General features: G+C 39.6%; 5 protein-coding genes and 1 non-coding gene across 6 annotated transcripts; 3 read left to right on the top strand and 3 right to left on the bottom strand.

Moving 5' to 3' along the window:
• Window positions 1-10,669: 10,669 nt before the first annotated feature.
• Window positions 10,670-36,431, bottom strand: LOC123963832 (beta-1,3-glucosyltransferase-like). Its single transcript, XM_046040900.1, has 15 exons — window positions 36,290-36,431; window positions 33,326-33,363; window positions 33,189-33,228; window positions 31,934-32,043; window positions 26,898-26,974; window positions 26,673-26,784; window positions 26,382-26,518; window positions 25,490-25,553; window positions 24,757-24,873; window positions 22,164-22,233; window positions 21,578-21,691; window positions 19,156-19,255; window positions 18,579-18,698; window positions 16,616-16,760; window positions 10,670-13,756 (listed from the first exon to the last, which is right to left on the bottom strand). The coding sequence occupies exons 1-15, from the start codon at window positions 36,348-36,350 to the stop codon at window positions 13,622-13,624; spliced, it is 1,440 nt and encodes a 479-aa protein (XP_045896856.1). The 5' UTR covers window positions 36,351-36,431; the 3' UTR covers window positions 10,670-13,621.
• Window positions 36,432-39,378: 2,947 nt separating this feature from the next.
• Window positions 39,379-41,783, top strand: LOC123963730 (mesenteric estrogen-dependent adipogenesis protein-like). The gene is made up of 5 exons (XM_046040759.1): window positions 39,379-39,614; window positions 39,727-39,881; window positions 40,878-40,993; window positions 41,109-41,273; window positions 41,390-41,783. The coding sequence occupies exons 1-5, from the start codon at window positions 39,445-39,447 to the stop codon at window positions 41,402-41,404; spliced, it is 621 nt and encodes a 206-aa protein (XP_045896715.1). The 5' UTR covers window positions 39,379-39,444; the 3' UTR covers window positions 41,405-41,783.
• On the bottom strand, window positions 41,719-45,472 carry LOC123963731 (arachidonate 5-lipoxygenase-activating protein). The gene is made up of 5 exons (XM_046040761.1): window positions 44,992-45,472; window positions 44,797-44,878; window positions 42,839-42,909; window positions 42,133-42,214; window positions 41,719-42,029 (listed from the first exon to the last, which is right to left on the bottom strand). Exons 1-5 carry the CDS (start codon window positions 45,065-45,067, stop codon window positions 41,867-41,869), a joined length of 474 nt encoding a protein of 157 aa, XP_045896717.1. The 5' UTR covers window positions 45,068-45,472; the 3' UTR covers window positions 41,719-41,866.
• Window positions 45,473-46,180: 708 nt separating this feature from the next.
• Window positions 46,181-46,252, top strand: trnae-uuc. Its single transcript has one exon. It is a non-coding gene; the product is annotated as a tRNA-Glu (tRNA).
• A 1,894-nt stretch (window positions 46,253-48,146) lies between these two features.
• Window positions 48,147-62,483, bottom strand: uspl1 (ubiquitin specific peptidase like 1). Its single transcript, XM_046039694.1, has 9 exons — window positions 62,316-62,483; window positions 61,012-61,168; window positions 60,123-60,245; window positions 59,064-60,006; window positions 57,606-57,716; window positions 55,114-55,243; window positions 53,015-53,140; window positions 51,109-51,269; window positions 48,147-50,372 (listed from the first exon to the last, which is right to left on the bottom strand). The coding sequence occupies exons 2-9, from the start codon at window positions 61,135-61,137 to the stop codon at window positions 48,553-48,555; spliced, it is 3,540 nt and encodes a 1,179-aa protein (XP_045895650.1). The 5' UTR covers window positions 61,138-61,168; window positions 62,316-62,483; the 3' UTR covers window positions 48,147-48,552.
• A 3,758-nt stretch (window positions 62,484-66,241) lies between these two features.
• On the top strand, window positions 66,242-70,230 carry LOC123963543 (high mobility group-T protein-like). The gene is made up of 5 exons (XM_046040464.1): window positions 66,242-66,387; window positions 68,542-68,701; window positions 68,941-69,086; window positions 69,258-69,432; window positions 69,551-70,230. The coding sequence occupies exons 2-5, from the start codon at window positions 68,555-68,557 to the stop codon at window positions 69,698-69,700; spliced, it is 618 nt and encodes a 205-aa protein (XP_045896420.1). The 5' UTR covers window positions 66,242-66,387; window positions 68,542-68,554; the 3' UTR covers window positions 69,701-70,230.
• Window positions 70,231-104,462: the final 34,232 nt, after the last annotated feature.

Raw genomic sequence — 104,462 nt, 5'->3', positions numbered from 1 at the left:
TTTTAACTTAAAAAAGAGAGCTGTGTGGATCGCTGGTGTGTGTGTCGCATTGAACATTACGTCGTGGCAGTTGTGTGTGGCGTCGCTATGACGACAAGCTACGTACTATCTCTGGGTACTATCTGCAATGGAAAACGGAGCAGGGCCGAGTAGAGTCGAGTCTGTCGATTTGCACTATACTAGCATTTTTCGGCAAGGCAGCATAGATCGTCAGAACACCGGCAACAATTCAAAGTTTAATCCTAAAAGACAATGCAACTCTGACTCTGTTTGGGCCTGGAAATTCATTTATTGCATTGAAAACGCCAATTTTTATGTAAAATTTAGTTGAAATATGGTGATGTTTGTAGTGGTTTATGGTAAGATGTGGAACAATGATGTTGTGTGGTTGTGGACCATCTGCTAGGTTACAGTCGCAGTCTGAAGCGGCTTTGATTTGGATCACACTACCTTGTTTCTTACGACCTGCCCTTCTCTGCTTCTGATTGGCTAGTAGTCCTTACCTGGGAACTGCGCATGTGCAACTCCCAACAAAGATTTTGTACAAGTAAGATGCATCACTCTGTAGCTCAAGAGTGGAGCGTACAGCACACAGGGTGAAAAGAGAAGCTGCTGCAATGTGCAGTATGAGAAAAATATAGTGTTTGGTCTGGGCTGGGCTTTACTGTTTTGCTCTGAGGCAGGTCTTTCCAAATACTTCCTCTCAAGGAAAGCCATCTCAGAAGAGTGGAGGGTGTTATAGCAGCACGTTAATCGCCATGATTTTGGAATGAGATGCTCTCACTGACCACTAGCCACTGCAATCAACTCCAGTTGCCCTTGATTTAGCCCTCTTGGGATACATTTTCCATAGTTTCTGGGTGGATTACAAAGCTCAGCTACACATGAAGTGTGTGTGGAGAAAATGTTAATGTGACCACCTATCTTTTGTGTGACAAAAGCCATGTTGAGTTTCACGTGAAGTCAGTATTACTGGGAAATAATTAATTTGAATGGGCTGTGTGCCGTTTTAAACCTAACATACAATATAACCCTCTGCTTGACACCTGATTTCTAATGAGTCAGTGGGACCCTTACAAAACAATGACGAGAACCTGCGAAGAAATATGCCACAAAACCAGTTCAATAGATCACACTGAAATATGAAAACTCAAACATCACAACTCAAAAACAAGCACAATTAGCAATTAAAATACTCCTCTGAGAGAGAGAGAGAAAAAACAGTAGCCGAAGAGCAGACATTAGCAGCAAGCTGACAGACAGAATGCCAGTGCCCAAACAGATTATTCACAAAGCAAAGTTAAATCGGTAAAGTAAAGCAGAGTGTTAATTAGCCCTTTGAATGAACAGCTGATGCAACGATTTGCAGGGGTGAGTGCCGTGCGAGTGTAATTTTTTTCCTCTCCACAAAGCTTTCTGATAGCAACTGTTGGCAGCTTGGGTCCTGCTATTCATGTGGATGTTACTTTGACACGTACCACTTATCTAAGCATTGTTGCAGCCCTTATACACCCTTTAATGGAAACAATATTTCCTGATGGCAGTGGCCTCTTTAAGCAGGATAATGTGCCCTGCTACAAAGCAAAAATGCTTCAGGAATGGTTTCAGGAACACAACAAGTTCAAGGTGTTGACTTGGTCTCCAAATTCCCCAGATCTGTTGGATGTGCTGGACAAACAAGTCCGATCCATGGAGGCCCCACTTCGCAAGTTACAAGACATAAAGGATTTGCTTCTAACGTCTTGGAGCCAGATACCACAGCACACTTTCATAGGTATAGTGGAGTCCATGCCTCAATGGGTCAGGAATGTTTTGGTGGACCTACACAATATTAGACATGTGGTCATAATGTTATGACTGATCGGTACATCGGTGACATTCCCCCCATTCACACAATGGCTGCCATGCATGGTGCCAATTGCACATGAGAAAGAATCATTCACACACATTCATACACTTGTGGCAATGCCTCAAGGAACAATTTGTGGTTGAAAGTCTTGTGGTTGCAAGAAATTGCCCAGACTGGAGGAGAGGGGGATCGAACCACCACATTTTTATTAGTGAATGATGGAGCTGGGCCACAGCCACCCCTAAGGTGATGGTTTAAATAGACTGATTTGTTGCAAAGTGTGCATTGAATACATAGAGACACTTGCAGAAATATTTCCATTGAAGCATATTTTTCTAAGGGCTAATGTTAAATTTGTACAATACAATCATTTTTTTTCTAAGGAAATTAAAAAGGAAACTATTTTCTAATCTCTTATGCAGCTGGGAGCAAGAAAGAACATTTGCAATGCAGAAAACAGTTTAGAATAAAACAAAATTATACCTGCATGAACATATGATAACTAGTGCAGGACATTAGCATCACTGTTATCATTTGCATTTCCATTGGCATTAGCATATGGACTAGCATCATAGTGCTATACTGGAGGGGCTTCCAGTGTAAAGGCAGAAGGCAGAGTCTCCTCAGGGGAGAACGGCTTTGGCCTGGAAGGGCAGCATGTGCTAGAGCCCAACAGTAATGGGCCTAGTTTTTGTTTTTTTTGGTGTCAGTTTGTGATGATAATTTGAATAGTTTGTGTTTAGTTTCCTAGTTGTTGTTTTTTTGTGATATATTTATGCAACAAGTCACCCTTGCACTCCATGTCTCCTCCTTCTACCATGCAGCCAAACATTACAAGTGGAATCAGTCCAGTTGAAGATGCATTTAATCTTCCTTTTTGTAGTGAAAAGTGTTATGTGTATTAAATTGATTCTAAATGTATTGTCAAACTATGTAAATATAAAGTTTTTTATTAATAAAAAGGAAATATCAGAAATAATCATCTCAGTGGCTGGAGGGGCGTGTCGTTGTCTATTTTTGACCGAGAGGCAAAGTAAAGAAATCGATGCTGGCTTAAGTGCAATTTATACTTCTGCGTCAAATCGACGGCGTATGTGACGGCGTAGGCTACGGGGCTACGCAGAGGCTATGCCGTCGCCTGACGTGCATCTCCTCAAAAATGTAACTACACGTTGAGTTGACGCGGACTGTAAGCTCTGTGATTGGTCGGCTGGGTAGCCTCGCAATGCCTCAGAGCTGACCAGAAGTATCCCGCGCTTTGAAGTAACATTTACTAATGGCCAAAACGGCGGCTGTAACACAGTGAATCAATATATTTGACCGTCGCAACCCGAGCGAAATTACTCATTTCGCTATCAGAATGTGATCCATTCGGTCGGTAACATTTGAAAAGGCTACACCAGCCGCACGTTTACAATTTTACCCCCATTTACGTTAGCGGAGAGCTAAACCGGAGGTTAGCCTGCTCGGCCGGCAAAAGTCAACACAGTGGACGCTGTAGCACTACTGCAGACTAGTGTTTGAGGGTGTAATTGCAGAAAGACGGACACACCTACGCACATGAATAAATGCATGGCTACGTGCGTAGCCTACGGCGTAGGTACGCACGTAGACCCTATGTAGGTGTATAAACGGGCCTTTACTGTACAGGCCATCTGAAGGGTAAGAACCACACGAACATCTAAATGGACCAAAGTGATATTTGCAGGTAGGTTTACTTGTGGTTAAATGTGCTGCAGCTAAGCAGCAGCTATCCAGCCTGCATAGTGACATTAGTGGTGCACTTTTCCCCACCGAATGTTTATTTAGACCCTGTGGCTCTTGTGTAGTGTAGTAAGCTGCTGTCTGGCTGTTAGTATGATCTTCTGCTTAATGAAGACTAAAAACAATTTGATTAAGCAATTTGATTAGGGCCTCTATTTACATAAATGAAGACCAATTAATGTACAAATAAATGGCACCAGGTGGTGGGGAATGGCAGGAACAGGGGTTATTGCAGGTCAGGAGAGATTGAAATGCTAGGCAGGATCTGAAATTACAGAGTTAGTATGCAGGTAAGTATGAGGTTAACATTTTAACAGTGAGTTTCCCTTGCTTAAGACAAAACTAAAGGCAACAACCCCAAAAAACAAGCAAGAAGTGAAGATGGCTGCAGCACAGACTTCGCAGAATTATCAACAACATATTAAATATGTTTTGTACAACTAATAATATATTAGAGACAATTTTAGGGTAAAACCTGAGCTTGATGTGTTTAACACAAGGTCAAAATAACTATATTTTATTGGGGTTAATAATTCAACAGTAATAAAAATAAAAACACTAACATTTGGTCAAAACAACCCATTTGTACTGCATTGCATCTATGGCCAGTGATTGGCACAGAGATCTTTCAGTGTGTACAACCCTTTATTAGGGTTTGAACCCAAAAACAACAAATACAGATACAATGTAAACTACAAATAAAAGTCAACAAGATGTAACATGCCATGCAGCAAATGTTAAGTGCAAGTGGCTGAGTCACTCGCTGTCACTCAGGTTGTGATACAAGGACACATACTTGGTGGCATGGTTTGCCGTATGTTCTTCTCCCAGGGTTATTCCCTATTTATTGTTATCTTCAATCTGGTTATTAATGGATGGAATCTCTCAAAATATTGCTCTCTCATGCTTCTATATTTATCACATTTCAGGAGAAAATGTTTCTCTGTCCCCACCTCACCTGGTAACCATAACTGTTTATGTCTCCATTGCAAGGGTGTGGTAAGTCACTGATGTCTCTGACAATAGAGAGATATCCAGCCATTTCATAAGCTCTGTTTAGGGCCAGATAATATTCTACTTTGTGTTGTTTTTTTTGTCTCTTCCTCCCAATGTTCAAAATAAGTATTTTTGCTTTGAGTGATCATTTGGTTTACTCTAATTGGTGTTTTTATAGCAGTGATGGCTTGAGAAAGGTGTGTGTGACAGGTTGTAAGATTTGTTAGTTTTAGGACTAGCTGGCTTAAGGGACTCTTTCAAGAGCCTTGAATTGGAGGGAGTCTGGGGGACTTGATCTGAGGTGCATCAGGAAATTTAGTGCTCTTTTTTGGGTGTCTATTATCAGTGTTAACCGCCCTAATTCTGCCCTACACACATTTGTAGGAGACTTTCTTTGAATGTACAGGATGTTTCTGCAGAATTCTGCATGTAGGGTTTCAATGGGATGCTTCTCCCATCTGTTGTAGTTTTGATGACTAAGTGGACCCCAAACTTCACTTCCATAGAGCGCAATCGGCCTAATAACACTGTCAAACATTTTACACAAATTTTGGGATTAAAAATTGGGATACTTTATATTATAGAATTTCTGTTTAATTGCACAGAGAGCTCTACGAGCTTTATCGTTTAGTGCATTCACTGCTGTACAGAAGTTCCTGGAAGCTGTGATTTGAAGGCCCAGGTAGGTATAGTTCATTGTGTGATCTAGGGTGGTGTTACCCAAAGTGAAATGATGTCTGTTTTTGTATTTTTTGTTTTTTTTCTGAAAGATCATGATTCCAATTCTGGCAGTATTGTTCTGGGAGGTCTAGCTGCTGCTTTAGCCCCTCTTTTGTGGGTGAGCACCAGGTCATCTGCGTAAATCTTGGTTACTCCATTTTGTAGTTGGAGTCCTGTTGCTGTACATTGGTCCAACTGTACTGGTAATTGGTTTATGTAGATATTAAACAGTGTGGGACTCAAATTACAGCCTTGGCAAATGCCTGTCCTCTGGGTAAAAAAATCAGTATGTTTGTCACCAATTTTAATGCTGCACTTGTTTTCCGTGTACATGGATTTGATTGTGTCGTGTCTCAAGATGAGAATCACATTATGCACCATGCTGTTTGTTAATAAATAACATGATAATAATTTAAGTTGCGCCTTGCAGTCATAAAAGTGTGATGGGAAGTGCCAGTCAGTAATATCTTTGAGGGGATATGTGCGTGCTTTGAGAACAACAAATTATTCCTTTGGTATACATCAAAGCTTTCAGAAGTTCAGAAGTATTACACATCTTTTCATCTCTCTTTGAAGCAGCTTTAACACTTAATGAGTTATTTGTATAGATGAATAAGACCCTCCTCACGTCTATTCCCAAACTAGGCCAGAAAAGTGACTCTGATGCCCCTTGGTACTCGTTTCCCCTGTGTAAAAACTGCGATTATATTTAAAACAAAATACAAATGTGTGACATGAGAATAAGTGAAGAAGAGGACTGTTATTGGACAAAACACCGCACACATTCTGGAGAAGGTACCAGATAAAGCATTTTAAGTGTAGTCTGAGGCCCCATCCACACTACTGCGTTCTCAAATTAAAACCTTTTGCACCTCCCGTCCAGACTACAATGGCGAAAACGAAGACCTAAAACAGAGAAGTTTAGAAGCGCTGCCGACCCCATTTTGCGTTTCAAAACTCCGGAGGGCGTTTTAGTATAGACGGGCCAAAATGGAGGACTTTAGAAATGATGACGCAGCCGCTCTCGCTTGGTTCTCTGATTGTGTCTTAGAAGTCATGCAAAGTAGAAACACAATGCTACTGACCGGGTTTTTGACATGGTATTTTTATTAAAATATTATGTACCGTGCAAATAACACTTATCTGCCTACACTTGTACTGTGCAACGACTCCCAGTCTGTTTTCCGCTGGCACACTCCCGTGTTTAATCAGTAACAGTCCCAGCTCCTTATTGGTGCATGCAAAAAAGAAAAACTTCTTCGTCTGTGTTTATTTTTTCTTTCGCCAAATCTTCTGTAACCAGGAAGAGACCATCTGCTTCATGTTTACACCGGCAGGCACATGCCCAGTGTACCTGAACGGCCAATAGATGTGCGTTTTCAGTCATTTTAATGTAGACGGAGATCAACTCCAAAATGCAGCTAAAACGCTGGTGTGGGTGGAGATCGTATTCGTTTTAATTCTTCGTTTGTAAACTAAAACGGAGTAGTGTGGATGGGGCCCGAAAAACTATTATATATTCAGCAGTTAAAACTCAGGAACCCTTGAGGATGAAGTGACAAATCCTTTTCAATTGGAGAGGTCCATTGATTTTGTGAAATGGTGGGGAATAAAGCTTAGTGCACATCCTACTTAGCTACACCTGGGTTATTAACAACAGGTTAGCCAGGTGGCTGGTTTCACCATGAAACTAAATGCATCACGCTCCACTGCACCTAACAAACCCACAAACAAACAGGCTGGAGAATTGAAGTGAACAAATGCTGTGTTACAGCAGCTGATCATTGTGGGTGCCTTGAAAACAACAATAAAACACGTGTGCAGCAAAGATGCCATTACATTTCCAAGGTTCTTTGAAAACATAAACAATCAGGCACAGTACTTTGAAAGGTAGAAGTCAGGCTTTGTACACCGATTTTTTTCCTGTGGATCACCCTAAAATGGAAAGTACCAATTTTAATATGAGGATAATACAATGTGCTGTTTGTTTATATGACTATGTTTGAAACTGAACCCCCCCAAAGTGCAAGTGATAACTTAGCAACCATAACAGGTCATGGAAGCCCTGTCAAATGTTGGCTGTTACAACAGTGTGCAAGGGTCTGTTGTCAGAGCAAAAGTATGTAAAGAGTTTGCAGGGTGGTGTCATTGCTTAAGCCTTGTTCACACTAAACGATTTTCTGAATGAGGGGTAAATCAGCGATCGATCGGTGGTCACCAGGTGTTATGTGTGAACTACTCAACGACAGCGAGTCAGCCAACTCCACATCCACACCCACATCCAGCCAATGAGAGCAGGCAGCTGGCAGAGCAGGCAGCTACTTTTTCACTGCAACACTTTTTACTCACCTCCAGCTCTCTCTGTGACACGGACAATCCCTGCTACCTGCGTGTGCTAATCCTTTCTTTCGCCAATATTCTTTGTCTTTATAATTTCTATCTTTATAATAACAAACAACAACTGTTTCGTGTGTAGTGTCGCGTCATTTCATGTACCTAGTTAATCACCTCCCTCTTTGTGTATTTAACTGTGTGTTTCCCAGTGTCTGTTGTTGGTTCGTCCTTGTTCACTGTAAAGCGTCTCTGCCTACTTCCCCTACACGCATGTTGGATTTCTCTCGATTTTGTGTCTGGTCTGTGCCCTGTTAGATTTACGTTACTTTTGTTCTGGACTGCATACCCAGATTGTTGGACATTTGCCTGGCTTATCACTGTAAGCCTGTACCTTTTTTTGTTCTTTGCAAGTAAACTGAACTTGCTTTGCCTGGTGTCTTTCGTTTGGATCCTAAGTGTTTCCTGTGTCTGCGCTTGGCCTAACAGCCCTGTTTTTTGGGGGATTTGGAAAAGTTTACACTTCAACTTCAATTAAAAAAAAACATTACACTCACCAAGCACATTAGGCCTCGTTTTGAAAAGATTTTCTCTTATACCATTAAAAAAGTGAAACAACAAATGAATTCGAACCCCTGTCTTGCTTGTCCAATATTGTAAGCGAATAGCCTATGTTTGAAATATGAGTCTGAGCTTACATTTGTTCATATCATACTTTGATAAGTATAATGATAACAGGGCTTACTAGCGCTATACTACAATACTGTTTCTTGTCTTCATGTCTTCTAGGATGCTGACTTTTAGCCTGGGACATGTTAGCTTCAGTCTTTGTATTATAGCACAATATCATGTGGGTATAGCCATAAAGTGTATGAAGTAGCCTACATATTTAAGAACCCTTCACAGGGTTCTGTTTTAAACTTGTCTTGTCTTTCTGGAAACATTAAAAAGTCAGCTGGTGACAGTGTTTCCAACCAACTCACGGAGCTAACATTAGCTTAATTCAGTCAGCTAGTTACAGCTCATAAAATCTGCTAGGGACAGTTGTCATTGTAGCAAACACAATCGATAACTGTTGCTTTTCTCTATCTGTCTGAAATTAATGACCTGTTGTTGTAGAAATTACTGAACGGAAATAATTTGTCATATTTGTTGTCCACGTCTGCAACAGTTTTCAGGGTGGGAATCAGTGCATCAGTTCAGCTGGGTGTCAAGTTGAGAAAAGTTTTTTCTATTGCAAAAATGAAAACAAAACCACAAAGACAAAACAAAACATCAATCCGCTTGACACCTCTCATGCTTGGACCTGGTGAGCCTCTGAATATGAAGATCTGGGATATTATTTCAATCCTGAGAAGAACTTGACAAAGTTGCTGTAAGGCATAAGATCACATCTTATCATGTCGCAAGACAGGACGTCAAACATTAAACGTAACAGACCACAGAGTCAACATGGCCTTTTTCCAAAAGTGACCTGAGCTTTGATAAAGGCATTAAAGGTGACCTGATTAGACAACTGGACATTGTCAACAAGGTGAAGATGTGTCTGTACATATTTTGTGTGAATGCATATTGCAGTGCACGCTCACACACACCACACAATCCAGGCTTCAAAAATACTCAAGCATACACACCCTGTGGCCCATTTTTGCCCTGTGAGATGAGAATTTTTTTTTAATTTGCATCCACTAAGTCTTACAAAGCAGGATGACTTGTTAGAGGTCAGAGTCTCCACCTGTGATTAAAGAGAAGCGAAAAGAATAGAAAGAGAAACTCAGGAAAACATCCAACTTCTGGGGCCATTAAGATCCACAGCAAATTCAATACAAATCTGGGTATAATCATTCTATATTCCTGGGCAGTGATTAAAATGTTTGTCAGGGTGAAAGTCGATCTACAAAGAAAAGTCACAGTAGGTGAAATAAGAAGTGTTATCTGATATTCTGATTCAAAATAATTTTGAGGCACAGAAAATTCCTCCAAAGATCTCGGTTTTGGCACCGCTCCTGGACGCAGCTTTGAATTGATTAATTGCGTCCATTCTGTCTCTATTGAAAAAAATAAAATAAATCTAATAACAAATGTGTTGAAAGCTGAAGGGGAAAAAAGATATGCCAGGAAAAGCTAAGGAACAGAAAGTTCAACGTTCTAAAGAACATTTGACATGCACTATTAGACGACAGACTAACGTGACAATGGCAAAACTCTGTTTCATTTACAAGATGCTCGAGGCAGGTTGATAATAACCGCCTGTATGTTTACTGAATAAGACTGATTTAGGCTACTTTTCATTGATGGAAATTGGCTGAAATGGAGGTGGAGGGTAATTATTTGCCCAGAACGGTTTGACATCACAGCAGCTGCATCCTGATATGACATGTAAGGAAACTGTAATTTAAAACTGAAACCTGAACTTCTGAGAGAGCAAAGCAGGTTTACTTAATTTAGTTTGTTCATACTTTCTTAATGGTTTTTATCTCAAATGTTGTATTTATGTGTCGGTTTAATTGTGTTTACTTTAGTCTAATGTTTTATCTTTACACTATCCACATAGTTACGGTGGCTACAACTTCCGTGGTAGCTCATGCACTGTGCAGCACATTGTGCTTCCATGTGGAATGAAATGCTTGCTTTAAGTATTGTTTGAAGAATTTTATCACGCTAACACATAAGCACATGTGACATCATCATCAATGCCAATTAAACAGATATACTAATAACATCTCAAGCAATGACTCCCTGGTGATAAGAATAATGTGACAGTGATGTATTTATTCTTTATGCAAGCATGCATGCTGAATATATTGTATATTTGTGACAATATGTCATCTGCCCAGTGTCATACAAAGCAAAGAGAAACTGCCACTACCCAGACTGTCACTGTGGGCAGTCAATAACCCTGTTGCAATGGTAACTAATGTCACAGTGACATGATACTAAGATACTTCACAACTTATGGGCTTCTGGCCTCAATGTGAGTAGAAAAAATTAAAGACACACAGGCAGAGAAAAGAAAAAGCTGAGTCTCTTGTAATATCATCAAAGATTGGTACTCAATTACAGACATACAAGCCTTCTTTTTACAACTTTAATCACCATCAAGAGTTGAAAAAGAAATTATTTCAGGGCATTTTCAAGCTGTGTGGTGACAAGTGTGACGACAACAACAGAATGGTACAAGACTCACAAACAAAACGATTTGGGGTGCAACACTTTTTAAAAAAACTTTAACTACGATGGTCTTCTGAGATGAAATCGATTTTATTAAGAGTATATTACTATAATTTAGCATCTAATATATGGCAATAATTCGTTAAAGTGCAGTATAATCTGTGTGTAATTATTCTCTAGGTAAGACAGAGAAGTGGAGGACGACAGACATAACTTCTCTGTGTGCACCCTACAACGGCATGTGATTTTCCCCATCAGTAATGTGGCAATAAAAGAAATGACAGGTTTTCAGCAAGCACACACAAACATTTATATATTCACAAAAACAGCTGCGAAATGGCATTTTAATGTAGGCTTGCCAGCTGTGGTTGTAATCACTCTTAACACCCATCCACGCTGACTAGACCACATACACAATGTTAACAGGTCAAAAAATGTAATGCTATTGAAAGTTCCTCCCTTAAAGACTCATTCACACAATTATATTCTATGTGGTAAACATATAAAGAGCAAATTCATAAAAAACTTGCACACATAACTTAGCACACAGACTTTTTTATTTTTTTTTCAGATACAAATATATATATATGTATGCCCACACACACTCACACACAGGCTTATAGTAATCAAAAAGCTTGGGACTGAATCATTCCTATAAAAATGCTTTTTAAATAATTTGCTTATATATATATATATAATCTAGTAGTTTGCTTACAGTGATTATTTTGGGTCTTTTCATGCATGATCTCATGCTATGCAAAATCTGAATATTTTATGAATTGTTTATGTTTTTAAACTCTGCTACCAGTTGGGCGTTGACAGACTACAATTTATTTTCAGGCCTGTTAAAAAGTTAGAAATCCACTGAAAGTACTGTGACGGCTTAGTAACCTATTTGCATTAATGACCTTAAAGTAGGCCTATAGTAAACAGCATACTACTGTTTTAGGCTACAGTCTAAGTATAATTTGAACTACTATAAGCTATTATATACACTACTGTGCTGTATTACAATATAGTGTATTTCAATAATACACAGTACAGAAATTTAATTTGAATAGTAATTTGAGCAGCATTTGAAACAGCTGCAGTGCTTTGAATGGGTCAATAAAATTCAGTAAATAGCTAAGCAGTCTGTTTCATTACTTTAAATTCATCTTATAAAAATACAAATGTTAATTACACAGTAATCTTCAAAAGAAAAAGAAAATAATTTGGTCATAATAATCATCCGCTTATGTTATCACTATAAGAGGTTTTCACTGTATAAAAATGTTTTCAAATTTAAAGGAATAGTTTGAAATTTTACGGGAATCTATCTATCTGCAAGAAAAAGCTAATTTCCAAAAATGTCACACTATTATTTCAAAAGTGTATCTGTCTGAAAAGAGAAATGAAAACAAAATGTAAATAAAAATATACTGAACTAAGTAGATTATGTTCTTTTCACTATCATTGGCATTTAAAATCTGATTTAAAATTGAGTAATCTGAGACTATGACTATTTTAACAAGACTATCCATGACTCACTATTCGTATTCCTATTTTAGCCTTCTTAGTATTGTGACCACTGTTTAAGTATTTTATTTCAACTGTTGGCTAACTTTGTATTGTTTTATCTTCAACGTATTTTGTCTTCATTTCAGAGGTTTCCAGGCTCAAAGGGAAATAAAATAAAATAAACACTGAAGAGTGTCTCTTCACAAATAAAATGCACATCATTCAGATTTTCAACCTTTCTCACTATAACACTTAATAACCCAAATGAAAAATAGATTTACATTATAATAAACACATTAACATAATCTTTCTTAAATAAATACAATTCTAGGTTGAAGGATTTGTTCAAATTTAGTTTATGACAACAGTGACACTCAGACCTCCACTCTCACAATCCAAGCAGCAACCAGTGTGTCTTCAGAGTGCACCTCTGGATGCAGTCCCTCTAATGGGTGCTAGACACTGTTTTTGGAAACGCCAGCAGCATGCTCGGCCAGTCCACTACTCTTTCCACCTATAATCAGTCCATATCATCCAAATACCTGAATATTTAATAAGATTCCCAGCAACCAAATATTTGCACGCTAACATGGACTTAGGACTGTCATTGTGAGCATGTTAGCATGCTGACATTAGCATTATAGCTCAAAGCACTGGTGTGCTTAAGTACAGCAGACAGAGCCGCTAGTGTTGTTGTAGACTCTTTTTAAAAACTTTTTAAAGTTTTCAGTAATTAATATTTGGCCACTATGGTTCAGAACATTTTTAAAACAATCCAAGAGACACAAAGCCATCCTCATATCCATGGCTTACACAGCTAATGGTTAACATGTTAGCAAACACTCACTTACTTACACATCCAGCAGAGACAAAGAAACATTAGCATCCACTAAGCACGTTTCCTTTGCTTTTAAATTGAGCTTGTTTGTTCCGGCTTAATCATACAGTCAGTGTGCAGGCCATTAAAAAAAAAAGAAAAAAAGAGAGCTAAATGAGGCTAAAACCCTCTGTGGAGCTGCAGACTTAGGTGATTATTCTCTGTGACCACTTTTACTTCATACAGATCATTTGAGCTAATGTTGATATCAAAAATACAGTCAATCAATGCAGGTATTAAAGGCTTATAAGAATGATGTTTCAGGGCATGTTTGCCAGGTCTCTCTACAGCTGCAAGTGTATTACACTTCCTGTGGTGGTGGGTGCTTGTTTATTCATCTTTAGTGGCAAGCTGTTGTGCAAGTTGGGATTTAATGTCCGTCTACAGGTACATACTGTATACGTTCAGTGTTTCTACAATTCATCTCGTGGGTGTGCGTCTTGCAGCCAGTGTTTGTAGACAGCCACGGGATCTATGTTCCAGTGCTTGTGGAAGGAGATGGGTTGCTGCAAGGAGACCATTGTCTCGGAGTAGTCATCCGGTCTGGCCTAAAATATCAAGAACAAGCGGTTTGTCTGTGTGCCGTGTGCTGTATGCTGTTTGCTTGACGATTCATGTTTAATTTATTCTCCGCCATTCTCTTTGCTGCAAACTATTTTAAAGTTGCTGCAGGGTACAATTCCATTTTGTTGTCATAGTCCCTGTAACACATAAGGCAGTCTTTCTCTTTTACCACCAACATTTAGGGACAAACATGAAGAGAGCATCATGAGGAGCATCATCTGACACTGGATAAAGGTTAATGTTGCTTGGATCTGCAACACTTGGAGTGCTTTTGACTTATTTAGTGGTGAGCACACAAGACAATCTTTGGTCCACAGTATGCTGCATAAAACTATCTTACAACTACATCACTGTTTGTTGCAGCAGTACATTAGCCGGATGTTTTTATGGTGAGAAATTGCACTGAGTATGATGATGCAGGTAATTCAGTTACTTATTACTTATTTGAAGATGCCACAAATAATCACTAAGCTTTGCTTTGTTAGTCAGAAAACTGATTTATAAATATGAACTAAAATACAATTTTCACCCAACTATGCAATATGTAATATCGATCTTATAATATATATGAATAAACAGCGTGCTACACAATAATAAGCCTAATAATAAGCCAGACCCAGCATCTAATTGAGACCTGCATTTATTTGTCAAAACTCAGCTTTTAATTTAAGTTTTACGCTAAGTAGAAATCCAAGATCAAACAGAAAGTCTGTTTGTCTTTGGCTTTAGATATCTCGGTATCTAGATATCCTATGATCTGGAATTTATTAGAAGAAGCCTGTCTGAACTTGTTATTACAAGTTTTGCCACCTCTCTTGGTATTACAGCAGTAAGCTCTACAGTATTTGGGCATGACTGCAACCTAGCTCCTATACCACACTGAGAACACCATTGCCTTTCTGAAAACAGGGAACTTAAAAATGCAATCAACATCACAAACTGACTGTTACTGTACTATCTTAAGGCTGAATATTTCAGTCTGAACACTGACAAAAAGATCTCTTCCAACATGTTGTTTGTAACACTTTGTTTTATAGGTTTGTTATTTCCAAATTACAGTTTTCTCAAAAGACTTGTGTACTTCATAAAGAAATTAGAGAGAAAGTTCTGAGACAGTTATTGAAGTACAGGAAGTTGTGTTGAGATTATAGGGAGCTGATGATTTCCAGAAGGATTTGCCTGAAACAAGTGCTCCATTTAACACAAGTAAATACTGATAAATTATTTAATTACTACCGGAAAATTTAGTGTTTTAGCGTTACATGCCTATAAAAATATTTCACATTTTTGCATGTACACTTACCAAAACATTCTCTCTAGGTTATGTTGTATTTTAGGTTTCGTCTGGGACAGAGGATGTCTCTTAGATTTTCAACTGCAGCTGATCTGCCACTTAACATCATACTGAGCGAAACCCAACACAACGGTAGAGCATTAGCCCAAGATCAGTTCACACACAGGCTTATTGCCGTATTAGTTGTAGTAAGAGATGCATTATCCTGGCTGATTCCAATTACCGATTATTGACCTGCCGATTCTGATACTTTGTTTTTAAGAACTATAACTGACAGTATATATAAACATCTTTTCTTAGTAATGTTTAGGATCTCCATCAGCACCTGCATAAACATTAGCTATTTTCACTGGGGTCCATTCAATTGTATGGTCATAATGAAACATTAATTATTAGAAAACATTCACATTTTCACTGAAGGGAGTTTTGTTTTGTATCCACAAATGAAATCCCCCCCAGGAAAATTAGGCCATTTTAAAATATATTTTAATTGAAAATATTTGAAAGAATACATTACCCTATTTCTAGTATTTTATTTCTAATCTCACTATTTTTATTCTACTTAATTCTCTGTGTACAAACTACAGTGATCTGATCACCTTGCGTTTCACTTCAGACACACATGCACCTACACATGTCTGTCTCTCTCTCTGCCTGTGTCCTTCTGCTCTGACTTTATTTGTCAGCAGTTTTATAAAAGAAAAACTCGCATGACATGAAACACAGCGCATGTAATTTTCAATGTTCAATTCAAAAGGGCCGATTATACTATAAAACAGCCTATTCCAGTCCCATTCGATTGATCAGCGCATCTCTAGCTGTAGTGGGTGACTTACCACCCACTACTTATCCAACAGGCTATTAAACTAGCTACCAAACAAGCTAGGTAATGTTGAACTCATGGAAAAATACATAGGTTATCATAATTTTTTGTCATGATTAATTTATTAATGACTCATCATCTTAAAGAGAAAATAATCAGTTCATCTGATGTCATAAGTGGAACACATAGCCCTGCCAGCCTTGCTGGAGTTCCACATCTACTGCAGGGTGCAAACTTTCTCTCCCTCCGGACAGCAGAGTGTCGCTCACGAAAAGGGGGAAAGCAGGGATGAGGGACTCAAAATGTTTCTAAACGTAAAAAACACTTTCATTGCCCCATTTGCGTTTGCATTGTTATTTATTACTTACACGATTATTTTAAGTATATATCACCGCGATTTCCGCCTATGCCTATTAGTACCAAGTTAAATACAAATACAAAGATAACATTGATGTTCTCTTCTCACTGAAGCCGGTCATTAGTGCAGTTATTGTTTCTGGCTCTACACATTTATATGATTTGTCCTTTAAATTAACATTTACGTTTCTTAATAGAAAAATATAGAAAACTGTGGGAACTGTGAACTAAACATGGTGAACAACATGTCATCCAGTCTTGTTCTTATTGAGTATATCTCAGAGTTTAGGGGTTGAGATGTAAATGTAGTTAAGGGGAGGTCCTCACAATCATATTACAAACATGTACTTGTGTGTGTGTATTTCCTACCTGGTGGAACAGTGGACTGTGTGTGATGGGAACACCAAGGGAAGTCAAGCACCTGCCCAGCACCATGTCATCAGGAGCATCATCACTGTAGCAGCTACAACCGCTGGAAACAAGCCTGGACACCACCACCCTACTGAGCACTATCCTACAGAGAGAGAGAGAGAGAGAGAAAACAGACTTTTAAATAAGACTGGTATTCTTTCATCGGCAATATAGCGCCGTTTTGACTACAGATGCGAACAATTCCCTACCTTACCTTATACTCTAAACACAGTGCTTAAATGCAGCATCATTTAAAAAAATGACCATTTTATTGTTTTATAGACTGTAATATTAATAATAATATGCTAATCTGCTTGTTTTTTCAGACTCCATCAGGCATTCAAAACAGTAATACAATACGATAGCTACTCTCCGCAGGACAAAAGACACATAAAAAAACACCTGCACCACAGGGAGTCCATTTTAGACTGAGTCTAGGCTACATGTTTATAGGCTACATTTGATAATATTAGGCCCATTTGCATCTGTTTATCTATACCTATTATTACAAGCCTAAGGCTACTTTATGGCTACAGGCGGTTTGAAAAATAAAAAGGCTATCTGCCGCAGCATTCGTTTTCATGATCATGTAGCCTACCCAAAAGTTACCACTCTAACTAGCCTTGCTTTGTTGGCTAATGAAAATGGATGCAGCGTTTATGCATGTTTACTCTCTGCAAGTAGATCGCTATCAGATGATGAGCCGTCAGATGCAGAGCCCAGCACACATTGCTCAGTCCTGAAACCTTACCACCATCAGACTCTCCTTCACTCACAGCGCTGAGCAAGTTTGATGCCTGTTTAGCAGTAGACAAAAGGGGCTGCCAATACCAGCACAGAATGCTGATCTAAAGAGAGAAATTAAATTGCGCCACCAAGCAAAACTACTTCTTATACTCGATGAATCAATGAAATAATCTGTAGAATACTCGATTTCTAAAACCGTTAGCTACAGCCCCAGGTGATACATAACTTTTGGGGTGAATTCTTCATGGATAGTAAATCAGGAACACCAGCTGTGTGCGTCACAACTATCAGCACTCTTTTTAACATGATGTGTAGCCAAGAACTCTTGTTTTTGGCTTCAGCAGGCTGTTGCCTACAGACATAGTTAGCTGGGGAACTTAGTGGAGTTAAAGTGCCATATATTTCTCTCAGGAGTTGATGGAGAAAACAGAGCTTAAAGGAGTGAACATTGGACTTACATTCATCAGGTGGCAAGAAACTCTAAATGAATAATGTTGCTCTGTATATGCTGAATATGTAAATAAGTAATTGCTGACCAATTCACCATTTTAACATATCCATCATTGATCCATCGTTAACATAAACATTTGATTATTGTAGCTTTCAATTGTAGTGATTACTATATGTCAAGATTTCCAACAATAACAGATATGTGTGCAAAGCTCAGTATGATGCACAAGACATTTAACATTTTCCATTTTACGAAAAAAGTATTTTCTCTAATTTTAAACTTAATAGCAATGCTCTTGTTTGTAAATTATTGACAAATATTTTGTGGTTCCTACACTGAGTTCCGTTGGAGTGCGGCATTGTTAAAACCTTATTTTTATTCCCTTTTTACCATAACTGTGTGTTCAGACAGACAGTGAATTTGAGAGGTGGCACGGTTGCATATACAGAGTTAATGAAAAAGTTGTAAAGTGCATATCCTGGTGCTTTATGAATCTGCTACATATGGTACAGAGATGAGAGGAAAAAAGAGAGAGATGGGAAGGATATAACAAAAACTCCCAGAGTTTTGAGTTCAATCCTAAAATACAGCCACATTCTCACATGAATGGTTGGTGTCCATTCATAGCTATCTTACAGCTAAAATCTGTACAGTTGGCAAAATATCATTTCCTTTTCTGTCTGAAGACACCTTAACACCTTTACACCAACAGCAAAACCTCACCCTCCTCCTCCTGTGATGTAGCTGTATCCGTTTTGAACCAAGCCGTAGCCGTATTTCTCCCCCAGGCTCACTGCTTCCTTTGGGTCATAGCAACGCAGCAGCCGGCGCAACCTGGGTAAACTGCAGATAATAATCAACAGACAAACAGACAGGAAGTAAGCACATACCATAGACACAGGACTTTTAGGGAATTTCTAAAGTTGTTTCTGTACAGCACTACACAACCACAACCGTTCACTCCCACAGGTGTTTTCACTTATTTTGCATGACTGAGCTTTTCTCACAACTGTGTGCGACTTACATCTCCCTAGCACCTCCTCACCCTTTTGTGGCAGTTGTCAGTCAAACCTTTATGACTCTAACTGGTTTATGAACCTAAAGAGAATTATAATTAGCCAGCAAGTGAAAAAACACCTGTGTGAGTGTGTGCACGATATTTAAATCAAAGATATGTAACACAGGAAGGACTTTTTGTTTTTACTTTAGCTCGTTACTGCAGAATGTTTTTATTGCTGATTTAAATAATTAAAATTATGTGTAGTAAGTTAAAAAACATTTTTAAATATCTCCCACTTACCTGATTAGTGTATCATCATCAACAATGAGTAGCCAACCTGCCTTTGGCACAGCTCTGCTCAGGAACCGCCTCAATATGGCAAATGTCTTCCCACAATGTCCTATAGGGAGACAACAAGTGTGGAAAAATATGAGGCAGGGGTTGCCAGTTCAGGTTTGGTACTCGTGAAATGCTTGGGTTGAACAAATTCCTCAGATCCCATGAAAGTGTTACATCAGTGTCCGGTTTTTTGACCCCTAAGATAAATGACAATGTCCGTGTGACCATTTTCTCATCGAAAACAACCCCTCATTTGTTTTTCATAGTTCATTGTTTAAAATTGTTATGTAATAATCAGAAGCACATAGTCTGCCAGTATTTTAAAATGGTTCTGATCGGTGCTCCTAAGCTGTGAGATTTAAACCACACTCCTGGTACTGCACAAACTGCAAAAACATGATCTATATCTACTTTAAAGGTCATATCAGATACTTTGAAAAACTTCATACTCTTTAACAACACTGAAACTGACTTTCTACCATGCCAGCAAAGTGGCTCTATGGATGGCAATTTTTGTCTGTTACTTGTCAGTCATTTTGGTCCTGAATGAAATATCTCAACATCCACTGGTCAGATTGCCATGACAATTTATGCAGATATCCACGGTGCCCAGAGGATGGCTCCTACTGATTTTGGTGATCCTCTGACTTTTCAGTGTCTGTCAATGTCCTACTTAGAATGAACACACCCTTACAAAATGATGAAAGAAATGAAAGCACAGACATACAGCAGTAAAAGAACATCTGGAGAGAACATTGAATATATTTACATAAAGTAGTTACTAGGAACAACTTGTAAACATGCCAGTGAAGAGGCAGGCAAAAGAACAGCAATTCTGTGGTGAATTAATGAAATAAAGAATGGGGTAGAATAATAAGACGTCCAAGTGCGTAGGTATTCAAAAGAGACAAAAAGAAGGTCAATGTGGTGCTTTAACAAAAAGTAAGAAAGAGGAGAAAATATCAAACTCTATACTAGATTTGAGCACTTCGCTAAAAGGAAAAAAATGACTAAATGAACAAAAGCATTTAAGAGTGTGGGGGAAATGAAGAATGAAGAAAAAGATATGGGACAGACATGACAAGCAACGTAATACTTCTATCAGCCTGTGAACAAGAGCAGAGAGGGGAATATAAGGATGGATAGGGAAAAGAGGTGTCATTGACACTGTGTCCCCTGCTGTGTGAATAGACTCAAAAGTACATTAGAGGGAGTAATGCACAAAGATTGCTCTGTAAGCAGGGGTCTCTCAGACAAGAACACATGTAATACAAAGATAACATTGATGTTCTCTTCTCGCTGTAGCCATTGTCATTATTGCATTTATTGTTTCTGTCTCTGCAGCTTATTCTTAGGAAGATCAAGTGTCATCTATCTGCCTCTTCACTGGGAAAAAGAACGGCGTTGTGGTTATTTGCTTTTGATTTCTCTGTCCATACTGATTCCTCCATCCGTGGTGCACTTCAAAGTGCATGAGGACAGAGGAAGTCAGGGGTGTTTTCCAGTCAGTTTGAACTTGACGAGCTGCTAACAATGTGGTGACTGAAGTACAACCATCTTGATGACGTGAACATTTGCAAGTCGTTAACATGGGAATCTTTCCCACCTCTACCATTCATCCCTTATGAGATTATGATGACATAATATCAGGTGGTAGAGCGGGTCGCCCACTAACGGGAAGATTGGCAGTTCTATCCCTGGCTTCTAAAGTCTGTATGTTGAAGCTTCCTTGGGCAAAATACTTAACCCCTAATAGCTCCATTTATGAATGTGATGAGCAGCTGGTGCCTTGTCATCAGTGTATGAATGCTAATGGGTGAAAGTGACATGTAGTGGACAAGTGCTTTGAGTGGACAAGACAAGAAAGGTGGAATACAAGTAAAGCAGGTATAATGTTTACCATGTTCACCATCTAACATGTGCTAATTAGCCCTAAAGTACAACTGAGGTTGAACTTTTGTAAGTACTGGTATAAGTATGGTCATAATTCAAAGTATTAGATAAAGTTAGATTTTAACCAGAAGATGGTGCTAGATAAAAAGTTAAGAGGATCATCTAAGGCATTAGGACTAATCCGCTCAACACCATGAATGGCCAGAATGTTGAGATATTTCTGACTGACCCACATTGTCAGAGCCACAATCATAAGAGTCTACCCAGTGACTTTCTGCGCATCATCTTCTGGCAATTTCTATCCACGTCTATCCATCCATTTTTAATAGACCTATTCTTGTCAGAGTTGGCTACAGGTGTCACAAATATCCTCCTGCAGCTCCTCCTGGGGGATCACTAAGTGCTTCCAGGCCAGCTTGGCAATATAATCCTTCAATTATGCTAGATCTGTCCCACAGGAATCAGTAAACATTGCTGCTGATCATCTCACCTCTCTCAGTATTGGGCACTCCCAGACTGATTGTGGGTATGGAGGCATCAGTGACATCACTGTAATACTCTAAAAACTCAGCGTCTTTCTCCCAGGTTGCTTTCACCACTGGAACTGTGATGAGAAAGGTACAAAAAATATATCAGGTAGGGAAAGAAAACTGTGAAACAAACACTTGATTCCTTTAAGCTATGGTTTGTAAATAATAATAATACTAAAGTTCATTTTCTTAAACTGGTTTAAATTGATAAGAAAGTGACATTTTGTTGGTAGATACTGCTGTATCACTGAGCAGTAAAGATTATCCAAAGGCAGAGTGCAGTATCTGAATTTTATTATGTATTATGTTGGTTATATTGTAATTAAACATAATCACCCTAGAAAGACATAAAATCTATAAAGTCTATTTCACAGTTTGCTGCCCAGCCTGTAAACATTAAAACCTTTTTTTGTTTTTGTGTGCTCTGCCTAGGGTTGTATTAATACTTTTACTTAGATAAAGGATGTGAATACTTCTTCAATCACTGCAAAATACAATATTTTTTATTCAATTAATCCAAAAAATGGTCGGGAATAACACACGCACCTCGCTCTGAGTGGAACTTTTGGCAAGTTTTCACAGCAACAAATACATCTTTCTTCGACACTGGATCTCCCTAGAAAAGGAAGAAGACAAACAATGTCCCTCTTAATTAAAAAAAAATGAAGCATCATAGCTATAAAATTGGGGGGGGAAAGTGCACAGTTGAACACAAACACAGTGTGAGGTACAAAAAATATGGAATGGAATGGATTTAAGATTGAATTACACAGGTTCTAACAGTATCATGTGGGAAAAACAAATAACAGACATGTGAAAGCGATCCGCTTACAAATTTCTCTTCTGCACTGAATTCCTATTTCAGGTGTCACTTCTTATTACAGAAAATTACCAGCTGTTATGAGGATGTCATGACTTATTTACAGTATATCTGTCATTTAATCTGCTACCATTGTAGAATACCCCTGTAAGCTCATATCAAGTTCTACATTTTTCATTTACTCTTGGTGTCAGATGGTCTTAAGTTATTAATTAAGTTATTTTATGCAAAAGTCACGTATACAGCAGTGTGTTTTTTCATATTATTGTGTGAATTTATACTTTTACGGACAATTAAAGGATCACAGATGCAATAAAACTAGAATATACATCATGAGAATGATTATAAGAATGAGAAATGTGAAAAATAAAACCAGATGTACTATATACTACACAATGAACTAAACATAAACACACCATACATATGCACTAAATATATATATTTGTTCATGTCAGAAGTAAATCTGCTCAGAGATCCTGGGATCAATCCTCTGCAATAATAAGAGACGCCACCAGAGTTTCTTCTGTGGTTAAATCTTCTCTTCCTTTGCTGTCTGGATGACATTTACTGGAGGAGGCAGTATCCTGTGACTGCATCCTTGACTCATTATTTTGTGCTTCAGCCACATCTTCAGATACTAATCCTGCCCGAAATGAGGAAACAGTTTATTTCTCTTCCTTTGTAGAGTGGCAGCTTCGTTTTTTTTTCTACGGGCACTGCCATGCTGAGCACCTGCGGTGGACGTCGAACCTCAAGTGACAAGCCCACGTTACTGTGGAAAATCGGCTTTACTACACTGCAATAAAAAATCAACACAATAGATAATGCATTTGGAATGAATGTTGGTAAAAGCCCAAAGTGCACGCAGAAAGTATGGGAAGAATCACTTATATTTAATTCATATTTACTAGTTATAGTTACTAATATATTAAAATTTATTCAGAAAAATTCAGATTTAAAATAAAATACCAACAGATTATTTTACGTTAAATCAAGGATTTGGTTACTAACTCCAACATCATTTAACTTAGAGAGAAGATTAACTCTCAGGAAGTGTGTGGCTTTTTTACATGATTAACGTACGTTAACCCAAGGAACTGGAGGTAAATACAGTAGAATTGAATGTACAAAACAGGGGTAATTTTGGTCATATCATAATTCAGAGAAGAGAAAGCTCACACACACTGTCTTTTTACAGTAAACTTTATTAGAGATAGAGGGTTTCGGTACTTAGGTAAAACTGAGGAACAGAGAACATTCCAGACAGATTTAGCCAATATCTCCCCAGGTGAGGCCAACCAGAGACCATGACACATTTGACCATGGCACCTTCTCTGTACCATAAAATCGTAAGGCAACGATATTGTGCTTTGTATCATTAAGTAGCCCAAACAGTTATATAATTAAATTGTGAGATCTACCACTAGCTTAACCTTTATTGTCATTATGGAAGAGACAATTTTGGAAAACATATTTTAATAGTATTTAGTGTTTGCATATAAACTGAAGTACTTGCTGTCTTTTACAGATTGCGCCTTCTAATTGGCTTAATGCATGCAGCCTCTGGGACTGATTGCCTGACAGCTCATAGTCCCCGATTGACTTCACCGGAGATGTTGGCTACATCTATCTGGAATGTGTGTTCCTCAGTTTTACCTGATGAAGGCCTAAGGACCAAAACCTTGTATCTTCAATAATGTAAAAGGACAGTGTGTGGGAGTTCTCTCTTCTCTAGCCTATGGATACTACCTCCTACGCACCTGTTTACAAGAAGTTGTAGGTGTATTTGAGCCTTTACAGGTCATATCACAATTAAAATCATGTTTTTATGTTTTGCCATTCTGGCATAGGAAAAATTTGTAACTCCTGTAAGGATTTTATTTAATGCTGTTTTGTGTACCACCTTCTCCTTTAGCCTTGTGCTGTTTACTCTGAAATGTGCAATGGTGTTCATTTTTTGTGTTTGCTTTTGTTCCAAATCAACAAACAAACACTGCTCTGATCCTTCATCCCACTCAGTACTGTTAGCTGTCTCACTCTGTTAAGCCTTCAGACGGACTCAGCCCACTCACCTTTCCATTTGTATTCCTGTATAATAAGTCTTGACAGTGGCAATGTGTGTAATGTGCTCACTGTTTGACGATAACTAAGCTGGACAGCTGAGTTGTAAATGTGATTTAAGGTGATGGATTATCAAATCAATCATGAGGGATGTCCTTGATGTCCAACCTTTTGATAATTTGCTACACCAACCTAGTCATGCCTACATGAAGGCACACTTTCAACGAACTTTCGTCCATAATTAAGAGCTGTACATACACAGTTGGGTAGGTAGGTTGTAAACGTCGTAGCACAGAAGTCTCCTGTCTCTGTACAAAACTCTGGAACTGCTGTCAGCTTTGGACCATTTCCTTCCTCCCAAATATACAACGCAATCTAGAAAGACAGACATGAAGACGTATGTTGGTCTTATGGTTGTTGAAACAGTAATTTGCAGTGATTGGTAATAGGTACAACAGCTCATTCTGGGTCCTCAAACAGTAAATATTTCCTGGCAGCTCCGGACATCTCAGTAACTCTGTCTCTCGTTTTCAACCACAAACACACACACACACACACACATACACACAAAAACTTTGATTAATATGTACTTGCATGGCAAATCCTTTATTCTTTACTACCCGCAAGTCATTAGAGAATTTCAAAAGGGATAGTAAAGATAGTGAAGATTCATGCTATGCATTTCAAAGACATCAGCCCCTTTCATTTTAAGGACTAACATTATGTATTCATGTCTTTGCTTGTGCGTATTCAATCTAGTTAGAAGTAGAGCTGTTGCATTATTAATCTACTAACAGGTGTATTAAAAGCTGCAGGCGTAGAAAGCTGCAGGGGCCTTTTTAGCTAAAGGCTGTTCAGTCGTTGGGGGAATACCACTATAATCTATCACTGTTATATGTCTTAGCATTTTAAGATGACACTGACATTTTAGAACTGAACCAGAACCGAGACACACAGACTCAAGAATCTCCTGGAAATCTTTTCAAAGTACCTCATGTTTCAAGTCAATGGTAAAATCTGACTTCAGACGTTCGTGTTGGATCCGCTCAGCGAGTCTGAAACACATGAAAGTGAAAGATGTTGAAAGAAGAGAAACATAACATACTGTATATACATATATATTAGAAGTCCTTGGTTTGGGTCAGCAATTCCTTTGACTCCTGTTAAATGTTTATACTAAATATATCAAAATGTGCGTTTTCTGTTATTATGGTAGGTATGATTATGGCTTCCAGAATAATATAGGTACCCCAGGTAATTCTATGCATCCTCATTTTATTGTGGTGTCTCAGAACTGTATGTGCTGCCATTTTTTATTTACTGTACGTTCCTGGCAGCTTAACTTTCGTTTATTTCCCATACAATGTCTTGTAATAGTGTCTACTCCTCCTACGTCCCTGAGATGGTGATATGACAAGTGATTGATTCAAGTCACTAATGCTTGCATACAGAGTGACTACTGGATCTGCACCCATCTACCTAAGCTCCATAATACAAGTTTACGTTCCTTCTCGGCCACTATGCTCGCACTTAGCTCTTACTAGTATTAATTTGCTCTTACTAGTATTTATTTGCTCTTACTAGTATTTATTGCTGCTCTTACTAGTATGTATTGTCAGTTGTAGATCTTGTGCTGTATTTGTTGCTTTGTTGATGCTTGTATGTTGTTTCTCAAATGTAAGTCGCTTTGGATAAAAGCGTCTGCCAAATGAGTAAATGTAAATGACAGCTTTCTTGCTGCCGTGTAACAACCCTTAAAAAAATCTACTGCAATCTTCAATATCAAAAAAAGGAAGAAACCTATCAGTGATGTTTTCATTCTCACACATCTGCACACACATCTGCACACACACACACACACACACACACACACAAACACACACCTCTGGAGCAGTGGCTTGCTGAGAGTCCAGCCTGCTGCAGGGTCAGGGTAACTAAAGGAACTGGGGTCTTCAGAGAAGGCGTAGTGGTGGATGATGGAGGCCTCATTGTCATGGAGAGGCTTACCCAAAAACAATTCCTGTGAGTTGCAAAAAGAGGCACGGGCATGTTAGTGTAATATGTGAATCAGTGCAGTGAACTAAGTCACCATTAAGACATTAATATAGCACAAAAGGTTGAAGAGTGTATAATAAATACAATATATAGGCTAGGTTGGGGGGTGTAAATTTCACCTCTTGGACTGGATATCTGTGGAGGACGTGCAGCAGAGCAGGCAGTGAGACTCTGGTTTCCTCCTCTATGAAGACAAACCAGGATGCTGTTCGGCCATAAGTCGCAGAAAGACTGGAAAGATCCGCAAGAAGCGATACTTTATGTATTTATTTCCCCCACAGGAATCACTCAATTGAATTTGGTTTAATAAATTTGTTTATCATCTCCATATGGGTGATACTCACAGAGGAAGCGCAGGTAGGATACTCCAATCCCCCTCATACTCTGACAGCTCATGGAGAAGAAGAACAATTGGAACTCCCTGCATGAAACAAAACAGTTGAATTTTACAAAATGTAAAACCCGTGTGTGTGTGTGTGTGTGTGTGTGTGTGTGTGTGTGTGTGTGTGTGTGTGTGTACATCTGAGGGATGGGACATGAAAGTAAAACAACACTGAGGTCAAACTGGCACTTCGAGCAAAAAAGAAAAGGGCTTTCTCTGTTTCTGTGGTCAAAAAGGTAAAGGTGTTTCCTTCGAAATTGTAGCATTATAAATTCAACTTTCTGGTTTGTTAAACAAACTTCATAAGAGGTGATTGTCAATGTCAAATTCATGTTGTCTGTATATATAAGTAAGTATACTGTTACTTTAAAAGTTGAGAATTAAACTTTTTCCTTTATTCTAGCATATTGCATTTCAATGTTACTTACCAATATGCATGCAATGGAAATTCCCTAAATCATGCAGTTTAATTACATTTAGTGTGGACATATATATATATATATATATTTTTTTTTTTTTACATATTTACACAACATATACATGGCTGTTTTTTAGGGCTTGAACCAGGTTTTTGTTAATCATGGCTAACACTTTAGGTCTATCAAAAAACAATCTGCAGGGATGGGATGGGTGAGTGAATGTAAGTATAAAATCACACTGAAAGTAAATCCATTAAAAAAAAAAACCCTGAGAATTATTTCCTTTGAATAACACAATTTACCCCAAGACAATCAAAGACAACAAAAGTCATGTTGGATGAGGACTAAATGACTTGACCTTTACCACTAGAGGGCACTGTAAAAGGGTGACCTTCTCCCTGAGGAATGCTTGATGGAAGAGATGAAAGTGAAAAGAAACAACGAGGATCATACACTTAAGTGACGTCTTGGAGGAAACGATGCATGCTTCACTGACGCTGACAGATGATCTGCTGAACACAGCGTGTTGAATAACACCATCTGCATATCCTGCAATGTGCGCTGTTTGGAGTTTTATGCAGCTTGGATTAAACTTTTGGCAATGACATGCTCAAAACAATGGTAAAGAGTTGATTCAGAAACTGTCTCCCTCCTCACAAAGTGACTCATGCAGAAGAACTCACAAGTCTCTTCCACGCAGCTATTCACAGCACTGACATAGACACAGTTGTGAAGATTCATGTAAGTATAGCAAAACAATGGTTTGAAATGCTAGTCAGTGTCTGTTTCTTCTTAAAGTCCATGTTTAACTCCAGTACCAAAGAGCTATAAGAAGCTATGTCAGGGTTAGGGAGCTTCCAGGGCTCTCAATGAGCAGCATTATGGCAATATACTAGGTCATTACTGGCTACTGCCTACGGACAGGGAGTGGGCGATATGGAGGTGCTCAACATCTGATTTTACATAGAAATACAATTTTTCTCCCAATAAGTTAATATTCAGCCTATTACAATATAAATTTCAACATATAATTCTGTAAATAAACATCTGAAAGGAAAGAAGCTTTTAATAAAGTTTTTTAAAGTGCGTGAAAAAATCCTAAATTGGAACCCTAACTCTCAAGGAAGAGGGGGTCAGTGCGCATGTGTAGGCGTAGAGTGTATGTGTGTAGTGACAGAAGAGGAACACTTGCTGAAGAGACGGAGCCCAGGCTTCACTGGTGTTGTGCAGAGTTGTCCGCACCTCACGGGACGTTTGGATCTTTTATCACCTTTGATAAACCACACAAAGAATATTATCCCGTTTTTAAACAGTTATTTGAAATAGACCCGCGAGGAACCTGCATCGGCCGCACGGCGTGCATGCAACACTCTGCACAAAACTGGCAGGCCAGCAGAAAGAAGGATCAAATAATTTATCAAAAGAAAGCCTCCGTTTAGCTGGAAATGTCCACTGTAAGTTACACTGACTAATAAATAAAGACTGCAGCTCCGTAGCTTCTCTTGATTAATCTGTAAACAGTTCAACCTGGTGTCATGATAAATCTATCCAATAGCTGTTGAGACATTTCACTAAAAAAACAATAATGTCAACCTCATGATGGAGCTAAAGGAAAGGTCAGGGGATGACCAAAATCAGTACGCTTTATCCTCTGGGGACCATGAATGTCTATACAAAATTTTGTGGCAATGGACACATGCTATTCACAATTTCCACTTTATTTCCACCCAGACAGCCACACAGTGCAAACACATCTCTTCCCGGGTCCTCTTCAGATTCTGAGGGGGTAAGAGGGGTTTCTACCATGCTGTAAGTGTTGTGGCGAGAGAGCAGCAGGCAAATGAGATGACTTTGTAATGACTTGGCTGATGAAGCTGAAAAGGCGCAGCACTGACACTGACGTCTTAGTTTAAAAGCCTGTACTTGCTGCAGCTGCCAATAACAAATAAAGAGCCATGTGGCACAGCTGTAACATAATGTTTATCCCTCCCTATAAATATTAACCAAAGAAGTGGAAATGATGTGGATATTAATCTGTGTAACACAAAGGGCTAAAATTGAAACTGAGTGCTGCTGCTCATATTTTGGTAGCATCATCACCACAACCGTGTAACTATAATTTACCGGGTGACAAAACCCTTTTAGTGTCACCAAATAAACATGGAAACAGGCTTACGTCAGTCAGACAACAAGCTGTCAGCGTGTTCGAGTCTGTGAGCCACCTTTAATCCCTGCCTGCAGTTGAAATAAACACCTTGTTACATGTCAGTCAAAAAAGCATGACGCACAACCTGCCCCCGCACGAAACAGCTCTGCCCAATCAAGGTCCATCTCACTGGGATCAACCAACCTCACTTAGTCAACGCACACATCACAGCCACCTGACTGCACAAGCACACGTGCAAAGATGATTGTACACACACACACACACACACACACGCATCCAAATGTGTTATTTCTGAGACTCTGAAATTCTAAACTACTATACTGATTTTATTATTTGACACAACCTCTCGATTCACATATTATCACATAATAAAAATTATTCTTTCATTCAATCGAGAGATACCTGTTATAGAGTATTGTGTCTCTTTTCCAGTCATACTAAAAACTTTCCCTTCCAAACATCTTATTCTCTTCCAAGACTGTGTTCCAGGACACAATCAGCCTCTGCATTTATATACATAAATATTTCATTTAGTAAATAACACATTATGAAGAAACTGGTTATTGTGTTTATCATAGTATTAATCTAACAAAACAATCAGAAATGCTGTATGTAAATTGCTGTTATTTATTTTGTGTATATTGTAGCATGCAAGAGGAAAGCTTATGTAAGATATTTCCACCGGAGTTATGTTGACAACATCAATATACTATTTCAGTTAAGAAGGATATAGTAACCATTTGAAGTGAGAACAATCTGTGGAGGGCCCATAAAATGTTTGTAAGGTAATCAAATTCATATTTAATTAAAGTCAGGGGTTGACTTAAAAAGTAAACTTTTTGGCATTCATAAATGTCATGTGTGCACCCATGGGCTCCGCTATTTCCATCTTAGCTCTCTTCTATTCTGTTACTATTTTATGCTGTCATCTCTGTTGCTGCATTATCATTCTGACATATAACTGCTTTTCACAGCTACCGTAAATAAATTTGATTCGACAAGCTATGTCTGACAAAGTGAAGTTTGCTGATGACACTAAAATTTTGTGCTCACTGAATTAAACTGATATTTCTACATACTATACATACATTTTCTTGAAATTGGTGCGTAAACACCTCAAACCACCACCAACGACAACATATGGCTTCTAAACAGATCAATCTTAGACATGTCAAATTCAATCACTGCTCCCACTCTGACGCCCTGCGTCCTGATGTGTACATTGTATGTAATTACAGTTTTTCCAGCTGCTATATCACATTTGTTGTTTAAAGGCTCCAACGCAGCTACAAGAAGGATGACACATACTCAGAGAGAGTACAATAAACCCAAATCAAACCACAAATCCAAAGTGTCATCAGACAAAACATAAAATCAACTACATACTTCCTGCCTGATCATATCTGAAAACATGTTAGCCAGTTGAAATTTTCAGAAGTCAAGGGAAATAAGGAAAACAAAGTAGTATGTTGTTGTAGAAATAATTCCACAGGGCCCTGTTTACTGCCTTCTGCCATTTGTTTTCTATCAAGGAGGATTTTCTGGATTAAAAATTAGGTTGGAGGAAGAATCTATGACTGTCTCTTTATTTCACAGAACCCAGCAACAATTCTGTGTCTCTGCAGCAGGCTGTCATCCCCATATTCCTGTCATCTTATCTCACTGAGGTCTATAACAAATTCGATTTCACAGCTGCCCTGCAGGCATATAACATTAAATAACTGTGTGACTGCTAGTTTCCTCTCAGCCCAGGTAGGGGACCTCTATGGCAAGGAGGACACCTATTGGTACCAGTGCCATACCACAATTATGCATAACCCCAAAAGTCACTGGCACAGTGAGCTTCTTGCAGCATCTTTGTCCTGTATTGCCAGCACAGCACATTGCAGGCATATAGTGGGAATATACACAACCTTTTTGAACCCTTGGTGGTAAAATCTTTTGCTCCAAACCGTAAACCGAACTGCTGCCTTTAATCCATCCTGCTTCAAGCACATTACTAAACGAATACATGATTATTGAACCCTTCTTATTTTAATAGTAAAGTGTGATTTATACTTTTGAGTCGAATTGACAGCGTAGCTTCTGTACCCTTCGCCGTAGCCTAGGCCGTAGACTGACGTGCACCTCCTCAAAAATGTAACTAGGCTACATGTAGGAACGACGCGGACGATAAGAACTGTGATTGGCCGGCTGGGTAGCCTCACAATGCCTCTGAGCCGACAGGAAGTGCCCCATGCTGTGAAGTAAATTTTACTAGCGGCCAATCAAGCGGCTATAACACGTTGGATCAGATAAGAGTGGAGCTAATTTTCGGGCAACGTGTGTGGACACTCAGGAAAGACCAGGGCCAAGATCTCAACCCAGCAAATTATCCCTATGAGGCAACTGCTAACTGCCCAGCAACATTACCTGTCCCAGTTCAGTTGCCTGCTGCAGAATCTCCAGCTTACTCTGACCACCTCGACGGGTGTGGTAGGAGTTCCTCTGACTCTGGATCACTAACACCACCTCATCCAATCCTGTGAAAACCACACACAGAAAAGGTACAGGGACAAGAAAAGCAAAGAGACATGACGATGCAGAGAAACAGAGACACACAGGAATCCAATAATTAATTATTTTCTTGCAATTATTAAAGTACATATCAAATGTCAACTGTGTCATCAAGTGTAGCTAATCACTCTAATAGTAAGATAAATTTGGCAACAAACCCAATTATCTTGGGATTTTCCCTAACTTTAATCTCTTCTTCTTTTCAGACTCAATCTGATTTGTTTGAAAGTAATTGTTTGTTTGTAATTTGGGGAATGCACACCACTCCTGAATTGAACATACACAATGCAAAACCTACCGCATCTCTCTCTGCTGCTCGTATCACTCCGCTAAGCCACTCACACCAAACCCACAAGTTCTTACGGCAGCAGAAGGAGCCAGGTTGCCCTGGGAAACCTCATCTCTCGTAGAGACTGAGCTTGACTGAATGAGAGCATGCATCGAGGAGGGGGGCTGCACAGTGCGTGCCCCAGCAGTGATCAATACTGCATTAGAGACTCCTCCTGGCTCTGATTGCCTGTTTTCATGGATTTTTGCAAATGTCATTAAGGGCAGTAGGAAGAGCCAGAGGAACATGGTCTATCCTCCTGTCATGATATAGTGACAGTTTCATCAAATATTTATTAAAGTTACCTACTGAACCTTTAATTAGTAAAATGCAGGAGGTGTTGGCAGCAGGATTTTGTTACCTTTGCAATCTAACTTATAGAACTTTTATATTATCCTGCACTACATAATTATACATTAAATTATAATATGTATATATGTAATGTTATACTGTTTATTGCATACATCAAATCTTGATATTATTAATACAGACAACTCTGGGGATCAATAAAGGATCATTTTACCTTATATAACTCTCAGCAAGAAAGCCTCTCATCAAATCTATTTATCGTAATGAACAACCTGAAAGATTTTGGTGTGTGGGTTTAGCTCAAATACTCTACGTGTGTGTGTGTAAATGGCATTTCAGGCTGCAAACACAGAGTACAAATTGGTGGCATGCATCAAAAACAAACCTCATTCATATGTACCATATAACTGATTTGCTTTCCTAAATCACTGTGTACAAAACATCAGACCATCTGCTGTGAATTCCCTCACTCACCAACAGAGTTGTGTGCAGTGCGCTCCAGGGTCTCTGCTGCCTGCAGGGAGTCAGAGGGATTCATGTTAAGTCTGACACACGCTGCTGAGCCACATGATGAAGCATAATTACAGCAAGAAAATGTGGGCAGAACTTACATGAGGATACTCTGTGTGTATGTCTCCAGCAGAGGAACCTTGAAAAGAAGCAGCACTGTTGTCATTATCATCAAAATGCATGAATTAATTGTGCTGACATGAGCAGGCAATTTATCTTTCAGTCGATCAGTCAACGGCAGCTTGTAAGTCTGTAACAGCTTAATAATAACTTATTAAATTTTCAAGTCATATATCAAGCATAAAATGCCTGTTAAAAAATAACTGTAAATTGTTGAAAAAAGAATATATTTGTGTTTTGGACTGTTTGTCAGATAAAACAAGTCACTAACATTATGTTCCTTGAGCTCTGGGAAACATTGATGACAAAATCTAATAAACAAATCTCTGAATAGTGAAAATAATTGTCAGTTAAAGCCCAATAATAAGCAAATATTTCTATGTGAATATACTCGTCTTCCCTTTAAACATACAGAACAAACTACATCAATGCAGGACAGAAACCACTTTGCCAGAGTTTAACATCTTTACACATCTGAAACAGTATGACATGTAATGATGGTGCAAGCCTGAGCAGTATACAGAGTATAATTACATTATTATAGAAACTACAACATGCCTGATATGAATGGGTAGAGCTGCTATTCGTCCAAGAATGGCAGCTGAATTCCATTGCATCTGTAGGTAACTGCTGGGACAGATATCTGACTGGGCTCAGCCGGCTTGTGTTGAATATTTCAAGCAAATAAATACCCAATATATTTTACCCACATCAGCCAAAAGGTCTCTTTCATGGCATTTACACAAAGCACAGGTGTAATTAATACTATGAATGAGTGAGTGTCCCAGTAAGCCACGATTATCATTAATGTCATTAATTCATTTAATCTGTGCTTTTTTTCTGCTATGACATACAGTATCTCACAAAAGTGAGAACATCCCTTACATTTTTGTAAATATTTGATAATAACTTTTGAAAGCACTGGAGAAATGACACTTTCCTACAATGTAAAGTAGTGATTGCATAGCTTGTATAACACTGTAAATTTGCTGTCCCCTCAAAATAACACATCACACAGCCATTAATGTCTAAACCACTGGCAACAAAAGTGCGGACACCCCTAAGTGAAGATGTCCAAACTGGCCCAATTAGCCATTTTCAGTCCCCGGAGGGAGGGGTGTTCAGCCTGTCAGTGCTCAGACAATACGCTGCACACTGCATCAAATTGGTCTGCATGGCTGTCGTCCCAGAAGGAAGCCTCTCTGAAAGATGATGCACAAGAAAGCCCGAAGTTTGCTGAAGACAAGCAGACTAAGGCCATGGATTACTGGAACCATGTCCCGTGGTCTGATGGGTCCAAGACAAACTTATTTGGTTAAGATGGTGTCAACCGTGTGTGGCGGCAACCAGGTGAGTGGTACAAAGACAAGTGTGTCTTGCCTACATTTAAGCATGGTGGTGGGAGTGTCATAGTCTGGGGCTGCATGAGTGCTGCCGGCACTGGGGAGCTACAGTTCATTGAGGAACCATGAATGCCAACATGTACTGTGACATACTGAAGCAGAGAATGATCCCCTCCCTTCGGAGACTGGGCCGCAGGGCAGTATTCCAATATGATAACGACCCCAAGTAAACCTCCAAAACAATCACTGCCTTGCTAAAGAAGCTGAGGGTAAAGGTGATGGACTGGCCAAGCATGCCTCCAGACCTAAACCCTATTGAGCATCTTTGGGGCATCCTCAAACGGAAGGTGGAGCAGGGCAAGGTCTCTAACATCCACCAGCTTTGTGATGTTGTCATGGAGGAGGACTCCAGTGCCAACCTGTAAAGCTCTGGTGAAGTCCATGCCCAAAAGGGTTGAGGCAGTGCAGGAAAATAATGGTGGCCACACAAATAATTGACACTCTGGGCCCAATTTGGATATTTTCACTTAGGGGTGTACTCACTAATGCTGCCAAGGGATTAGACATTAATGGCTGTGTGATGTGTTATTTTGAGGGGACAGCAAATTTATACAAGCTATACAATCACTACTTTACCTTGTAGCAAAGTGTCATTTCTTCAGTGTTGTCACATGAAAATATATAATCAAATATTTACAAAAATGTGACGGGTGTACTCACTTTTGTGAGATACTGTATAAAAGGGGGAAAGGATCAATAGCAATAACATGAATATCACTATGATAACTAATGATATGATAAACATTTTGTAAAACATTTTAATATCAATCCACGTCTACAATAGGTTATTTTCCAGTGTCTATTTGAAGCCCCTGCACATCTATGTTACACCCCCACAGGTGTTTTCACTTATTTTGCCTGAACCTCTTCTCTGGACTCCCCCTATTAGTTTTCTTTTTATATACAGTCTACGGTCAGGATATAGGTTCAGTGACCTCATGCATTTCCCAGTGTAACTTAAACCTAAGCAAACTCCATTTTTTTTTTTCTTTTTACAATTTACTTTTTTAAATCAAATGCTGGTTGATCTAAATAGTACACACATGTATTGTTGCAATTGGCCTGCAAGTTTCATTTGCAAAACTAAAGCTACAGTCTTTGCCATCAGGTATTTGATTAACTCGAAGTGCATCACTCAATGCACTTTAATCTGCCTCTTCTTTACAAAACTCCACCCGGGATTGCCTGCGTTTATTTGTGGTGCGTTAAGCTACCCAGAATAAAATCACCATTGCCTGTTTAGAAATTCAAAATAAAAAAATGTCTAATATTTTGTCATATTTTGCAGCAAAGCAAGTACCACTGCGACACTGATGAATAACTATATTTTGTACATTTGAATCAAAGACATCTACTGATACATTTCCCAAACTGTAATGTACTGTAATGTACTGCTTTATTACATTGAAAACTTTACTTTGAAGACCATATCGAAGCAACTTCCGGCCTGCAGTAGCGCTTCTACCTTCTGTGATATCCTGTTTAGTGCTAGCGGTTTAGCTTACACGGTAGCTTCCGCAGTAGGGCATTGACCCCACTTACCAAACCAAAGAAGAAGCGCAGCGACCATTTTGCATCCGTTAACCACATTGTGGTGTGACATGGTCCCCGTGGCGGCTGATTTCCGTTTGAAATCACCGTCTTTTCACGGCGAACCGGAGAAACTGGCTACATTCCGGCAGTGGCGGAACTCTTGTGTTCGCTGTAGTGACTGTCAGTGAAGAGCTTTAGCGACCTCTAGCGGACACCTCGTTATTGGGTTATTACCATGACACAGGCCTACTGTAGCTCAGTAAACCACAATATCATGTTCTGAAATATAAAATACAAGTAATACAATTAATAATACAGCCCACATTTTAGAATGACATTTACCAGGTTACCTTAAATGTAGGAAGTAAGACAGTTTTATGTGGGCCTTATTTTTACTTAAGCACAATTTTGAGGTATTTTACTTGAGTATTGTTATTTTCTTTGTATCAGGGGTTTTCAAAATTTGAGTCTGTACCCTCCTTTAGTTTACTTGCTTAGTTTCGCTCAATTCCTGGATGCCTATGGAATCAGGATTATGCTATTTGATCCCAAAGACACTCAACAATTGAGCCAAGACAGCCTGATATTGCTGTTTGATGTAACTTTGACCATACCAAACACATTAAAAAAAAAGGTCTGTCCTAAGGGATTTATTAGTTTCTGACTCTGATAAAGTGGGAAAAACAGTTCCCCACAACTACTGTTAAACTCTCTCTTTAAAATAATGTTTAGTAGGCCTACATTGTTGTAAGTAATATAATTTTTACAAAGTGGTGGTGCTACTTTTATTTTAATAATGTATCTGTTTTTTTTTTCTTCCACTTGTGATGTCTAGTTACATGAGATTTAAACCTAATCTTTAATTGAAAGTTATTAAACAGTGTAATAAAGATCAGACTATATTCCTACAGGTTACCAGTCTACAAACAAGGCCATTATGTACAACTATACTGTTTCATGTACATAATGTGTTATATGAACATGCAGTTGATGCACGTTGTCGCTGTGAACTGAGGTGTACCAAAGACAATTCCATGGACCCTCATAGGTTCATTAAAGTGGAGTCATATACTTTTATAGTATTTGACTTTCACAACAGTGCAGCAGAAGAGTCCATGACCTTAGACAACATAATCATCTCTGCTTGCGGCCTTATGGTTTTTACTTTGCTACAATTTTCAAATATCCATCACATTGTTTATAAGCACCATAACTTGGTCTGCACATAATTGATAGATATAAGTCTTTTACACACACAAACACACACACACATCCAAATTAAAATTGTCATTATCATGGCAGAGGTCTGGATTGTGTGTCATAAAGTTACCTTTCCACAAACTTCCACAATCCACTAATTAAATCTCTGTACTGATCTGAGAGCAGCTACAGGCCAAACTACAGCAGTTGTGTTATCAGAGAGGAAGAGTGCTTAAGATTGTGTATGTTTGTGATATTGTGTCTCTGCCGTTTACATACAATGTACTATGGGGCAAACCATCCTGATGTATTGTTCCTAATGTATGGCAGATATTGTTTACAGTCTCACATGAGGAACAGGTATCCAGGAAGCAGGATGAAAGCATGTTTTCTGCTGTACGCCATGCAGACTGGTGGAGACAAGCATAACAAATGAGTCAACAGTCTCCTGACCACGGAGTCTAAACATGAACTGCTTGGCCACAAAGATTAAACAGGCTGGCTCTGCTGTGAACCGCAGCTGTGAGTGTTCACATATTTTGTGGGGATAAAGTGAACTGTGTAGAAATAAATCCAAATGGTAGAGCTGCATTCTGTAGCAGCGTTAAGGAATCAGTGTGAGTGCTCTATGCGCAGAGCGGATATGCTGCTGTGATTCACGCTAACACAATGGTGTCCCTTTTTATGAAGAAAGCAATTAGTCCACCAAGTGTTCATCTACAGCAAAACTAGGTCTGAGCAAGCTTTGCTTATCACCAAAGGCACCGCAGCTGACCCGAAAAGCCTGTAGGGCCCACGCAGAAAAGGTTGTTGATATGAAACACAAATATGCAGCACATTAAGGTTGTCTCAGAACCCACCAGTGTTTCAAATTAAGTGCAGTAATTTTCCTTCAAGAGTTCAAGGGTCCGCCTCCTGTTATTTCCAAGCACAAGGCCAAATGTTGCCTTCAAGTGGCTTCCCATAAAGTCGTACATTCTGGCATCATTGGTCTTAAAGTCTCAACAAAATGGAACAATATCATTTGACTTTCTTATTAATTTATTTTTACATTAATTGTTTATTTATAATTATCATTTACTAGTTGCTTACTTACATATGCATGTATGTTATTTATGTAGGCTACTGTATTTATGGAAGAACCTTGATCAGTTAATAAAGTACCTTTGGAAGAGCTGTGTCATTACAAATAGGTAGGTCACTTCATGTATAACAAAACAGAAAGCAAAAACATTTGCCTTCAAAATAAAAGTGCAACTATTATTACTTTTGGTGTGAAGAACAATATCAAGGAGAAACATTAGCCATCAGAACACATTACTGTTATGTTGCAGTATATTTTCTTTTATTCAGACACCATGTCAACCAAGTTGATACTCATACATTACTGCTTACATTTGCAGAGCATAATCTTCTTGAAATAAGCAACAATTCTCTGAGTAGTTTTATCTTTACTTGTGTACTTTGCTATTTGCTCATTAGCCTAATATTATTATTTTCTCAATTAACTGATTAATTGTTTGGTCTATTAAATGTCAGGAAATGGTGAAAAATACCGGTTACAGTTTTCCAGAGCCAAAATAATGTCTTCACAATGTCTTGTTATATCCAACCTACCGTCCAAAACTCGAAATACATTCTAATTTAAAACAATTTACAATTATACAATTATATAGGCCTCTAGGCCTTTAATCTAGGCATTCTTGATTGATACTTTTACAGTTGATGTGTTCCAAACAAAAGCAGCAGATGTTTTGCTTGATGAATGACCTAAACTATCAACCGACAAAAGTATTCCTGTTTTATTTTGGCCAAAGGAAACCGGAAGTCTTACTGTGTAAACACATGTACCTTGACAGTGGTTGGACCTTATTAAAGCTGCAGACTTGAGTCAGACAGTATTTACAGCACCAGCAGAGGAGAAAAGCGTGACGCCGTGAGGATAAACAGTGTCCCCCAGCAGGATGACAGCGACAGAAGTAGAAGAGTTCCTGAGAAATCCTCCGGACGGTTTCTCCGTGGAGGTCCTCGGCTCGGGTTACAGAGTCCACAGCGATCCGGAGAAGAGCCTGGTGTTCATCGATGCCATCAACTCCTCCAGAGGGAAAATTGTTTTCCAGAACTCGCTGGGAAGGTGAGAAAAAGGACAAGTGCATGGGATGTGGTGGACACGTCCGGTATAAATGCACATATTTATACACACAAACAAACTAGAATGAAAGTGTCCGATTTGTTTTCGAACACAGGAAATTTAAAATGCACGATCTATGGGAGTACACCAGCATGAGAAAGAGTCTGCTGTCCAAGAGGATCTATCTGTTGGGGTCTGTCTGCGAAGACAAGACAAGAAAAAGGAAAAAGATTTCAGCGTCCAAGAAAAAGGCAGCCAAGCAAGCCAGAGGTGACTTAAACTGTCCAATTTGTATGTAATTACACTGAATTGATTACACAGTGAAAAAGGGTCTATCAAAAAGGTTTATCATGCACAAGTTGTGCATTTTTAACCTAGTGTGTATTTTAAAGCTCTGGATGGAATAATCTGTATATTGTTACATCTTTTCATCTCTAGTGAACAGCCTGCATTCATTTATGAGAATGCATTATGAAAGTGGGTCAACCAGTTCAGTGGCAGGGTTGACTCATGCTGGCTTTCAAACTTGGGACAATTGCATTGGGTGGAGTAGAGAAATTACAATGGCAGCACAGTATTGGGGCACATTCCAAAATGTTTTTCTGTACTTTCCCCGAGGATAAATTCTGAAACACAAGTAGTAGCGACAAGCTGTAAAGTTATCGGTTCTGCTTTCAGTACTGGTGAAATTAAGAAAATACATTTCCTGTTTATTATAGCTGTATACATAAACATTATCTTGCACATTTTATCTCTCCAACCATGTCTACTAATTTGTAATAAGATCAAGACATTTGTCCCTGATGCATTTTCGCTATTCCCAGTCCAGAAGAGAGCTACTCTCTCTCTTTCTCTCTCTCTCTCACACACACACACACACACACATACACGAGACACTGCTACTAGTTAGTGATGATGGCAGAGAGAACTTCAGGTTCAAAGGTGTGTTTACATTTCAGCAGAGTTGATGTGCAACTTTTGATTGTAAGGGCAGAAACACTAGCAATCTGTCCAAACATTTTGCATCACATACATGCAGAGAAATGCACACTTTTTCACTAGCTCGTTAGGGGTGGAGGACTGGGCGGAAAAAGGGGACTGAAAATACAGGGGCCTCAGGTGTGAATAGCTGCACATGTAGGTAGGGGCCCATAGAGAACTTTTTGTGCTATGCACCTGCTGGTAGTTCTTAACGATACCCATTCCTACTCTTCATTCTCTCTTCTTCGCTGTTTTCATTATGAATTATCCTAAACCCTTTATCAGTGCTGCAGCAGTATGTGCTGTCCATCGATGGCAACAACCCCTTCATCAAGTGGCAGATGGAAAAAGGCCTGGACTGGACCATCGCCTCTGTTGCTGGGGAAAGCTACAGGGTTGATGTAAGCAGCAATTCATGGTCCCTTTTTATGTTGTTCAACACATTCCAGGAGTAATTTTGTTTTTGTAATGATTTGTTGAGGTTGGCATTGGTAAAGTGACGTTTCTCTGTGTCAGATTGACTTGAGTGAACTGCTGGAGAGCTGGGCAGCGGAAAACGTTACTGACAAACCAATAAAAGTCAAGCCTGTGTGGAGAGATGCCTCCTTCACCCTCAAATACTATTCTGATGCCTTCTTTGACTTCCCACACCAGTTTGGCTTCAGTAAAAGAACATTTAAGGTGTCTCTTATTCTGCTTATGAGATGTTGATGTTAATCATAACATTTTCTGGATTTGTCAGTGTGCACGGGAACTTCATCTGACTTGTCTTCTCTTCTTATATGTTACCATTAAAGTTGAGGCCGATATGAGCCAGCAGCAAGGATGGAGGACGTTTGTGATGTAGTCTGCTTCCTCAAGAAAGTTTCTTGATCAACAGATGAAAGGTTGTAATACCAACCTGCCAGGTGAAGGACCGGCCTACCTCTTTGGGACTGCAGGAACAACCTTGTAATTGCCTTTGGGTCCTGAAATGTTGAGTGGGTGGAAACACTGACAAGGAAATTCAGAATGCCAAGTTGATTGTTTAGGCCAATTCTGTATCTAGGTTTTTCTAAGGGTGTTGTTTTGCCATTTACCTCACTTGATTTGCAACTGTTGTATGAGGGGTTAAAGGGATCAAGACTTTTGTTCATGAAAATTTATTTTTTACCAAACCCAAATACAATAAATGCTCTTTTACAAAACACAGATTTTGACTTCAGCTTCATACAGTTCTCTTCAGTTAAGATCATGTGGGGAAGTGTTGTTGCCATTATGGGACCCACACCGGACTAGGGGATGAGCAGAAGAGCAGATGCAGCGCTGGTGATGGTTTCTACGTATTCTTTATAGTTGCTGCCATAGTAGTGCGTCAGCAGGTAGTTGAACGTGCCCACAATGCTCATCAGGAACAGGAAGAAGAGGACACGTTTTCCAAACAGGTAGCCCGGGGTGCTTCAAAGACATTTGAAAAAAAACAAAAAACCTTGGGTTAGACCATGCCTCTCATTGCACACACACACACACACACACACATAGATCACTTGTGTTAATTTACCTTTGAGAGGTCTGTCCCATGTATCCAATAAAGTACTTCTGCCTGACTACAAGATAGATGATCCCAGCAAAGGCAGCAGTAGCTGCAGAAAAAAGGAAAAAGTGTTGGCAGATATGTTTTTGAAATTCCTGCTTTAGACATTCTACAAACTGTAAATTGTTTTCTAATGTGTTTTATATGTGTTGAAACATGGCGACCAGTGAAGTTCTCAGGTATTGGCCGGTATTATTTCCTTTGCACGTACATAAAGTCTTTTGTTAAAGCTGGTAACAAAAAATGGATTAAATAAGTGTTGATCTAAACACTCAAAGTTCCTAGTTCAGTGGCCTGCACAGATCCAGCTCCTCTGTGAGCTGGGCCTGATTGCCCTATGCCAGTGCCTGAAATTGCTAATACTCTTGTGGCTGAATTGGAACAAAGTCTCTACAGACAGGCTCCAAAACATCTTGTGGAACCCCTTCTGTGAAGAGTGGAGGCTGTAACAACGTTAAATGTTACTAATTTGACTGTAGATGCAGTTCTGAATGTGCTGCTTCTCAAACATTGGTAAAGAAGTCACCTACTGATAGATCTGACATATATAGAACCAAAACTACACTTGAATGTTTGCCTGTTTTCCCGTGGTTGACTTTACTCTGTGTGGATGTGTTCTGTTTACCTTACGGAAGTGTGACTGTCTCCTTCACAGTAACTGATTAATGATTACCTTGACTGAGGCACAGACCGGCACACCACATCACTGCCAGGAACGTGGGATAAGCATCCATGCAGTTACGACTAAAAGAAGCGTAAACAAGGACTGTAAAAACAGCTCATTTCAAACATTCACCTGCAATGAGAAACTATGAAGCAATCCTCCAATCTGTTACAGACAGCACGGCTGACTGATGCTGAGCCCTTTTTTCTACAGCTGTTTGGAAATGTTTTGAAATTGCAGAGCAGGAGTGGCTGTGAGAATAAAAGATCCTAGGGCTAAAACAGTGCATGAGCTTGCAACATGCAGTGTGACTGTCTGAGTGTTGGTGGAACAAAGTTGAAATGGGAAGCCAGGAAAAATTGAGCCCACACAGTCAGCACGCACTAGCTGTTGCAATAAATTGCAATAGTCGGTACAGTGTGTTGCACAGAGCCATGTCCGTCAATCCGTTATCCTGAAAACACCATACCTCAGAACAATGTTTCTCAACCAGGATTAATTTATCAAGATACATCTTTCTCAATTTCTTGCAATTGACTTGTGAAACACTTGATACTTTTACTTCTGTTCCCTCTAAATTAAACAATCTAAGAAAGAAAAATCTGTCTTTGGTTGATGACTCATGTCCACACAAAGGCCATAACACCTGATCATGGGTCACTTGTAGACTTTGCTTCATTTTATGGGGTCACAACAACAAACCACTGGTTTGGAAGATTTCTAGTACGATATACAAAACTGTCCCAACTTTACAACACTCCCTAAACTGACCGTACTTTATAGCTGAGTTTAGTCATTGCTCTAAATTGGAAATATAAAGAGAGCATATTTAACAAGATATATTACAAGAACGAGTCATTTTTAAACTGTCACCAAATGTTTGCATCACATTTTACAACGTTTGTACTTTTTTGAAATCCTCACATTACCTTCAAGACCGGATGTGGCTCAGATATTTCAGGAAGTGCACTGTTGCTCATGGACTAACAAAGAGCGGTTATGTCAGTTGCAAATATTAGATGTGACTCTCAAGCTTTAACCAGAAGAGAACATCTAAGCAATGAAGTGTGAGAAGTTGTTTGCAATTGTCTTTATTAACCGATTAATCACGTGGTCTATAAAATGTTGGATTTCCCAAAGCCCAAGGTGACGTATTCAGATTTTCCAATCAGTAGGCCAAAATCCCAATCACATTCGATTTACAATGATAGAAAGCAGAGAAAAGCAGCAAATCTTTCAAAAAATGATTAACAAAATAGTGGAAAATGTATCAGTTAATCGAGTAATTGTTTGATTGTTGAAATGAGGAATCTAAGTAGTCTGGTAAATTTAACATTGTGTTGGCCAACATTTATGTGCCAAGTGATTTTGAAACAGAACAAGACACCAGTTTGAAACGTCCACAGGCTGCAAGTATATGAGCAGTTTTAACTTTAACAGGACCTGCAGATGCTGAGGAATCTCCTAACTGAGAGGGTGGAAAAATAATAAGTTTTCCTAATGGTTGCTGGCGCTTTCCCAGCAAGCAGTAAAATGAGCTCTGTAGCAGCATTTTCCCCATATCTGGAAGGGTTTAGGCAAACGTGGACTGCCAAAGGGAAAGTTAATGAGTGTTACAGAAGGAAACAAAAACAACACAAATCCATTCGTTGTTTTACTGGCATAGATTAGATCAGTGGTTCCCAAACTTGGATGTTGAGCAGACCTAAAGTTGCATGAATGTTAATCATGTGGTGGCAACCAGAAAAAAAGGGCTCTAATTCTAGCAACGCTATTTTTCTAACCTGAATCTTTTCTTTTATTTCAAGCGCCCGTGTCGTTAATGATTGATAAAAATGAAATCCACTTTGCAGGAGTCATTGAGCTTGAACTTTTTTACATCTTCTAAAGGGGGGAATGATATAAAATGTTTGCGAACCACTGGATTGGATTAACAGAGGAATGAGTATTGAAGATGGGGCACTTACTTGGCACAATAAACTCTTTCAAAAGCAGATGTTTTGGCATTTTGACCGTTGCCTTCCCTCTCTACCTTCTGGGCAAAGAACGCTAAAAACACAAAGATCATTAATGTCATCACAGTGTAATTTAACATCTTTACCTACTGATTCAGAGTATAGGAGTGTAACTTGCAATAGAAGATGCTCCTTGCTTTTTCTCACCGTTCTGAACTACGCTGATGAGGGTGACCATGACCAGGAGGTAGATGTGTTCCACCACTGTAGTGCTGGAGTCCATGATCACTGCGCAAGCTATAGAAGTAGGTGGATGGAGATGCTGAGGGGGACAGAGCTTCTCTTTGACGTCTAGAAGTGTGTCTTCACAGCCAGCCACAGAGCATATACCTGATCTGTCCTTCTATCACATCAGGTACTCCCGCATCCCACCTACCGTCCCACATACACACTCGTTTGTGGCTTCCTCTTTATGTAAATAGTGCTCTGGCTTGATACGGAGAGATGCAAATGAGTTGCCTGCTACTTCCTCTGTGTGTGTTTGTGTAAGACTCACCAGACAGCATGCACATGCACGCAATTTTACATTGCCGTTATTGTATGTTTTAGTGTTCATCTGCGGTACAGGCTCTTCTAGGCGCCTTTATAAAGTGACCAATGCATGGTTACAATATTGTCTCAATGACTGTCTTATTCTGATGATACAGTCAAACAGCACCTGCATGTGCTTTTGAATGGTAATGCAGCTTCCTCTCTGCTTATTGTCTTTAATTTCTCCACATTTTAACCCAACAGATGTTGTATACATAGAAAGCTTTACAAAAGTACGTTTTTCCCTTTGATGGAATGAATCTCATTAAAGCCACTACCCCCTCCTCCAAATGTTACATTGTTCATGTGGACATTAACTGATACATGCATTAAATATAATATAAATTGAGTCATTAAATCGGCTAGAGATGGATGTATCATGTAAAGCTTTTTTAAAATTCAGTTAATAATTAATTATTTGCAGACACAATATATATATAATTGTTATCTTTTTTTTAATTTTATTCAAATACAATGCAAATATATTTAATTAATTTATGATAGCTCTTTAATTTGATTAATTTAATAATTCATTTGGCATACTTAAAATCAGGAGATACATGTTGATAAATGAGGGGCTAGCTTTAAAAATGCAGTGTTGGTACAACTAGCAACAAAGCTAACATAACAGGGAGGAAGAAGGCAGCACTAACTGAACATGATAGCACAGGATGTAAACAGGAATCTTTTTAAACCGACTAAACTCAATGTCAGTGCGTGTTCGTGTTTTCGCTACACAAATAAACCTGATATTTATAGCTATAGTGTTATGTAAAAACACATCAGCGCTGCTATCAGATGTATGTCCCATATGGTCTAGCGGTTAGGATTCCTGGTTTTCACCCAGGCGGCCCGGGTTCGACTCCCGGTATGGGAACTGCTGTTTTGAATGGTCTTCTGATATTAAGCGCTGTAAGCCTTTTTTTTTTTTTTTTTTTTTTTAAACAATTAATACCTTGACGTGGCCACTGTAAGGGCCGCTAGGTGGCTCGTCAACGCCAGGAAAAACAGAGAGCTTGGCTCTCTTGGTCCTCCGATGAAGGCAGTATGGATTCTTGTTGGGTAAGTTTATGAATCAACAAACTAACTTCATAGGTTAAGATACAGGTTGTCCAATATAAAAGACAACTTCTGTTTGTTTTTGGTCACGTTTGTCTAACGTTACCTGCTGTGAAAAACAACTACCAAACACCTGCAAATTACACCAACACTGTACATAATGTCCTAAAAACAATAATGCATGGCTACCTGCTGATATCATGTTTACCTGCTAACAATACAAAGTTAGATGTCAATTACTTTCTATTTTCTGTTGTAATCTTGCTTAACACCACAATTGTTGCATTTTTAAATCTCATTTTAATACATAGACAAATAAAAGAAAAATCACTAACACTCAGTGAGCATTTTTATGTAATTGTATTCTGTTGAATAAACAAAGAAAATATTATCTAACACTTTATGGTCGATAAGGATGTCTTATGTCTACAAGTCTATATTCAGTCAAACATCAACAGGATGTTTGACTGAATGCTCAATTTTCTAAATATTTCTTCACAAACTGACTACCTGCACAAGACCATTCGTCTTTTAATACAGATTTTATAATCAGTAATGGATTTTGCTCCAGTTTCTGGCTGATAATTACAGTTTTTCCACTATAGCTACAACACTAAAGCCCATTCTCTGAACCCAATGCTCAATGGCCTAAACCCATTTGTCGAATCAGTCACTCCTTAGGCAAAACCTTAAACAAGTTCGGATAGTTAAGACACTGTTTGCAAATCTCATCCACTCTTTTTACAAAACTTTTAAAAAACACATTCTCACTCACTAAAACACATTTTGCACTGTGATGCACTTGTGTTGCAAAATGGTAAATACATGCAGCAAAGGTTAAACACAACTACAACATAGATTTCATCTTTCACACACAGCAACTCGTAATTCTGCACACTTGTTTCGAATGATGTGATCAAACCAAGATGTGGTCAAGTCCCTGGCCAGCGTAGTGGCAATATCACACTTTGACCAAGCTGTAAGTAGTGGAGCCATAACACCGAAAATCTTCTCTCTTTTCTGGGTGGTTGTTGGAATTTTGTGTTTGAGTGTGAGCAGCAGAATCATCAGCTGGCAGTGCAACATTTTGCAGTTGCACAACATTTGAGTGTAAAGTACTTTTCATTTATAGTTTTCTTTGTTCTTTGGGCTTACTGTATTTGAATATACAGATATTCAATACTTTATTGCTTGCGGTACTTACAGTATACTATATATTTAATTACTAAGTTGTGATTCCTATACTTTTTAAATTGGAAAATGTGTTTCCTCTGCACAAACATTTTTTTTCTGTAACTACACGCCCTGAACGCTGTGTGTCTAAAGAATGCTCTGTAGTGTTTTACCTATTGACTGGCTGTGTTTATAGCTTGAAAGCATTGTTTGATTTTGAGCACAGATCTTGATCTTGAGACAAGTGTTTGATTTTGCCAGGAGAGTCAGGGGTTTTGTGAATATAGTTTAAAGACTGGGTTTTGTGTTTCAAGTTTTGAGAATATGGGTTTCAAGAAATGTCTTAGCAATTGTGAAAAACTGTAAGTTAAAGTTAATCTACTAACTATATGTGCAAAACTGTGGCTAATAAATGATACTTGAATGAATTCAAACAAGTATTTACAGTGAGTTTAATATTTAAAAAAAAAAACTGAAAATAAAAGTCTAGCACACATGTTTCTTAAATTTCAGAATAATTCTGACATTTTGTACAACACTAGAGTCATCTAAAGTATTTATTAAATGACATGAAAAAAATTTTATATGGAGAACTTTCAAGTCATTTGTCAAAACAACAAAACAGAGCAAACCAACAGCTTTGACTGTAAACATCATGGTCTTCATACAACCCGGTTACACACAATACATACGCTACAAAGTGCCAAACTTTGCCAAACTCAACCTGAAGGTTCAACATACATACACACAAACTTAATTAACCCACCTAAATTAATAGCAACATTTGCTTAACGCACATTTGATAACTTTAAACTTGCACCTTCATGTGGATTAGGACTGTGGATTGTGAAACAAGTTAATTTTGCATAATTCTCTTGTGATACCAGTGTCGAGGTTAATTGTTATCTGTGCTTGGAGCTTGCAGACAACATCCACCCCCGCGGCTTAAACGAACAGATCAAGTGCACTGAGTGCCTCGGTCTCCATGTCAGTCTGTCTCTGGGCCACAGCCTGCGAGAGAAAGTCATCCAGGAAGTTGTCGGTGTTGGGTTCGTTCATACAAGTGTTCACCTGTGACATTGCACCAGCAGCGTTGACCCCAGAGTCCAACTGGTCTACCCCATCTCGCCCTTTGGCGAGCATCTCAAGGAAGCCAGTGCTGTCCGGTGAGAGGTTGCTGGCTGTGGTTGCTGGCGAGAGTAGGTCTGAAAGGAAGTCATCGCAGACGGAGCCGTCAAATGTACTTGAGGTAACTGTGTTTGGAGAGCAAAGGGCAGTGCTGTCCGGTCGGAGGCTGGCTCCCCCCTGATGACGCAACATTTCATTCAGCTTAGCGAGCTTCTTCTTCTTTGCCTTCAGTTTCTTTATCAGCTTGTACCGGAGGGCTTCAGTATCGCTGAGACCCGGAGGAACCTTTGAGGACTGGCTGCTATGTTTCTTTGAGGAGGATATTATTTCAGGGAGCACCTTTGCTCCAGGCGTAGGAAGTGATGACACCACTGTACAGTTTGTTAGTGATTTCAGGTGTTCGGGGGTTATAGGTTGAAACAGATATGATGTGCCTTTGGGAAGTGCAGCTGATGGGAGCGGACTCGGGGTATTTGAGCTCTTTGCACCGAATGCGCCGTACATTTCTGCAGCTTTTAGTGGCAGACCCTCACTCTCCTCTGTCTTGAGCTGTGGTTTAGGGAGGAGTCCACCAGGAATCTGCTGTCTTCTCACAAGGTTGGGGGTAGAGTGAATGGGAGGAGTGGGCTTTACTTTTGTGACCGGGATGGGGTCAGGTTTTACGACCGAATTGTGAACCTGGTGTAGTGGGTGTTTGCTGAGCAGGAAGGACCAGCGGGCATTCTGATCTAGTGTTGGCGGCACTGTGGGAGTTTTCTGACTATTGGACAGAGGTGAAGTGTCTGTAGAAGACACACAGGGTGCTTGTTTTGTAGTTACAGACGTGTTAACATGAGCAGCAGCACCCACAGGTTTGTTATTGATCACTACAGAGGGCTCTGAAGACGCAGGTGGTGAAATATGTGGAGCTGCTTTGGACAAGGATGCCTTTTTACCTGCTTGTCTGCTAACAACATTGCCTCTGCCAGTTCCTCTCCCTCGTCCTCTCCTGGCACCAGGCACGAATGTAGGATCGCTAGACGAGCCACCCTCAGATTCGCATGAGCTGGAGGCGGTGGGGAGCTCAACGTCAGGGCCGTGAGACATTTCACTAGCTATTGCAGTGGAGGAGCTGTCCGGTGTAGGGTCGAGTACTTTATTCCTGCTGGGAACGCTCAAATCTTGCTCGTCTTGCAAAGCTTGTTCGTTGTCATTTAAAGGATGCATTTCGGAATCAGCTTTCAACTCCACCAGTGTGAGTGTAATGATGTCATCATGGCTGAGGCCCTCGAAGGTGTCAAGCAGTGTTGTGGAGCCCATCGATGCATCAACACCAGCTGTGACTGTTGTGTCCATGATGTTGCTGCTGTCTTCAGATGCTGAAAGTGCGCAGACGATGTCCGTGTCATTGGGAGACAAAAGAGACTGATCTGGAGTGCAAGGTACAAGTTCATCTGCCATCAAGTCTTTGTCCCCTAGACTGGGCTTCATCTCATTTTTAGATGTGGGAGATTGAGCAAATGTGCTGGACGGAGCACAGGGCTCTTTATCCTCCTGCACCTCCCAGAAGACAACGTGCATCTCCTGAGCAGGGACCAGGAGCTTTCGATGGCTCTTACAGTGGGGATGCTGTAAGTCGTCATATTCCAGCCATGAGCCTGTAAGGTACAAGTACGACAATAACGGAGTCACAACAAAAAACAGCATGTGCAGCATAAATGTTTATACAGATATGTGTTATGATTAGATTCTGAGGACTAGCTACATAACCAGGGTAGAGGAGTTATCGATTCACCCATAATTATGACCTAAATGATTTTATTTGACAAACAGCATGACGATAGTAATACGACAACTTTATTTAACCAAGACAGTGCCTCACTGAGACTCTCTTTTACAGGGGCATCTTTGCAAAGACAGCAGCAGGACATAAAAAAAGAGCATAAAAAATGCAACACATAATGTGGACTAATAAAATAGAATGTGGAAATGTCTAAACAAATACTGGTAAAACTGCAGCAGACAAGCCACAGATAAATTCTTTAAGTGACAATGAAACAAGCCCTAAATGGCTTCAGTCTTCTGGAGTTTAACATTGCATGAGTTGTCCAGCAGAATGTGCTGTTGGCAAAAACTACAACGTAGAGGAACGGAAATATCCACCTTCAGGTGACTCAATTATGAACTGTGCGTTTGTGGTTAAACACCAAGTGCAAATAGAAAGGTTAATAAAGAGAAGTAAAAAAAGAAGCTCTTGGAAATTTGATTTCAATTATCTATGTAAAAATATTCCCACAGCAGCACACCTGGCTGCCATCGCAAGCTATTGTTAACAGGACATGCTGGGGAAAAAAGGGAATAAAACTGTAACAGAATCAGTCTTAAGATACCTACCATCAGAATTACAAACCCAGGTGACAAAGTGCTTCAGCTGATGGATGTACTGTATGACAGTGGTGATCGAGTAACGTTTCCCATTGAAGGTGAAGGTGTAGAGTCTGACGTCATTGTCAGGAAGCCCCTCTACAAAGTGCAGCTGAAACACTGGAGGCACTCTAAACAAAACACAAAGCAGTTTTGTTAAATGGATAAAAACCATAACGTGAAAGCCTAGGTAGGACTTTCTGTAAAACAATCTAAAACCCGGTTTCTGAGGCTAGAGCGGGCGTTTTCTTGTTCTCACTCCTGCAAATATACAGACGTATTATTATTAAAACATGTGTTCTATTATAAGATGGTTACGTTTAATATTTAATCGGAAGTTGCAATTTAGAGATAAATGTGTAATTTTGCAGACGATTTAAGTGGTGAGTAATAATGAATTGGTCATTTTATTCGCCTCAGCAATATAATACAGTCGCTTTAACAGATAATTTAGCATCTGTAGGCAGACAATTAAAATTAATTAGATAATGTGTGGTGTAGCTGCAGAGGCACACAGTTTCTTACCATGTCCTGTAGAGAAGTTGTTTGTTATTCTAACAACCTAACCTGCAGATTTCTGCTGCACTTGTATTTTTATATCAGACAACTGACTTCTCTGGATCTCTATCTGGAGACTATGAGAAATTCACTTTGCCCATATATAATCATCAATTATTCAATAACTAATACTGTATGTTAAATGGACATCCTTTGTTGACATAGTAATTAATTTTTCCTCTGTGTTTCAACAACTGCAGTATAATTATTTCCTACGAGTAGGTGTAAGTACTTTGCAAATGGTTTTCCGTTTTGAAGTGAATTCCAACTAAAAATCACACCGTTAAGTGGTTATAGTGGTCATAATTTTCAATTGTACTGTTGCATCACACACACACACACACACACACGTGAACATTTATCTTAATCATTAATCAAAAGTGAATTCCAAAAAGGCTAGCCATCGTAAAGCCACTGTTATTATACACCATTTTTCAAACTAAAAGGTAAATCGGTATTTTCTGCTAAGCAGGCTAGGAGTAAGGGGGTGTCTGTTTTAGCGGCCATGTTTTTATTATTTGTAGTAATTTAGCTTGTATCTCATTTCGCCATTTTAATTATACTTTCCATCTTAAGTGTCACTCACTAATTGAACCTGCCTCCTTCAGTTTTCTTCACACTCAAAGCCAATGTCTGCTGCAAACATGTTAGTGTGCCCCGCTTCTTCACATCTCTCCCTGTATGTATGATCCGGTTTCTTTCTCCATCAGTAGTAGGCTACATTGTATAAGGTCGCCGACTTTCTTCCACCCGCAGCGGTGCCACATGTTGTGGAGGCGTGTTGACTACGTAGCCTATCAAAACAAAACCAACATGGTAGCTAACGAATAACATCTGACTGGTGTGTTCACTGTCACTTTACCCGGTCCGCTCTTGTAAAATATCCACCGTGTTGCTACTTGTAACGTAATCACTCCGTGTTTCTCTGATAATTGCTACAATGTGTCGCCTAACCAGGGCGGCCCGCCGAAGTAAAGTGAATGTATGGGAAACACTGACTGAACCGTTGTTTTTTTTCCTTTTCACAAGCCAGGTCTTTAACAGTGTCGACCAGCACTGTCTCTCCCTCCTGTTGAGACTTTGTGAGTAGACTACTTCGTGCAGACGCAGAGGGAGGAGCTGGGCTGTGCAGTGAGGGAGAGAGATGAGCAAATGCTGGCAGGACTTTACGGGAACATATATAACTCAAAATCAAACTATATCGGTATAAACGGTATTGTCTGATTTTATATCTTTTGAAAAATATCAGTATAACTCTTATACCAATATACTGTCCAGCCCTACTAAAAAGTAGACACATGAACAGTTGAATTCTTACCTCTCCAGCACCATAGTTCGTCTCTGATTTGTCTTGCAGCACACATTGCACGGAGCCAAGTGGACCGCACGAAGTGGGTGCCAGTCAGGCAAAATATTTGTGAAGGTGGGGAGAGTTTTCATAACCCTGAAAGGTACAGCATGAAATACATTTAGGATTTTTACAGTTTCACAAAAGACTGGCAAGAAGTGAGAAAGAGTATGTGTGAATGTGTATCACAGACTGTAATTAGGGCTGTTTGGAATTGGCTCTATATAAATTAAATAGTTGGCATTTAATAACATGTTGTGGTCAACTGTTCCCAATAGACATAAGATTGAGTTATCTACATAAGATCAAGATAAACAATGTACCTCCAAAACCATCTGTCCCAGCCATCCACCAAGCTAGTGCTGAAACCTTTAGCCCCTTTATTAGTTAGTTGATTAACAGAAAATTATACCACAATTTTGGAGAGGAACTGACTGAATTTCTCCTGGCCGATTCCGATTTCTCAAAAGGTGTGACCTGCTAATTATGATTTTCTTTCTTTCTAAGAACTATAATATACATACAAACATTTTATAACTTTTGTTTAATGGAAAACTATTCCTTTCTTTATTACAATCCCCATTAGCACCAGCATAAACTATTCTTTCTGGGATCGTTTCAATTGCATGTTCATAATAAAATGTTGACTAACAAACAGCTTTTAAATTTTCTCCAAAACAGCAACAGTTACATGACCTTCTCTCCCTCAAACACATCTCAAAATAAAAAAGTGCTCCAGGTTAGGCTGCTGGACGGAGCTTTTTTGTACAAATAAAATCCAACTGAAAATAAGTTGCCACAGAATGACAGTGGGGACATGGGGGGGGGGGGTATATATATTTGAAAGAATACATTACCCTATTTCTCTCACCATTTTAATTCTACTTAATTCTCCACCTTATTTTAGTGTGCACAAACTGCTTTAATCTGCTCACCTTGCTTTTCCCAACAGTCACACACACGTACACCTGTCTCTCTCTCTATCGGTCTGCTCTGTTCACTTTGTCAGCAGATTTATAAAGTCACCCAAAAACAACGTCTTTCTCTCTCCGTTTCTATGGCAAATATACGTTGGCAACGGCTAACAAACCTGTGTGGTCGTGGTGCGGAGGTTTACAAATTGTGAGCTTTGGTCTTCCCTGGAGAAGAAAGTCCGTACCGACATGCTTTAGCGCGTGTCGCTGTGACAACAGTCTGTTCCTGACTGTGCTGCTGTGTGAATGACGTGAAACATTGTGCAGTGCAGCATGCGTGTAAATGTGACCGGCACCGGTCACGTCTGATTTAGTTGAAAACCCAGTTTCCAGTCACCAGCTGATTGACCGGTGCATCTGTATTGTAAATTGTTTGTAGTAAACACTCACTTGCTTAGGATTTGCTTTTCTCTCTTTTTTTTATATAATTGTAAATTAACTCAACAAATAAATCGATTAATTGTTAAAATCAATTAACTGAAAGAATAAATATTTGTAAAAATAATTTGTTACTTGCTGCCCTACACTTCAGTCTACCAAAACCTTTAAGTTTGCACCACCACAATGTTAGTTCTAAATCTAAAGTTACCAAACCTGGCAATGCACTATTATCCTGAAGAGAATATTTCTACTACTACACTAGAGACAAATGCTGTTCTTGCAGTTCTGTGCTGGTCCCACATGGTGTTACAGGACACTTTTTTTTTCTCCAAACATGTTGCTAATAACCAAAACATGTGTGAGAACTGAGAGTTTTAAGCCATTCAATCAACAATCCACTGTTCACAATCACTGTGGATAAATGAGCCCATGTGATCAGAGGTTATTACTTATTAGAGGACTTTATACCAATTTGACTTCAATGATTCATTCATTTGTATATTTTATATATTATATATCTTTTACCGCTCCAAACCAAACTCAGGCACATTTGGGACCTCATTGCTATAATAATTGCTATAGTGAGCGATGCATTTGTTCCCAGCATGATTACTTTGACCACAATTACTTTATGTGCTTTAAATCTACAGCAAGTTTGAAAAAGACTAAATGCTTTAGTGGATCCAGTAAAAAACATAGTATTTCATCACCTACCTTTCTGTCGTGGCAACCTGACATTCACTGCATTTGAACTCCCAGTGAAATGTCGACTGGAAGAGTGGCTCCACCCATGAGTCCATTGTAAGCAGAAGCGGCATGGCAAAAACCGGAGTTTCCCTCTTACCTGGAAAGCACAAACATGCAGCAGTTAGAGCATCGTCACGGGTACGAGTGCCGACAGAAGACTCTACACTCTCCATTTCCAGGTCATTTTAAGAACTAAAGGTGTGGATGAGATAAGGAAAAGCAGATTGTATAGCACATTTTAAACAAGGCAAGCCTTTAGATACAATTAAAAAGAGTTACATGTAAAATAAAAACAAGATAAAACAGGAGTGTGAAAGATATAGTGCCCTTTAAGATATTAATCCTAAAAATAAGTGGCATGTATGTCTGTATCTAAAGTGTATCTGCATTGCTTTCCCCCTCACTATGCCTGCCTCCCCTTTGTATATGCAGTATGCAAAGAGTTACAACCACTAAGCAAGTTATCCCACTTTGTTATAATGTAAACATTTGGCTGCAACAAGCTGAGCAAAATCCAAGGTTTGCATGTTCAAACACGTCGCTTTTTGTTATTATCAGGTGATAATGGATGCTTTGAAATTTCAAGATTTACTCTTGCCTTGGATACTAAACAGGGATTAATGACTCAGTACAAGAGCAAGTGAGACACCAAATATCTAAAGCACAATAGACAAAAAATAGCAAAAAAACTAAAACAAAATTAAGCAATTTTGCAGTTTGGAAATCTTACAAGGAGCCCTAGATACATTGTGTAAATGCTATGTGAATACATTTTGCAGAAGCAACTTACTAAAACAAGACAGACTAACTTATATACTTCATTTTGTATTCTGTTTGGCAAAAAAAGAGCATATGAAATCTAATATACATGAACAGAAGGCTTGAGGGGCCATGGGAGCATTGTGTTGTTGAGTTTGAAAAGCATCCGCTCAGACATTCTCCCTTGCTCACAGTAGCTTGGCACAATTTGCATATTGTTCCTGATCACTGAACACTGGTTTCCTATCAGTGTTGGTGGCTTCAGAAATATGGTTTAAAGAAACATTTTTATTTCTTTATATTTATCTACTTCTCTACAGCTGTCCCACCTCAAAGGGAAAGCACATGTTCATGAAACTGACTTGAAGAATTTACAAATTTTAATATAAACCTCTGTTGTTTTATAAATGTATTTAAATGTGGGATCAACTGGCAAAAAAAAGACGTGGTGCACGACAACTTAAATTTCTCACCTTTCTTGTCACATGTTACAGAAATGTGCTCACTGTTAAACCTCAAGAATGACACATTTTCATTCAGTAGGCCTTTCTAAATTGTTTTAGTGCTTTCCGCACAACTAGTTCATTTGCTCTGGTCCGAATCAGTGGATAAGTTTGTGAACTTGGGAGAGTTTTCCCCTCGTTTCGCTTTCTTTTCACACAGAGAAAAACCCATGTGAACCAAAATGCATCACTATAAACCACGTGAGAGCGTTCAATCTGCTTATTGATCAAATGTGTCTGGGGCGGGAGCATGAAAGTAACTAAACAAACAGGGTCCAGTTTTCTAGACCAGTGTATATTTCTGTGTGAGAAACAGTTCAGTTATCAGTCAGAATTGTTTACCATTTGCTCATAACCGTGGTAATGATCTGGCCAATATACCAGGCAAAACTATACCAGTAGAATGCACTTCAAGGAAAGGTCTTCAAAATACTGCTTCAGATTTTGCAAAGAATATGTGCCGCCTTCACATGCTTGAGCAGAACAAGGCAGCTAATGTTCAGCATATACAAAGGTAAGCTAACCGTCAACATGTTAAACCGAAGATGTGTCTCATAAGTGTGATATGTTAATGCTAGTTGGGTCGGATCGAGGTCAGATCACAGTTCCACCACAAGACAAATGCTCTGTGCGGTTGGGTTGGTCTGCACCAGGGTTTGATTGGCAGCTTTCACATCAGCCCAAACAACCGGTACTAACCAGGAAAACGCACATCATCTCCTGATGCCAACACTCGAATTTGGTCACACCACTTTTAGGCAGCCATTAGCCTGAATTGGTACTAACATTGAAAACATGCAGGGTCCCTGCATGCAACCAAATCCAAAATAATTTAATGTTTCTCATACTCTACTTCATTCTCCACCTTATTTAAGTGTTTACTCACTAATTGAATGTGCTCCCTTTTTCCACCCACAATTCCGTTTTCAGCTGCAGGTGTGCCGCATGTGGAGGAGACTGTTTAATGACGTAGCCTATCAAAATGAAACCAACGTGGCAGCTAACAAATGACATTGCACTGGGGTGTTCACTGTCACTTTACCTGGTCCGTGCTTGTAAAATATCCACTGTGTCTGCGTCACGTAACGTAATAGATAACAACTCTGTGTGCGTCTTTGCAAAATGCTAAAAATATGTAAAGTAAAGTCTGTATGTGGACACTGGCAGCTAACAAATGTCTTCAGTGATTGAACTTACCCAGTTTGCAATGCAGCTTGGTCTTAAGTAGTTTGAAGATTGACATCCTAAGACTCTGTAGATCTGCATTGGCCTTTTGCAACACAAGTTTTGGCACCCTTGCCACACCATCTAAAAAGAAACAACTTTAATTAAGTGAATTGCACATAGAAGCATTGCATTATATTACAAAAATTAACTTCAAACGCTTTTTAGACAATGTGGTTGTAGACTTTCTTTGATGCAGTACTTAATTTACAGTCAAATGGCAGTACTATATTTGTGCTAGTCCAAAAAATATCTCGACTTAGGGTCAGTTCACCCAAATCACAAACAAACAAAACATTTTTAATTAACACTTGTGGTATCAAGCAATGCAGACCGTTTGTTTTTCAGCTTCTGATGTATCCACCTCACACATCTGCCACCATCCTAATGCAATGGAGGAAAGTCGCATTCCTGCTGTGTTTTACGAATGTAACATTTGAATGTTTTTAACAGCACAAAGATTAATTTCCATTCCCCTACAATTTATTGAGGTGGCAGAAGAAATCTAAAGTATGGATATCTAAGATATATAAGTCCTGGCCCTGTTCTCTTAACATATCCAGACTTTCATGCCAATATCAGGCTACAGTCATCATGTTAATTCTCATCCAGTGAATTTGGTTCTTCTAAAGCAGTTTGACGATTGATTTCTTCATCCTGGATGAAGTTACCTTGGGTAAATCTGCGCTCTTATTTTGAAATAAAGGCTAAATGAGCAGAGAGCTGAAACAATGATCAGCATTCATTTGACTGGCTGAGCACTCATGTGATTGCAGTTCCATGGAAGTAAGCCTCCCAATATGCACTGGTGCAATAAAGTCATGACATCAGGTCTCATGTTATTCATGTTTCTGCATTGTTACTGGTGTTATTTTGTTCTACATTGTGCTCCACAATGTTTCCACATTTCAGTGGTTGTTATATAATTTAGTATGAGTGCATATGGTTACAGCATGAGTGATGCTGTGTTCAAGAAACTGCATATTTGGTGTTTGGTACACTTTTTTAAATTTTATTTTGTTTCTTACTGTAGCTGATTAACTTATTCCAATTTAAAATAATGTATTCATCGTGACCCAGCTATGTAAATAAACCTGTACTTTTGCAGGTTTGGGTTTAACTTGTTGCTAAGACACTAGCGCCAGATACACTTTTATCCAGACTTCAACAACAATCAAATCAAGCCAACTCAGTTATCCACGTACAAAGAACAGGGCCCTGGGCCTGCATGGCTTCATACCACTAGAGGTCCAGAAAGTGCGAAAACACAAGACTCAGCTCTTAATTGACATTAGCAGTTTAAGATTTCTGTTCAACTTTCTGCTGATTGTGGTATTTTTATTCTGGAGTAATGCATCTACACACAGTTTAAAAATCTGTTGAAATGACTCAAAAGTCTCAGGTATACTGCAGGCTACCTGATTAACTTACCTCTGCCTGTTTGCTGGTGGACTTGAATGGCAGCACAAATGTCTTCATATCCTCTCATCAGCCGCCAGACAGACGACCGCTGAGGCTCATATTTAGGTTTACACTTTCTCAAGCTCTTAAAGTTTACCAAAGCAACAAGCAGCGAGTCCAGCCAACACAGGCTGTCACTGTTCCTCCAGAAAAGCTGATTCGGAACATGCACAAGCTCATCTGACTCCACGGACAAATCCTGAGTTTCGGATTTAATGCTTCTTACATCCTTACATGTGGTGATGTCTGCAGTCGGTGGTTTCTGTTCCGGCCTTGCTGGCTGCTCATTGTGCTGAGGCGATGGAGCAATGACTTCAGTTGAATGGATATCATCATGTGTGATAAAGGACTGATTGGAGTCCGGAATGCAGGGTCTGTTCAGCACCTCAGGAGGACTCTTCACCTGCCTATCGCCATCCTCTGTACCACAGTGAAGAGAGAGTGCAGGCTCATCCGTGTCAGCGGTCAACAAGGCTTCTGATGAGCACTGCAGGTGTCCAGCTGAAGCTGCATATGTAGTGCGAGCAAAACCATCTGTACAAGAGGCATTCTCTGGTTCCTTGTCCAGGATATAATCCTCATCTTGTAGTGATTCCCATCCTGTTGTCCCTGCAACTGGAGAATCCCTGCTGTATCCATTTACCTTTTCACCATCTGTCTTTGGTGCTGCACATTGGCCATTACAGATAACGTTTGCTGCACCATACTCCACTGGGCCGATAAGTGTGTCAGTAATACTTGGTGGCCAAAGACTGTCAAGTTCACTTGATCGCAGACGTTTGTGCACGGGTTTAATCAACTCTTCTTTTTCCAGTGACAAGGCATTTTTTCTTTTGTTCCCAACAGTGGGCTCCACGGGATCCAAGCTAGCCAAAACATCCTCCAAGGGCCGACTGACCAGAGGGAAAAGACACTATGTGGGAATGGAATACGGAAAGGTTAACAAGACATCTAGCAAAAAAAAAAAGAAAATAAATGAAACACGGCTGTTCAGTTGGATGTGTGTGTAACAGCAGTGCTGGCACTTACCTGTGAGTTTGTGCAGAGGGTGATCGACTCCTGGAGGTTGATGCGGTAAGAGCGCAGAGCATAGGTCAAGCCCTTCGAAGTACACCAGGGACAATACTCCAGTGAAGCAGCTCTTTCCTGAACCTTTAAAAAGATTTTTCAAATAGTTGAAAGAACATGCAAAACTGGACAATATTTGTCTCCTACACACATCTTTTTTTTTTTTTTTTATACCAACTTCACTGCCATTTTTCAGCATCTCTTTCATCTCTCCACTACTACCAGCAGCTTTCATTATTATATTCTTCCAATCCATTTAAATAATTGTCTGTACATGCATTTCAGTAACACATGAAAATTAGGAAGGTTTACTTGATTTACCTTTCAGAAGTGAAGCAGACAAGTAAGAACTGCTGAAAGTAATTGTCGGGTTTTATTGTACGTTCTATTTTTTTTTACTTTCGCCTCAGATTTTTGCTCATCAATATCAGTACGAGTGACAGTTTGGTGAGGCTGAATGGCAAACATGAAGTGGAATTTTACCAGAATCCGTAGATGGCAACTAATAATAATAATAATAAATTTTATTTATAATGCACTTTACATTTCAGGGAAATCTCAAAGTGCTAGACATACATATAAACGTACATGAAACTTAAAAGTATGCAGTAATAGTCAACCATTGTTTTCTTTCAAAAATATATGCTTGTAAAGAAGAAATTGGTGGTACACAGTTTCTCATACAACATTACAGTTGGTAAGTTTCAAGCTTACCAAAAACTTTCGCCTTTTACTACCAAAGATTTCCATTTGTGTTTTGTTTTCTTCTGTTTAATTTGGATTGATTTTCAAATTCAATTCAGCTTTGCGCAAGTGACAACAGTGAGAGGAAAACTAGAGCTCTACTGACTTTTCCCAAATACCCCGCCAGCGGTGAGGCCAAAGCCCCCAAACCAGTATCTTCACCAGTCAATGGCAATCCACCGCCGCTCTTCTGGTCCATAGCTGTCCGGTGCCATTCAAAAAATATTACCATGTCACTGCAACCTGGCTCACCTCCAAAGAAGCTGAGGAGAAAAATACAGCACCGCATAGGGCATGTTACTCAATGCCTACAAGTCATGAATGTACAAGGAAATGCAAGTTTTTCTATTTGTTTATAAAGTGATTATAGTTATATGGTGTTATTATTGTTATACTGTAGAGAAAAATGCAGCTGAATGACACCACTTCGTACAAACTGTACCCCACTGTCCCTTAAACACGTTCTGAAATCTACAGCATAACCCAGTGTATTTTTCTATTTCATTCATTCAAATTCCATCTAAAACAAGATGTTACTGGTTAAGTTAACACATGTATGAGACTGTACTCACTGCATTATGGAATTATACATGACTTTTCTTTGTTTAGATATCGGCAATATATATTGGCCATCTGCCGCACTAAATATCGGCATCAGGAAATGAAAAACCCATATTGGTCGCCCACTAAATCACAATATAAAATTATGTATATCATGAATGATACAAAATTGTATTTATACTATTCATGTCTACTCCACGTTTGAATATTAGTCCAAATGGGTATAATCATGAGTTTTTAAGAGTATGTGTAGTTTGTGTGTCCTTTTACATTGAAGGTTTTTGTCAAATATCAGAAGTAACCCAGGACCCAAGCTGTTTCACTGTCCCTCTACACAAAACTAGCCTAAAGACAGATGTTTGCAGGGACACGCGTGGTACCACCAGGGCAGCAGCAGTAAAATCTGCCACCGATGCTGAAACACAGAAGTCTAAGCATTTAACTATTAAAACAGCACTCAAAAAAGTTCATAACACATACGTAGCAGGATTTGCGTTACACTGGCACGTAAAGGCCAATTTTAAAGCTGGTAACGTTAAACACAGTGAATTGGCATCTCCTAAGGCAAATTAATCAGATACACTAAACTTCAACTCCACTTAATCTCAAATCGGGAACAAAATGATGTAAGGTTTCTCATTAGCTTGATAATACATTAAGACTATAATAACTTTAAAAGATTCAAACTTTCTGTTGAGATAAACTACATTTACAAGCCTAACCGCACTAACGTTAAATGAACACTTTCATTCCCTGCACCTGGCGGTTAGCATGCTAACATATTAGCAGGCAGTCATTTCAGTCGCTACAGTCTCATTTTCAGTTTTCGTGAATAAAACGTATACGTACCGACACCAAATTTAAATTAAATTAGATAATACGATGCTGATCGACAAAATCCATCCACAACGAGCTGTATTTAGTAATCCCTGCCTGCGGAGAAAGTCCATGTGCATCCCTCTGCCAGTTCGTGTCACAAACGTTCGTTTTCCGCTCGCCGGCGGTTGTGCAGCGGCCTTTGTCGTCCCCTTCTGACAGACAATGGTTCCGCTGGCCCCCACCTGGTAGTTCAAGGCAACTGCAGTATCCTGTGCTCAAGTTATTGTTCATGTCGGGACTGAATTTGTATGGCACTGCCATGGCACTGCCCATGAAACCAGTACTAACCGGTGCTACTGCGAGAACATGAGCACGAACGTGTTGAAAGATATGTTTTATTTAATCGCGTTATTTATAATCATTATTATAATTATTACTTAATTGTTATAGACGTAATTAATTATTACTATTTCTTGTATTCAAATGCTTAATTTTTAAAAGCGAAATATAAACGTTGCATACCATATTTTCAAAGTGGAATACATAAACAGATTGAAAGAAGGCTAAAATAGACAATAAATAAACATGTTTATTTGCAATTCCAATTTTCAATATAATTTAATTCTACTTTATCTCATTATTTTTATGATTATTATTATTAGTACTTTATTAGATGATAATGTATCCCACATTAATAATGGCATTACACAAGTTACAAGGCACCATGGTGCGTTTAAACCAGTCTGAGTTCATCAGACCCATCAGAACTGTTCTATGAACTGATTTAGACTATTTAAAACTGATATGAGACAGAAAACCAAGCAACCTTTCACATTTGTGAAGCTGTCAAAAAAAACCCAAAGATTGATAGTCAGAATTTAACTGATTAGCATTATTTTCTATTTAGCTATTTTAGATATACTTGCAGCAGTCCCCAGAGATAGCCTACGTCTATTTTGAAATATGAGCCTGTATAAATGTCTCCCACATTCAGTAGTTTGCTTATCTGTTGTTTTTTTTGTTTGTTTTTTAATAAGGCTGACTATTTCTTTATTTGTATGTGTAGACCTACTGTATGTGGCTACTTGAGAAGTAGAAGGGTGGAATTGGTTGGGGGTGGGACGGGGGTACATATGTCCCTCACTGTGGTCCTATAATACAGCCCAGCACCTCACACTTGCTCTTGTACCCCCCCCAAACACACACACATTCACAGATGTGCACACACAAATCTCCCTCCACCAAATCCCGCCTCTTGTATGTGCCCTCCTCCCTTAAGCCCCCCCCCACTCCAGTATGTGCTGCTCTCCTGTCCTCTATTTTCTTCTTGATGACAAAATGAATTTGCATATTTTTCCCAGGGAGCGCTCATTAGAATGCATAAACCGGCCGCCTCCTAGCCTCATGAGCAGGCTATAGCTTTCTGCCGTGGCATCTCCTGATGCAAAATGAGATACAGACAGGCAGCATCACAGGCAGACATGTGGCCAGAGTCTGGGTTGTGATTGGCATTTGGAATCAGTTCACCCTTCCCATTCTTAATTCAAGGATAAGAATAAACTCTGTGTCAGCCATTTTTCTTTGTTTCTGTATTAGCTGCTAAGCAGGAGAATATATTTATTAGATTTCCATATTAACTGCATTTGGAAAAAATTAATGATTTCTTAAGCACGTGTGCTTGTAAGATTTATCTTCAGTGGACATATATTTTGCAAATCATAATGAATATGGACATACTCTTTATTTTAGCACCCCCCCCCCCACCACATTTAAACACACAGACCACATTTAAACATTTAAACACACAGATAAGCCTTTCAAGTCAGATAAGTTCATAACCTCAGCTTTGGGCAAAGTAAGAAGTCATCTTGAGGAAGGCCCCTTTCACAGTCTAAAATAACTGCCCTAAATTTTTCTCAGACTGGTCAACACAATGGACACCCACTATGTTTCTGTCTGTAAGTTTTGTCTATGGTGGCGCTAGAGCTCAGGTCACAGGTCACATAAATCTTTATTCTACCTAGGACTACTGGAAATGTGAATCTGCAGAAACATCCTTCTGTAATACGTAGTCTAAGTTATAACCCTTAGTTATGTCCAATTATACTAGAGCACAGCAGGTTTAGTGTAGGTAGCCTATATGTTATAAGTCAGGAGATACCATAAAGACAGTTTATAGGAGATACACTCATTACATCCATCTTTAGCTTTGTCTGATGGTGGCGCTAGAGCAAGGTCACAGGGTCATCAAACTCATTACAGTGGGTTTCTTTGACTAGCATGAATGCGCATAGCACATGTCATGCCCATGTAACCTTAACTTTCAAGATCTGTTGTTGATCACACAGACAAATAAATATACTAATTACATGACCCCTTGACATCTCTTGACAAAGCTAATGAGCTGAATTGTTCACCTGTGTAACAGCAGGACAACAAAATGTGGTTTTAGAGTGTTATTGAATCAGATCAGATACACATGAAAGGAAAAAAGGTGATAAAACTGGGAAAACTGTGTGTGATTAGCTATATTATATATTCTGTATGGTAATCTGTATGAAATTGAAAAACAACAATATTGTTAGTCTAAGTACAATATGAGCTACTAATCTGGACCAATACAACTTGTGTTTCAATAATAATATCTATGAGCTGCTGTAAAACCCCTGATCTGTTTGTACAATGGCTGGCAACAGTGGGTTGCATTAAAATGATGGATGGATGTCCTTTTCCAGTTTAAGTGTATTGTAACTAACTATTAACAATTTAATTGCACAGATTAATGTGTCTGGGTTTGGGAGTGTAAAACCCCTACAATATAATTATATATATATATATATATATATACACACATATACATACACACACACACACACACACACACACACACACACACACACGGGACCTGCAATTAGCAAACATGTTTTAATATAATATTGTAAATCAACAGGCCTACAAGCAATTCTTATTGAAAAAATATTTCTTGTAGGTGTAATTATTGCCAAATTCCCTTGTCCTACCTATAAACTACTTTATCCACTAACTTTGGCTTGAACTGAACAGTAGCTCCTTCATCTCCTTAAGTCTGTGTTATAATGGGGGATGAGCATAGTATCATCTTTCAATTAGCTACTGCATATTAAACCTATAAAAATGAGGCAAAAAAATGTATATTATGCTAAGAAAAATAAAAAAAGATAAATCTCGAGGTCTATACCTATTTAATGTTTTTACCATGATTTAATGTGTGTTGCTATTCTAATTTGAATAGGGACCACGTGCTTATAGGTAAACACAGCTATAGCACTGAATGAGAGCCTGTTTAAAAAATGATTATTATGTATACTTGTCGAAAAAGACTAAGAAAACACTGTGTGGTATAGTCAGCCTACCGATCCTTTCTCAATACTCATCTAAAAATGACAATCAGTCATTAAAAGGCAGACTATTAACCCAATTGTCATTGTGTTTTCATTCTAACTCCGAGACTAATCCTTTTAAAATGTCCTATGTAGTGCGTAAGTAACACGCCTGGCACGAGCAAGCGCTTCTTCTGTCTTTTAGGCGTGATTACGCGATGTTCTCCATATGCATTTTCAAAGTCATAATTTGCAAATAAGCTTACGTGTATTGAGGAGATTGTACAATGGAGTAGGTTGAGGACGAGGGGGACAGCCCATCCAACACAATCGCACACCGTTTTTACAGCTGTCTCGTTCGCGGAGTGCGAGCGCTCCACGTTGTCTCATTCATTTAACGTGCCTACTGTACACTGTGCTCAACGTAGTGAATTCAATACTATGGCAAACACACTACACTACTACCAGCTCCAGCATGCTCGGACAGAAATATTTTTGTATCCACGCGCTTCGGAAAACTTCGGTGACGTTTCACAAAAGGCAGCCAATGGGACCTCGTCTTCTATTAGGACAATGAAAAGCCTCCGTCCAATCGGAGGAGCGTCAGACTGGGCGCGGGCCAATGGCGTGCGAGCCCCGCCGAGAGTAATGTTAGAGAGCTGAAGACTGAAGACACTGCGTATCGCCTCTGTTCCCTCACTCACAGCCATTGCAGAGCATTGAGATCCAGTGATAGACCCTAGGTGAGTATCATACACGAACATGTTAAGTGTTTGTAATGATGAGAATGACGATAACATTTATAAATATCTTACTTATGTGTTTGCCCTGATCGAATGTGGAAGCTCGTGGTGCTCTGAAATTATTTTATTGCGGGGAACCGTCAAAAACAACAAAAAATAGCCGGCGATAAGCAGGTAACATTACATTGCCCTGCCTGGGAGTGTGGACCAGACGCTCTATAAAAAGGATCAAATGAATATTAACCTTGACCAAATTCGACGAAAACCGTCGATTCCGTTGAATACGAATAATTTTGTATATTACTGTCGTGTCATTCCTACAAAATGGAGTCGAATCAAATGGTAGTTATCGCGTAAAAATTCAGGAATGTCTAGCGAACAACACGGTTAGCGACAATGGTAGAAGACTTACCGTTAGCTAGCCATTGGCATTGCAGTGCATTGCGAAGCTGAATGCCTGTCATGAGAAGAGTGCGGGTTTGGATGGAAACAGTAAAATTTATAAAAACATAAGAAAAAGAAAGAACGCCTCAAAATACACACGGACATGTGTTTGTTTGCTATAATTCTCCCCGAGAAGACAGTGAAAAAATTACCTCACGATCTGCGCTTTACTGTAATGGCTGACTGTATTCGCATAGGAGGCAAGGCAGCGAGGCAAATGGGAAGCCAGTGACAGAGGCGCAGTTCAGTTCAACTTTTTCTAACCGTGTTTTCTCAAGAAGCAAACCCGTAACTATAAAATGTAACGACGGCAAAAGAAAGTTCAATCTTCCGTGATTCCAACGACCCCATTGTGAGATTTCTCCGATGCTCAGAAAAGGTTTAAATCGGGGGTTGAAATGAAGTAGTCGCCGCGGTCGCTCTGCCCTCTATTGCATGCAGTGCAATGGCTGTGCGTTGACACAAAGAGAAGGAGCCATATTCTCCATGTTAGTGGATGAAGACGAGCGGCCATTAGGAGCTCATAGAAACCAAGGCAGTAGCACAGCCCGCTCATAGACACAGTGCAGACCCAATGTATTACTATACAAACCGGCTAGTGCAATAGGAATCAATCGGGGAAATATTTTGTCAAGATCGCCGGCTTTCCAGAGATATTTGTCGAGTTGCAAAGCGAACTGGGAGGCGGGAGGAGACATTTGAGGGGGACTTTCTTTCATGAAGAAGGCATTCTCACAAAATGGAAGAAGAAATATTGCCGTCGTTGTTGACCTCCTTTTCCTCAACCAAAGCCTATGCGCCATTACTACTTCGGTCGACGCAGCTTTAACTGGGAGTTACAGTAGCAATTAATAGGAAAATGTAAAGGAAAAAAATAGCAGTTTTAAAGACATTAGATAGAGATGCAGAATTATTTTCAGAATAAGAGAAAATGAAGACTGATAGGAGACGAGTGTTAAATAACATCGGATCACAGTTTAAAGTGTTTTATTTTCAATAAATACGTCTTTATATGGAATTTGTATGTTTTTTTCCAAAGTTGTTTGTTTGATTAAAAACATAAACATGAATGAAACGGTGGTTTCCAGAAGGCCTATTCTTGTTGCAGATGGGTATTTTTTTCGCAAAAACATCTTTTTTTTTTTTGAAAGTCCACTGGTATAATCCCACGAGGGATGTGGTTTATGTTATGCAGTTTGCACTTTGGGAACTTTTGCAGGTTCATGCGAAAGTGATTTAAACCTGAAAATATATATATTTATCGGTGTTTATTTCCTCTTTGAATCCGTAGCGATGTGTTTAGGGGCTTGACCACGGACCACACTGAGTTTTATCTAAAGGCCACAGTACAGATTGTAGCAGTAAAAAAAGTAATTTTCATCGCATTAGCTCCGTCTGTGCTGGACGGGTCCTAACTTAGTGCAGTTTGACAGCAGCGAGGGCGGGTCACTTAAGTAGTGCTGTCAATACAAGTGGACAATGGAGAGAAATAAAAGACGGTCTTATTGTATAATAGGAGGAGCATATCTTACCCCATATACATGATTTATAATTTTAAAAGATAATTAATAAAACATAAATAAATTTAAGAAATCACTATAAAAATGTTTGGATGTAGAATTGGAGCCATTTATCACTAATAAAATGAATATAATTTTCAATACCTATGCAGTTGCACAGCTAATGTACACGTGCAACATTTGTTTTTAGATACTGCATCAGGATGGGGAAAGATCCAACCAAGCCAAGGGGCAAGATGTCCTCTTACGCATATTTTGTCCAGACCTGTCGGGAGGAGCACAAGAAGAAACACCCCGAGGCTTCGGTTAACTTTGCGGAGTTCTCCAAGAAATGCTCTGAGCGATGGAAGGTAGGAGAGAAGGGATGATGATGATCTTGTAAACTTGTAGTTTGTTTCTTAAATTCAAAATCCCTGAAATGACACAATATGTCAATCTTCATTGGTGCACATCAAGATAATTCAAATACAGGCTGTAGTTGATGCAGTGCCCTCCCAAACCTAGGAAATGAAAAAGGAATACTCTGCATACTTATGTACAGAGGGTGTTAACACGGGCAGTACAATCAGCAAGCTAATTCTGTTTTCAGACAATGTCTGCCAAGGAGAAGGGTAAATTTGAGGACCTGGCCAGGCAGGACAAGGCCCGCTATGAGAGGGAGATGATGAGCTACGTTCCTGTCAGGGGAGGCAAGAAGAAGAAGTTCAAGGACCCTAATGCCCCCAAGAGACCCCCGTAAGTACTGCAAGTCAACGCGTAATGATTTTATATCCTCTTGAAATAGAAAAGTGTTTCTCCGCAGAACAAAACAAATCTGAATCATGAGCAGCTGACTCATATTGAGACAATTTGAAGCGTGTTATGTTGTCTAAATGACAAGCTAATTATTTTCTTTGCACCCCACAGATCTGCCTTCTTCATCTTTTGCGCAGACTTCCGCCCTAAGGTGAAAGGTGAGACCCCTGGTCTGTCCATTGGAGATGTGGCCAAGAGGCTGGGTGAGATGTGGAACAGCACCGCCGCAGAGGACAAGCAGCCCTATGAGAAGAAGGCCGCTAAACTGAAGGAGAAGTATGAGAAGGTAAAGAAATGTTGTATTGATGAAGCCAGATTTCTTGTTGCGCTGCTCTCCCTCGGGAGCTTTAATTACACATTATGATGTTTTTCAGTCTCAATATATTTTAATTCTTCCATCACAGGATGTCGCAGCATATCGTGCTAAGGGCAAAACGGGCGGTGCAGCACCAGGAAAAGCCCCAGCAAAGGCAGAGAAGAAGGACGATGACGACGACGATGAGGATGAAGACGAGGAGGAGGAGGAAGACTATGATGATGATGACGACGAGTAGATGGCGGGCAACATACATAGTGGTCATTTTCTTGTTTATAAAGCATTTAACCCCCTTGTACACACTTCACTGAAAGAAAATATGTTAGTATCCAAGGGGTTTAAAAAAAACAACAAAAAAGGCTGTGTATATCAGTTGTTTTTATGCTGTACAGTTTTTTTTCTCCTTTTTGTATAGTTAACACTACACAAGTGTCGTGTCTGTATCTTTCTGCCAGTCTTATTTTTCCAGTGATAGTTCCTAGACCACTATCCTGCCTGGTACAGTGTAAAGGGGTGGGCTTAAAATATTTACCCTAGCTAGAGGTGCACAGCACACAAAAAACGTTCTGAGTTAGACCTGAGTGTTTCTTTTTTTATTTTCCTTTTTCCTGTGTTTTTATTTTTAAATTACATGTTATCAAGATTGACGTATCACGGTTGTTTTACTGATCTTTATGTACCACTGTAATAGCAACAAAAAAAAGACGCCTTGTTTATTGTTGAAATTTAAATTGCTTCTGATGTCAATAAACATTTTTTTTAAATAAATCTTGTGGGGTGTGTGGGGTGTTTTTTGTTTTTTAAATCAATGTGTTACTTATTTCCTTGCAGGTTTCCTTCCCTCAAAGTTCAATGAGTCCCAAGTTTTTGACAGCAGACGTGTCAAGTGAACATTAATAAACTATTCCCTCTCGTTCCAACTATATATTGAAGCGCAGCAGTGAGACAGGAAGCAGGATAAACATGAGCTTTATCAAAGCAAACCTTTTTTCTGCGCTGAAATATCAGCACTGCCAAAATCAATGCTACAGACAAACAAAACAGAGATGATAACATTATTGGCTGAGTATTCTGCTCAGTAAATATTTTAAGACCAGACATTCTTTTTCATTTACTATCCATCCATCCATCATCAACCGCTTATCCTGCGTACAGGGTCACGGGGGGGCTGGAGCCAATCCCAGCTGGCATCGGGCGAAAGGCGGGGTACACCCTGGACAGGTCGCCAGTCCATCGCAGTCATTTACTATTATACTCGGTAAAGTCAAACTGAGCTGATATGATGGGACAATTAAATAGAGCAGGAAAACATCAAATAACCCAGGCCTTGATAAACCGTTGGTATGAAGTATGCCTCGTCACCAAAACTGGATGCATCGTGTTTTTTTTTAGCCTCCTGTGGTGGTACGCAAACCAGCTGTGTATTGAAGCTCCTTGCCCTACACTGAAAGTAGCATTATTGTCTGCTCTGCATGCCAACATGCATCACTGACTGTTCCTGTTTTATTTAGATACAGCTGCTTCATCTCTCACGTACTCTCTAGGTCCCATCCAGGGTATAAAAAAAAGACCATTTATATAAGAAGGATTATGTGCTTTGAAAACCCCAGTGACATAAGAATATGGCTTGTGTGTTCAAACCACTGCAGTCCAAACCTAAAAGGCACACATACTGTACATTGTGGTGTCAACAGCACTGTTTCCCCCCCATGGGAGAGAGCTTATTCAGGCAGGGGGGTTACCAGCTCTCAGCCTGAGCACACACACAAGTATTCATAGACATGAGCTGAGCAGCACAGACATGTCACTGATGATCGGTGGTGTGAATTACAAGGACGTGTCTTCTTCTGTCTGTATCTCCTCAGTCTCTGCACTAATGTCAGCCTCGGCCTACTGAAGGAGCCTTGGTCCATGGAGTAGGCTAGAGGACAGGCAAGCACAGGACAGCAGCTGACCCCTGAACTACTCAGATAAAGCCAAGCCAGTCCCTGAAGGTGACATAGCTCCTGCTATGCCTGATCACTTACTGATGTTTTTCCAACCATTTCCCTAACCCACCAACCTTGGGGCCATATCATGGATGTGTTGTCTACAGCTGTTACAGTTCCTGAAAAATAGGAAAGCTGCATGGGAAGCTTACTTGAGGCCAACATGTCCAATCACCAAACATGCGACAGCTGCAAGCTGTCGATTATTATTTCCTCACTGTTTCTGTACGCAATATGGCCTGTTTACACTTACAGCAGATTGAGGGAAACAGTTAAAATGGTGAATGTTTCCACTCACAACCACTGAATCGGCCAACATATCATGGTGGTGAGAGGCAAGAAAGAAGAAACTATGCCGAAACAGTTGCAGCTCCTCGTGGCTGCACTCAGCTGTTGATCAGTGTCTGTACGGGCCTGTACAGGCCAGAAGTGCGCATACAGTATAGCAGGTTTAGCGACACAGCGCCACTGCCGGCTCCAAAGCCTGTTAATCCCAGCCACCTGGCGTCCACTGCACACATTGCGTTCAATCAGTGGTCTCCGGGCGACACCTAGTGGTCACATACAGCAACTGTATCAGGACTGGCGATAATATCCTCATCAGAGGTACAGCTCATCAAGAGCTTAAATAATACAGGTTTTTACAATTGCTAACAAGCATTTTTCAGTAATGAGTTCACTTTTTCAAAACTCTTCACACGGTAAGCACCGTCTATGTGGACCAAACTGAGACTGACTCTTGCCTTGTTGTAATACAAAATGCATTGATTTAACACAAAAGACATTCAATGACCACAGCTTTCAAAATTCGAGAATTCTTTTCTCACTCAAAGTCAGCCACCAGAAAAAACATGTGTATCCACAGCCAATTTGGCAAATGCTTACATAGTCTTTTCAAAACTGTTAAATTTAAGTTCAAAACCTTACATACATTCAAACGGACAGCAGTTTACAAACCTCATTGAATCCATTCAAAATCCTAAAAAAGATGGTTATGGAGACAAATAGTTAAATAGTATTGATTGAAATTATGTAAATGATACCAACGATGGGTCATTCCCATCTCAGTTAGAGCCCTAACCCTGTCATTACCACCTATAAAAAGAGACATCTTTGGAATGTTTTGTTACACCTCCACTTCACTGGAGCCTGCAAGAGACAGAAGAGAAAGAGTGGTATGGAGAGGAAGAGGATTCTGCATGCGTGGTAGTGTAAGACAACAGCAGAGAAGACCAAGAGCTGTGGTCTCTGATGACGTTAGGGCTACTGTGGTAACCAGGTGTTCAACCATGGGCTATCATTGAGAGAGACTGGTCTCAGAGAGAATGTGGCCTGTTCAACGGTGGCATCAATTGTCAGAATCTTGCAGTGAACCAACAGGTAAAATTTGTATTCTGAAAAGGCATAACTGCACATTACCAAAATAAAAATCCTTGTGCGTAATTCTTGTATCTCTTCTTTAGGACCCAACGACTAACCCCCACCCATGTGCTCAGACCTTACGCCACATACTGCATCAAGTTGGTCTGCATGGCTGTCGTCCCAGCAGGAAGCCTCTTCTAAAGATGACGCACAAAAAAGCCTGCAAACAGTTTGCTGAAGACAAGCAGACTAAGGACATGGATTACTGGAACCATGTTTTGTGGTCTGATGAGACCAAGATAAACTTATTTGGTTCAGATGGTGTCATGGGTGTGTGGCGGCAACCAGGTGAGGAGTACAAAGACAAGTATGTCTTGCCTACAGTCAAGCATGGTGGTGGGAGTGTCATGGTCTGGAGCTGCATGAGTGCTGCTGGCACTGGGGAGCTCCAGTTCATTTATTTTTTTTATTTTGAAGGAACAGCAAATTTACACGGTTATACAAACTGTACACTCACTACTTTACATTGTAGCAAATTGTCATTTCTTCAGTGTTGTCACATGAAAAGATATAATCAAATATTTACAGAAATGTGAGGGCTGTACTCCATCCATCCTCAACCGCTTATCCTGCATACAGGGTTGCTGGAGCCAATCCCAGCTGACATCAGGCGCAAGGCAGGGTACACCCAGGACAGGTTGCCAGTCCATCACAGGGCCACACATAGATGAACAACCACTCACTAGCCTGATTGGTAACCAATCAACCTAGCCTGCATGTCTTTGGATGGTGGGAGGAAGCTGGAGCACCCACGGGGAGAACATGCAAACTCCACACAGAAAGGCCGGGGCAACCATGGTTTGAACCCACAACCTGTCTGTAAGGCGACAGTGCTAACCACCGCACCACCGTGCCGCCCAGGGCTGTACTCACTTTTGTGAAATACTGTATACATACTCACCGGTCACTTTAAGAGGTACACCTGTTCAGCTGAGAAAATATCCATTTTCTGGTTCGAGATGACAGAAAGGCAACAGTAACTCAAATAACCACTCGTTACAACCAAAGTATGCAGAATACCATCTCTGAACACACAATACGTCGGACCTTGAAGCAGATGGGTTACAGCAGCAGAAGACCACACTGGGTGCCACTCCTGTCGACTAATTCACACAGGCTCACCAAAATTGTACAATAGAAGATGGGAAAATGTTGCCTGGTCTGATGAGTGACCAGATTTCAATCCAATAGAGCACCTTTGGGATGTGGTAGAATGGGAAATTTGCAAGCAAGGTGTACTTAATGAGGTGAGTCATATAAATATAGGGGATGGTCAGAGCATCTCCAAAACTGCATCTCTTGTAGGGTGTTCCTGGTCTGCAGTAGCCTACCTATCAAAAGTGGTCCAAGGAAGGAAAAGCGGTGAACCAGTAACAGGGTCATGGACAGCTAAGGCTCATTAATGCAGGAGGAGCAATGGCTGGCTCGTGTGGTCCAATCCAACCGACAAGCTACTGTAGGTCAAATTGCAGAACAAGTTCATGCTGGTTCTGATAGAAAGGTGTCGGAACACACAGTGCATCACAGTTTGTTGCATATGGAGCTGTGCAGCCACCGACCAGTCAGGGTGCTCATGCTAACCCCTGTCCAATGCAGAAAGTGCCTGCAACGGGCGCGTGAGCATCAGAACTAGACCACAGAGCAATGGGAGAAGGTGGCCTGGTCTGATGAATCACATTTTCTTTTACATCACATGGATGGCACGTGTGCGTTGCTTACCTGGGGAACACATGGCTCCCAGGATGCATTATGGGCAGAAGGCGAGCTGGTGGAGGCAGTGTGATGCTTTTGCCAATGTTCTGCCGGGAAACTTTGGGTACTGCCATTCATGTGGATGTTACTTTGATACGTACCACCTCTCTAAGCATTGTTGCAGACCATGTACAACCTTTCATGCCTGATGACATTGGCCTCTTTCAGCAGGATAATGCACCCTGCCACAAAGCAAAAATATAGTTCAGGAAGGGTTTGAGGAACACAACAACAGGTTGAAGGTGTTAACTTGGCCTCTAAATTCCTCAGATCTCAAACCAACCGAACATCTGTGGGACGTGATGGACAAATAAGTCAGATCGGTAAAAGCCCCACCTAGCAAGTTAGAAGACTTAAATAATCTGCTGCTGACGTCTGGGTGCCAGATACCACAGCACACCTTCAGAGGTCTAGTGGAGTCCATGCCTTGATGGGTCAGGGATTTTTGGTGGTAAATTCTATACAATATTAGGCAGGTGGTCATAATGTTATGGCTGATTGGTATGTATACACACATACACACACACACACATGCGTCAGTACTCAATTAGAAAATAAAATCACTTACGCAAAATAACCTTTCATTTGTTTTTATCTTTATCTTTTCTCTTGTTTATGATTGTAAGTTTCCTCTTTTGTGTTTCTTTTTCATGTTTGCTTTGCCTTGTTGTCTGAAGTTAATGACTGCTCCTTTTTCCCCTATATGTATACATTGAGCTCAATTATTATTTATTTTACACATTTTATGTCTTACAGTTTCTCCATTGCTTGAACACTATAACCAGGCTTTTTACAGTTTTTCTCAGTGACTTTGGTGCATTTCTCACATCACTATTAACATTTGCACAACAGTTAGTTCAACCTCCACAACATTTAGTCATTTGTGCACATCATAGTAGCAGTTTCTCATTCCTTCCAACAAATTGCAAATGCTTTTGGACATGCATCAATTGCTTTCATACAACTTGCTGTTTTATAACATTATTATTTGCTTATGTCATGTCAGTTAAAATTAACTATACTTGTGAATGCTGAATAGTCATTCCATATAAAACTAATAGTCCTCATTTCATTGCTTGAGTTATTACATACAAAAATGTTGAACTAGTTGCCAAAATCTGTCTAGCAAATGTTACACATTTTTTAAAATCTTTTTTCCCCTGAAAATGTCTCCTAAATTGAACAATTAGTGAACCTCAGCTTTCACTAATAAGAAGGGGTGTGTAAAGCATTAGTTGCAATGAGATGATAAGCCACTTCTCTACAATCACTCAGCAATGAATCCCATAAACCCCCACTTTACAAGCGTATATGAACCATGCAGGACATAGTGTGTACCATTTCTACAATACTGTGACACAGAAATGGAAGGTCAGCCTCGTGGAAGAGGGGTGAGGGTGCAGGGAGGAAGGGGAAGGGGACAAAACAAGGGAGGAGGAAGAAGGGACCAAGTACATAGGCAGATTCCTGATGAAATCAGGGCTACAATTGTGGATCATGTTGTCAATCACGGCCTCACAATGGCTAAGGCTGGTCGAAGGGTGCAGCCAAATGCTGGGAGAACCACTGTAAATTCAATTATTCAGACATTTCGTCGGGAGAACAGGTGCGTATAAATGGACAGATTCAGCTCTAAACAATCTGCACTACTGTCATTGTGTCATACATGAAGCTTGCAGTGGGACAAGAACTTGTCACTGTTTACATTTTACATTTAGACGCACAGCTTTACTGTATCACACATTTAGGGCCCGATGTACTAACATCCCGAATAAAGAGTAGGCTACTAAATTGCGTGTGCATTCAAAAATATTGCACGTGCAATTTTAGTACCTGTTATGGGTGATTTACTAAGAATTATTGCGTAGATGACAACAGGAGCAAACACAATGGAGGTGGGAGTATTTAAATTAGGGTTTTGCGTGTTTTAATGGTTTCCGCCGTGGAGAGTCGGGAGGGCAGCCACAGCGTAAAAACCTTGGTTTGTTTCGTTTAGTGCGTCCAGTGCGTATGTGGGCTACCTGCCCATCCTGCCTGAGACAGCAGTCAAGTAGGCTACTTGGGACAGCACACCTGGAAAAACTGCTTTGGGAATCCTCAGCAGAAACCGCTACAGTGTGCTGGAATGACACCAGACGCGAGGAAATGCCAGCAGATCGTGCTTCATCCACCCAGAGGGAACAATCACCGACCGTCCGCAACGTGCCCGGTCGCTCCGCGATCCCCTGTCCCTGGCCCACACCCTCTCCGATACCTACAATGGATTGTGTCGCTATATTACGACCTGCGCGCTGTGAATAGTTGGTGATTGTTCCCTCTGGCTGGATGAATTTTACTCGTGATCCGTGCACTTCTGCAGCTGGGGGCTCTCCGCAGCACCACGCAACTTTCTAAACTCTTCTATCTCACGGAGAAAAGAAATCAGGTCGAAACAAATTTTGCTTTATTGGCAGGAATGTTAATAGGAAAATACAAAATAATTCTATTCATATAGTTCATCGAATAAATAAAATAAAACAATCGTATTTCTATATATTGGACATAGAATAATATTATCTAATGTTGTTAATTTATCTACCTTTTCTTTCATTATGGCTGTGTTGCACTCACGTAAAATTGCGTTTAGGCTTGGTAGATCATATTGTGTGTAGTAAATAAATGTATTTGCATGTTGTGCCCCAAATTCCATATTCATTAAGGCAAAAGTACTAAATGAACAACAGGTGCTATCTATATACATATATATATATCTTGCGCTTTTGAAAGACGACACTGCGTGCACACCGTAGATCAGCTTACGTGCTAATTTGCTGGTGATATCAAGTTTGCACACGTTTTTACTCACGCAAACCTTTAGTAAATCAGGGCCTTAGTGTATTTTAGTGTACAGTAGAGCTACAGTAAAGATTTGCCATATTTACTGTAATTTTACTCTGCACTACACAGGATTGCAAGACAACCTTGCAGAGGTGGAAAAGGGCCCCTTTTTACTCCGCAACAAGAGGAAGCCATTTGTGCAATGGTGATTGCAAACAATGCCATAAGGTTGAGAGAGATACAAGGTGCTGTTATAGAGGATGACAACATCTTTGGGAGTATTGAATCTGTTTCAGTCGCTACAATTGACAGAGTTCTCAGGAGGAATAAAATGCGCATGAAACAATTATACAATGTGCCATTTGAAAGCGACAGAGTGAAGAAGATCCGTTACCAGTATGTACAGGTAAAACGTATGTGTTCTATGCATATTCTAATTTTCAGTGCTGTAAACTGTTGACTTAGTGTAGTGTCATGCACTACACATGACAGTTTTGCGTATGTGTATTCACAGTGCATACTGTACAATATGTTGTCCAAAATGCATTATGTTACACAGGAAAAGTTGTTATAATTTTTCTCGCCCCTCATCTGTAATAAAGCATGTGGAGCTGGAGGCCAGGGAAACGCTGCACACATTTTTATGCCTTGATGAGGCAGGTTTCAGTCTGGCAAAAGGTAGAAGATGTGGAAGGAATCACATTGGACAAGAGAGCAACCATTGATGTCCCAGGCCAACGAGGAGGGAATATTACGTGTGCAGCCATCTCAGAAAGCGGCGTCCTCACCCGTATCCCCCAAACCTGATCCATTCAACACACAACATCTGCTGACTTTTTTAGACACTCTTTACGGGGTGGCAGTGTCGCAATGGATAAGACACATGCCTTTGGTGTGAGAGACCCGGGTTCAATCTTCCACTGTGACCCATCCACCAATGTGTCCCTGAGCAAGACACTTAACCCCTAGTTACTCCAGAGGCGTGCGACCTCTGACATATAGCAATTGTAAGTCACTTTGGATAAAAAGCTAAATGAATAAATGTAATTTCAGGGACATAATCCCTGAAAATGAGAGGGGTCTAACTGGAGACCATCTGAACAAGCATGTTGTTGTTTGGGATAATGTGTGTTTTCGCCACTCAGATGTTGCCTTACAGTGGTTTCTTAGCACATGATAGGATGCTGGTGGAATATCTCCCTGCTTACTCACCATTCCTAAATCCAATAGAGGAGTTTTTCTCTTCCTGGAGGTGGACGGTATATGACCGGCATCCACATACCCAAATGGCCCTGCTAGCGGCCATGGATGCAGCATGTGATGACATCACAGCAGAGTCCTGCAGGGGGTGGATTTGCCACTCGAGGAGATACTTTCCACGCTGCATTGCAAGAGATGCGAATACGCTGCGATGTAGATGATACTATGTGGCCAGACAGAGAGGAACATCTGGATGTACATGAATGATTTACAGTACTATGTGTGTTGTATGTTCAGTTCCAATATGTACTGCAATATTGTTTATGGTTGTGCACAGCTCTACTCAAAGGGAGTTTATGTTTGTTGTAAATAAGGGTGTATTTTTTCTTTTGCACAATGCTGTGAACAAATTAGAATTGCAAAGAGCATATGCAGTAAAAATGCGAAACATACATATTCAGTGTCTTGTACCTCACTAAATACAGTAACGTGTAACTTTAATATAGTTTTCAAATGGCTGTGCAAATAGTATATAGTGCTGTCTTGAGCATTTTCAGGTAGTGTCACCAAGATCTGACGTTTTTGCATTGGAAAACATTTACAGAGTAAATTGTCATAATGAAAACATGACAAAGCCATTTGACTATCTTGTTCATAAACAATGGTGTCAGGACTTTTCATCTTGATGACACTGACACTTTCATTGACATGAATACTTGCTTTTGAGGAATGAGCTATCCATTCTGAGCAAGTGACTAAGTTATCAACCAAGTTTTGCAGTTTGTACTAATTGTTTTGAGTACTGCATTAACTGTTGTGCAAATGTAAATAGTGATGTGAGAAATGCACAAAAGCGACTGAGAAAAACTGTAACTAAAATTTCAAAACTATAACTCTATTTTTCTAAAAACACACCCATTTCCCTAAACTCTAGACACAAATCCCTTCAATTCTCATTGCCTTCACCATGTGGTCATTGAGAAAGCACTGACATTCAATATTGTTCACTCAGTCAGCACAGGTTGAGCTCAATTAGCATGCAACTACCGAGGTGGAAACACAAAGAGTCATAATTGATAACACACCAATCAGAAGCTTCAATAGATAGATAAAAGGGCAAGAGTCAGTTCATTCAGTTTTGGAACAATGTGTCTAGAGAAATCTGAAGGAAGAGGTAGGGGACACCAGAGAGGAGGAGGAGGAGGAGGAGGAAGAAACACAGTATGGAGAGGAGTAAGAGGTGAAGGAAGAGGAGCAGTAGGAGTTGGAGGAGGAGATGGGATAGGAGGAAGATGAGGAGGTGAAGAAGGAGGTGGAGGAGGTAGAGGGAGGAGTAGTACATTTTAAATTTACATTTACTCATTTGGCAGACGCTTTTATCCAAAGCGACTTACATTTGAGGAACAACATACAAGCATCAACAGAGCATCAACTACAGATCTACAACTGACAATACATACTACTAAGATCTCACAGTACATATTACATCAATGGGGTAGATACCTAGGGAAGGAAGTAAGAGTTAACAAAAAGTGCAATCAAAACGAAAAGTGCAATCAATACAAGATCATTGTAGGGGATAGAAGTAGAAGAGCACAGGAAGTGCATGTTAGAGGTTAGGAGTTAGAGGTGTTATAAGAGGAAGTGTTCTCGGAAGAGATGAGTTTTCAAGAGCTTCTTGAAGTTAGAGAGGGACGCCCCTGCTCTGATGGCGTGTGGTAGCTCGTTCCACCATCGTGGTGTCACAGATGAGAATAGCCGGGACTGGGATTGCTTTGTGTGAAGGGATGGCAGAGCCAGGCAGCGTTCGTTGGAGGAGAAGGTGGTAGGTGGAGAAGGAGAAGGAGGTGGAGAACAAGAATCTCTGGCCTGTCCCAGACCAAAGATAGGACGCTGGGGCAGAAAATTTGTTTGGTGTGTTGTACTGTACACTACACTAAGGAATAAAAACTTTGTGCAATTGTGCAAATGTATACATTTGTTATTTCTTTTGTGTTCATCATGTGAAAAGGTTTTTGAGGGGGAGAACCACAAGCAACACTACTTATAACCAGTTTTTGTAGTATTGTTTTGTATTTATCTTACCAACCGTGTTGTTGTGTGTGTGTTTTTTAGGACTTGTGTGTTATGTCTGAGGGCAAAGTTTGGTTTTTCTGCAAGATTGAATGGTTTTGAATGGAGAGCTTTATTTTGACCTGAAAATAGGATGTTTGGGGAATTGGATGAGAAATTGTTGATTTGTGTTTAGAGTTTGGATAAAAAGAGGCATCATTTCAAGAAATGTGTTTAGGCAATCGAGAAAAACTGTAAGTGTGTAAAAGAGAAGCAAAAAAAGGAAAAATGTATATATTTTCCCAGTACTTTTCCAATACGTTATCACCATTCTTACCTTCTAGCCACTTGAGATGGTGGACTCTCACACTGGGTTTATTTTTCCAGTTTGGACATTTGAACTGGTTATCTGCTTTGTACAAGGAATTAGCTTTGGTGACTAGGTGCGTAACAATAGACATAAATATGAAAAAATATGAATAGACAAATTATACAAGTTATAGAAGAAGAATAAAAACTATGTGCAATATGTCATTTAATTATCTACATGTTCTTTACATTAATTTCGTACTGTAGAAGAGGGGAGGAGGGTGGATGTTGCAGTGATGCAGTCATACATAATAAAGAGGACTTTCAGTATGTATTTACCAGACTTTTACTTGTACTCATTTTCAATTGCTAACCTGTATTGGTCAAATCTGATGTCACATTGTCAAAACGTTTCACATAGCCAGCGAAACAGAAGTGTATGTGGCCCAGACTGTGAATCATTTTTCACTGCTTTCATACAAAATGCATTCAATGACCACTTTCTCCAAAATCCACAAACTCTTTTCTCATTACTACTTCACCACCTACAAAACTAGACTAGATGTTTTGGGGGTCAGACTGTTCAACAGAGAACTGGTCTAATACATTGTGATCAACATGACATACAGTAAGTAATTGATAATGTAGGAAACAGCATCATTTGCATAAATGTGTCAAAGCATTTGCAATTTGCAATTTCTCAAAAGACTGAGAAATTGCTATGTGACTTGATGATGTGGAGGTTGAACAAGTAGAATTTCTGATCTGAGAAAGGTACCAAAGTGACTGAGAACAACTGTCTTCTATAATGAAAGACTGATTTATATGAAAAAGTCAGTCACATTTCAAAGATAAAGTGTTTTGGAGGTTTGAGTAACTTTTGGAGGTGAGATTAACTGTTTGGCCAAGATGCATGTTGGTAATGCAGATTGTGTGAATAGTTTTGAAACAGTGGCTTCAGTTTTGACCATTGCCTCCTAGCATCTGAAAAAAAAGTCAATAGGTTAATAGGACATGAGAGCTGAACATGTGGCACAGATCAGGATGTGACTCAGTGGATGCCCGCACACACACACACACACACACACACACACACACAAACCTGTAAACATGTCTGTGTGAACATCTGTGATGGCATGGCATCATGTTCACAGATGTTCACACAGACATGTTTACAGGTTTGTGTGTGTGTGTGTGTGTGTGTGTGTGTATGTGTGCGTGTGTGCATGCATGCCATCGGTATCTCCAAATAAAAAAGCATTACAGTCATACTGCTGTCGGATTATCAACGTGATTTAAACTGAGGGACCAATCAGGTGCATGTTCTCAGTACCAGCCCACTTCTGCACCAGTCGTGTGAGGGCTGGTTCCCTCAGGCCTGGAGCATGGGTGTCAGCGCTGTACCCGAACTCACTGGCTTTGCAGAGAAACAACAAGTTTTTATTTTAAAGAGAGGAACATGAGGAAATTATTTTATGGGATATACACACTGGGCTTCTCTGAAGAAGTAGCCTTTTACAAATGGTTCCGAGCCATCATTTCCCACAAGCTTTACAACCTCTTCCTCCACTGGGGGATGCTGTTGTAAAGGATAAAGCCACACTGTGTTTATGTGGCGCACCTTACTTACCATAGTCACAGCCTTTCTGTGATTCCTACAACCAACACATTAGAATAATATATAGGTTTCACTCATATTATGTAAGTCTTTACTGTATTTTTTTTTTCACGTTTATGTCCTTCAACAGGTGTAACAAATAAGCTTATTTCATCACTGCATTGTCTTCACAAAGAAACCAAAAAACAAAGTTTAACAGGGAAGGAAAACTTGACAAGCACTCATTAATCGAATTGTCACCCATAATTTATATAAAAGGATCTTAATTATACTGACAACTGTTGGCACTGATTCATCTCTCATCATCGTGAAGATAAATTTCTTGGGTGTGTATGTGAAAGACAGGGGTAGAGCTTGTGTTTGCGCGTTGTTGTGTTTTTAAATGTTGCAAACTGTTGTGGGTGGCTACCCGAATGTTGAGTTCTTGAGAAATCTGTCTTGTCAACCTGCACTCATGGTTGTATCTCATGACTCATCTTATCTCACGTCTCTCTTTGTGTGTGTGTGTGTGTGTGTGTGTGTGTGTGTGTGTGCGCGCGTGTGTGCTTGTGTGTCTTTTGTTTGAGACAGTATCAGTGTTTTTTCAGTGAAATTTAGAAGTGCACGTGCTTGTGTGTATTTGTGTTTATATGATTGATGTGCACAACATGTGCATTGATTTGTGGCTGTCACACAGGAGAAGTGAGTCGTGTATTGATGCAGAGAAAGAAAGACAAATGTTAGCAGAAAGACAAAGAAATTGACTAACATCACATGAAACAACACTAATCTTGAAGTGTTTTCAGATAAAATGCAGAGAACTGTGTTAAGTGAAAAAAACAGAACTGACCTTCATGAGTAATAAGTAAAAGGCAAAAACCACATATCTTCCCAAAGATATTCTCTCACTTGTTGTGTTTTCATGACGTGAGCATGTTAGCATGCTGACATTAGCAGTTAGCTGTTTATTTACAGTCTATAGCCATGTTTCCCAAACTTAGGGTTGGGACCCAACATGGGTCGCTGGCCCATTCTTATTAGTAAAATTCTTAACAATGTCACAATATGTAAATGTGTGAATAGCCTTTTTTGCTACACGTGGCTGTTCAGCTCAGATGTTCTGGGAGGTTTTCTCTCTCTCTTCTTCCTAACCGGAACTTCTGTCCACATTCATACAGAAACTTTTATGTCTGTAGTCTTTGATCTGTCACTGTCTAAACTAAAGTACAAGGACGAGTTTATAGATGCTTCAATGTTTAATATGTGGAGAAGTGCTCAGTAATGAGGGGTTGCTTTTAAAATAAATAAATTGGACAAGTACCTCCAAACGAAACATTTGTTGTATCTAGTAAAATCCAAACTTATTTTTTTCTTTGCAAAGAAGAATCCTTCAAGATGTGTTGATTCAATTTGGCACAACATACTTTTGTGAATCTTCCTTTCCAACTCTAGCATACCTGAAATAAAAATTCATAAATACATTTTATATACATGGTTTCCTTTGCTATTTAACTATAGTTTGTAAATGTAGATGTATTTTGTAAACTTGGGTCCCAGGGAGACACCAGCTTTCTGTTTTGAGTCTTGAGCTGAAAAAGGTTGGGAACCAGAGGTCTACAGTACAGGCTCACAAAGCTGCTAGCATGGCTGTAGATCATAAGTCTTTGTGAGAGTGAGCAAGCAAAACAAAACGAGAAGGTCCCTGGTGGAGAAAACCATGATTGGTCTTTATTAACACTGACTGGAGGACCAACTGGTGTACAACGTGTTTTTAAAACTTGAAGCACTACGAGGTGCAAAGAATGAGCTTATAAAAGTGTACAAGCTAATTTTTCTTTATCCAGTATGTGGCCCTGACTTGGGATCCAGATATATTTTTAAGCAAACTGTTACCTACACCAAGGAAGTAATGTTTTCGGTGCCATTTGTTTGTTTGTTGTCTGTCACCACGATTACAGAAAAACAATGGACCAATGCAGAATCCATAAAACTGTGGAGTGGATCTGAATCACAAGGTGGATACACAAATTATTTATTCGCTTTTGTCAACATAGGTCCATAGAGGCTGCTGAACCCGGTTATGTTGCCTGCTAGCCTGGCTCCGATATGACACCACTCTCCACAAGCTATTATTTTATGCTACAGAAGTTACATAATGTTCGTCAGTCACTCACCGCTAGCTATAAGTCTCGAGTTGATGTTAGCAAACTTACTAGAAAACACACTCGGACATCGGTAACATTACTGTAAGGGCTCTTGCATCGGTTGCTGTCTAGTTTTGATAGCTAACTTGCCACCCGATCTCTTGCTTGGCCAATCTTTTTTTTCTCTTCCTTGCTTCATCTGACATCTTCTTCGGTATCTTCACAGTGTCTACCATGATATCCCTACTGAGAATACCGAGCTAGCATCATTTTATAGCCAGCTTGCCGAAGAGTTGTCTTGGTGTGTGATGTGGTGACATGAAGCATTACGCTAGATTTGCATATAAGACTGGATTATTAGCCTTGGTGGGGGTCTGCGCTCTCCAAGTGCCCTTCTAGTTGTTTTGAGCATCTTGTGTGATAATGCTGACTTTATGCTACATATGATATATAATAAATGATGAAGATGAATGAAATGCATCTTAGTCAGACTGCAAGATGATAATGTATTAAAGATGATTTGAAGATGAAGATGTACTTTATTTAATCCTGTGAGGGGAAACTCAATGTTTTCACTCTGTTATTATGTTAGTGTTTACACACAGGTTCGAAAGACACACACATGCACATGCGCAAACAGGACCTATAGCAACACACGGAGAGATGTCAGAGTGAGGGGGCTGCCTCTCAGGGGCTTGCTCAAGGCCTCCTTTGGCAGAGCCCAGGAGGTGAACTGGCACCTCTCCAGCTACCAGTCCACGCTTAATTGTATATTTGCGCATATTTGTTTCATTCTGTATTTCTTTACATGTCACACTATATGTTGTAGGAACACAAAAGAGAGCAACAGCAAGAGTGAAGCCAAACCAACAAAAGAAAAACCTCCATTTTCAGTATATCGTTAAAATAATAACAGTTATAATCCCTTTCTTGCACCATGTTTTTATGAATCTGTTGTTCTCCACATCTATAACCACAATGTAATGAATGCAGGACTCTATAGATCTAAGCTATGGTTGTACTTGGATACAAGTATCTTTAACCATGAATGAATAATTCAAGTCTGCAATCTTCAGCAGACATGGAGAATTACAGGGCCTGGATTGACAGGTTTAGACTTGTACAGGAAAATAATTACACTCATTCAGAAGTTGAAATTAAAGTTTTGATGAAAGACACACAATAATCACAACTAACAGAAATGTCAAGCATTGCTTCCAGGATCAAATGTGTACAGTAGACCCTTCTGGTTCATGTCGAAGGAGCTAACAAATAGTACTATTTACTGACTTGATGTTATTTGTATAGGTTTACAGTTATATGCCAAGAATAATAGTGACAACAAAGTGCAGCAGTGATATTTGATTACTTCTGAGAAAAGAATGGGAGTGCTGTGATTAGCACTGACAAGCTGATGAACAGATTGGAAACAAATGAGGGAGAACAGTGAAAGAATGTGCACTTAACAGCAGTGTTAAAGATCCATTCATTGATCTGTAATCAATCCTCTGAGTCTCTCCATCAGTTTGCATCTTGTGCATGTGTCAGTGTGCACAGCTGCTTCATTATTCAGACAAACAAATCAAGCTTATTTGAAATGCCAAAGGAGTTGCTGAGTATTGTCTTAACTTGACATTGAGAGAAGAAACATAGAAGATTACATTAACAGAAAGATGTGGACAGAGAAAAATAGTTGGGGAGGAAGGAAGGAGATGAAAAAAGGAATTGGTATTGACATGTAGAAAGTGAATAACAAACAAAAGAAAACTATGAGTGGTATGCTGCTGCTTCAGTGTGTGCAGCATGTTGAGACTGGAAATACAGTAATCAGATCTTTACATCAACACAGCTTTGATTTACACTGATTATACTGTAAGCAAAGAGCCAATATAAAAATATTTCCCAGTTGGGAATTGCAAAAAAGGCATTTCTGTAGTTCAGCTCTTCATATACACTAATTAAAAGACCGGCCTGGCTCTATGCTATATGGCTGTCTACATTTAACAGAGTGAACAAACAAGCCATCATGGGAACCAAATATAATGTTTTAATATTAAGTTAACCTTTTCACTTCTCACTAAGACAGATGGCATACTTTGCATAGACAGATAAACCTAAATTCCCTTTATTGTGTCACTCAATACAGAAAGTATACAAGAAATGTTCCATTTTCTGCACAGTGTAAAGTAAAGACAAGACACTGCGCCACTGTATTGTGTCTTTGATACTAACCCTGAATTACTAAATATAATATGAAAGAGGCAGCTCATTGTGACAAGCCCACAGAGAATTACCGGCAAGCTCTGCAGCTCTAGGTAGCTTTTAAGCTTTTAGCCCATTATTTTGTTTTTGAGGCCCACATAGTTAATGTAGCCTCACTAATCTCATCAATCAAAAAAGCTCTAATAAACACACTGTACCCTAAGTGCTCACCACCAAACGGGGCGGATAAAATTAGCGACTCGCTGGAGAAAAAAGTTATTATCAGAGTGAATATAGCATTTAGCTAATACACTTTTTTCACATTAGACATGTTGACTTGCAGGGAAAGCACAGGTTTATTATTTACATCTGTGCTTTTCCTACCGTGACATGTCAAAATGTCTTTAATTGAAAAAGGCCTACGTTGCGCCATGTCTGCCGGATGTGTTTCCTTACATAGTAGCCATAACAACCGAATAAGCTGGTGACATGTGGTAGCTGTGCATCTGTTAGCTTGTTTTTTTTCGCATTGCTGGTAGATTACTGTAGATTGTAGAAAAAATAGAAATGCTAAAATAACTCTATACATTGCCCTCTCTGGTTGAAAGTTTGAAATTCTGTTTTACTTTTGAATACAAACAGTTAAATTGATCTTGACACAGTAAATAATTTTGTTGTAGCGCCTCAGGGAAACCCAACTTTCATTCCAGCTCACTGATGGTGTTTGAAACGTAACACAGTTCACAGTTTAGTCTTAAAACCTTCAAAGTAAGCTGTTGGAAGATTGAGAATTTGGGCACTCTCATAAGTACAAGAGTGCAGTTTGAAAGGGTTATAATGAGTAAAAATGTGCCAGTGGGGTTTTGTTATCAGACTCTCATAATCAAATTGTCTTCTATGTAGGATTAGGACACAGATTTTTAGCAAATTCATTAATGGAATGGTTTTCAGCTAAACTCATCATACTGATTAAATTTACAACTTGACTGGATATTAGTAAAAAGCCTTTATTATTACAGTGCACCCATATTGAGGACACACTGGCAATGCAGTTCAGTTGTACATAAAATAAAATGCCTCTATGATAATAAAATGATCATAATATTATAATAAAATCTTACAATGCCATTACAATACATATTAACTTTCCCCATATTAACTTTAGAGCAATGATGCTTTCTATTAACTCTAGTGAAATAAGAATCTCATATCTATTTAAACACATGTTCTTGACCAGTTAATCACCTTGATAAACCAATGCCTTTCAGAGCTAAGAAAGTTTAGAACCATACCATACCATATCATAAAAATGTTGAAAATGTTTGAAGTTTGGTGCCGAAGATCTGTTTATTATGTGTGAGAAAAGAACTGTTTGATTCCCATTAACACACTTTGTAAAATAAGATAATTTACAATTTTGTTGATTTTGTTCAATTTGTCAGAGAAGTGTCACTGAACTCCCCCATTTGGTTGCAATCTGTTGATAGAAGACAGGTGCTGGCGTGAAGGTATCATATCAAATAGTGTGTGCACTTTGCGAGTAATATTCCAGGTTGATCCTTTAACTGATTTACAGCTGCTTGGCTGGCTGTACCATTTCCTTTTTCTTTATTCTTGTATCATGAGGAAGCTATCATTGAATTTATGATTTCTTTCACAAGCAGTAATTTCATTTGGTCAACTTGGTCAACTAGTTCCTCAAGTAAAACCCCTTAATCACTCATATAATTGTATGCCATCAGTGCTTAATCAATTTTGTGTGTGTTTGTGTGAGTGTGTTACTGCACACACAGACACGTCCTCCTTTGACTTTAAGCTAGTGAATTTCAGCTGATGGGAACCAAAGCAGGAAGTGAGGCGCCGACGGCAGAGTGAACAGACATACAGTCACACACCCGCACACGCAAATGCACATGCAAATGCACATGCACACATGTTTGCTCTTCTATCTGTGTGGGGACATCTCATTGACATAATGCATTCCCTAGTACCTTATCCTAAACTTAACCATCACAACTAACTCTCTTAATGAAGGGGATCTAATATAATGTATCATAAAATAATATTGTTATCTATATATTTAAGTACCTGTTAATGATACTGCTGTTTCATTGTGTAGTATATGGAGGGACGACTGAGACAGAGGGGAAAATTAAAGATGTAGGCCTACATGCATCAAATGTTAAAAGATATGCTCTAAATCACAGGTTCATGTTTGTCGTGCATGTTTGTTGACATACCTTGTGTTACTGTGTGTACGCAGATTCTATTCTTGTCACTGTTAGTGAGTCAGGCTTGGATTTGTTTTGCCCTCTCTCTTTCGCTGTCTGTGTTTTTCTCTGAAGTTCAGTGTTGATGAATCTGCCATGTTCTGTCTGCAAAAAAACAAAACCGTGCAACAACACAACACTCGCCCCGGATGACTCAAAGCCGGCATCCTGGAACAAACACCAATCAAGTGACCACCTGAAAAACAATGTCCACTTGAGGGCTGAGCCCAGCAAAAATAGCATGTAATCCTATTATTTGCTTGGTAGAGTTACATATACTCATTGAATGAAAACCGAATGAAGCAGATGATCCTTTATTTTTGTGACTGAGAACTTTGCTGTTGTATTACAAAAGTTATGTGACTAAAGGATAAACATGGAAGGGCTGTATCACAGTCTTGTTTGTGAGCTCTATAGGGCTCATGTAATCACAGCTATTCTGTGCCATAATAACTGCCTGACATCCACATAGTAGCCATAATGCTAGCCGTGCACTGCTGATAACCCCGTCTCACCCTTTATTTTATACCTGCTTAGTCACCGTGAGAAAGGGTGGAATGGAAAGAGAAAGCGCAAAAGAGGGGGAGGCAAGAAGGAAGTGGAGGCTGACTTAGACACACAGAGGTTGGTGCTGCCTGTGGTTTCCTCTGAAGTTGTGTGCGTGTGCCAATAATGTCTGACTACAACTGCTGGAGTGAGAGGGTTTGAGACAAAATCACAAAACTGTGATTATGTCAAGTGCAGAAGCAGGCAGGTAGGGAGATAATAGTCACTACAAGTACATGCAGACTTCACAGTGAAGACTCTTCTTTTACAATATTCTTTTTTCTTTTATGATATCAATTTACAGGTTTAGTACCTTCCTGATGTCATATGCCTTCTCTTAAAATCTGTTTTCCTCCGTAGAAAGAAAGAAAGACTGTCTGGAATTTTTTATATATAATAGACAACTCCTGTGGAGTAACTTTACCTACAACAAAACTAAAATACATCTGTGTAACAACAACAAGTTAAGAGAATCACTACAGTCAAGAAAAAGGCCATTCTCAATGGCTCATTGTGAAGAAAAAACATATTGTAAAACAGACAAAAGCTCAGATCCACATATTTCTCTTCCTTTGTAGTTGTTGTGAAATAAATGTATAATTTCACCAGATGGGGGTGTCAGAGTAAAAGTCTTTGGTAACCTATATGAAAAGGGTTTATCATTGTTGTAAGCGTTGCATTGTTAAGAGGCGATGTGAGTTGTGTGTGATGATATCACTTAGGGTTAATAATGAGGATGGTGCAAGCCCTTTTATTGATCACATCACAACAAGCTGTTGTAATTCATCCTGTGGGGAGCATGAATGTCTGAACCATTTTTCTGGATGATTATTAAGATACATCATCTGGTAACCAAATTTCATGTCAATCCATCAAATTGACATATTTCAGTCTGGGCCAAAGTGGTGGACTGGTTGATGTTAGAGCAGCTAAAAAACTCTGTGTGTCTCTCTCTCTCTCACCAATTCTTCAACCTAAAAAATTATTATTTATGTTACGAGGACTTGAGTCTTGTCCCCAAAAGGAAAGAAAGTCCCCACAGTGTGACTGACTGTATTAACAGATATACATGTATGCATGTAAATGAGTAATACACGCTCACACACCCACACACATCCAGTAGATTCAGGAGAAACCTGTAAAACGGCTGCATTCGATGATATAATTCAGCAAGACAATGCCTGACATGCCTGTACATATACAGAGACTGCCTTACTGGTAGTATCGTGTTAGATGCTATGCATAAGCACTGTTAAGGCCCAAGTGTGAGTGTGAACAGGCAAGAGGTTGTACAAAGCCATGTTACTGTAATCTAGACTGAACAGAAACTTCCTGGGACATAATGGCCTCATACAAACAGGGAGAGAGATCATAAAATGTTAAATTACTCCCACTCATGGGTAAACAGAAATAGGACAGATAAGCATTGGCACTCCCAGAGGCAGGAGTATTTTGTAGACACAAAATACAAGCACAGAGCATATACTTTATTCCCCTTCTGTGACAGATGGCAAAAACGTGAGACGATGACAAATTGTTTTCACAGCAGAGGGGAGGAGGCTTTTTACTATGACAGTGTGAGTGCCACCTCTCTCCTCCTTTATCACCCAACAAACAACTCCACTCGATACTGATTCCAAACATGAACACTCAAACACAGTAACTTCAAATCACAGATAAAACTTGTATCTCAGATTTAGCCTCCAGCAAAAGGTCTATCAGGGGGATCTCAGGACAAATCCCTGTGTATATTTACCACTGTGTGTGTTAGACAGGTGGGCAGATTAGAGGAGCACCCACCTCCTCCTTATCCCCACAACAACAGTTAGTTGTAGATAAGCTCAGGCTTAGGCTGTCTCCTGGTAAGTCTGAGCCAAATCCAACTCAGGTTTAGACTATCACTTCTGAGCGGAACCTGATCCTGATTAATAAAGACAGCTTTGTGACATTGTACCAGAGCTGTAAGTCACAGAAAAGAAGGTTCATGAGAGCTGTTCATGACAATGACAGGAGTGATTATTTTAAATGCAGTCTATGGATGAATCTGGATTTATGTGCTGTGCTCTCAAGCACCACCGCCTGGTCACAGTTCAGTGAAAGTATGGAAGGTTATTTGTCAGTGGTCCCCTCTAACTGATCAAGGTAGATTAGCAATGCGATTAAGGATATTATTCAGTCATTATTTGTGATAGTGGCTTTGAGAGAGAAAAAAAGGGATGGAAATGCTGTATAGTAGTGCTAGCTATCTTAATATTCACACTAAATTTGCTAGCATATTAACATAATGGTAAAAGACAACACATGCTATTGCTCGCCCATTACTATACATTCCCAACAAGTGACATCCTTCCCATATATGAAGGTATTTTTGTGTCTTTTTAATGCAAGCAAAAAAATGTTTTGAGAGAATATTTATCGCACTGCAATCAAAAATCAAGTTTGTAATTAAAAATAAACAGGCCTTTTTGTGTCACAAAAAGTTTTAATTGCTATTCTGTCATATTATTTGATTGCAAGTCAAAAAGTTTTCCTTGCGAGTCAGAAAGTTTTGCAGGTTAAACCGTTTTGCAAGTGAGAGAATTTTGCGAGTTGAAAAGTTTTGCGAGTTGAAAAGTTTTGCGAGTCAAAAATGGTCAAAATAAGAGATTCTATTGGTGGGTTTGCATTTACTGCATGGCAACGCCCACAATCCCCTCGCTCCGATGGCTCCGACCAGCACTCACAAGTCGGAAAACCTCGCTCAGCCAGCCGTTGTTTACAACTAGCCAGGTTAGCTATTGATACGCCGGTTGATAAAAAAAAACGCATTGTGCGATATTTACTCATGCTAAACACTGTAGCAACACGACCACATACAGCTGTTGGACAGCACTTTGTGTACGAACGTTTCTATGAGACACAAGTACACAGAAGTGCTAATAAACAGTATAAACCAGAGCTTTCACAAACTGTTGATACCCCGACAGCCATCTTGGATCACAAAGTCGGGGTAGTGCGATTCTCCCGACTTCCGAAGTCGGGATTCCGACTTAAGGGGGCGTTCCCTTTGACATTTCGACCTTTGAACTTGTGCTGTAATGTGTACAGGCTAGATGGAGGTAAGTTGACGTTATGTCGCTCTTTTCAATAGAAATGCTTTTAAATGTAGTATGGCATGAGTTAATGATTATATTTGTGATTAAAAAGGTGATTTATTTGACAAGGTCATGGAGTCTATCGCTGCCTCCTTTTATAGAATGACATGTATAACAGTTAGCTAACGTTAGCCGTGTTAGCATGAAGCTTGACTGGCTGTGCTTTTGTGCGCTCGGAATTGACTATAGCTAGGTTAAGGTTAGCTACTCATGTTTAAGACATTGTGCATGATATCCAGCAAAACTAGTTTTCTATGACTGTGGTAACTGAAGTTTATGGTCACACAGCATAAACTAGACTGTAGACCACTGATATTACATTGGAAATGTACATTACATAACATTTACTCATTTGGCAGGCGCTTTTATCCAAAATGACTTACATTTGAGGAACAACATACAATCATTAACAGAGCATAAAATACAGCACGGGTAAATACCTAGGGAAAGAAGTTAGAGTTAACAAAAAGTGCAATCAATACAAGATAATTGTAGGGGATGGAAGAAGAAGAGCACAGGAAGTGCATGTTAGATGTTAGGAGTTAGAGGTGTTATAAGAGGAAGTGTTCTTAGAAGAGATGAGTTTTCAAGAGCTTCTTGAAGTTAGACTGTTATCTAGATATTTTGCTGCCTTGTTACGTTTCCAGAGAGCTTAAGAAGCATCTTCACCCTGCTGGACGTCTCTTGGGCTTTAGGGCGAGTTATGTAATGCTAGATTAGTTTAGAGATATCAGGTGTGTGACAGGTGCTTCTTATTTTGTGTCTACGTTCTATGGCTACGTATTTTTAACCTGTTGTTTGTCTCTCATGTAGGACGTGTCCGGCCCCTGCTTAGTCTACTTCTACCTGATGTGGAGGGTCTGGGCCCAGTTCGCTACAGGATATGAAAGTCCCACCTTCCATCGTGGCTGGCTGTCTTCCCTGACAGCACCTGTACCTGCTGAACAATTGTTTTTATTTTTACTCAACAACACCTTATCCCACAGTATATGAACTGAATTAATTTAAAAATTGTAAATGATGACACCAGCTTCCTATCCATAGGTTACATTATTATTATTACTGTTACAACTGTCACACATTGAAAATACAAAACAACTTTAACATATGTAACCTTTTTAATGACGTTTTCATGAATGCAGGATAGGATTTTAATTTGTTTCCTGTGTATTGTAAAATCAGTCAAGACTAATCATCAGTTCCCTATGTTAATTGGATATATAATAGTGATCTAAACTTTTAAGAAAATATGATGGTTAATAGTTGTAAATGAAAATAATGAGATGGTATTTATAGGTTAACATTTTGCATCTCTATTTGCCGAAAGTAAAAAACAAAAGGAAAGTAAGACCAGAGTGAAATTCACTGAGACGTTATACTCAAGTAATTATCTGCACAATCAATAGTTTTGAAGTTGCGGCCTCTGAGAAGTCTTGTAGGTATTGCACAGGTATTGTGAAGCTTTAACTGTTTAGGGAGGCAAAAGGAAAAAAACTCAATCAGCTGATAGAAAGCACCTATTAATCAGAGGTGCATAACATCAGCTGGCTGTTTCTTTTTACCTCTCTGTATAACCTTCACAATACCTGTGTATTCGCCTGGGAAGACCTCAGAGTTTGAAACATTGCAATAAATGACACTGCCGAGTGGGATTCATAATTACTCAGTGTGCAGGTCATTCTAATTTTATTTCACTCTAAGCCCTTTCATTCAGCACTATGCTCACATGTTTGTTGGATGTGCACATGTTCATTTGTGTTTGAACCAGACTTACAGTATACGAGAATGTGAAATTTAACATTTCCAGTCAATATTAAAGACAAAAAGGAGTCAAATATATAAATATAATTTATTGCAATGTAAACCATGTTATTTTTTTTAAATGTTCACAAATGTGGACATGTAGTAAACACATTTATTCAAATAAACAGACTGGGTCTGTGCGATTGGTAACAGCTACTGTATGTCCGGCATAGGTCCAGACTCCTTAGGAGTCCATGGGGTGGTAGGGAGAAAGGGGGATAAAGGTGGGAGTGTTATTTTTTTAACAACCATTATGAACATAAATAAACAACATTAGCCATGAAGGTGAGTTATGTTTAGGCGCAAATAAATGGGTCCTAAAGGCCAAATTCAAAAGCAGTGACAACTGAAAGCAGTTCACTGCATTTGGAGGTGGCCTTTAAAGAGGTGGTATTATGCTCATTTTCAGGTTCAAAATCCTATTTAGGGGTTGTACCAAAATAAGTTTACATGGTTTAATTTTCAAAAAGCACTATGATCTTTGGGAGTTGCACATGCACAGTTCCTAGTTAAGGACTACTAGTCAATCAGAAGCAGAGAAGGGCAGGTCAGCGAAAAGGCAATTTGGAAATTTGGACTGGATCAAGAGTTTCAGAGTGGTGAGTTATTAATCTGTAACAAAAGTGTCTTTCATCCATAACTTTTTAACTGAGCTCTGTCTCTACATCACAGTAACAACTTTATGTCCATTGACTGCCTGGAGGGTAGCTAGTGTTTGGAAGGGAGAGGAGAGGTGTGTGCTGCAGCTTAGTGTTTTTCCACCGGTGTTTTTGAGGGCGTGTCGGATGAGTCGCTCAGCAAGCATTATGACATGTATTTTCATTGTGACGTCACAAGGAAGGGAAGTAAGGGCTAGACTACAAACAAGCTGTTTTCAGGCAGTTCAGAGCAGTATTTTCTGTGGGAGATGGGAACTCCCTTTGGGGTGGATTTTTTTTTTTGGGCTTTTTCACTTTGCAAACCTAGTCCATGCACAAAAAAGGTATATAACTCAATAAAGGAGAGGGAAAAAGCCAAAAACCATAATTTCCATAATCAAATCCTCAAAACCATTTTCAGGTTCAAAATCTAAATTAGGGGTTGTACCAGAACAGGTTTACATGGTTTAATTTTCAAAAAGCACCATATTTTTCTCATACTGCACATTGCTGCAGCTCCTCTTTTCACCCTGTGTGTTGTACGCTCCACTCTTGAGCTACAAAGTGATGCATCTTACTTGTACAAAATCTTTATTGGGAGTTGCACATGCGCAGTTCCCAGGTAAGGACTATTAGCCAATCAGAAGCAGAGAAGGGCGGGTCGTAAGAAACAAGGTAGTGTGATCCAAATCAAAGCCACTTCAGACTGCGACCTTAACCTAGCAGATGGTCCACAACCACACAACATCATTGTTCCACATCTTACCATAAACCACTACAAAAATCATCATATTTCAACTCAACTTTACATAAAAATTGGCCAAACAATCTGAATGTTTGCTCAGTAGCTTTCACATCAGGTGTAACATTAGCATTATAGTTATAACTTAAGCTGTGTTATCCAACGTTCACAACAACTCCGCACTTGAACAGTCTGTGAAGTTACATTGCCGTGTTTATTTTAAATATAATTCACAACCAATAAAGCATACTTACAGGTTGTGACTGTGAATTTCCAGGCCCAAACAGAGTCAGAGTTGCATCGTCTTTTAGGACTAAACGTTGAACTGTTGAACGGTGTTCTGACGATCTATGCTGCCTTGCAGCATTGCAGATAGTACCCAGAGATAGTACGTATTTTGTCGTCATAGCGACGCCACACACAACTGCCGCGACGTAATGTTCAATGCGACACACACACACCAGCGATCCACACAGCTCTCTTTTTTAAGTTAAAACGTTTCAACATTACTCAGAACAGACAGATAAACGGTGTGAAAACCTTCCAGCTGTGTTTTCCTCTGCCGTTGTTGCTGCAGCGGTCTGTGTGACGGCGGGAACAGAGGGCTCTGTGAGCGCGCGGCTGGCCGGCCTCACACGCTCCTCCCGCGGGTTGGCACAGGCTTCCCCCTCAGCCACTTGCGGAGCTCCTCAACTCCAAAAATATTCATTTAGCTGACGCTTTTATCCAAAGCAACTGCTATTGCTATACATGTCAGAGGTCGCACGCCTCTGGAGCAACGAGGGGTTAAGTGTCTTGCTCAGGGACACAATGGTGGATGGGTGACTGAACCCGGGTCTCTCACGCCAAAGGCCTCTGTCTTATCCATTGCGCCACCACCACCCACAATTTTATTCTGCCATCACTTCTCGTAAAACTGTCAATATTCGAAATCTACACAGCTGATTTCTCACCTCAAAACTTCTCAGAAGTGGATTTAGTGATGAAATTACATATGAAAACTGTAAAATATAAAACTTTCTGTTGCTGGCCTCTGTCTGGCGCACGCAATGATGATGCAGTGAATAGTGAATATTCTCTCTGACCAATCAGCAGTCTGTCGTGTTTTCACATTACATTTTAGTATCCCTCAGCTCACTTGGAACCTCGACAGAGTTGAGGTGATAAGAAAAAAAGTACCTGGAAGCAGGTACAACATTTCTACAATGGAAAACCAAACAAAGGCGAGTCGAGCCAAAGGGCCTCCGCTCAGACTAGCTTGGTTCGAGGGCGGGCCTGACCGCCGCTTGGCAAGCTTTTTCATTGTGACGTCACAGCGAAGGAAGGGAAATGGCTGGACTACAAACAAGCTGTTTTCAAGCGGTTCAGAGCAGAGCTTTCTGCGGGAGATGGGAACTCCCTTTGGGCTGGACTTTGGGCTTTTTCACTTTGCAAACCTGTTACTTGCACAAAAAAGAGATATAACTCAATAAAGGAGAGGGGAAAAGCCAAAAAGCATAGTACCGCCACAGTGGATGATGAGGACATCTGATGGTGCACTTCTTCGCAGGGAGGGGAAAAGAAGGGGAAAAGCCAGCCAGACCAAGAGACATCCGGCAGGGTGAAGATGCTTCCTAAGCTCTCTTGTAACCATGCCATACATCACCAATGATCCAGACTGCAACTATGGGAGGAAAATTAAGTGTAATAAATGCTTCTATGTCACATCTAAAGGAGAAAACAAGGCAGCAACACCTCAAAATATCTAGATAACAGTCTATATTTCCAATGTAATATCAGCGGTGTAAAGTCTAGTTTATGCTGTGTGACCATAAACTTCAGTTACCGCAGTCACTGAAAAATAGTTTTGATGGATATCATGTACAATGTGTTAAACATGAGTAGCTAACCTTAACCCAAGTAGTCATATCCATCCACCGTCAATCGCTTATCCTGCGTACAGGGTCGCGGGGGCTAGTCATGTCTGAGTGCACAAAAGCACAGCCAGTCAAGTTTCATGCTAACACAGCTAACTGTTATACATGTCATTCTATAAATATCTATCTATATATCTATCTGTATATATAATACAGGAAACAGCGATAGACTGCATGACCTTGCCAACGGTAAATATAAATAATCATTAAATCATGCCATACTACATTTAAAAGCATTTCTATTGAAATGAGCGACATGACGTCAACTTACCTTCATCTAGCCTGTACACATTACAGCTCCTTCTCCAGTAGAGCTGAGTGCTGGTCGGAGCCATCGGAGCGAGGGGATTGTGGGCGTGGCCATGCGGTAAATGCAAGCCCATGATTGGTCAGTCAAACCCACCAATAGAATCTCTTATTTTGACCATTTTTGACTTGCAAAACTTTTCAACTCGCAAAACTCTCTCACTTGCAAAACAGTTTAACCTGCAAAACTTTCTGACTCGCAAGGAAAACTTTTTGACTTGCAATCAAATAGTATGACAGATTAGCAATTAAAACTTTTTGTGACACAAAAAACACCTGTTTATTTTTAATTAGGCTACAAACTTGATTTTTGATTGCAGTGCGATAAATATTCTCTCAAAACAATTTTTGCTTGCATTAAAAAGACACAAAAATACCTTCATACCCATACACTATAAAGTTAGATGCATATGCAAGTGAGGTGCCACAGCAGTAATGGTGGCTTGTTTACTTCCAGTTAAAAAACATAATTATCTGGCAACAGGTTAAACAAGACTAGGAGTCTACAGCCATGCTAGTGGCTCTGTGAGCCTGTACTTAGGCACAGCAGTGCTTTTATCTCATTTTGCCATAGACACTGGTGTAACAACTGACTTATCTCGCAATGTTAATTATAGTGAAAAATAATTTGTGTATTCACCCCGGGATTTGGATCTGCTCCAAGATGTATTGGGTTTTTCCTTGGCCTATGCTACACCCTTCCACCACGTTTCATGAAAATCTGTCTGGCAGACAAATAAACAAACAAAAAAATGGCACCGAAAACATAACCTCCTTGGTGGAGAGAATTAGCGATAAAAAAGATATGCAGGAATTTGGTCATAAACAAAAAAATAAAGTGTTCGACAAATTAAAATGCTGATGATGGCGCTAGATTTAAAGACAGGGGATTACCAAAGTCATTACAATTCACCCCGAGGGAGACAGAAACAACTGACCAAAATTTCATTACAATCTTTTAGCAATCTAAATGAAAAACATCATCCTCATTGTGTTGCTGCAGGAAAAGTCAGGGGATCACCAACGTCATTAGCATTCATCATCTAGGCACCACGGATATCTACATGAAATTTCATGGCAAGAGAAAAGAACATACACTGAGTAGAAGAGTGAAGAAAAAAACATATACACAAACAAATATAGAGTACTTTAAATCAACAATTCTCTTCGAGAAGAAATAGTCCTTACAGTCCCCTCCAAAAGTGTTGGAACGGTAAGGCAAATTCCTTTGTTTTTGTTGTTCACTGAAGACATTTGTGTTTAAGATCAAAAGATGAGTATGAGACAAGTGTTCAGAATTTCAGCCATTGTCAAGCTGAGAAAAGAAGGAAAATCGACCAGAGCCATTGGACAAACATTGGGCATAGCAAGCTCAACAATTTGGAATGTCCTGAAAAAGAAAGAAACTACTAGTGTACTGAGCAGATAGAGGTCGAACAGGTCGGTCAAAGGAAAACAACAGTAGTTGATGACAGAAATATTGTGAGAGCTGTGAAGAAAACCCCCAAAACATCAGTAAGTGACATCACCAACGACCTCCACAGTGCAGGGGTGAAGGTATCACAATCCACTGTTGGAAGGAGACTCAGAGCAGAAATATAGAGGCCACACCACAAGATGCAAACCACTGATCAGCAGTAAGAATCGGAAGGCCAGATTGAAATTTGCAAGACGTACAGAGATGAGCTGCAAAAGTTCTGGAACACATTCTTATGGACTGAAGAGACCAAGATTAATCTCTAGCAAAGTGATGGAAAGGCCAAAGTGAGGAGAAAGAAAGGAACTGCTTACAATTCAAAGCATACAATCTCATCTGTGAAGCATGGTGGAGGTAATGTCATGGCTTGGGCGTGCATGGCTGCTTCTGGAACACACTCATTAATATTTATTGATGATGTAACTGATGATGGTAGCAGCAGAATGAATTCAGAAGTGTACAGAAACATTTTGTCTGCCAATTTACGGGGAAATGCATTGAAACTAATCGGGAGGAATTTGATCATGCAGCAGGACAACGACCCAAAGCACACTGCCAACAAAACAAAGGACTTCATCAGGGGGAAAAAGTAGAAGGTTTTAGACTGGCCAAGTCAATCACTTGACCTTAACCAAATAGAGCATACATTTCACCTCCTTAAGAGGAGACTGAAGGGAGAAACACCCCGAAACAAAGAAGAACTGAAAGAAGCTGCGGTAAAAGCTTGGAATAGCATCACAAATGAAGAATGCAACAGTTTGGTGATGTCGATGGGTCGCAGGCAGTTATTGCAAGCAAGGGTTATGCCACCAAATATTAAATGTTATTTACTTTAAGATTATTTGTTCCTTTTGTTCACCTAAGAATACTGTGGTCTAATTCAAACGGTGGTATGTCCTGAGTTGTTTAACACATCTAGATGTGAATACCAGGAAATAAAAGCTGAAATTCTGAACTCTTGTCTCATACTCATCTATTGATCTTAAACCTAAATGTCTTCGGTGAACAACAAAAACAAAGGAATTTGCCTTACCGTTCCAATACTTCTGGAGGGGACTGTATATAAACTGTGCGCAGTGAGGTGTGTGAGTTATTATTCAGTGAGCCACAAACAAAATGTCATTGACTTCCATTGTACTGGTGTGGTCATGAAAGTCTCAGAAATGATATTGCACACATAAAAAGCTTATGCTATCTTATTCTGAAAGTACCCTTTCAGAATAAGATAGCACCTGTCATTGATCTCTCAGTCAGTCGATGAGCAGGAAGAGGACATACAGTAAAACGGGCACCGTTTGGTTTTGGTGGAGAAAGAACTGCTCTCGGTCAGGGGGTGTGAAGCGTCACACTTGGTGTTGTGCTGATTCGGTGGCTCTCAGTGCCAACCTTTGCACCACAGTCCGAACTCAAAGTCTGCTTCAGGATCTCAGAATAGCTGATGGCACACGGTGCATGTTAATAATCTGCGGGAAGTTCTGCTATGCTGAGCGTGAGTGTTTATATATGGAGCAGTGGTAACCACCAAGTGCGTCTTGCATGCTGCCCTTCAAAGCCAAAAAGCAGCAACTGTTTTGTAGTGACACAGGAAACAGAAATAGATCAAAGTTTATCTTCTTCTCAGACAGTGTACAAGTTCATGTAATACACTGGTTAAACTCAAGTCATCTCCATAGACCTTTCAAACACAAAACATTGTTAAAGCTGTTTCCTTTTCATGACTGGTATTCTATATGTGTGTATGAGTTTCATGTGTACAATATGTCTGTGTGTGGTCTGAGCGAGACAGCAGGTGCTCAAATGAAAATCTAAATGAACAGAGTCAAGAGGCTTAGAGGATAATAGAGTTGTATTGTCTTTACACAAATGTAACATTTATATTTGATCAGCAGACCTTAAAGAGAGGTACTAAGGGACTGTAAAGGTGACACGGTGGTTCATATTACCCAGACCTGTACTGGGTCGAACAAGTACAGGCAAGTGCTAAGGAGGGAAACACAGGCTGCATAAACACACACACATACACAAACACACACACACACACACACACACACACACACACACACACTTATATTTATTTGATCTAGATACATTTTGGTTTTGGTTGGCAGATATGTGATGCCAGCAAGTCAGATAATGATCCACAAACATGTATGGTTAAATGTGAAGTCAGGCTTGACCTCTGCAGCAGAAACCTTCTATTGAACAATACATTTTCATGGAGTTAGACTGTTGGACTGTCAGGCAGCCTTGAAAGCAGGAAGATGCCATACTTGTAAGGTTTCAATTCCTGCTGATCCATTCCTCAAAATAACCACAATGGCTGCAAAGTTGAGAGGCTCATCTATCAATACATGTGTTTCATATTCATGTAATCTATTATGGTGCTAGTGGCCAGTGAAAGTTACACACAATGCCAGCAGGTGTAACAGTGGGTGGGTCTTTCTTTTGTCACCTAATTTACATGCTTAGTTATACTGAAGTCAATGGACTAACTAAGTATTGACTTTAAATTATTAAGTAGTTACTCCCCTCTCTACCGAAAAGCCTGTATGTGTGGTATACATCAAGTACAAAAGAGAAGTACGTGTGGATCTTGGCTTTGGTGCTGAAACGATAAGTCGATCAACATAAAATCAATCAACGACATTTTCGATAACCACTTTATCAACATTTATCAAGCTTCTCCAATGTGACAATTTGTTCTTAAATTCTGTTTTATATCATCACATTGACTACCTTTCTTCTGTTTTTTATGAAACTGCAATAAATTAGAAAACAATCAAGAGAAGAATTGATTTGAATTGAATTGAAGTAATTGTTGGCTCACAAGCTAAAAAATTATACTGACCTTAATTTTGAAAACACAACCAACAAAAACACATTCACACCTCTCTGTGTTTGTGCAGGCATGCTTACACTTTGTGTGTGTGTGTGTGTGTGTGTGTGTTTGTCGGACTCACTACCCCCTCTCCACTCTCCCTTTATGGTGGGGAGATTAGGTAGTTAATCCTGTAGATCTCAGAGAAAAAGCCACTCCTGATGCCACAATGGATTTCACTCTGTCCACCAGAGAGAGGACAGACCTGCTGCCGATACGCATCTCGACCTCTGACGGAAACAGGGCCCACACACACACACACACACACACCCACACCCACACACCCACACACACACACACACACACACACACACACACACACACACACACACACACACACACACACACACACACACACAGTACTTCACCAAGGACAGGGTATTATATTACATATGTATTAGATGCATGCTATAAATAACGCCACAACCTTATTGAATTGACTAACTGTTTCGTCTTTATTGGCCTTTATTGAATCGTTTCAGGTCTTTAAAACATTCTTCATCCTACATGACAGCAATCCCGGATACTGATTGGTGAATTCATTGATTAAGTCGTTACAGAACGATGACTTGTCACTTGACATGTCGCATTGTCTTAACCTCACAGTCACTGCTCACTTGGACCATCAAATGGACCATCTGACACCATGCATGACTGCAAATATAACTGCTTTCAGTGGTGTGAATCTGAAAAGATTCCGATTGAAAGACAATAAATAGAGCTCTAGCAGAGCTCTTCTGCAGCTGACGTTGACCTTTGACCATCCCAGATGTTACAGGCAGAGAAAGTGTTTTCCCTTTAGTGATCAATAAAGTATAATGTTCTTGTTAGAAAATTCTTGATTGAGCTGCTCAAGTGTCTGAGACTAATAAAAAAGCTATATTCTTGTGGTTGGATCAGGTTTACCACATAAACATTAATAGCAGTTTGTCAGAGATTAAATATAATCTCTGAAAGGTCCATTTGATTTTCTACACCCCTTATTCTCTGTCCCCCCCACCCCCAGCTTGTTTCTCTTGATGCGTGTGCAGTCATTCCTCCACAAAGCTGTACACTCTCCCACTCAAGCTCCCACTACTTCCAGCACTCTCCTCTCTGTTCCACCCCCCAATCTGGAGACTGCCGCCATGTTCTTAAAGGGGCTGCATCAAGCAGCACATTGACAAACATTAAACCGGATACGAAGTAAGTTCAACTTCAAAATAAAAAAATTAAATTAAAAAAAATTAAAACCTCCAAAAAAACCTAAACAATGCCATTTATCATAGTGTATTGAAAAAAAAAAATTGCATTTTCATTGTTAAAAAATGTATTATGTTAAAACTTCATATTATGAATAGCTGTTGCTAGCAAATTCAGTTCAGAAATATATGGTGCCAAATATTTTCAATCAAGGGTGACAAAAATACAACAACAATTATTATATTATACATTTTTTCTATATCATCCTTTTCTAACATGTGAGCCAAGTATTTCTCACTTTGCTTGTTAGGAACTCTTACTTTGACAGGATACAGCCACAAAAGGCAAGATAATACTACATAACATACTAATACATTTACACATTTGGCAGACACTTTTATCCAAAGCAACTTACATTTAAGGAACAACATATAAGAATCAATAAAGCATAAAGACAATAAGAAATCTACGAGTGACAATAGATACTAGTAAGAACTATGAGAAAGAAGTAAGAATTAATGAATAGTGCAATCAATACAAGGGAATTGTAAAGAGATAGAAGAAGAAGAAGAAGAAGAAGAAGAAGGCAGGAAGTGCATTCTAAAGGTTAGGGGTTATAAGAGAA

Source organism: Micropterus dolomieu, linkage group LG23 (genome assembly GCF_021292245.1).
Source record: "Micropterus dolomieu isolate WLL.071019.BEF.003 ecotype Adirondacks linkage group LG23, ASM2129224v1, whole genome shotgun sequence".
Classification (NCBI taxonomy): domain Eukaryota; kingdom Metazoa; phylum Chordata; class Actinopteri; order Centrarchiformes; family Centrarchidae; genus Micropterus; species Micropterus dolomieu.
Note: the sequence above shows the minus strand (reverse complement) of the source record. Positions and strands in the feature narration are given on the sequence as shown.

Coding starts and splice junctions, on each gene's coding strand:
- LOC123963543 (XM_046040464.1), top strand. CDS start 68,555: ATGGGGAAAGATCCAACCAAGCCAAGGGGCAAGATGTCCTCTTACGCA. Junction 68,702..68,940: donor AATGCTCTGAGCGATGGAAG/GTAGGAGAGAAG, acceptor TTCTGTTTTCAG/ACAATGTCTGCCAAGGAGAA. Junction 69,087..69,257: donor AATGCCCCCAAGAGACCCCC/GTAAGTACTGCA, acceptor TGCACCCCACAG/ATCTGCCTTCTTCATCTTTT.
- LOC123963832 (XM_046040900.1), bottom strand. CDS start 36,350: ATGTCACACCACAATGTGGTTAACGGATGCAAAATGGTCGCTGCGCTT. Junction 33,229..33,325: donor TACACACAGAGTATCCTCAT/GTAAGTTCTGCC, acceptor GACTCCCTGCAG/GCAGCAGAGACCCTGGAGCG. Junction 13,757..16,615: donor ACAGTCCACTGTTCCACCAG/GTAGGAAATACA, acceptor TTGATATTTTAG/GCCAGACCGGATGACTACTC.
- LOC123963730 (XM_046040759.1), top strand. CDS start 39,445: ATGACAGCGACAGAAGTAGAAGAGTTCCTGAGAAATCCTCCGGACGGT. Junction 39,615..39,726: donor TTCCAGAACTCGCTGGGAAG/GTGAGAAAAAGG, acceptor TTTCGAACACAG/GAAATTTAAAATGCACGATC. Junction 39,882..40,877: donor GGCAGCCAAGCAAGCCAGAG/GTGACTTAAACT, acceptor ACCCTTTATCAG/TGCTGCAGCAGTATGTGCTG.
- uspl1 (XM_046039694.1), bottom strand. CDS start 61,137: ATGGTAATATTTTTTGAATGGCACCGGACAGCTATGGACCAGAAGAGC. Junction 53,141..55,113: donor CAGGTTGCCACGACAGAAAG/GTAGGTGATGAA, acceptor TGTACCTTTCAG/GGTTATGAAAACTCTCCCCA. Junction 50,373..51,108: donor CTGGGTTTGTAATTCTGATG/GTAGGTATCTTA, acceptor TGTACCTTACAG/GCTCATGGCTGGAATATGAC.
- LOC123963731 (XM_046040761.1), bottom strand. CDS start 45,067: ATGGACTCCAGCACTACAGTGGTGGAACACATCTACCTCCTGGTCATG. Junction 44,879..44,991: donor CATCAGCGTAGTTCAGAACG/GTGAGAAAAAGC, acceptor TTGTGTTTTTAG/CGTTCTTTGCCCAGAAGGTA. Junction 42,910..44,796: donor GAAAGAGTTTATTGTGCCAA/GTAAGTGCCCCA, acceptor CGCTTCTTTTAG/TCGTAACTGCATGGATGCTT.